The 143,030-nt window shown below is 50.8% G+C and overlaps 2 protein-coding genes and 2 pseudogenes across 5 annotated transcripts; 2 read left to right on the top strand and 2 right to left on the bottom strand.

Moving 5' to 3' along the window:
• The first annotated feature begins 11,996 nt into the window (after window positions 1-11,996).
• Window positions 11,997-17,430, top strand: PRF1 (perforin 1). 2 transcript variants are annotated; one of them, XM_030797998.1, is made up of 3 exons: window positions 11,997-12,140; window positions 13,876-14,420; window positions 15,596-17,430. In XM_030797998.1, exons 2-3 carry the CDS (start codon window positions 13,882-13,884, stop codon window positions 16,722-16,724), a joined length of 1,668 nt encoding a protein of 555 aa, XP_030653858.1. In that variant the 5' UTR covers window positions 11,997-12,140; window positions 13,876-13,881; the 3' UTR covers window positions 16,725-17,430. The 2 variants fall into 2 exon arrangements, with proteins under 2 accessions (XP_030653858.1, XP_030653859.1); XM_030797999.1 differs by having other exon boundaries at window positions 12,044-12,140; window positions 13,850-14,420.
• Window positions 17,431-46,297: 28,867 nt separating this feature from the next.
• LOC115831235 lies at window positions 46,298-47,458 on the bottom strand (annotated as a pseudogene). The gene has a single exon (XR_004026763.1). The product of XR_004026763.1 is annotated as an uncharacterized LOC115831235 (transcript).
• Window positions 46,298-133,445, bottom strand: PALD1 (phosphatase domain containing paladin 1). 2 transcript variants are annotated; one of them, XM_030798598.1, is made up of 20 exons: window positions 133,141-133,445; window positions 86,726-86,939; window positions 83,484-83,586; window positions 82,747-82,926; window positions 81,375-81,539; window positions 80,028-80,188; window positions 79,738-79,813; window positions 78,749-78,900; window positions 78,298-78,397; window positions 77,978-78,082; window positions 74,744-74,839; window positions 74,244-74,372; window positions 73,643-73,759; window positions 73,404-73,559; window positions 72,888-73,070; window positions 71,422-71,562; window positions 71,129-71,200; window positions 67,396-67,536; window positions 50,235-50,390; window positions 46,298-48,188 (listed from the first exon to the last, which is right to left on the bottom strand). In XM_030798598.1, exons 2-20 carry the CDS (start codon window positions 86,908-86,910, stop codon window positions 48,036-48,038), a joined length of 2,571 nt encoding a protein of 856 aa, XP_030654458.1. In that variant the 5' UTR covers window positions 86,911-86,939; window positions 133,141-133,445; the 3' UTR covers window positions 46,298-48,035. The 2 variants fall into 2 exon arrangements, with proteins under 2 accessions (XP_030654458.1, XP_030654459.1); XM_030798599.1 differs by lacking the exon at window positions 73,643-73,759.
• LOC100603108 lies at window positions 102,917-126,867 on the top strand (annotated as a pseudogene).
• Window positions 133,446-143,030: the final 9,585 nt, after the last annotated feature.

Raw genomic sequence — 143,030 nt, 5'->3', positions numbered from 1 at the left:
GTCAGTTGGACTGGTGCAAATGGAGAAAGAGCCAGAGAAGGAATATTCACTGTATATCTTTTTCTACCACTTTGATTTTTGCATCTTGGTAAGTGTATTACCTAATCTTAAAACCCAAAGGATGAAGTAATCATACATTAGACACATCTGAAGCAATAATTCATGAATTGAAAACAGGAGAAAAATAATGGCAACTCAGTACAAAAAGACAGAAAGTGGGAAATAAGAAAAAAAGCATAACAGACATGGAAGAGAGCGTGAAAAGGACTATTATATCACCAATGGCATTCAAAAAAGCAGAAAGTAGACTGGGCATGGTGGCTCATGCCTGTAATCCCAGCACTTTGAGAGATCGAGGCAGGCAAATCACCTGAGCTCAGGAGTTCGAGACTAGCCTGGCCAACATGGTGAAACCCTTTCTCTACCAAAAATACAAAAATAGGCTGGGCCTAGTGGCGTGTGCCTGTAGTCCCAGCTACTCAGGAGGCTGAGGTGGGAGGATAGCTTGAGCCTGGGAGACGGAGGTTGCAGTAAGCCAAGATTGTGCCACTGCACTCCAGCCTGGACAACAGAGTGAGATCCTGTCTCAGAAAAAAAAAAAAAAAAAGGCAAAAGGTAGAGCAAACGAGGGAGATGGAATATATGACACTGTAACAGCCAAGATTTTTTCCAGAATGTTAAAGGATATGAATCCTCAGACTCAGGAAGCACCACAAATCCCAAACAGAATACATTTAAAGAAGTCATCTCTAGATATGTACTTCATAGTAAAATTTCAGAAAACCAAAACCAAAAAGATCTTAAAAACAGCCTCCCCCACAAAAAAGACAAATTCTCTAAGAAGAATAACAATTAAACAGTAGCAACAGTGGAAGCCAGAAACTGAGACATAATAACTTAGCAGCACCGAAGGGAGTCAACCAGCAATAACTTCAAAGGGTCAACCAGCTCAAATGATAATTCAAGAACAAGGATGAAATAGACAGCTCAGACAAACAGAAACTGAGAGCATGTGCTGCCAGAGAGACTCACTGAAAGCACTTCTAATGGGTGCTTCAAGGAAAAGAAAACTTATTGCCAAAGAAAGCTAGATCAAAGAATAAATGAGCAAAGACACTGGTAAACATGGGTAAATACAGACAAATGTTGATTATATCAAGCAATAGTACTAACAAATGATTTAGCAGAGGAAAAATGAGATGGAACTAAAACACTGGATGAAAATAACTTTCAGAATGACAAAAGGTGATTTTATTATTTTATTTTATTTTATTATCATTATTATTTTTTGAGATGGAGTCTCACTGTATCACCCAGGCTGGAGTGCAGTGGCACAATCTTGGCTCACTGCAACCTCTGCCTCCTGGGTTCAAGCGATTCTCCCCCCTCAGCCTCCCGAGCAGCTGGGACTACAGACACACATCACCATGCCCGGCTAATTTTTGTATTTTCAGTAGAGATGGGGTTGCACCATGTTGACCAGGCTGGTCTCAAACTCCTGAACTCAGGTGATCCACCCGCCTTGGCCTCCCAAAGTGCTGGGATTACAGGTGTGAGCCACTGCGCCCGGCCAAAAGATGATTTTAGTTAGCAGCATTCTAAGATCTTTGTATCCTTGGGAAGGAGGGAAGTAGTAAACAATTTTAGACTGTTTAGAATGCATGTTAGCATTTTTTATGGGTAACCACCAAATAATCAGAAATAGAGGGTGCAAGAGCTAAACGAGTAGAGAGTAAAGAATGTAATTTTTTTAAAGTTCAGTCAACCTAAAAGAAGGAAGGAAGGGAGGGAGGAAGGATACACAGAAAAAAGCAAGACAATAAACAAATATAAAACATGATGGTGGAAACAAACTCTATTAGAACAGTAATCACAAATATACATGGACTTAACACATAGTTAAACAGTCCCTCAGGCTGGATGACAAAACAAACTCCAACTAATTATGTTTAACAGAGGCCTACCTAAAATATAAGAGCACAGGGAATTTGAAAGTAAGATAGAATACATCCATGATGGAACGAATCAAAAGAAAGCTGGTACACTTAAAAATTATTAAAATAGGCCAGGCGTGGTGGCTCATGCCTGTAATCCCAGCACTTTGGGGGGCCGAGACAGGCGGATCACGAGGTCAAGAGATCGAGACCATCCTGGCCAACATGGTGAAACCCCGTCTCTACTAAAAATACAAAAAAATTAGCTGGGCATGGTTGCGTACGCCTGTAGTCCCAGCTGTTCGGGAGGCTGAGGCAGGAGAATCACTTGAACTCGAGAGGCAGAGGTTGCCGTGAGTCAAGACTGCGCCACGGCACTCCAACCAGACAACAGTGCGAGACTCCATCTCAAAAAAAAAAAAAAAAGTTATTAACCTGGTAGATTCCATGTTACATATATTTTACCACAATTAAAAATAATAGTAAAAAAAGGAAAGTTGGAATAGCTCTATTAATACCAGACCAAATAGACATTTAGGCAAAAAGCATTGTTTGAGATAAAAAGAGCCACTACATAATAATAAAGAGTTCAATCCTGGAAGACAACACTATACTAAACTTGTTTAATAAAGCAGCTTCCAAATATATAAAGCAAAAACTGACAGAACGAAAGGTATAGAGAGAAGCTAAACAATCTACCTTCATCGTAGAAGATTTCAACAGGATTCTCTCAGTAATCACTGTTTCAAAAGACCACAGATTTGAACATAGAACCCTGCATCCAAAAATTAGCAAATCCATATTCTTCTCAAGTACACAGGAACATTTACAAAACTAAACATTTGGTAGACCATAGAAAAAATGTCAATAAACCTTAATGAATAGGTGTCACACAGACAACATGCTCTGACTACAATGCAACTATGTTAGAAATTCATAACCAACAGATAGCATTTAAAACCCCCATGACTGAAATTGTGGAAAGCACACTTTTAAATAACTTGCAAGCCAAAAAAGAAATTATAAGAAAATGTAGAAAATATTTTAAAACTAGGCAATTATGAATATACCACATCCCAAAACTTTACAGACACAGTTAAAAAGATTCTTAGAAATGTAGAGGCTTAAATGATTACTTAAAGAAGCATTTACTTACTGAAAATAAAGAAAAAGAAAGACTGAAAATTAATGAGCTAAGGGTTCAACTCAAGAAATTAGAAGCAGAACAACAGAAAAAGCCCAAAGAAAAGGGAAAAGGAAGGAAGAGAAAAAAATTTTTAATGAAATTAACAAAATGGAAAATAATGATACAATAGAGAAAATCAATAAAGCCAAGAGTAGGTTCTTTGAAAAAATTAATGTGATATATATAAATCTTTATCAAGACTGATCCATGAAAAAGAAAAAAGCCATTCTTTTTATTTTATTTTATTTTATTTTGAGACAGAGTCTTGCTCTGTCACCCAGGCTGGAGTGCAGTAGTGCGATCTCGGCTCACTACAAGCTCCGCCTCCCGGGTTCACACCATTCTTCTGCCTCAGCCTCCCGAGTAGCTGGGACCACAGGCGCCTGCTACCACGCCCGGCTAATTTTTTGTATTTTTAGTAGAGACAGGCTTTCACCGTGTTAGCCAGGATGGTCTCGATCTCCTGACCTTGTGATCCGCCCGCCTCGGCCTCCAAAGTGCTGGGATTACAGGCATGAGCCACCGTGCCTAGCCTAAAGCCATTTTTAAAAAATCTTTTATCAAAATAGGACATCACTACCAACTCAGAAAGATTTTGTTTTTAAGAGAAAGACCATTGTAAACAACTTCATGCCCACAAGTGTGAAATTTGAGACAGTGTGAAGGATTTAGAAAAACGTAACTTGCCAAAACTGATACCAGAAAACAAACAAAACAGAAAACCTGAATAAAGCTACTGGGTCCAAGATGTGGGTCCACCAAGACGTGGACCCAGTAGTTTAAAATCTACCCAATTACATCAACAGAGTGCGAATCTTCTATGAAGCCTTTTGCAGAGTGGAAAAAGAGGAAAGATTTCTTCAGTTCTTTTGTCTCATTTTATGAGACAAAGGGCAAAACAAGAACTGTGGGTAACACTGTTGAGGGCTGAGGGAGAACCTCAAAGTTTCACAAACTTGTAAAGAAAAGGCACTAAAGAATTATCGCAGGGTGAAGAAAACACCACCTGTGACTGCATTTTGGCTCTTTAATGTATGCACGATAATTACCATCTAAACACTAGTTTTGTTAAAGGACCTCTTTGATTTCAGGTCACAGCTGTCATTTATGTGGTAGGTACTGCACTTCAGTAGACGCAATCACACTCTATCTCCCTCGTGCATTCTATGTCGAGGGCTGCCTTCGTCTGTTCCTGCTGCTATATCAAAAGGCCTTAGCGTGGGTAATCTATAAATAATAGAACTTCATTACTCACAGTTCTGGAGGCTGGGAAGTCTAAGATCAAGGTGCCAGCAGACTCAGTGTCTGGTGAAGGCTTGCCCTACTCCACAGACGACAACTTGTGTCCTCACACACACAGCAGAAGGGTAGAAAGGCAAAAGGGACTAATAGACTCCCTCAAGCCCTTTTATAAGGGCACTAATCCCACTCATGAGGGCAGGACCCTCTTAATACCTCTTAATACTATTGCACTGAGGGATGTCAACAGAAATTTTGGAGACACACAAACGTTCAAACTATATAGCATTCCAGGCCGGGCGCAGTGGCCCACGCCTATAATCCCAACACTTTGGGAGGCCGAGGCGGGTGGATCATCTGAGGTCAGGAGTTCAAGACCAGCCTGACCAATGTGGTGAAACCTCATCTCTACTAAAAAAAATTACAAAATTAGCCGGGTGTGGTGGCACATGCCTGTAATTGCAACTACTTGGGAGGCTGAGGCAGGAGAATCACTTGAACCTGGGAGGCAGAGGTTGCAGTGAGCCGAGATCGTGCCATTGCACTGCAGCCTGGGTAACAAGAGGGAAACTCCATATCAAAAAAAAAAAAAAAAGAAAACTATAGCATTCCACCCCTGGTGCCCCCAAAATTCATGTCCTTCTGACATACAAAATATATTCATTCCATCAATACCCCCAAAAGTTTTAACTCACTTCACCATCAACGTTAAAGTTTAAGTCCAGTCTACATTTCATCTGAATATCATCTCGAGTAGTCCCAGCTACTCAAGAAACTGAGGTGGGATGATCCCTTGAGCCCAGGAGTTCGAGGCTGCAGTGAGACTGTACCACTACACTCGAGCCCAGGCAAGAGAGCGGGACTCTGTCACTTAAAAAAATAAAATGAAATGAAAAATTTTAAATGAGTATCATCTAAATCACATATGGATGAGACTTAAGGTATAATTCAACCTGAGGCAGGCCGGGCACGGTGGCTCACCCCTGTAATCCTGAGACGGGTGGATCACTTGAGCTCAGGAGTTCGAGATCAGCCTGGCCAACATGTTGAAACCCCGTCTCTACTAAAATACGAAAAAGTAGCCAGGTGTGGTGGCATACGTCTGTAGTCTCAGCTACTTGGGAGGCTGAGGCAGGAGGATTACTTGAACCTGGGAGGCGGAGGTTGCAGTGAACCAAGATTCTCACCACTGCATTCCAGCCTGAGCAACAGAGTGAGACTCTGTCTCAAAAAAATAAAATAAAATAAAATCACCCTGAGGCAAGTTGCTCTCCAGCTGTCAACCTATGAAATAAAAAAAGTTATGTGCTTCCAAAATACAATGGTGGGGCCAGGCACAGTGGCTCACATCTGTAATCCCAGCACTTTAGGAGGCCAAGGCGGGCAGGTCACCTGAGGTCAGGAGATCGAGACCAGCCTGGCCAATATGGCGACACCCTGTCTCCACTAAAAATACAAAAAAAAAATTAGCTAGGCTTGCTGGAAGGCACCTGTAATTCCAGCTACTTGGGAGACTGAGGCAGGAGAATCGCTTGAACATGGGAGGTAGAGGTTGCAATGAGCCAAGATCGCGCCTTTTACTCCAGCCTGGGTGACAAGAGGGAAACTCTGTCTCAAAAAAAAAAAAAAAAAAAATACAATGGTGGGATGAGCATAGATAGACATTCCCATTCCAAAAGGGAGCAATAGGAAAGAAGAAAGGGGTGACAGGCCTTGACCAAGTCCAAAACCCAACAGAGCAAACAACAGTAAATCTTAAGACTTGAAAATAATCTTTGACTCCATGCCCCACCTTCTGCACACACCGGGGTGGGAGTCATGCTTCCAGGCAGCACTGTCCCACAGCTTTGCTTGGCACCACCCACGCAGTGGCCCTCATGTATTGGAGTCCAGTCCCTGAGAATCTCCCAGATTGGAGTTGCATGCTGGTGGCTCTCCTGGTCTGGCATCTCTGGGGTCACTCTGACCCCATGGCTCCACTGAGAGCCCTAGTGGGGGCTTTCTGAGGTGGCCCCAACCCCACAGGTCCACTAGACATTTCCCTAGTGGGGGCTCTCTGAAGTGGTCTCATATCTATGATAGTTCTCTGCCTGGGCCCCAAGCCTCTCTAGGACATCCTTTGAAATCTAGGTGGTCGTAGCCATGCCCCCACTGCAGTTTAACACTGCATGGATACCATGCTCCAATGTATCCAATTTTACACTTGTGGGCATGAAGCATGGCGCTCCAGCCATGGAGCATGGTATCCACGGGGCAACCAAAGGGCCAACCACTGTAGACCACACTGTACCTAGGCCCACTAGTCACACTTGAGGTGACCAAGGAGCTCTGTGCCAGAATGCATAGAGTAGACATTTGATGCAGCCCTGGGCAGCAAACCCCAAAGCCCCAAAGGCATCCTGGGTCCCTCCCTTGAAACCATTCTGACCACAAAACCCTGGCACTCCAGGCCTGTAATAGTAGTGGCAGCCTTGAGGATCTCCAAAATGCCTTGGGGGCCATTTTCCCATTGTCTTGATGAATATCTCCTGGCATTCTTCTAGCCATACAAATCTCCCTATCAAACATTCACTTGGCCACACCATTGGTATTCTCTCTCAAACACTTTCTCATTCTTTACAACCTGGCCACGCTGAGAATTTTCCAACTCTTTTAAGTTCTACTTCCCTTTTAACTATAAATTTCACCCTTAATTCATTTCTCTCATCTTGTATTTTACTGTAAGCAATCAAGAAAAGCCATGCTGCATCCTCAACACTTTGCTTAGAGATTTCTTCTACCAAATATGCTATTTCATTGCTCATAAGTTCTGCCTTCCACAAAACACTAGAACACAAACACAATTCAGCCAAATTCTTTGCCACTTTATAACAAGGATCACTTTCTTCCACTTAACAAGAAGGTGTTTCTTATTTCCATCTAAGACCTCATCAAAGTAGCCTTTACTGTTTATATTTCTACCAATGTTCCACTTGCAACCACTTAAATAATCTCTAAAATGATTGAAGCTCTCTCTACAGTTCTCCTCATCTTCTGAACCCTCACTAGAAAAACCCTTTATAGTCCATTCACAGAAATACAAGTTTTTTTCAGCATGAACCTCAAACTCTTCCAGCCTCTACCCATTACTCAGCTGCAAAGCTGCTTCCACATTTGTAGGTATTTGTTACAGCAGCACCCCACTCTCAGCACAATTTCTAGCTTAGTCTACTCCTGCTGCCATAGCAAAATATGTTAGACTGAATAATTGATAAATAATAGAAATTTATTTCTCACAGTTATGGAGGCTGGAAAGTTCAAGATCAAAGTACCAGCAGATGTGGTATCTGGTGAAAGTTTGCTTTCTGCTCCACAGATGGTGCCTGTTGCTGTGACCTCATATGGTGGAAGGGCAGAAGAGCAAGAAGGTACAAACAGACTCCCTCAAGCCCTTTTATAAGGGCACTAATCCCATTCATGAAGGCAGAATCCTCATGACCTAATTACCTCCTAAAGGCCCCACTCCTTAATACTATTGCATTGAGGATTAAGTTTCAACATGAATCTTGGAGGGACATGAACATTCCAAGATAGCAAGATTTATGGCACTGTTCTATCTAAAGCAGATATTTTATAACCTAAAAAAATCAAAACCATATGCGATATCCACATGCAAAAGAATGACGTTGGACCCCTTTCCATACACAAAAATTAACTCCAAATGGATAATAGACCTAAATATAAGAGCTAAAACTATAAAACTCTTAGAAGAAAACATAGGAATAAATCATAATCTTGGATTAGGCAGAACCTTCTTAGATATGGCATTAAAAATATAAGCAACAAAAGAAAAAAATAGATAAATTGAACTTCAACAAAAGTAAAAATTTTTTTGTTTGTTTGTTTGTTTGTTTTTTTTTTGAGACAGAGTCTTGCTCTGTCACCCAGGCTGGAGTGCAGTGGCACGATCTTGGCTCACTGTAAGCTCCGCCTCCCGGGTTCACGCCATTCTCCTGCCTCAGCCTCCTGAGTAGCTGGGACTACAGGCGCCCACCACCGTGCTCAGCTAATTTTTTTTTTTTTTAGTAGAGATGGAGTTTCACTGTGTTAGCAAGGATGGTCTCGATCTCCTGACCTCGTGATCCGCCCACCTCGGCCTCCCAAAGTGCTGGGATTACAGGCGTAAGCCACGGCGCCCGGCCTGTAAAATTTTTTTTTTTTTTTTTGAGACAGTGCCTGAATCTGTTACCCAGGCCAGAGTAAAGTGGTGCGATCTTGGCTCACTGCAGCCTCAACCCCTCAGGCTCAAGAAATCCTCCCACCTAAGGCTTCTGAGTAGCTTGGACTACAGGGGTGTGCGTGTGCCACCACTCTTAGCTAATTTTTTTTTTTTTTTTTCCAGAGACAGAGTCTTGCCATGTTGCCCAGGCTGGTCTCAAACTCCTGGGCTCAAGCAATCCTCCCACCTCAGCCTCCCAAATAGCTGGAACTATTTGGAACTATCCCAAAAAGCAGGCACACATCACCATGCCTGGCTAATTTTTGTATTTTTTGTACAGACAGGGTTTTGCCACATTGCCTAGGTTGGTCTTGAATTCCTGGACTTAAGCGATCCTCCTACCTTGGCCTCCCAAAGTGCTGGCATTACAGGTGTGAGCCACCATGCCTGGCCAAAAGTAAAATATTTTTATACATCAAGGGCACCCTCAAGAAAGTGAAAAGAAAGACGACTGCCAAAATAGGAAAAAAAAATTGCAAATTCTATATCTGATAAGGGTCTAGAAGCCAAAACGTAGAAAGAGCTATTACAATTCAACAAAAAAAAGACGACTCAGTTCAAAATAGGGGCAAAGGACTTGAATAGACATTTCTCCAAAGAAGGTGTACAAATGGCCAATAAGCATATGGAAAGATGTTCAACTTCATTAGCCACTGGGAGATCCAAGTCAAAACCACAATGAGGTACGACTTCACACCCACTAGGATGGTTATAATCAAGGTTTGGCAAGGAACTAGTGGAACCTTGGTTTGATTTGGAAAGGAGGAATTAGAACTCTCATAAGCTGCTGGAGAAATGCAAAATGATGAAATCACGTTGGAAAACAGTTCCTCAAAAAGTTAAACCTATAGTTACCACATGTCCCAGCAATTCCACTCCTAGATATATACCCAAGAGAAATGGAAACATATGTCCACACAGTAACCTGTACACAGGTGTTCATAACAGCATTATTCATAACAGCTAAAAAGTAGACACAACCTATAAATCCATCAATTATGAATGGGTAAACAAATTGTGATATGTCCATATAATATAATATTATTCAGCCATGAAATGGACTAAAGTACTGATACATGCTACAACATGGATGAACCTTGAAAGTATTATGTTAAATGAAATAAGCCAGACACAAAAGGCCATGTATCCTAACATTCTTTTTATATGAATTGTCGAAAATGGGAAAATTAACAGAGACATAAAGTAGATTAGTGTTATGAAGAAATGAGAAATGGCCGGGCATGGTAGCTCACGCCTGTAATCCCAGCACTTTGGGAGGCCAAGGTGGGCAGATCACTTGCAGGTCAGGAGTTCAAGACCAGCCTGGCCATTATGGTGAAACCCCGTCTCTACTAAAAATACAAAAAAAAAAAAAAAAAAATTAGCCAGGCATGGTAGCGCATGCCTGTAGTCCCAGCTACTGGGGAGGCTGAGGTGGGAGAATTGCTTGAACCTGGGAGGCAGAGGTTGCAGTAAGCCGAGATCATGCCACTGCACTCCAGTCTGGGTGACAAATCAAGACTTCATCTCAAAAAAAAAAAAGAAAAAGAAAAAGAAATGAGAAATGACCAACAGTGGGTATAGGTTTTATTTTTGGAAAGTGATGAAGATGTTCTAAAATTGACTGTAGCGGTGGCTGTACAACTCTGTGAACATACTAAAGCCATTGAATCGTATACTTGAAATGGGTGAATTATATGATACGTGAATTACATCTCAATAAAGTTGTTACTAAAGAAAACCATATGCATGGTGTCTGGTGATTGAACAAATTATGCACTTGTTGAAACTTGTGTCTCTGAGGAAAAACTGTGCTTAATGCACATTCAAGTGTCAAGTTTCAGAAGGACAGCTGTCATTAGTTAAACGAGCCAAAAACAGTCATCACCCTCAATGTCATTTCGGCTCGTTAATGGATCCCCCAACAACCACCAGCATCTCTTGGGCATCAGCCACTTCATAAGCCACTTGAAACCTGCCAAATGTACATTTTATCATTAGCTGGAAAGATTTGTAGAATTCCAAAGTCCTCTCTTTGATTTTATAGGTGAGGAAACTAATGCTCAGAAAGGGGGTTGGTATCTATCGCCGTGAGGCATACGGTAAGTTTCTGGTGAATCTGGGATCAGAACCTGTTTAGACTTTGCCTCTTTTTTCCTGCAGATACTTTGCAGGACTTCCATGTCCCTCAAACTGGCCTTCCCGTCATGGTCAGGAAAGAAACTCCTCACAGCCTCAGCATCCAAGTCAGACTATGGGTGAGAGCTGGAAAGCGATCAGGAGGCTGCAGTTTCTAGAAGAGGGTGGGGACACCGCAGAGAGAAGATGGGGCCAGATTCCGAGAAGACAGCATAAACCCCTGTTCCTGTAAGAGCAGGGACGCAAGCAGGGACATAAACGCAAGGGATGAGCCCCAAAGTGTGACCCATGAGACATGATGTCACATGTGGTCTGGAGCCTGCGGCCACTTCTTCCCATCATATACACAGTTATGAGAACAAATTGTGAGAACCACCTCCCCCCTTACCCAGCTGCCCCCACCCCAGAAACCGTGTGATTTTGTGCCCCAGTGCCCTGTGAGTCACTCCACCCATGGAAACCTTACTCCACCCTGACCTCAAGCAAGGCAAGGAGTGCAGAAGACACGTCCTCTGGTGCTACCAGACCACTCTCACCAGCACCCATGACCTCAGCAGGGCTGGAGCCAGCGTGGAGGCCACTGGCTGTCCTCACAAAGCGAGGAGCAGGAGCCCCTGTTTGAGGAACATGCTTAGAGTTCGGAGCCTGGGCTAGGCTGGGATGTAGGTTGGGCAGGAAGTGGATGGCAAGATTAAAGCAACATCTCTCTTCTCCCACTCAGGGAGGAGGGAATGGCCACAGGCACTGACACTCAAGAAGGGCCAGGCACAGTTCCAAGCACTTCACAACAACCCCTAGGGTCTACATGACTACAATCCCAATTGTTCAGTGAAGAAACTGAGGCACAGTGAGGCTGAAGAACCCTACCAGTCCACACCGCTGGTGCAAAACCGAGCTGCCCAAGCCCCGGCGGTCTGGCGTGCAGGCCCATGCTCTCAGCCGCCGCCTCTGCTTGCCTCTTACATCCCACACATGCGATGCTGTGATCAGAAGCAAGGAGATGGCCCTGCTGGCCTGTTCATCAACACCAGGGCCGAGTCTCAAAGTCCTCAGCACCCCGTCCTTCTCCGCCTATGTGCCCTGAGTCCCCCAGCCCCAGCAGCTCTACTCGGCAGATGAGCCTCTGGCCCTGCTGCTCGCTTCCTGAGGGCTGTCAGTGGGGCGCCGGATGAGGGCTGAGGACAGGGTGGGTGCTCGTGGGAGGGGAGAGCGCAAAGGACCCGTGACCACAGCTGGGGGCGGGGCAGGAAGTAGAAGTGATGTGAGTGGTGGCTGGTGCAAGGAGCCACAGTGGGCTGCCTGGGGGGCTGATGCTACCATTCCAGGAGCCTCGGTGAACAGAGGATATCCGTCTGTGTAGCCGCTTCTCTATACGGGACTCCAGGTAAGGAGAGAGCAGGGATTGAGGGGCCTGGGGCCCTGGGTGGAGGGGAAGAGCCTGATGGAGCAGGAAGTGCCGTGACCTATAAGACAAGACACCTGGGTCACAGACGGTGCCCATCACTAACTTGCTGGGCAGCCCTGTGCCCACCCTGGGCCTCAGTTTCCTCACGTATGAAATGAAGAGGTAGCATGCAGTTTCCAAGGCCCTGCAAGTGCTGACATTAAAGCTTCTAAGAAAGCTGGAAAGAGGCTCCCTGGGACAGAATACCATGAGAGTCAGGATGAAGGCTGAGTTCCCTGGATTAGGGTTATGACCATGCCTGCCTCCTAGCTGGGATAAGCCCAGGGCCTTTGAAGATTCCCCTGGCCTCTTTGCCTCCCTGGGGCTAGCCATGCTGCCTGGAATTCCACCCTTCAAGTCACGCCTTTGGGCAGAGCAGGAGGCTCCAGCTGTAATGGGGGCTCTCCATAGCCCTCTTGTCTCAGAACCTGTGGTACCCAAGGGCAAAGGCCTTTGAAGAGCTCAGCTTGCATAAGGTTAGACAAAGGAGGTTCCAGATCATAAACAGGCCCAGGCGATGCCCCAGAAACACCTTAAAATTAGGAAGAACCTTCCAGACAATCATTGTCCATAGTAGGCAGTGGGGGGACCCTGTCACTGCCGAAGGCCACAGAGCTTGGCAGGGAGTGGCAAAGAGGGGAGAGGCAGCAGGAAGGGATCTGAAAAGCAACCTTTGAGGCCTTTCCCCACACAAAATCCAAGAGTGTGATCGGGTCTGCCCATTTTTCTTTCTTTTTTTGAGGCAGAGTCTCACTCTATCACCCAGGCTGGAGTGCAGTGGTACAATCTTGGCTCACTGCAACCTCCGCCTCCCGGGTTCGAGCGATTCTCCTGTCTCAGCCTCCCAAGTAGCTGGGATTACAGGCACCCGCCACCATGCCCAGCTAATTTTTGTATTTTTAGTAGAGGGGGGTTTCACCATGTTGGCCAGGCTGGTCTCGAACTTCTGACCTCCAGTGATCTGCCTGCCTCTGCCTCCCACAGTGTTGGGATTACAGGTGTGAGCCACCACACCTGGCCAGGTCGGCAGGTTTTATTCTAGAATTCAGGCTGATGTTCTTCCATAAAGCTCAGAGGGAGAGCACCAAAGGGAAAATGGGAAGAATAGGTGAAATATAGGACCTCATTTCTCTTCCAATTCTGTTAAGGGCTCAGTGGGAGGGAGAGAGGTTAGAGAGAGTGACAGAGACAAAGAAACAGAGTGAGAGTCAGGGTGGGCAAAGGGTGGCTTGTTCTGGGGCCAAAAATTACACTTCTCCAGAATGAAGGCTTCCTCAGGTCCCCAGGCCCCTCCCCAAACCTGCTACAGCTACTCTGTCCCCTCTTCTGTGGCCACAACCTCCTCCCCACCACCCACAGTTGTGTCCTGGGGACAGAGCCATCCACCTAGATCCCCATTAGACCTTTGGGAAATTCTAGCAAGGGGCTCCCTTTGGCTGTGTGACCGTGGGTAGGGCTTTTCCCCTCTCTGGGCCCATCTGTACAATGTGGGGGCTGAACCAGGCCTGTAAGGGACATACCAGCTCTGACATTCATTGAATAATGACTTAAGAGATATCTCAGCCCCTCCCCTTCCATGTGCCCTGATAATCCATGGCTGTGGGGGAAGGGAGCAGTCATCCTCCATCCCTCCACCCGTGGTTTCCCAGAGCCCAAGTGCCCCCTGTCTCTGCAGCTCCAGATGGCGGCCCGTCTGCTCCTCCTGGGCATCCTTCTCCTGCTGCTGCCCCTGCCCGTCCCTGCCCCGTGCCACACGGCCACACGCTCAGAGTGCAAGCGCAGCCACAAGTTCGTGCCTGGTGCATGGCTGGCCGGGGAGGGTGTGGACGTGACCAGCCTCCGCCGCTCGGGCTCCTTCCCAGTGGAGACACAAAGGTTCCTGCGGCCCGACGGCACCTGCACCCTCTGTGAAAATGCCCTACAGGAGGGCACCCTCCAGCGCCTGCCTCTGGCGCTCACCAACTGGCGGGCCCAGGGCTCTGGCTGCCAGCGCCATGTAACCAGGGCCAAAGTCAGCTCCACTGAAGCTGTGGCCCGGGATGCGGCTCGTAGCATCCGCAACGACTGGAAGGTCGGGCTGGATGTGACTCCTAAGCCCACCAGCAATGTGCATGTGTCCGTGGCCGGCTCACACTCACAGGCAGCCAACTTTGCAGCCCAGAAGACCCACCAGGACCAGTACAGCTTCAGCACTGACACAGTGGAGTGCCGCTTCTACAGGTAAGAGGGGGTGGGGGGCTGGAAAAGATGCAGGAAACTCTGGGTGGTCTAGGAGCCCTGGAAAGGCAGAGTCCTCCAATCAAACTTGGAGGCTGCCTCCACCAGGAAGAAACTGCAATCCTGGCTCTCAGACTTCAGGCGATTCAGCCCTGTGGCCTCCTCTCATCCATGAGGTCCCAAATCTGGGAGTGCCCAGTGAGACACCAAGTAGAGAGAAAGTGAGTGAGACCATGCCTGAGAGCCGCAGCAGGGTGCCATTTAGATCTAGTGAGTACTCAACCCTGCCTTTCCTGGGCACAGCCAGCCTTCCACAGAGTCCTTCCTGGATAGGGACAGAGGCAAGAGACCTGGCCAGGTCATCCTTCCTCATTGCTGTGTGACCTTGAGCATCTCTTCTCTCTGAGCTTCAATCATCCACTCAACCAATACTCACATCTGCCTGTGGCAGGGCCACACTGCTGAGTGACACCAGTTGCTACCATAGCCCCTGGGAGTAGGAAGTCTGGGACCCAGATTCCACGTCTGAGAAAGGCACAGTGTTTGTGGGCCAGACCTAAGTTACCTGCTCTGATTCCTCAGACCTGGAGGCCACGTTTCCTCCACAGAGAGGCCGAGCATGGCCCAAGCTGTCAGGATCCTGGGCATGTGGGACCCATCCAGGGGGACAGATGGATGAAGGCCACATGACTAGGTTCCAAAGTTCGATGGATACCATCAGTGCAGGATCATTGCTTTTATGTTCTTTTTTCCTTTTTCTTAAAAAAAAAAAATAGAGATGGGGTCTCACTATGTTGCCCGGGCTGGTCTCAAACTCCTGGGCTCAAGTGATCCTCCCGCCTTGGCCTCCCAAAGTGCTGGGGTTACAGGCGTGAGCCACTGCACCTGGCCAGGATCATTGCTTTTATAATAAGAAAATTAAAAGGAAAGAAAAAAATGTTATTTTGAAAAGGAAAAGAGAAAATACCTATACAGAGCACTGAGGTCCCTGAGGGGTGAGAGCGGAGGCATCCCTGCCAGCCCCGTGCCACAGTGCTTGTGCTCTGGAGCCGGGCCCCTGAGTTCCAGTCCTAGTTCTGCCCACTTACATGTGACCTTGAGCAGTCCTGAAGGAGTTATTTGATTGAATGGGGAAAATACTGCCCCTGGGCCCAGCTGAGGTCTCTCTCTTCTCGCAGTTTCCATGTGGTACACACTCCCCCGCTGCACCCTGACTTCAAGAGGGCCCTCGGGGACCTGCCCCACCACTTCAACGCCTCCACCCAGCCCGCCTACCTCAGGCTCATCTCCAACTACGGCACCCACTTCATCCGGGCTGTGGAGCTGGGCGGCCGCATCTCGGCCCTCACTGCCCTGCGCACCTGCGAGCTGGCCCTGGAAGGGCTCACGGACAACGAGGTGGAGGACTGCCTGACCGTCGAGGCCCAGGTCAACATAGGTGCCCGTGGCAGCTCCTCTGCCGAAGCCAAGGCCTGTGAGGAGAAGAAGAAGAAGCACAAGATGACGGCCTCCTTCCACCAAACCTACCGGGAGCGCCATTCAGAAGTGGTTGGCGGCCATCACACCTCCATTAATGACCTGCTGTTCGGGATCCAGGCCGGGCCCGAGCAGTACTCAGCCTGGGTGAACTCGCTGACCGGCAGCCCTGGCCTGGTGGACTACACTCTGGAACCCCTGCACATGCTGCTGGACAGCCAGGACCCGCGGCGGGAGGCACTGAGGAGGGCCCTGAGTCAGTACCTGACGGACAGGGCTCGCTGGAGGGACTGCAGCCGGCCGTGCCCGCCGGGGCGGCAGAAGAGCCCCCGAGACCCGTGCCAGTGTGTGTGCCACGGCTCAGCGGTCACCACCCAGGACTGCTGCCCTCGGCAGAGGGGCCTGGCCCAGCTGGAGGTGACCTTCATCCAAGCATGGGGCCTGTGGGGGGACTGGTTCACTGCCACGGATGCCTATGTGAAGGTCTTCTTTGGTGGCCAGGAGCTGAGGACCAGCACCGTGTGGAACAATAACAACCCCATCTGGTCAGTGCGGCTGGATTTTGGGGATGTGCTCCTGGCCACAGGGGGGCCCCTGAGGTTGCAGGTCTGGGATCAGGACTCTGGCTGGGATGATGACCTCCTTGGCACCTGTGATCAGGCTCCCAAGTCTGGTTCCCATGAGGTGAGATGCAACCTGAACCATGGCCACCTAAAATTCCGCTATCATGCCAGGTGCTTGCCCCACCTGGGAGGAGGCACCTGCCTGGACTACATCCCCCAAATGCTTCTGGGGGACCCTCCAGGAAACCGGAGTGGGGCCGTGTGGTGAGAACAGTGAGCTTGGAAAGGACCAGTATGCTTGGACTGAAGGGGTTCTCACAGTGGGAGCCAGGGCTGTCTTCGTATTCCCATTAGACCAAGCTTGTCCAACCCAAGGCCCGCATGCGGCCCAGGATGGCTCTGAATTCGGCCCAACACAAATTCGCAAACTTTCTTAAAACATTTTGAGTTTTTTTTGCGATTTTTTTTTTTTTTTTTTAGCTCTTCGGCTATCATTAGTGCTAGTGGATTTTACATGTGGCCCAACACAATTCTTCTTCCAGTGCGGCCCAGAGAAGCCAAAAGATTGGATATCCATCAGACAGATGGAAAAGGGAGACTCAGACTGCTTTTCAGGCAGGTGGCTGGGTTTACACGCTAATCCTGATTCACCCTGTCCAAACTGCCTAAGCCCTTCGCCATTCTCGAGCCCTGCAGTCACAGCTACACAGATCACAGCTTCAGCCAGGAGCTGGGCAGAAGGCCAAGAGGCTGTTCCCACCAGGCTGCTCAGGGCTGGTCTTTTAGGACCCTTCCCTTGAGCCCTCTATGGTGTGGCAAAGCCTTCATTGCCTTAACTGGAGCCCCATCAGCTCCAGCTGCTCTGTCTTCTTTGCCCACAATGCTTTGCCCCTCAGACAAATGAAGGCCTGTCCTGACCTGTCTCACCGTGTACATAGCTTGATAAAGGGCTAATAAATATGATGTTATGGTGATCATCATGGTGGTGTTGTGGCAGAGGAAAAGATGGGACCAAACACACCCCAGAGATAAACTTCTACATTAGCAACCCGATGAAAACAGGCAGGCAGGTAATGTATATAAACTGCTTTTCCACTTTTGTCAGAAACATGGGGACCCAAAATATTTTACCTTCCTCATAACTCTCTGACTCAAGAAAGCAGCAGCATAAACGTGGTGATAAATGGCAACAGGCATTCAGCTCCCAGCTGGAAGACAATAGGGCATGGTGAGGACTGTGGTCAACTAAAGAGTGCGTTATCTTTTGTGCAGGGGGAGGGGCTGCAGTGCTGCTCCAGCCAAACATTTCATGCAGGAACGTGAGCCCCGTGCTGCCAGGTCTTCTACTTTTTTAAAGTCAAACCACAATTTGACTTCTAACTGTGGCGGTTAATTTCACTTTGCGAAAATAAACCTTTGTGAGCAAACATGGTGCAAGCCAAAGAGAACATGCATGTGGGCCATAATTGATCCAGGGCTATCTGTTTTGAAAATTCTACTTTCAACAGAACCATTTTGCACAAAGCTGAAAAGCTCTCCCCTGTCTCATGATTTCAAGGAAAGGAGTATTGGTTCCAACAAGGTGGGCTCTGTGGGTCTCCTAGGCCTTGGATGCAGAAAAACCCAGAATCTCAGCTTCCAACATAAGATGAAATGGTCTTTGTTTCATGTGCCTGGGACATAGGCCTCAGCACACAGTCCCATGGAGTGGATGGCAAGATTCCAGGCAGCTTCCTGGACACGGCTGTGCAGGCTGTGCAGGGTCATTGTCAGAGGGTCCAGAGGACAGGGCACAGCCCTCCCGACTCTCTTTGAAACTCCCTATAAATTAAGTTCTTTGAAGTTTATATGGGACTCATAGGCCCAAATGCCAAGCAGTGACATTACATTAACCCTAAATCCCCACATGGGGCAGGAGGGGTGGCCAAGGTCTAAAAGCCTGGTGAAACTACTGTTACCACATGTCCCATTCACAGACACACACTCAAACCAGAGCATGAGAGAGACCTCAACACTTCACGGTGGCTGCTGCGCTCATTGGAAACAAACATGGGGGTGGGCATTGCCCCCCGGGGAAAGCAGGTTCACAAGGCCAGGGCGGGCCTGGCTCAGGGGACAGCCCTGACAGGAAATGGAAGTCTTGCTCAGTATCTATGTGATCAGTGACCCCCAGCAAGTCTCTCTGCCTCCCGGGGCCCCAGTTTCTCCAAAAGGACAGTTTATTTTACTCCCTTCTCAGGTTTTTTTTTTTTTTTTTTTTTTTTTTTTTTTGAGATGGAGTCTCGCTCTGTCACCCAGCTGGAGTGCAGTGGCGCAGTCTGGCTCACTGCAAGCTCCGCCTCCCGGTTCCGCCATTCTCCGCCTCAGCCTCTCGGAGTAGCTGGACTACAGCGCCCCACCACGCCGCTAATTTTTTTTTTTTTAGTAGAGACGGGTTTCACTGTGTCTCATCTCTACTCGTGATCCGCTGTCTCGCCTCCAAGTGCTGGTTACAGTGACCACCCGCCCCAGGACTGTCTTGAACCTTCCTAGTGCTACAGGAGGGTGCTGAAAGTTCATCTATTTCATACAGATGGAAACTGAGACCTAGCAGGAGGAAGGGATTTAACTGTAGTCACAGAAGAAGTTAGTGGCAGAAAGAGCCAGCCCTAACTCAAGACCCAGCATGACATTTTCATTTCCACCCCACCTGGACATTGGGATGCTTTGGCACACCTGAGGCCCCCTTGTTTGTTTGGGGAAGTCTCCACTGTGCTAGCCACCTTCCGTTTGCCCTCCATTTCTTGTCCCCACCTGCTTCACCCTGCTCCGACCCAGGGGACTGACCTGTCTGAGCCTTATCAGTGGGCAGGAGTTTAGGGAGGTGGAGTACAAATAGTAAGGCCTTTGCTCCCCGCCATGTCCCTAGTGAGGTGGCCTTGGGCTGGCTCTGTCTCTCATGTCACTGCACCTTTCCAGGAGGCCTCTGCACATCTCACTTTCTCTCCTTTTTTTTTTTTTTTTCAAATGTGGCTTATTTGGTCCCATCTTTTCCTCTGCCACACCACCACCAGTCACCCTGGCTAGAGTTACACTGGCACAATCATGGCTCAGTGCAGTCTTGACCTCCCAGGCTCATGTGATCCTCCTACCTCAGCCTCCTGAGTAGCTGGGACTACAGGCACATACCACCATGCCTGGCTAATTTTTGTACTTTTGGTAGAGACGGGGTTTCTCCATGTTGCTGAACTCCTGAGTTCAAGCAATCCTCCCACCTCAGCCTCCCAAAGTGCTGGGATTATAGGTGTGAGCTACCACATCCGGCCTGCACGTCTCTTTCTTTCCCAGTTCTAGTAACTGCCCTTGCCGCTTGTCCCTTCAGACCTAGGGCTGGAAAACTCTGTCGCTGCTCATCCTAAGACACTGCACTATCTCTTCCACTCCCTACAGCTTAAGTCTGAATAAACCTTTCACCAATTATTGTAATTTGAATATGCCACTTGCGTCCTACTGGGGCCCTGGATGACAGGGTCATCCTCCTTATGAGTCTGGTGGGAAGCAGAGCCCACCTCCTGCTGAAGCTGAAAATGCCCAATTCTTTCTTCCCCACTCTCCCTTATACCTAGGAAAGGACATGGGACTGGGGCTGCCAGTCAGGTACAGCTGCCTAGGTATGTGATTTCCTGAGAAGCAAGCACTGAAATGAGGGTTTGAGTGCTGGTAATTTATGCAGAGGTGATCCCAGGAAGTACCAGTAGGGAAGAGGGGAAGTGAGCCAGCAGGGATGCTGGCCAATAGAAAGTACATTTTCGGCCGGGCACGGTGACTCATGCCTGTAATCCCAGCACTCTGGGAGGCCAAGACGGACGGATCACTTGAGGCCAGGAGTTCGAGACCAGCCTGGCCAACATGGTGAAACCCCGTCTACTAAAAATACAAAAAAATTAGCTGGGCGTGGTGGCACAGCTATTCAGGAGGCTGAGGCAGGAGAATTGCTTGAACCCAGGAGGCAGAGGTTGCAGTGAGCTGAGATCATGTGACTGCACTCCAGCCTAGGTGACAAAGTGAGACTCTGTCTCAAATTAAAAAAAAAAAAAAAGTGCATTTTCCCACAAATCATCACTGTGGGCAGCCAGAGCTGTCCTGGAGACAAAGAAGAACACGTGCCTCTAGCCTAGCGTTGAGGGAGCCAGGGAGTTTTCATACACCATGTGTGTTTGCTCCCAGGCATGGGTGTTAACTTCCCTCTTACTCCACCAAAGGGGCAGGCAGAGCAGAGTCCAATGGCCAGGGAAAACCCTCAGGGGAAGAGGCAGAGGCTAAGTCCAAATGTAGGGACCTGCACTGGGAGGATACTGCCCAGGGGATGCAGGTGCCGACCTTGCTCCCCATGGAATCTGGAGCTGTCATTGCAGGAAGAGGGAGTTCCTGGGGCTGCTGGTGAGAGTGTCTAGGGATTATGGGGTCAGAGGAACAAGAGGTAGTTAGGACTCTGCAGCAGTGTCCCCACTGGGCCAGTCCCGAGGCAGCATTTAGGGGCACTGTTCCTGGATGCTCAGGCTGCCCAGCCAATACATTCTGTGAGATGCCCAGTCAATACATTCTTTTTCTACTTATCTATCCAGACTTGGCTTCTTTTGCCTGCAGTTAAAAACCCTGGTTGGCAACACCATCCCCTTCCCCAATGCTAGTGGGGTCATGCCCTTAGAACCACCACACAATTGTCCCCCAGCCCCTCCCTCCCAATGGCAGGAAGCACAGAAGCAGGGGTCCATTCACGTTCTCCATCATCTGATGGATTGTTACTGAGTGCCTTCTATGATTCAGGTCCTGGGGCCCCCAAGGACAGAAAAGCATGCTGAGCGCCTGTCCCCTTGAGGGCTGCGTCCGACAGGAAGACAGACGTGGGCACACTGGAAGCTACAGGTAGTCAGGATGACATTCATTTTCATATGCACACACAGTCCAAGAGGTCTCTTCCAAGACTTGGGGCTGGCATTGACAACAACCCAGGTTTTTTGTTTTTTGTTTTTTTAGAGACAAGGTCTTGCCCTATAGCCCAGGCTGGAGCACAGTGGCACAATCGTAGCTCAGTGCAGCCTTAACTCCTGGGCGAAAGTGATCCTCCCACCTCAGCCTCCTGAGTAGCTGGCATGCACCAACATGCCTGACAAATTTTTTAATGTTTTGCAGAGTCAGGATCTCTCCACGTTGCCCAGGCTGGTCTCAAACTCCTGGCCTCAAGTGATCCTCCCACCTTGGCCTCCCAAAGTGCTGGGATTACAGGCGTGAGCTAGCCCCAGCTTTTGTTTTTTAAGCAGTTGCCACAGCACCATCATCTCCCTCCATACACACCTTTGTGGTCCTGACAAGCCGGCACAGTGAGCCTGGCGTCCCTGATGTGTTTGGACGGAGGAGGTGCCTGCTAGAAGGGAGGTGGTGTAAGGGTGAGGGAGCGAGGGAGTTCCTTGCGGTGAGGGGGCTGCTGCAGCCTTGGAAAGCTGTGGTTCTTCTTGCTCACCAGCATCTCCATTCCTCCACACCACTCCACATCCTGACATCTGTCGCTTCCTCATAACCACAGCCTCTCCAGCCCAGGCCGCCAGCATCTCTTGCTTGGCCCACTCCACCTTTGGCCTTCTCACTGATCTCAGGGCTCATGCATGCCCCTCACTCACCCTGCAGCCACGGTGATGCCAGCACCCTGTGCAGATCCCCTCAGACCCCACCACAACCACCAGCCTCTGCACCTCTGTCTAAGGCCTGTGCTGGGGCCCATTCTGCCTGCCCCATCAGGAGGCCAGGAGTATTTGAGAATAGTGTCCGTGTCCCACTCAGTCCAGAAAAACCTACAACCAGTGGCTGAGGAAAGTTGGTGTACAAATACCCCAGCTCACTCCCTGTCCAGGGAATAACTGCGGGACACATGCCACACTGGCTCCCAGAGTTCTACAGCAGGTGGAAGCTCCATTTGCACACTGAGGTGACTTGCTTGACCACATACACCTTCTTGGCTGCCTCCCTTTCCTGTCTCATTACCACACCCCCTCACTGGTATTTTCTGGAGTCACCCCCCTGCCAGTGGAAACCATACACCCTTGGATCCCTGCCTCAGGGTCTGCCTCTGAGGAAACCAGCTAAGACACGCATCTGACTGTGTCATTGACTGGCTCACACTCTATTGACTCCTTGTAGCTAAGTCCTCCTCAACCTTCAGCCTTTAGCTTCAAAGATCACTTACTCCAGGAAGCCTTCCCTGACTGCCAGGTCTAGGTCATGCTGCCCTCCACGCTGCTTCTGTAGTCCCCAACGTTTTCCCATCACAGCACTGTGAAGCCACAAGCCATTTCTATCTTATTCCTGGTTGAATCAACTAGTCTAGCACCTGGCATAAATTTGATAAATGAAAAATATTGGATGGATGAGTAGATGGAAGATGAATGAGTGGATGAATGAACCCCACCAAGGAGTTTTCCAGCCTCTGCTTGAACTCCCCCAGAGACAGACAGCTCATTATCTCCTAAGGTAACTGTCCCACATTTAGAAGGTTCTAACCATGAGCTCTCATATTACACAGAAGCGTACCTCCCACATAGGAGCCTACACAGTAGGCTACCTACCACAGAAGGCTAACATCCACTCCTGGTTGTGGCTCAAGGATTCTATATATTTAAAGCCCTGGTTTTAGCCAACCGTGTTAGTCCTAGCTATTTGGGAAGCTAACGCAGGAGGATCACTTGAGCCCAGGAGGTCAAGCCTGCAGTGAGCTATGGTCATGCCACCACACTCCAGCCTGAGCAACAGAGTAAGACTCAGTCTCTAAAAATACATACATACATACATAAATCACTGGCCCTGTCTTCAATGTGGTTAGGCAGAAGGACCACTGGGCTGATTCCAGTCCATGCAGCAGCTTCCCCTCACTCTCCTTCCGTGGAGTCATGGAAGGGCCAGACACTGCCCAGGAGAAGGTGAAGGTGCAGCTGGGCCAGCCGCCTCTCTTCTCTGTAGCTGACAACAGAAGTGAGACTCCCTTCTGGGAGGGATGGATGCTCTTGGTTGTTTGCTCTTGATTCTTTGTTCCTCAATAGACCTCATCACCAACTGGGGTCAGTTGCAGCTAGGGCAGCTGTTTCTCTGGGCAAAGCTGATGCCCACTTGGCCTGGGCAGGTTCTGGCCACAGAGGGGCAAGGTCTACCACCTTAGCCTGCTCACAGGATCTCCTCCCCTCCCTTCCCCTCCCCTCCACTGGCTGATGAGGTCCTTTCCAGCCTCGACTTCCACAGCTCAGCTGACCACAGCACTCCTAGGGTGGGGGCAGGCTGAGCATCTGCCAGGTTTTCACCGTTGAGGACAGGAGGATGTGACTGGTGCAGTTGAGACCAAGGTCACAGGTGAGATTCTCAGGGGATGGTTAGAGTTAGTGATGCACAGAGATAGTCTCAGTCACAGATAGGATCCTGGAGAGGAGCCAAGGACTGACATCCAACCTAAGCCACATTGAAAAGACCCCAGCCACACACTCACTGGAGACCCAGTCATAGAAACCAGTCCAATCATATGAATTTCGACTTTGGTCCAAGACCGATTCCCAACCTCAATCAGTTCTCTTGTACATTGCAAGCACATAAAACTCCCCCTCCAGACTTGAGTCCCCAGCTGCAAATGAGGGGGCAGGAACCATGATTTATTTGCAGCTTTCAGCATTTTCATCTGCGTCCGTGTGAAGAGACCACTAAACAGGCTTTGTGTGAGCAGCATGGCTGTTTATTTCACCTGGGTGCAGGCGGGCTGAGTCCGAAAAGAGAGTCAGCAAAGGGTGGTGGATTATCATTAGTTCTTATAGGTTTTGGGATAGGCGGTGGAGTTAGGAGCAATGTTTTGGGGGGCAGGAGGTGGATCTCTCAAAGTACATTCTCAAGGATAGGGAGAATTACAAAGAACCTTCTTAAGGGTGGGGGAGATTACAAAGTACCTTCTTAAGGGTAGGGGAGATTACAAAGTACATTGGTCAGTTAGGGTGGGGCAGAAACAAATCACAATGGTGGAATGTCATCAGTTAAGGCTATTTTTACTTCTTTTTTGGATCTTCAGTTACTTCAGGCCATCTGGATGTATACGTGCAAGTCACAGGGGATGCAATGGCTTGGCTTGGGCTCAGAGGCCTGACAAGCATGGAGAGTCTCAGCCCTGATCCCACAAGCTGTTTAGTCCCTGACACTCAGTGGCATGGCCTGGTTTGTCAGAGGTGTTTGAACCAGAGCAACTCCATCTTGAATAGGGGTTGGGTAAAATGAGGCTGAGACCTACTGGGCTGCTTTCTTAGGAGGTTAGGCATTCTAAGTCACGGGATGAGATAGGAGGTCAGCACAAGAAACAGGTCACAAAGACCTTGCTGATAGGACAGGTTGTGGTAAAGAAGCTAGCCGAAACCCATCAAAACCAAGATGGTAATGAAAGTGACCTCTAGTCTTCCTCACTGCTCATTATATGCTAATTATAATGCATTATCATGCTAAAAGACACTCCCACCAGCGCCATGACAGTTTACAAATGTCATGGCAATGTCAGGAAGTTACCCTATATGGTCTAAAAGGGGGAAGAACCCTCAGATCCAGGAATTGCCTGCCCCTTTCCCAGAAAACTCATGAATAATCCACCCTGATTCAGCATTTAATCAAGCAATAACCACAAAAATAGCCAACAAGCAGCCCTTGGGACTGCTCTGCCTATGGAGTAGCCATTCTTTTGTTTCTTCTAAGTTTGCTTTCACTTTATGGATTCACCTCAAATTCTTTCTTGCACGAGATCCAAGAACCCTCTTTTGGGGTCTGGAACGGGACCCCTGTCCGGTAACAGGTGGACCCAGCAGCCCCACCCTCGCCAGTCTGCATAATGGGTACATCTCATGAACAACGCCATCTTTCTCATGCTGGAAGAAGCCCTGATCCTATTAACTTTCTCTTCCCAAAGGCCCAGATACTCAACCCTGCCCAACCAGAACAAGAGCAGCTGCTGTTGTTTGGTGGGGCAGAATCAGAACATTTTGTTTATTGTAGGGCTCCAACTGTACATCTGCATTCATAGTTAATCTCCACAACAGCTGGTTCCCAGTTTCCTCTTAAAAGAGCAGTGACGTCAGCTTGCTGGCAGGACACTGGATTTTTCCCTGGGAACCCCAAACTCCTTGTGAGACTCAACCATCACAAAAAGAGGCTGACCCTGAAGAAAACATACTTGTCTCTCTTTCCTCTTTATGAAACTGGCTTTGCAAAAGTTATAACAGTGAGAAAATTATGACAGTGAAAGAGATCTGATCTGACTAACTCCCATCTTGCCTTTAACCTCCAAAGTGCCATTGGTCATTCCTGGGCTTGGGCCAAGCTAACTTTGGGAGAAATTTAGTTTACAGTCTAACTGATTCTAGCCCTTCCCCAAAACTCAACTGCCTTGTAAAACTAATGAAAAACCATCAGGTTAGAAGGATGGGAGGAGCCTGAATTCTGCTAAGATGTAGGCAGAAACGATTAACCTCCATTATTCCAAAGGACACAAGATTTGCAACTTCCCCAATTACTCCTGCACATAATGTCACTACTGAAGAACACCTAAGATTGGCGTTTTGAGCTGTTCTTTTAGACTCGCATTTCTGACAACCAGATGGCCCCACCTGGACCCATGACTCTTGGCTCAACTGTTCCTGTGGTCCCCACCCAGAGGCAGACTCAACAAGCAGGAAGACCATTTTCCACACCTCTACAATTGTGTCCCCAGCCAATCAGCAGCCCCCATTCCCTTGCCGCCAGACTATCCTTGAAAAACCCCAGCCTCTGAATTTTCAGGGAGTACTGATTTGAGTAATACACCTTCAGTCTCCCATTCAGCTGGCTCGGTATGAATTAAACTCCTCATTGCAATTCCCCTGTCTTGAAAATCAGCTCTATCTGGGCAGCCGGCAAAATGAACCCACAGGGCATTTGGGGTTCATTTTCGCAGTTACATTTATTCACAGGAATCAGCACCATCGGGCACTAGGACCTTCATGCAAGGCCTCGCCAGTGGCAGAAGGCAGTAATTGAGAGGGGACATAGCTACTGCACACGCCTGTCCTCCACCATGGTAATGTGGGTTCTAGGACTTCATGTGATTTCATTTCGTAAAGCATTTTTCCAAGTTGGATAAACGAAGAGACCTCACTCCCTTTCCCTGCCCTTCACTTCCATTATTTTTCTCTCACAAACACCAGAAGTAAAATACTAAAAAAATAACATTTCCTGAGCACTTACTATAGTGTTTTAAGGACCATACACGTAACACATGTTGTTTTACGTGACATGTAAATACGACATGTATATGTAATACATATTAGCTCCTTTAGTCTTCCCAACAACGCTGTAAGGCAAATGAGGTTGGTGCAAAAGAAGTAATTGCGGTTTTTGCTATTACTTTTAAACGGCATTACTTTTTAAAAGTAATGTCATTACCCTTAATGCCAAAAACCACAATTACTTTACTTTTTTTTTTTTTTTTTTTGAGACGGAGTCTCGCTCTGTCGCCCAGGCTGGAGTGCAGTGGCGCGATCTCAGCTCACTGCAAGCTCCGCCTCCCGGGTTCACGCCATTCTCCTGCCTCAGCCTCTCTGGTAGCTGAGACTACAGGCGCCCGCCACCACGCCCGGCTAATTTTTTGTATTTTTAGTAGAGACGGGGTTTCAGCGTGGTCTCGATCTCCTGACCTCGTGATCCGCCCGCCTCGGCCTTCCAAAGTGCTGGGATTACAAGCGTGAGCCACCGCGCCCGGCCATTACTTTACTTTTAATGGCAAAAACCACAATTACTTTTGCACCAACCTAATACTTATCCCCATTTTAGAAATGAAGTAGCTCAGAAAGCTCTCTGGCTTTTCCCCTCACATTTGCGCGGAACTTCCTCCAGCAGCTGCACTGCAGGACGCCTGAGCACCCACAGTGTGCTCCTCGCAGCCTCCCCTAACGCCATCCCTTCCTGGTCCCCACAGCCATCTTCAACACAGTGGCTGGAAAGGACTCACTTTAGGGGAATGTCCTTGGGGGGGCCATCTCCCCATGCTACCCTGACACTTGTTTTTTTAAAAATCTGATAAGATATACACAACACAATATTTTTCATTTTAACCATTTGTAAGTGTACAATTCAGTGATATTAAATGCATTCACCACTATCTACACCTAAAATTTTTCAGGATCCTCAACGAAAACTCTGCAGCCATTAAAAAATTACTTTCCCTTAGCCTCTGGTAACCTCTGTTCTTTTTTCTGTCTGTATGAATTCGCCCTATTCTAGGTACGTCATATAAGTGCAATCATGCAATATTTCTCGTTTCTGCTAATTTCAGTTAGCACAATGTTTTCAAGCTTCATCCGTGTTGCAGCATGTATCAAAATTTTATTCCTGCTGCGCGCGGTGGCTCACACCTGTAACCCCAGTACTTTGGAAGGCTAAGATGGGTAGATTACCTGAAGTCAGGAGTTCAAGGCCAACCTGGCCAACGTGGCGAAACCGCGTCTCTACTAAAAATGCAAAAATTAGCCAGGTGTAGTAGTGGGTGCCTGTAATCCCAGCTACTCAGGAGGCTGAGGTGGGAGAATTGCTTGAACCTGAGAGGCAGAGGTTGCAATGAGCCGAGATCGCGCCACTGCACTTCAGCCTGGGCAACAGAGTGAGACTCTTTCTTAAAAAATAATAATAAAAAAAAAGTTATTCCTTTTGTGGCTGAATATATTCCATTGTATAGAGCACATTTTGTTTCTCCATTCATTCATCACTGGACAGACACTTGGCTTGTTTCCACCTTTGGCTATTGTGAATAACACTGCTGTGAACATTGACGTGCAAGTATCTATTTGAGTCCCTGCTTTCAATTCTTTTAAATATATACCAAGGAGTGGAATTGTTGGGTCATATGGTAGTTCTATGTTTAACCTTGTGAGAAGCCACCAAACTGTTTTCCACAGCCTGCCTCTAGCTTCTTAGCTAGCCTCTGCCTTCCTGAGCCCACCTTCCCACCTGTGAACCCCAAATATCTGAGACAGGTCTCAGTCAATGTAGAAAGTTTATTTTGCCAAAGTTAAGGGTATGCATGTGTGACACAGCCTCAAAGGTCCTGGGAACATGTGCCCAAGGTGGTCGGGGCACAGCTTGATTTTATACATTTTAGGGAGACATGAGACATCAATCAATATAAGTAAGATGAACATTGGTTCGGTTCTGAAAGGCAGGACAACTCGAAGTGGGGAGGGGACTTCCCAGTCATAAGTAGATAAGAAACAAACGGCTGCATTATTTTGAGTTTCTGATTAGCCTTTCCAAAGGAGGCAATCAGATACGCGTTAATCTCAGCAAGCAGAGGGATAACTTTGAATAGGAGGCAGATTTGCACTAAGCAATTGGGGTCTCAAGAATTAACACACCCATCAGATCAGGACTTGACCAGGGGTCCAGCTCAGCTCCCCAGCATCAGGGAGTCCACCCTCTACTCAGGAAGGCCTTTGCAGCCAACCCCCGCCACACACACTGCCCTCCCTTAAGCTCTCCCCTGGAGCAGAGGCCCTGGCCAGGAGGAGAGAATGGCAAGCTACATGGGTGAGCACCTACGCTGGGTCCAGGGCTTCTCTCCCTGGTACCACCTCCTTCTGTTGATGCCTCTCTGTCTCCATAGCCCCTGCACGGGCCTGGCACAGCATATTGATGAATGAATGAATGAATGAATGAATGCTGACATGTATTCCCACTTTACCTGGCCCCCTCACAGGACTGTGAGCTCATGGAGGGTAGGGGCCATGGCTTGTTCATCCCAGTATTCCCACAAAGCCTGGTCTGAAAGGGAAATTCACAAACAAGAAAACGTCTGTTGGACCAAAGTGAATTAAAACGGGAACTGAGAGCAGATTGTTGGAGGGGTCAGGGGAAGGAGAACAAGAGAGGGAGAAAGTGGGGGAGAAGGAGGAATTCCAAGCCCTGCTCCTGAGAAGAAGCTAAGAAGAGGTGGCCTGGGTTCCTGTCCCCTCCCCTCCCACCTCCTCATCTTCAGGGCTCCCTTGCAGAGAGGAGCAGCCCCCTTCTCACTGCTTCTCTCCCACCCAGAAAGGCCAGCTCTTCTCCTTTTTACCTGGAAACAGTTGGAGACTCACAGTTGAGGGAGACAATATTTTTGGAGGAAGGGACTTGGCCCAGAGCCAGCCAAGGTTCTCTGCCCCTGGCACACACGCCTAAGAGGCACAAACTCATCATAAATGTCAAGCACTTTCAGGGGTTTTCATGTGTTTACCTTTACTTACCACTGCCTAAGTGCCTACTGCGGGACAGGCCCTGCATAAATGCTTAATCTCACTTTATTTTCCTAAGGGCCTCTTTTATACATGAGGAAGCTGAGATTCAGAGAGGTCTGATAGCTTGCCCAAAGTCCCCCGCTCACTCAATTGCTGCAAAGGGTAGGATTTGGACAAGCAGCATCTGCAGCCAATGACACTGGGTATGTCCTCCCCTCAGCTGCTGCAGGGCCTGAGGCAGTGCCCGGGTGCCCTAAGTCACTCTTCTCCTTCTGCAGGACAGAAGGGACTCCTCAGGGCCCTCCCTCCACACTGGTTAATCTCAGCTCTTCTGGCTGTTGCTCCCTACTCTCCTGGGCATTTGGAAGTGATTCCCACAGGTGGCATACAGTGCCAGTTCTCCAGGGGCCAGAGCTAGGGGCACTCACTGAGCAGACCCCAGCTCCCATGTCCACTCTTGGGAGCAGAAGAAGGTGGGCAAGGCTGGAAATGGGAATTACAGGGAGCTTGAAGGAAAAGTAAGGAGTGTGCCCTGGGTACCCCCATGTCAGGCACCATGCTGGGCACGCTGGACCCCTTCTCTATCACTCCAACCCTCTCAGCGGGCAGTGAGGACCTCACAGGCAGAACAGGAAGAGAGCTGGCTCCAGGCCATATGTGGATGGGCCAGAAGGCCCCACTCCCCAGCACTCACACCCTCCCTCTCTCGGGAGGCTGAGTGCTGAGGGAGTGGCCAGGTCTCCAGTCTGCCAGAAGCCCCTCCCCATCGCTAACAGAGCAAGCTGGGCACAGGAGACATGAAGAGCCCAGGTCTCGGCCGGAGCCTGCAGTCTAGACATGAACATCCGTTTATGATTTAAAAAACAAAACTAAAACAAGGTTTTCGGACCCCACGACAGGGCAAATGAGATGGCAAGGAATTATGTAACTTTCTAAAGAACCTAAATTGCTTTCAAGTTTTTTGGAAACCATTTAGACCATGCAGTTTTGCTTATTAAGCAAACCATGCAGATCAGTTTACAAACCCTGAGTAAGAAATCCCTCGTGATTTTGACATGCTCCTGGAAGCTGGTACTGCAGGGATCCCCTTGGGGTGATGCAGTAGCTCATTCTTGCTTATTATCTATAGTGTATTTGAAAATAATACTGTTGCCAGAAAAAGAGGGGTACGGATCCAGACCCCCAGGGACAGTTCCTGGATCTTGTGCAGGAAAGAACTGGGAGCAAGTCACAGAGCACACTGAAAGAAGTAAATGCATTAGAAACTCCTTTGTTACAGAGTAGGGCATCCTCAGAAAGCAGGAGGAGGAAGGCACCCTCCTTTGTTAGTGTCTCCACTTACAAGAAACAGGCCGGACCCTCCTTTGTTAGTGTTTCCACTTATAAGAAACAGGCCGGGCGTGGTGGCTCACATCTGCTTTGGGTAGCCAAGGTGGGCGGATTGCTTGAGCCCAGGAGTTGAAGACCAGCCTGGGCAACATGGTGAAGATCTGTTTCTACAAAAAATACAAAAAATTAGCCCGGCTTGGTGGCGAGCGGCTGTAGTTGCAGCTACTCAGGAGGCTGAAGTTGAAGGATCGCCATTGTCCAAGGAAGTCAAGGTTGCAGTGAGCCGTGATGGTGCCACTACACTCCAAACTGCACTGCAGCCTGGGCAACAGAGTGAGACTGTCTCAAAAGAAAAATGTGCAAAGAGGGCTGTATTTTTAGAACATTTGGACATTCTGCAGGCCTGGTGGGAGATGTCCTGTATGGCCATAAATATTTTGGAGTTATAATTGGTAGTCAGCTTAGAATATGGCTATTTTCAGAACATAAGCATTAACCTTTTTTTTTTTTTTTTTTTTTTGAGACGGAGTCTTGCTCTGTCCCCCAGGCTGGAGTGCAGTGGCGCAATCTCGGCTCACTGCAAGCTCCGCCTCCCGGGTTCACGCCATTCTCCTGCCTCAGCCTCCCGAGTAGCTGGGACTACAGGCGCCTGCCACCTCGCCCGGCTAATTTTTTGTATTTTTAGTAGAGACAGGGTTTCACCGTATTAGCCAGGATGGTCTCAATCTCCTGACCTCGTGATCCGCCCGCCTCGGCCTCCCAAGGTGCTGGGATTACAGGCTTGAGCCACCCACCGCGCCCGGCCAAGCATTAACCTTATAGGTGCCTTGTGAGTGCCCAGCTATTCACTTTAAGATGGAGTCAATCTAGTCATGTTTTATTAAGCCAGAGGCCTAATAAGCAAGGGTTCCTCTAACAATACTAGGACTTTCTTGAAAAGGCTTCATGATTTAGACTTTCTCCCCTAATTATGTCTCCCAGCTATTTCCTAAAAGCATTTGCTTATTGGTTGTCTTTGCTGTTCTTTGTTCAACAGAACTAGGCAAAAGGGTCCTTACTGATACCATCCGGAGTGGACAGCATTCCCAGAGCCTTCCCAGACCAGAAGTAGGGGGTGGGCTGTGCCCCTTATGCTGTGTGTCCTTCGGCAAGTGGCTTCCCCTCCAAGTCCCCAGCTCCTTGTGTGCACCCTGGGCACATTACCAGTGAAAGCAGTTGAGATCACACATGTGCTCACATGTGGGAGGCCCTAATGTAAAAGCAGCTCCAGGCTTTCTCAGAGCCACACCGGAAAGGCCTCTGCTTCTGGATTGACGCTTGTCCTTCCCCAGCTCCTCTGACGGCTGGGAAATCCAGCCCGTGCTGAGGGGTGTCTGGGGGGAAAGCATTATCAATTCTATTTTAGAGATGAAGGGATTAAGGCTGGGAGAGTGGAGCTTTTTTTTTTTTTGAGACGGAGTCTTGCTCTGTCCCCCAGGCTGGAGTGCAGTGGCGCAATCTCGGCTCACTGCAACTTCTGCCTCCTGAGTTCAAGCGATTCTCCTGCCTCAGCCTCCTGAGTAGCTGGAACTACAGGTATGCACCACCACGACTGGCTAATTTTTATATTTTTAGTAGAGATGGGGTTTCACCATGTTGGCCAGGCTGGTTTTGAACTCCTGACCTCAAGTGATCCTCCTCCCTCAGCCTCTCAAAATGCTGGGATTACAGGTGTGAGCCATCAGTGCTGGCTCAAAAATCTTGAAAACGATTGCTATCTATGTGTTACTCTAAGAAAATGTTGCCATTTTACCAAAACTGACCCAAGGGAAAGTAAGAAGCCCAAAAAGACTAATATACATAGAAGAAAAAAACTTCATGAAAAATTCACACCTAAAAAAAGACCAGTCCAATATTAAGATTTCTATGAAAACTTCAAGCCACAGATGATCCACAAGTTACGTGAAATATTCCAAAATGTTGAAAAAGACAAAACTACCTAACACATGTATAAAGCTATCATAACCCTGACAACAAAATTAAAAAGGATAACATGGTGGAAAAAAAAACACTCATAAACATAGTCACAAATATCCCAAATAAAATATTAGAAATTCAGTTTCAGCAATATGATAAAAGAAGAAAACACTATGACCAAGTAATAAACATTTAAGAATGTAGGCCGGGCACAGTGGCTCACGCCTGTAATCCCAGCACTTTGGGAGGCTAAGGCAGGCAGATCACCTGAGGTCAGGAGTTCGAGACGAGTCTGGCTAACATGGCGAAACCCTGTTTCTACTAAAAATACAAAAATTAGCCAGGCGTGGTGGCAGACACCTGTAGTCCCAGCTACTAGGGAGGCTGAGACAGGAGAATAGCTTTAACCCAGGAGGCAGAGGTTGCAGTGAGTCAAGATCACACCACTGTACTCCAGCCTGGGTGACAAAGTGAGACTCCATCTCAAAAAAAAAAAAAAAGAATGCAAAGGATTAGTCAACATTGAAAAATCTGCTAATGTACTTTTTAAAATTAACATATTAAAGGAGAAAATATATGACCACCTCAATAGATGTCAAGAAAACATTTTTAAAATTAAAAATCCATTTATAATTTTTTAAAATCTGCAAACCAGGAATAAAAGAAAATTTCTTTAATTTAACAAATGTGCCTACTTGAAACCTAGATCAAAAATTACAATTAGTGGTGAAATATTCCCATTAGACTTAGAAAGTATAAGAATGGTCACTATTCCAAATATTGTACAGGAAGGTCTAGCCTTTATAACAAAAGACAAGAAAAAGAAATACTAATTATAAATATTAGAAAGAAATTAAATAGTTATTATTTGCAGATAATATCATCATCTATCTCCAAAATCCAAGATAAGGTTTTAAAAACTTAGTTATTAAGTGGGTTCAGGAATATGGCCAAATTCAAACAAAAGGAAATATTTATTTTTTCCTACATGAGCATTAATCAATCAGAAAACTTAGTTATTAAGTGAGATCAAGAATATGGCCAAATTCAAACAAAAAGAAACATTTATTTTTTCCCACATGAGCATTAATTAGTCAATCAGAAACTGTAATAGAAAAAAAACATAATTTCAAAAAATAAACCGTGAATAAATTTCATGAGAAGTAGGTATGACTTAAAAGAGGAGTGTTAATAACTTTTATTATTAAAAGACACAAAAGAAACCTTAATAAACATAGGGAAAAAACATATTCCTTAATGGGAACACACAATATTATAAAAGTGCCCATTTTCCCTAAATTAGTCAATAAATTAAATGTAATTTCAATCAAAATACCAATGAGATTTTTAAATAGAAGTCCATATGCTGGTTCTAAAACCCATCTGGAAATGAAAGTACACTGGAACACTCCAGAAGTATAGAAGAATGAAAAAGAAAGAATGAATGAAAGAAGGAGAGAATGAGGATGGGCGACAGAAGGAGGAAGGGAGAAAGAACAAGAACTTGAAAAGACCTCCAAAAAAATCAATGGAGAGAATAGAGTACACATATAGAATATGTCTCCCTTGCAATGACAGAAAACCCAACCCAGCTCACTTAAGCACAAAAGGATCTGGGTTGTCAGTTAAAAGTTTTGTGGGCATAGGGGTAACTAGACATGATGGGGTACGGCAGCTTAAGGGCAACAGCAGTTGCCTCAGCTCAATTCCACTGGCCTTGGTGTGTTGGTTTCATTTTCATATTTGTTTCCACCTTGTGGCTGTGTGACAACTGTAGCCACGTCTGGCCTCTCCCTTTTAAGTTCCACAAGAATAGTTAAGACTCTTCCAGTCACTCAGACAAATGCCAGGGATAAGCTCTGATTGGGTGTAATTAGCCAGCTGAGTCATATGGCCAGCCCTGGGCCAATGGCAGTGCCAGGACAATGGGATGCACAAATTGGCTCAAGCCTTGGTTCTTGTTCCTCCTGGGGATGGGGAAAATCAGACATGGTTACCAGAAGGATGAATGGAGGCCAGGAGCAACAACAACCCCGTGTCTACTCTATGGACTCAGGTATAAGTGCTTACTTCACATATGATGAAAACCATAGTTCCAGTAGTGGGAAAATGTGGCTACTCCACAAATAATGTAGGCCAGCCTGGTGCAGTGGCACGTGCCTGTGGTCCCAGTTACTTGGGAGGCTGAGGCAGGAGGATTGCTTGAGGCCAAGAGGTCAACACCAGCCTGAGCAACATAGCAAGATCCCATCTCTAAAATAATAATAACAAATAATAAACGTGGGCCAACTGGATATCCATTTTGGAAAAAAAAATTCACTATCTCATGTCATTCAAAAAATTTATTCCAGATGAATTAAAGCATTAAACATAAAAGACAACACTGTAGAAATATTCAAAGAAAACATAGGAAAGAGATCTATAACCTTGGGTAGGGAAGGCTTACTTACACAAGTCACAAAATACACCATGTACAAATTTAACAACTTCTCTATGACAAAATACACTAAAAACGTTATAAGACCTGAGACAAACTGGGAGAAAGAACTGACTGTATATCTATCTACCTACCCACAAAACAAATTATATTAAAATTTTATGCCTGTTAATTAAAAAGAGACAATCTAGTAGAAAAATGGGCATATACATAACAGAATAAATACAAATGGCCAGTAAACATATGAAAGGATATTCCAACCTCATTACTAATCTGGAAAAGTCAAGTTAAGATAAAAATAAAAGACTTTTTTTCTTATCAGATTGGCAAAAATTAAAACGACTGGCGACCTCAAATGTTAAGGCAGGAATGGGGAAATGGATACTTTCATAAACTGTGAAAGGCTATGAGTGTTTAATTCAGCTTAGATGCTGTCATTTAGTTCTAAGAAAGAATAACAATTACTTTTGAAGGGCAAAGACACTGTGCAGGTTTGTTGATGGTGAGGTGGGTGGATGTGGGAAAAAGAAAGAATAGCCAAGAGGGGGTGCAAAGTGAAACTCAGAAGGCCCATAGATAATCTACCAGTGTGACTCACAGAACACAAGCCATTTCCCATTCTTGTGGCTGTAGAGGAAAACCTCTTGAAAGTACACAGGGGTTTAAATAACATCAAGTCAGAGAACCACAAGAATTTGACGGAGGGCTTTCAAAGTCATCATGCTTTCCCCTTAGTCTCCTCCCCGAGTCACCCCAGCCTGGGCACTCTTCCAGGATCCACCTTTCTCTCCCCTCAACCTGTCATCGAAAATGGCAGAGAGGATTACCATATCCAGCCCTGAAACAAGCAAGGGTTTGGCATCAGACACGGGTATCTCTAGCTGTAAAATAACACCTTGTGGTATTGTTGGAGGGTTGAACGAGATGATGATTGTAAAAGAAACCAGATATAATGCTTGACAAAGTAAGTAATCTAATAAAGGACATCATAAAATAAGCAAAGGTTATTGATCTGAAACTAGGTCAGCTCCAGCATAGACTGCGACATACAGGAATGGAGATGACAGGCTCTAAGACAGCATGTGTATCTAATGGTATTTTAAAGCTAAAAAATAAATGCAACATATATGATAAAGTTATCATCTTAACAAATCAATAGGAAAGGGGTCAAGTGTGGTGGCTCACCCTGTAATCCCAACACTTTGGGAGACTGAGGTGGGAGAATCACTTGAGCCCAGAAGTTCTAGACAAGCCTGGCCAACATAGTGAGACCCCATCTCTAAAAAAAAAAAATTCGAAAATTAGCTGAGCGTGGTGGCATATGCCTATAGTTCCAGCTACTCTGGAGGCTGAGGTGAGAGAATCACTTGAGCCTAGGAGGTCGAGGGTGCAGTGAGTTATGATTGCACCACTGCACTCTAGCTTGGGTGATAAAGTAAGACTCTGTCCCAGAAACAGCACAGAATTTAAAAGAGAAAAAGAAAAGAAAAGAAAGAGAAAGAGAAAGGGAGAAGAAAAGGAGAAAGGCAGAAAGAAAGAAAGAGAGAGAGAGAAAGAAAGAAAGAGAAAGAAAAGAAATAGGAAGAAAGAAGGAAGGAAACAATGAAAGAAGGAAGGAAGGAAAGAAAGAAAGAAAAGAAAAAGGAAGAAAGAAGAAAGAACAAAAAGAACAAAAGAAAGAGAGAGAGGAAGGAAGGAGAGAAAGAGAGAGAGAGAGGAAGGAAGGAAGGAGAGAAAGAGAAAAAGAAAGAGAGAGAGAGAGAGAAAGAAAGGAGGAAGGAAGGAAGGAAGGCAGGCAGGCAGGCAGGCAGGCAGGCAGGAAGGAAGGAAGGAAGGAAGGAAGGAAGGAAGGAAGGGAAGGAAGACAAACGCCTAAACAAAAGTCAGCAAAGGACACAAACAATTCATAAAAGAAAAAAATGGCCAAAACACATGAAAAAAATCCAACTATTAGTTAAAAAGAAATAAAATTGAACAAATATGAGATTCCATTCTGAGTCATAAAACTGTGGGCAGTGCTAGCAAGGCTGGGAAAGAGCATGCCCACTGACTGCTATCTGAGACTCTGAAACAGGGCATTTCTAAAGGACAAACTGAAGGTACATATGGAAAGCCTTCAAAATGAAGCTTCCCTTTGTTTAGGAGGTAACCAGAGGTTTGCACTTCCATCCACAGTTTTGGAGGCAGCAACCCAGATGGCTACAGCCTCCTCCATCCACAGGGAAGATTAAGCAACAGTTCCCTGACCCATGACCACCATTGTGGACATGACCTGCCCCCTCTCTTGAGATGGCAGCGCAGGGCAGGGCAAGAACCAGCTCTTAGTCTGCTGGAACTGTACCATGTGAAGCTGGAAACCATGGTGGTCATTTTCACCAAGCAGTGCCACAGCAGTGCCGGCCTTCAGAGACAAAGCAGGTGCCCAGAGAGGCTGAGACAAGGCGGAGGGTGGGTTGTTCAGGTCTGTGCAAGAAAGCTATTTGGGGAAACACCTGTGAAGAACAAAGGAGGAAACAGAAGGCAGCAGGAAGGGCCTTCAGACCACAGTGTGGATCTAATACCCTCAAAAAGAGAGAAGGAAAGAAGAGCCAGAGAAATAAAATCCTAAGCCCCTCAACTGACCAAATGGACCACCTCTTGGCCTAGGGGACCCCCGAGAAACCTTAAAAATAAGTTCCTGGCCATGATGGAACAGGAGGTTGGACAGGCCTCATTATGCCCCATCCCTCACTAACCATTAGGCTTTCTTCTCTAAGCGCTAAACAGAAACCACTGCTTCACGCTGATACCAACCAACTGCCTAACATAGCCCCTCCCATTCTGCAGCTTGACACAGCAACCGCTAAGCATTCTTTCTTGATCAAAAAAAAAAAAGCCCCTGGCAACAGAGTGGTTCTGGCCAGTCTACAGAAGCTGCACCCAGAGGGCCTTCATGTCCTCTGCTTCCCCTTTTAACGTAGAGGGCCTAACTATAGTACATTTAAATGTTAAATCTCCACCCCAAAGTGAATCTGGGACACGTGTTACATACATGTTACCCTACTACGAATGCCCTTGCCTCCCCTTTGTGAATATTCATTGCTGCTCCTATAACCTGTTGAATATGTATATCTGGACACCCTGTTCAGGATAAATCCCTGTCTTATTCTCCCCACCTTCGAAGTGTCTGTTTCTGGCTTCTGGCCAGAGGCTACATTTCCCAGCCTGTCAGAATGACCACCCAGCAGGTTGTAACCCTTTATGAGAAATAAAGCTCTCCTTTCCAAATATGTATGAACTTCATCCTTCCTCAGTAGACACAACAAGCCTGACACTGCAGGGTAGTTCTGGGCAACTCTTGCTCAGACCGATGGGGAGGCTCCCAGCCAGGCTGCAGGATGGAGGGGCAGACACAGCCAGCTCTATATCCCTGCCCTGCTCAGTCAGCAGCCTGTAGGTGGAGTGTGCTGGATAGGGGAGCAAGGCCTTGGCACGAACACTGTGTTGGATCCAGAGGTGCAATTGCCGGAAGGTGGTCCAACTGTTCTCTCTGCAGCAGCAGCAGGTTGTCCTGAGGGCAGAAGTGAGTGGTGCACCCCTACGGAGGACACAGAGGGAGCTTCCAGGACTCCCCAGGCAGCCTCCTAGCCCCAGTCCCTGCTGCATTCCTGCCATGGTCCTCTACTGGTGATATATATATATAATTTTTTTTTTTTTGAGATAGAGTCTCTCTCTTTCACCCAGGCTGGAGTGCAATGGCACAATCTTGGCTCACTGCAACCTCTGCTGCCTCAGCCTCCCGAGTAGCTGCGATTACAGGTGCCTGGCACTAATTTTTATATTTTTAGTAGAGACAGGGTTTCTCCAACTTAGCCAGGTTGGTCTTGAACTCCTGACCTCGTGATCCACCCACCTCAGTCTCTCAAAGTGCTGGGATTACAGGTGTGAGCTACCGTGCCCGGCAGTCATATTTTTTACACTCTCCCTCTTTGCTTAAGCTAGCTGGGGCTGTTTTCTGTAACATGTCACCCAAAGGGGTCTAATTATTACCTGCACAAAGATTTGTGTTTGAAGACATTATTTGAAGTATTGTTGTAAGTTTTAACATTAAAAACCCCAATGCAAGTCTATATATCTTGTTAGAGGTTTGAATTACACAGGTGTATGCATTTGTAAGAACTCATCAAATGGGCTGGGCGCTGTGGCATACACCTGCAATCCCAGCACTTTGGGAAGCTGAGCTGGATGGATCATTTGAGGTCAGGAGTTCGAGACCAGCCTGGCCAACATGGTGAAAACCCGCCTCTACTAAAAATACAAAAATTGTAAGTAAGATTGGTCAGGTCCAGGTTCATTCTGCCTCTGCACAGTGAATAAATCATGATGACATGGGTTTTGCAAAAGAGAAAGATTTATTTGCAAGGGCAATATATGAGGAGGTGGGAGGACAGCTCTCAAAACCACCCCACCTGACCCTTGAGGATAAGGCTTAAGGATATTTACAGGTAAGGGAAGTGGGATGATCTAAATCATGGGGAAAGGTGATTGGCAGTGGGAAAAAAATGAAGTGACAGGTTCCTCCCGAGCAAGGGTAGTCAGGCTTCACGGCACTTCACAGGGCGCATGTAACAAAATTGGTGGCATTTGCATGATCTGAGGGTGGAGTTGTCGGCCCTCTGACTTCAAAAGGCCACCCCTTGGGCACCTGGGCAGTCTCGGGTGAGGGATCGGGGTCTCAGCTAGTTTGAACTAGAAAGGCGCTGGCCAAGTTCCTGAAAAACAACTGAAGTGCACATTACCGTGGTGACCTATGAATGTTATCTATAAAGTAGCCAGTGAAGGTTAAGTTCCAGTGTTCAGCAATGAGGCCTTCAGCTACCATGGCCTTCAGCTTCATAGAAAAAGCTTGGGAGGGGGAGAATAAAAAAAGCAACCCAAAGCAAGCAGGGCAGGTAGACCTGATGGAATTAGCCCCTGTTTTCAATGTTGTGTGTAAAGAACTTAGTGCAGGCCTCAGCACATAGTCAGTGCCCAACAGACCCTGGCATCTGCCCTGCCCTCCTTTAGGCCAAGGTGGAAAGGGAGAAGTGCTTTCTCTCCTTTTCCCTCAGGCTACCTAGAGTCAAGAGGGGGAAGGATCAGTCTGCTATTGCAAAGGAAGGGACGCCACCCAGAGAAGGCAGCGACTGGCCAAGGTCCCCAGCAAGCTCTAGAATTAAAGTCACTCTGGAGCTTCCTGTCCCAAACCTGCTGTCCTGGGCAATGCAAAAGAGGCAGGTTTTCTGGAAGCCAGGCTGTCTGCTCTAACCCAGCTGAACACATTTATGGAAATTCCTGCTACACTCTCCCAGGGCCGATGTGCCACAGGTTCTCCTGCTGTTGGCTTCCTCTGGGAAACCACCAAGTTAGTCCTTCCCAACGACTCTCCCTGGCCCACCAACCCCACCTCTGCTCTCATCATTAGAGAATTCTGCATGGCTTCCCCCAAGAAATACTAAGAAATGCCTTCATCCCTCTTACTGGCTCCTCTAGTGCCAGAGGACACCTGAGCTGAGGTGCTGCATTCCGAGAGCCAGTGGTGCCCTCTGCCCCTGACCCCCTGCCATCACTCATGAGTAATGTCACTTCCATACCACTAACTCAGATACTCCTCAGATGGACTCTTCTGCTCCAGGGCTCCTAAAAACATACTCTGCAGAACAAGACAATTCCTGCAGTAAGTACCTGCTGTATGTAAGGCCCAGCAATAGGAACTTGATGGCCATTAACCCTGATCCTTCCACTTACCCTACAAAATAAGCATTGTCTTTCTTTTTCTTTTTTCTTTTTTTTTTTTTTGAGAAGGAGTCTCACTCTGTCTTCCAGGCTGGAGTGCAGTGGCATGATCTCGGCTCACTGCAACCTCTGCCTCCCAGGTTCAAGTGATTCTCCTGCCTCAACCTCCTGAGTAGCAGGGATTACAGGCACCCACCACCATGCCCAGTTAATTTTTGTAGTTTTAGTAGAGATGGGGTTTCACCATGTTATCCAGGCTGGTCTCGAACTCTTGACCTCAGGTGATTCACTCACCTCAGCCTCCCAAAGTGCTGGGATTACAGGCATGAGCCACCACATGCGGCCCAAAATAAGCATTTTAATCCCACTTACAGTTGAGGACATTGTGTCTCAGAGGGGCAGTGTGATTTACCCAAGCTCTTTTGAACTGCTTCACTGTATGGATGGATGCTGAAACCACGCTTGCTGGCTGAGAAGAAAGGGGTGTGTGTAGCACACAGTATTAGGTGGCCAGAGAAGCAGGTGGGGATGCCACACAGTCAGGGACAGCACAGAGAGGAGAAAGGCCCAACCACCCATGGGGCTGCATGGGGCACAATGATACCTTTTAAAACCAGAGCCCAGGGAGTAGGAGTGAGAACAGGGAGGGAGATAAAGATACTGGTTGAATTTTCACAACTAGCGGATGGTTACACCGTACTTGTGTGAATAAAAGATGAACAGCTTTTTGTAAGAGAAAACCAGTTACAACACATGTGTGCCAATTCTGCAGATACAGTTTGAGGTTTCCGCACTGAACACCACAGGAAAGGACCAGGCAGGCGATGGCCGGTGGGCGGCTTCATTCTTCCTGTTCATCCAAAACCAGTTCTTGTGACAAGTAGAGAAACCAAAGGCCCTTTGTGGATGGGCCCTTCTCAGGGTCTGGCCAGATCTGAAGTCTGGCTAAAGGATGGGAGAGAGGGTGCAGAGACTAAGAAGAGCTCAGACCACCAGTGCTATACGGTTTCCGGGTTGCAGTGGTCCCACCCAACACCACAGGCCCCCTGGCTCCCCCTGGGTCCACAACATCGCTGGTTCCTTGTTCTAGAAGCTCCAGAAGAGAGGGAAGTGGGGTCCTGGCTGGTTCTGGCCTATCACACCGCCACTGTTCTCCAAACCCCGCCCCGCCCTAGCTCTCACGACACCTGGCAAAAATGATTTGCTCATTCTCTCTTGTCCCCTGCAGTGCCACCAGCTCCTGGAAGGCAGGCTGTCCCTGTCCATAGCTCCCTGGTGCCTGGCATGGTGCCTGGTCTGTGTAGATGCCCAACTTTGCAGTGATCTGCTGCATCACTGCCCACAGCCGATACGCAGACCTCCCCCTTGCACATGTCCCCTTATACACAGAACACTAAGGGCACTCATCACCACACTCAGGGGTGCACGTCCCAGGTGGACCCAGCTAAGGCCCGCCTAGTCTGGGCAAACTGGTGTGACAGGACCCCCAGAAGATTGAGGGGCTTCCAGGAAAGAACGTGTCTTAAGGGAGTGGGAGCCAGGCATATCAAGGCTGCTAGCCTGGGGTACCGGGTCTCCACCAGGGCAGCAGGGAAGACAGGGTGGAGGCTCAACAAGGGACCTGGGCAAATCCTTGGTTAAAATAGGCACAGACCCAAGGTCTCGTCCCGCCTGACAAGGCACAGCCTGGGCACCTGAAATGGGGGTGGGGGTAGGGTCAGGGATGTCTGAAGTCCTGGAAGCAGTGAGGATGCCACATGACAGTGACCACACATGTAGGTCAATGGGGGACTCCTTCTGAGCACCCACAGGGCTTGGAGAGAGAGACTGAGCAAAGTCAGCTAAAACTGATTGTGTACTCACAGGCACTGTCAGACACTGTCCTAAAGGTTGCATGCGTATTAACTTATTTTTTAATATTATAATTCAGCAATATGTACTGGTATTTAAGAAAGAGACATAACAAAGAATGTATCAAAACATCACTAGTGGGCCGGGCACGGTGGCTCAAGCCTATAATCCCAGCACTTTGGGAGGCCGAGACAGGCGGATCACGAGGTCAGGAGATCGAGACCATCCTGGCTAACATGGTGAAACCCCGTCTCTACTAAAAATACAAAAAATTAGCCGGGCGTGTTGGTGGGCGCCTGTAGTTCCAGCTACTCAGGAGGCTGAGGCAGGAGAATGGCGTGAACCCAGGAGGCGGAGCTTGCAGTGAGCTGAGATCGCGACACTGCACTCCAGCCTGGGGGACAGAGCAAGACTCTGTCTCAAAAAAAAAAAAAAAAAAAAAATCACTAGTGGCCAGGTGCAGTGGCTGACACCTGTAATCCCAGCACTTTGGGAGGCCAAGGCAGATGGATCACTTGAGGTCAGGAGTTTGAGACCAGTCTGGCCAACATGGCGAAACCTCGTCTCTATTAAAAATACAAAAATTAGCTGGGCGTGGTGGTGCATGCCTAAAATCCCAGCTGCTTGGGAGGCTGAGGCTGGAGAATCGCTTGAACCCAGGAGGTGGAGGTTGCAGTGAGCCAAGATCGCGCCACTGGACTCCAGCCTGGGTGACAGAAAAAGATTTCATCTTAAAAAAAAAAAAAATCACTAGTTTAGATTAACACAGAGGAAAGATCAGACTAAATGGTACTTTCTTAAAATGAGCTGATAAGTTGTATATGTTTATGGTGTACAAAAGGATGTCTTGAGGTATATATATGTTGTGAAGTGGCTAAGTCAAGATATTTAACATGCACCTTACCTCACATACTTCTCATTTGTGACACATAGCTACCAAGTTACGAGAACACTTAAAATCTACTCTCAGCAATTTTCAAACATACAACATTGTTATCAACTGTAGTAAGCATGAGATACAATAGATCCCTTGAACTTACTCTAACCCAAATGTTGTGAACTTTGACCAACATCTCCCCAACATCACCCCATTCCACCCCAGCCTCTGGTAACCACCATTTTACTCTGAGTTGGATTTTTTTAGACTCCACATATGAGATCATGTGATACTTATCTTTTTGTGCCTGGCTTATTTCACTCAGGATAGTGTTCCCCAGGTTCACTCATGTTGTCACAAATGACAGGATTTTTTTTTTTTTTTTTTTTGAGAGGAGTTTTTCTCCATGGCCCAGGCTGGAGTGCAGTGGTGTGATCTCAGCTCACTGCAACCTCCACCTCCTGGGTTCAAGTGATTCTCCTGCCTCAGCCTCCCAAGTAGCTGGGATTACAGGCTGAGAGCCAGTGGTGCCCTCTGCCCCTGACCCCCTGCCATCACTCATGAGTAATGTCACTTCCATACCACTAACTCAGATACTCCTCAGATGGACTCTTCTGCTCCAGGGCTTCTAATAACATACTCTACAGAACAAGACAATTCCTGCAGTGAGTACCTGCTGTGGGTAAGGTACCCACCATCACATCTGGCTAATTTTTGTATTTTAAGTAGAGACGGGGTTTCACCATGTTGAGCAGGCTGGTCTCTAACTCCTGACCTCAAGTGATCCACTCACCTCGGCCTCCCAAAGTGCTGGGATTACAGGCGTGAGCCATTGTGCCTGGCCAGGACTTCCTTTTTAAAGGCTGAATAGTATCCCACTGTATACAGACCACATTTTCTTTATCCATTCATCCACTGATGGACACAATGGTCCCATGTCTTGGCTACTGTGAATAATGCTGCAGTGAACATGGGGTGCAGACACCTCTCTGACATATGGATTCCATTTCCTTTGCATGTGTACCCAGGAGTGGGATGGCTGGATCATACATAGTCCTATTTTTGGTTTTCTGAGGACCCCCCACCCCAGTGTTTTCCAGAACGTGTGTACTAACCGACAATACCACCAACAGGGTGCGAGGGTTTCCTGTCTCCACATCCTCGCCAACACTTCTCTTCTGTCTTTTCCTACAGCCATCCTAACAGGTGTGAGGTGGTTTCCACTGGCCTTTCCCTGGTAATTAGTGATACTGGACATTTCTTTCATGTGCCTGTAGGTCATTTGCGTGTGTTCAAGTTACTTGCTTTTTTACTATTGTATTGTTTGGGTTTCCTATGGATTTGGGATATTAACCCCTTATCGGATGGATGGTTTGCAAATACCGTCTCCTATTCGGTAGGCTCCCTAACTCTGCTGATTGCTCCTTTGCTGTGCTGGGTTCACTCATTTAACATGAGGGCTGAGATGCTGCTGACCAGCAGGAGCTACTGAAATGTGGGTCAGTGCCATTCATGTCATTGCTAAGCGCCCTCCCACAGGCTACAGCAGGCCCAGGGGAACTTGGGAACACACACAGGCACACCCGCTCACACCTGTGTGTCCCCGCATCCCAGGGAGAGAACGGCAGAGCCACCCCCACCCCGGTGTACACAGCTCTACATTGGTGTCCAGAAGCCACATAGAGCATTCTTGCACTTAGAGAAGACAACTTCCATACCCTGCTGGGCTGGGAAAGGATCCCCGGGGCCTTCTCTCCTAGTCTGGGGAGAACACCAACCCTAGGGGCGGTGGGGGCTCTGGGTTCCATTCTGCCCACCCCAACTGACCTGAGAACTACAACCTTGTTCCTCTAACCCTGCAAGCATGGGGGAAGAGGCCTGGAGTCAGTGCTCTCTCTACCCCACCCTCCCCACTGACTCTTTAAATGCCAGCACTCAACCAGGGGTGAGGTGTGTTCAATCAACCAGAGGCCCGAAGGGGTCAGGTGGGGCCCACAGGGGTTAGGGGAGAAAGTGGAGGCTGAGATCCAGGCTCCTTCACAGGCCCCCAATTCCACTTTGCTCTATACCGTTTCCCTAGATGCAGCAGTCCTTCATACGTTAGTGAGAATTTGCTGGTTCCGTTGCTTTCTTCAAGGAGGAGCTCAGCCTGACATCCAGTGTAAGAGGGTGAGGCAAAACTGGGGATTTGTGTCTGCAAAAACCCGCCTGCTCTAGAGCTGGAAGTGCCAAGAACAGGTGCTCTCAACTCACTCTGCCTGCCCACCCTTACTCTGAAAGGGCAGGGACCCCAGCCTGTTGTACCAGTTCTAGAACGTCTGTCTGACACTAAAGACGTATTAGCAGCCAGGTGCACTCACATTTAGCTGTTTTTAATGCTTAAAAGCCCTGTACAAAAAAAAAAAAAATCACAAATGAATCCTCACAACACCCCTGTGAGGTAGGTAGGCAAGTATTATTCTCCCATTTTACAGATGGGGAAACTGAGGCAGAGAGGTGATGTGATCAGCCAGTGGTCCCAACACAGCTGAAAGTCAGAGCCAACCATGAGAACACAAAGGATCCCTCCCCATTCAGTCCCATCTCTGACTCCGCATCTAGACCTTGTCTGCAAAGAAATTAAAACATCTTAATTCATGCAAAAATAAAAACAATAAACTTGAAAAGGTAGTGAACAGACATACAGTAGTTCTGCAAAAGAATTCAGCCAAGGGGGTCAAATATTTTCCAATACTGGGTAAATGGGAACAACTTTGGCCTCCTCCCCTTTTCAAATATCATGACCAATGACACATCGTTTTTTTTGTTTGTTTGTTTTTGTTTTCCTGCAGAAGTACATGAGCCTAAACCAAAGACAGGCTTTCCTGGTCCCAGTGAGCCAAGCAAGATGGACAGCCTCCTCACTGTTCAGTTCCTGGGTTTCAACAAGCACCAGTCCCCAGCTGGAAGAGCTGCAAGGCTCAACTCAAACATGGCAGTTCTCTGCCACCTGTTCCCGGCAGCCTTCCCGCTGTGTGGAATGAGTGGATCCCAGCGGCCTCTAACTCAGCAGGGTCGGGCCTTTTCTGCTCCCACCAGAAGGCAGGCTCAAAGATGCTCAGCAAGGATGGCCTGGAACCCAGGTGATCCCCTCCCACCACCCTCAGTGCACCCTTGCACACCTCACTGTCCATGAGGACCACCCCAGCAACCGCCCTCGGCCAGCACTCCTTGGGGCTCCTGCTGCAGCAGGTGGGGGCACCAGGCCATCCTGGGCTGCCGGGACAGAGAGAGGTGCCGGGGGACCTGCAGCTCCAGGCCTTGGCTTCCTCTGTGCCTCCTGCCCAGGTTCCCAGGCAAGTGGAGCAGGCCTCTTCCTCTGTGCTGCGTTCACCTCCTGGAAGCTCTTTCCTCCCCATGAGAGGGGCTCCCTGAGGTCTCCAGCTCCTTGAGAAACCTCCACCATCCTGCCAGCCCCACCAGGCCGGGTAGGTTGTCCTCCCTGAAGTCTCCCAGGTTGGAGATGGGGGCATGAGAGTCCAGAAAACTGGGTGAAGCTGCCTTTCACATAACAGATCTATCCAGAACACTGTCCCCTCCACCCACCTCAGGCCGCCAGACGCCCGAGGGCAGTGCTTGGGCAGCAAGAAGCGGAGCGGCAATGGCAGAGCAGCAGGAGTAAGGAAGTGGGGAGCTACCAGTGGCCGGGTCTGCTCTGTGCCAGGGGCTGCCAGGCCAACCTGAGAGCGGGGAGAAGAAGACAGAGAGATCCACAGTGTTTGGCAACTGGGGGAGTGAGCTCCTTGGAGGCTGAACGCCAGCCTGTCTGCAAGGTGCACACAGTAGCGTGCACCTTGTGAGCACTCCAGTGAGTGCTCCTCCCTGGAGGTCAGCCACACACCTTGGTGGTTTGCAAGGGATGGCTGTGCTGTCTCCCTGTCCTATAAAAAGTTCTTTCTAAAAAGGCTCCCAACTCAGCCCAGTCTCTCTAGGAAGCGGGGGAATCATTTCAAGGCCAGCACCCCTCAGGGCCGCTCCCAGCCAAGAGCATCTTAGACACCCCAGGCCTGTGTGGGGCCCTGTGGGTGGGGGGACAGGGAGTAAGGCCCCCTACAGCAAGTCCTCGGGGGTGGAGGGCTCGAGGCTGCAGCTCTGCTCCTGCCACCGGTAGCGCAGCCTGGAGAAGGGCTGGTCCTCCCCGCCCTCCAGCTCGGGGAAGCCCAGCTCATTGAGGATCTCGTAGATGCCAGCCTTCGATGCCACCTGGGAGGAGAACAGAGGCAGGAGTGGTGTTTCAGGGGAGGGAGGGTGCCGCTAAAGCCACTGAGTTCTAAAGATGAGTCTGTGGCCCATGAACTTGGTGACCTGAACAAGTTTGTACCTTGACTTCTGTTAACTTCTCTGAGCGTCAGTTTCCTCATAGCAAGGAAAAGGCTCTACCTCACAGGACTGTCTCAAGGAGGACTCTACACATACAGAAAGTACTGGGCAGACAGTGAGTGCTCCACGCAGAGAGCAGCGAGGGAGGCCAGGCACACACTGGGCCCTGTGCAGCTCGATGCTCCCGCGTGCACGCCCAGGAGCAGGGCCTGAAAGGCGGGCTGGAGGAGGAACGGGGATGCAGGGGCAGGTAAGGCTATGGCCTCTATCCCAGGTGGGCTGGCTGAAGGCACCCCTAGACACTCTGCCCTGCCGCCCAGCAGCCCAGACCCTGGCGCCAGACTCAAACCATCCACAACCAGTCCCCTTCTCTCTCCACCATCCTGGGGATGGGGAGGGTGCAGCCTCCACTTAGAACAAAGGAATGGGTCCATCCCGCTCTGGCTCTGGGGCCGCCCTCACTGCCACCCTCCATTCATCCGCAGGAGAGAGGAACTGAGGTCCCCTGAGGCTGGAACCCACACTTCTGCCTGGACCGGCAGACCTCCTTCCTTGACCTCCCCCAGTGGAGGATTCAGCTGGGGAGGAGATCAAGCTTCCTCTCGGCCCCAGGCTCCCCCAACTTCCGCTCTCCAAGCAGAACCCAAGCAGGAAGTGTCCTCATCCCCTTCTACCTCCACCCCTCCCCAGGGGCTCACAGAGGAAGCTGAGCCCAGGCCTGCTCAAGAAGGCGCCCCGACATGGCCTTGGTGTGACCCCATCAGGTCTCCTGACTCAACACACATCCCATGCACCGGGGGCATTTCAAGTGCTTCTCCACCTGACGTCCCAAGGCCCACCCTCAAAGCCTGCCACTCTGCCTCCACTCCTTCATAGCCCTGAATCCACTTCACACCTGCCTCAGCCCCCATACCCTTCCTGTGCCCACTCTGGCTGGGTCACCGGCCCCTGCTCTCCACCCACCCACTTCCCAGGAGCTAATTCCAGCCTCCAGTCCAGATTAGAACTGCCAGGATCTGCTGGTGAGGTCTAGAGGGGCCAGCTTCCTGGCAGAGGAGTAATTACAGGCCGCTTTGCCAAGGAGAGAAGGAGGCCTCTCTTCTGACCTAGAGGTGCCAAGGTGGCAGCTCTGCCTCTAAAACAACTGAGTGGAAGAAGAGCCAGGAGGCCAAACAGAGAGGATCCAAGAGGCCGGACAGCAAGGGTGGTGTCTTAGGTCAGGAGCCAATCGATCAGCCCTAATGCCAACCTTGAACAAGTCACCCACTCTCTCTGTGCTCAGTCTCTGCCTCTGTAAAATGGGAGAGCGACAATCACACCGTGCTAGACCCGCCTAGTACAGGCTCCAGCAGATGGCACTGTATGTCTCCCTGAGTCCCCATGGCAGCCTTCAGGGCTGGCACCCACAGGATCCACATCACCTCCATGTTAGTGCTAAGGCCAGCAGCTGTGGAGGAGTTGGCTCGCTGGTCCAAGGTCATGGCTGGAGGGAGAAAGGGGCAGGGCCACCACAACCTCACCCTAGGCCCTCGCAGAGCACAGGTGAGGGCTGACCACAATTGTGGGCATGAAGTGCCCAGGTGGGCCCAGAGCTGTCATGCACGCAAGGGTGGCTGTGGTGACAGGGTCCCAGCCCCAGAGGCTGCCCTGCTCTGTCCCCCACCACTCTGTCCCCTCCCTCCTCCTCATTCATTTGTTCATTCATCAAACTCATCAACTGCCTGCCAGGCACAGACAAACTGCTCAGGACCCAAAGTCAGATTGACAAACTCTTGGCCAAACAGAAGCCTCCTGCAGAAAGGGGGATGGGGGCTCTTCCCGCCTGTCACAGCGTCCCCGCAGGCCATGTACAGGCACTGTGTGGCTGTGACCCAGCTCCATCTGTAGGAGCCATCGCCCCGGCCCCTCTCGGCCTCAGCCTCCCCTCACCTCCTGCATCCAGGTGCTGAAGGGCCTCTGCCAGGAGTCAGCCTTCTCTAGGTGGAGGTACGCGTTGAAGAGAATCAGGCAGACATAGCGCTCCAAGTACTGCAGGCTCCGCAGCTGCAGCCTCCGCATTTCCTGCGCCTCTTTTGCTGCCTTCGCCTGGAGGACAGGACAGGGTGGGGTCAGTGTGGGGGGATCCGTGCTCCCCAACACACAAACATGCCACCCTGCTGCCCTGAGTGCCAGGGCAGGGTGATCCAGCCTCAGAGCTGAGGGCGTTGCCTCCACCTGAGTTAACAGGATGAGCAATGAAGCAAGCCGGGTCCACGGGTCAGGAGCCCACTTCCTACCTGAGAGGCATGGCAGGCCTCCCGGCCTCCCTGAGCCTCCCTCTCCTTGCCATGGAATAATAACCACTGTCCTGTTCTGAGGGGTGAACAGGGACAGTAGGAGAGCTCGTTGTAGACACCCTGCATGGTGCTTGATGTGTGCTGAGGCCCTCCCACACGGCAGGACCGATGCCCAGGGTGGGAGGACTCTTACTGCCACTTCCTGCCAACCCCCAATCCTCCAAGGATCAGAGGAAAGGCTTCACTCCTCTCTCTGCTGCCCCTCAGGCCTCCCTCAGCAAGGGTATGAGGGCTCTGACCAGTGGCCTGGGACGTGCCGATGGCAGGGGTCATTAAGGCTACGTTCCCGAGGCTCTGCCATGTGGACGCACATCAATCTCCTCCCCTCAACCCGCCCCCGCACTGGGCCTACTGGGTGGGTGAGTTCATCCTCCAGCCTTGAAGGGGAGAAACCCCATCTTGGCCTCTGAGCCCAAAGGTCCCTAAATGACTTCCAAAAGTGAAAGCGGTACACATACAGCCCTCAGACCCCCCAGCCCTCACCCTCTCCAAGGCTGGGGACAGGTAACAGAGAAAGGCCACCTGGCCGAGGAGCAGCAAGAGAAGAAGCGACTCAGGAGTGGGGTTGGGAGAGGATGTGTGGGTGCAGGGGAGGCTGTGGGGCATCGATCTTTTAAGCAAGCAAGGCTGAGCATCTTTATGGGAAATAGCACCAGGCCACGTGCTGGGGCGAGAGGGTCAGCAAAGCCAATTAAAGAGAGGTTTCCCAGAGAGTGTGGGAGTGCCACTGGGCCGTGGAGGCCTGGTGGATTTGCACAGACAGAATGTGGACCAGATGGGGGAAACACAGAGGTGAGGCTGCTGCCTGGAGTGTGGGGGCTGAGAGGGGCTGGCCTGGCTGGAGGGAGGATGAAGAGGGACAAGAGGGGGAGCTGGGCTGGATCTATTATGGAAGCCAACTGTCACCTAGAAAGTTTATCCCAGGTCAGCGGTTCACAACCTTGCTGTCCATGAGAAACACGAGGAACTTAAAAATGCAGATGCCTGGGCCCCACCTAGAAAAATCCAATGAGAATCTCAGCAGGGTGTAGCCTGGGCATCAGGGTTGTCAAAATCCCTCTGGGTGACTCTCTATAGCCAAAGTTGCATGTTATGGCTTCAGTACTGGGGAGCCATTGAGGGTTTGAGAGTATGAGTGACTTGTTAACAGAAGATGTATGGGAGATTTGTGCTCAGGAGGAAGGGAACTTAAAGAGGGTCCCTTCTAGGTTCTCCACGATGTGGGGGGTCAGGGGACAGGCCACAGGCCAGGGGATAAGGCCCAGGACATGCACAGCCAGGCTCTCCTACAGGGCACCCTGCCCACCCTGCTCCTTCCATCCCTCACAGACATGTCACCCACCCAGCACCCTCCCCTGACATGTCACCCACCCAGCACCCTCCCCTGCACGCTATGGAAGGGGAGTTTGGAAAGTGAAGGCCACATCTCGCCTCACAGCCACCCCCTTCTCACCCCATCCCCCAAACCCACAGCAGCTCTTCCTGCTCCAAGAAGAGGACGTGGCACAGGGGTCATCCCTCGGGCACCAGGAACATCTGTGCGAGGGCACAGCAAGCCCCAGCCTCTGGGAGCCGGAAAGGGCTGCTCTCCTCACAGCTGGGCTGCAGCTGGAAGCCTTTCCGCACAGGAACACGACGTCAGCCTACATGCATCTCCTCCTTAGCCCCAGGGTGGGCTCTGCAGCCTCAGACGTGGCACAGCCCACAGTCCCAAGAATCAGAGCTGGAGTAGCCTGAGCAGGGCCTATGGTCCCCAACCTCCCACTTCTACTTCCACAGCCTTTGCTGTCTTTGCCTCCAGGGTCGCAGAGTAGATGGTAACTTGCAAAGCCTGCCCACCCATCCATCCAGAAGGAGCTCTGGGGCCCTGGAGATGGGGGCAGGGGTGAAAGGTGGACAGCGGGCTATGTCCAAGAGGGGCGAGGGGACCAGAGCCAGCACTGTGACTCCCTGGGAGACATGAGTCCCATGAGCTGGGTTCAGGTCCTGGTTCTGCCATTTAAACTCACAGGCCCCAGGTTTATGGAAGCAGGATTTCTCAGCAAAGTGAGGGATGAGAAGGCACCTGTGCACCACAGAAAGCTCACTAATCCACTCAAACATCCAGCAGGGAGGGGCCACTACACCGTGCCCATCACCCAAGCCACAAACTGGCGATGCAAAAATGAACTACTCACAGGCCCTGCCCTCCGTGCCTGGAGGGGGATGGAAATAATTTCAAAGCAGCCAGAGCAGCTGCAGGCTCAAGGAAGAGGGGACATCTAGGGTGGGTGAGGTCTACAGAGAGGAGGCAGAATGGTGCCTTGAGAGGGGGAGGGCATGAAAGGCAGGAAGGGGGCCCAAGAATGAGGTGAGTCCCCAGGGTACCCCCTCCCAGGGTGGGCAGACGGGGAGGAGCTCATGGCGGTAGGGGAGGGGTGAAGGTGAGAGGCCAGGCCTGGAGTGGGTATGGAGGCCAAGCCAAGGCCTGGCCCTGCAGACAGAGGCCAGTAAGGGCTTCTGGGGATTTGAGGGCGGGAATGGCCCATGGCTGCCGCAGAAGTGATGGGGCCGCTGGGGGCAGGATTTGTTTAGAGACCAGGGAGTGAACAACAACAAAAAACATTTCACCTAAATATAAACCGCAGCCAATACAACGCAACCCCGCCTATCTGCAAAGATGGACGGTCTGTGCCACAATGCAACTGGCCGCTCTCCACCCCACCCCTTAGGCTGCTTCTATCCTTCCCCAAGCTCTATCCGAAAGCTGGAGCCTATTTCAAAACATTTTCTTAGAAGGAAGAAAAGGAAATCACCCACAGTTCCACTGGGCAAGAGCCATTCTAAACTGCTTTCAATTAAAGAGCTCAGAGGCAATGTGCTATGGGCGTGAAACGCCCTCAGCTCTGGCTCTGTGCCATGGACGCGACTGCACCAGCACCATCCTCTCCCACAGCCGTGGGGATGCAGGCTGCCTGTTGCAAGAGACACGGGTAAGGATTAGGTCTGAGGAAGATTCTCTGGGGTAAGAGGTGGAGTGGCTCCTTCTGAGCTCTACTGGCAAAGGTAGAATTATCTCCAAATTCAGACCACTGTGTACAGGTGATGCCTGACCCCTGCCCCCAGAAGGTTCCGAGGGCACATCTTGCTGGATCACAGGTCTGTGATTTGAGACAATTGCCCATCTTCCTATCAAGGCCCTGGTTTCCTTAACACCGTCCCATGTTAGCACCACTGCCTGGGAGGACGGGTCAGCCACCTCCTGTCGATAAAAATAGTGGAGCTGTTTATAAACGGCCTGGCAGGCCAGGCTGTCATTAGCTGTGGTGGGGCCGGACGAGGCTTCCTCATCCATTGGACTGAGCCCTAAAATAGAAGAGGGCCAGGAGAGGTGGCCGGGGCACTGGGTACTTCGGGCCTCTCAAACCTCCAGCCTGGCTGGCATCAAGGCAGCCCAGCATTGCCAGCAGGGGCTCTCATGAAGCTCTGCTCTTTGCTGGGCCACCAGGGAGAGGCCCACTGAGGCGGAGCTGGGGAGCCTCCCCAGGCTACCACACGAGCAGAGCACGTGTGTCAGGGTCTACTGAGTGCCACCTGCAGGCCGAGCGCGTCACATCCTGACCTGAGGATTAGACCCTAACACATTCTCCTAGCAACCCCGTGAAGGAGGCAGGACCATCCCATTTTGCAGATGAGGCTCAGCAAGGTTGTTTTTTGTTTGTTTGTTTGTTTAGCACATGCTTAGTTAACCCTTCAAACACTAGGCATCCTGCCCAAACTCAGATTTCTGAGCTGGGAGATGAACCCCAAGACGCCAGCTCTTCCTACCACCCTCCCCCACTTGGCCATAGTCAAGCCCACCACTCCCTGCTCACTCTTGTCTCTGTACCTTCACCCACGCTGTTCCTCCTGCCTGGTCGGGTTCCCTCCAGGCCTATGACAAGCCCCCACTCTCCCAAAGCACAAGCCTGCTCCAAGCCTTCTGCCTTCCAGCCCGACAGCCCTGCCCTTCTCAGCCTCCTCTGCCCTCAGGCTGAACCTTTCAATTAAACATTGCACTAAATTCCATCTTAACAGATTCTAATTGCTTCATCAAGGCAGGGGCTGTCTCAAAACAACCATAAACCCAGGGGCAGGCACCAGCCAATAACCAGGTTTATATCTCCCCCGCTTTCTCCCCACCATCCTGGGGGTCTGCAGAGAACTTGGTATGTGGCAGGTGCTCAGTGAGCACTCCTCCCCAGGCCCTCTTGTCCTGGCTCACGGCTTCTAGTATCATCTTGAATCCAGATCCTAGACAGACTCTGAGGATTGCAGACTGGGACATGCCAGCGGCTCAAGTGCTCCATATGGATAAGGGTCAGGCAGCCCAAACCCACAAAGCATGTCCCAGTGAACCTCCTGAGCGCACCCCAAACCTGCTGCATCCATAAGCCTGCCCATCTCAGTGGCAACTCCAACCTCCCAGGTACATAGGCCAGAACCCGGGACTCCTCCTTCACTTCGCCCTTCTCAACCCCATGGCCAGTCAATCAGGAAACCTCACTGGCTCCACTTTGAAACACCTCCAGAGGCTGACCGCCTCTCACCACCCTGGTCCCAGACACCCTCGACTCAGCGACAACCCCTGGCTGGCCCCCTGCCACCTCTCCCGCTCCCTGCTGTCTATTCTCAACACAGCACCTAAATGACTGTACAAACAGTAAGTGCCTGCCCAAAACCCTGCAATTTCTTTCTTTGCACTCAAGAGTAGAAGCCAAAGTCCCAGCAATCCCAGAAAAGGCCCCACAGTCTGCCTCCTGTCCCCATAACCTCTGCCCTCCTCTCCTGCCCTCCAGTTCCCTCGCTCTGCTCCTCAAACACACAGACAGCTCCTACCTCGGGGACTGCATGCAAGCCACGGCCTCTGTCTGAACCATTCTTCCCCCAGATGCCAGCACATCTCCTCCGTCAGGTCTGTTCAACGCCACCTTCTCATGGAGTCCCTGCCTAACCACCCCTAACTGCAAGCCCTCATACCGCCCCGTCAGCACCTCATAACTGTGGAGTCCTAATTAGGGAAAGGGGTCAGGCTGGCGGGACCAGGAGAAAGCAAAGAGAGAAAGCAGATAAGCTCCAAGTCTGCCTTTCTTCATGGTCCAGAACACAGCCCTCCTATGCAAATGACACAATCTTCTAGTGCCCAGCTATCACCAGACCCTCGGCTGATAGAAAAATGCAACTTAGCTCACTGCAACCTCAGCATTATCAGTACTGCACAAAGCCCTCTTTAGCAAACAGCACAAGCACAGTCCTAAAAAATCCCCAGCCAGCCTCTGTCCCCTTGCAACCAGCTCTTCTCTTGCTAATTTGCCCACTGCACCCTTGCAACATATTTTCATACTTTCTCTAAAAATCTGCCTTTCTTTACCTTTTACATACTTTCTCTTAAAACGTGCCTTTCTGTACCTTCTTTAGTAAGAAGAATTTGCTAAAATTCTTCTTACTCCCCATGTAATACCAGCCTCAGATAGTTGCAACCTGTGACACTTAGAGGCTCTACTTCTCCCAAAAGATACCCTGCTGTCCAACAGACCACAGCCCTGATGTGTGTGCTGCCTGCCGCCAGGTCTCCGTCACTAGAGTACAGACTCCATGAGGATGGGGGCTTTTGCCCTTTGTGTGACATCTCTAGCACCTAGCACAGTGCACTTAGTAGGTGTGTAATAACCGTTTGTCAAATCAATGAATGACAAACATGTGCACCTTGCATTTTCATTCATTCCAGCTTCACAGGACACCTCGGTTGCCTGTGCCAACCCCTTTGCCTTCCAGAAAGGGAGGCTGAGGTCAAAGAGGTGAAATGACCTGCCAGGGTCACATGGAGATTAGGCAACAGAGCCTAAGCAGGAACCCAGGCCTCCTGTCCACCAAGGAGGCCACACATGCTTGAAGACCTGCACGCAGCTGAGGCTCAGGAGAAGACAGCCCCAGAGGAGAAATAAGAAGAGCCAGCAACCCAGGCAACAGAGCAAGACCCTGTCTCTACCAAAAGAACAACAAAAAAGAGGCAGGTGTGGTGGCACACGCCTATAGCCCCAGCCACTCAGGCCTGGGGGCTGAGGCAGGAGGATGGCTTGAGTCCAAGAGGTGGAGGTTACAGTCAGTGAGCCATGACTGCGCCACTGCACTGCAGCCTGGGTGACAGAGCAAGACTCTGTCTCTAAAAAAAAAAAGGAAGAGCCAACAAGGCCAGGCTCAGGGTCTTCATCAAGCCAAGTCAGACAGCAACTCTCCCCACCTGCCACCCTCTGCCATTACTGAAGCCTCCTTGGTATCCCCTCGCTCACCCCCTCAACAGAAAGAAACCTGGCCTGGTGACTTCTGCCTCCAGCTGAGGTGGGGAGGCAAGTGACAGTCCCCAAAGATGGCCAGTGGCTGAAGGGCAGGTTCCAGGGCTGGCAGCTCACCTTCTTCCCATGTGCAGCACCAGCCGCTGTGTGTGGTGGGTCTCCACCGAGTCCCTGCAAACTGCATCCTCAGGCCAGCCCAGCGGTGGGGCCCCAGTACAGGATGCTTTTCTGTACCTAACCTCTCGAAGGAGAAAATCGCCCTCAATCCATACTGGTAACCCATTTTCCAAAGGTGACATCATATTTTGTTAAGTAATTTCAAAGTGTGAAGGGACTTGACCTGGTGCCGTGGGCCACTCTGCATGCCATGAGTTCAACAGACGCTGTTCAGCAGCACCTCTAGGCCAGGCACAGAGATTCAATGCTGAGAGGACACAGTCTCGTTCCTCAAGAGGCCCACTGTGCCTGCATGTAGCCCATAGAGCACGCCTGGCAGCCCAGTCACCCTGCACACCCCACACCCCATCCCACCTCCCATGGACCCCAGACTGCTCCTCACCACCACCCCTCAAAGCACGCAGAGCAAGGGTAACAACCCCAGGTGACAGATGGAAAAACGGGTCCAGGCAGGCCAAAGTGACTTGCCCAAGGTTCCACAGGGAGTTACTGGCAGAGCCAGGGCTGGAGCCAGGGCTTCCAACCCCTGACCCAGGGCTCTTTTGCTTGCTGCAGAAGAATGCCCTGTCCTGGAAGACTAACAGTTAATAATGAAGGTACAGTCAGGCTTTCCTATTTATTTATGCAATGATTTACTCAACCTTCCCTCCATCCGCTCACTAGAAAGACATTTGTGGAGCCCCTACTTGTGCTAGGCAGGGTCCTGGAGTCAGGGTTTCAGAGGTAGACCTTGCAGCAGAAACAAGGACCTCTGGTAACAACCACAATCAGGACAATGAGAGCAACAGGCACCAAGGCAGGGTCTCTAGGGATTACCCAGGGGGTGAAGGAGGCGGTGGTGCTGGAGTTGAGATTAAAGCCCTCAAGCCCATCAACAATTCTAAGCCCAATGGTGCACACTTAGAAACCATAGGTGCTCAATGGATGTTTGTTGTTGAATAAAGCAGGAAAGTCCTCCTGGAGAATGGAAATACCAGCTTGCCCTACAATGGGAAGGAAGAGAGATGAGTGGTCTCAGCAGCCAGGTATGGTGGCTCACACATGTAATCCCAGCATTTTGGGAGGCTGAGGTGAGAGGATGACTTGAGCCCAGTAGTTTGAGGCCAGCCTGGGCACCACAGCAAAGACCCTATCTCTACAGAAAAATAAAAAAATTAGCCAGGCGTGGTGGTGCATCTCTGTAGTGCCACCTACTCAGGAGGCTAATGCAGGAGAATCACCTGAACCCAGGAGGTTGAGGCTACAGTGAGCTATGATTGCACCACTGCACTCCAGCCTGGGCAACAGAGCAAGACCCTGTCTCAAAAAGAGAGAGAGAGAGACAGAGAGAGAGAGAGAGAGAGGTCTCGGCTACTGAGAACATGTGCCCTACACACACGAGAGCACATGTGTACTCACATGCACACTCACACACACACTCCATTCTGGAAGCCGTTCTAGGCTGGGTGTGAAAGAGCCTAGTAAGCAGCCTTTGCTTGGGTTCTATTTTATGTGACAGCTCATAGCACTGCAGGGCTGCCCTAATTGCTCCGGCACTGTTCCCGAGACACATTACTTATTGGAACCATGTCTCTGGAGAACAACTTTGGCAGCCAGGGTTTTTGTTTTGTTTTGTTTTGAGATGGAGTCTCGCTCTGTCGCCCAGGCTGGAGTGCAGTGGTGTGATCTCAGTTCACTGCAAGCTCCGCCTCCCTGGTTCACGCCATTCTCCTGCCTCAGCCTCCCGAGTAGCTGGGACTACAGGCGCCCGCCACCTCGCCCAGCTAATTTTTTGTATTTTTAGTATAGACTAAAATAAAAAAATAACACGGGGTTTCACTGTGTTAGCCAGGATGGTCTCGATCTCCCGACCTAGTGATCCACCCGCCTCGGCCTCCCAAGGTGCTGGGATTACAGGCGGGAGCCACTGCACCCGGCCAACAGCCAGAGTTTTCAAGAGGCTGAGAAAGACCCTGCCTGGGGCTCAGAGCCAGAGCTCTCGGGCCTTTTATTTTTCTTAAGAAACGACCTCAGCCCTTGGGGCATGGAGCTGGTCTCTCTGACTTCCTGGAAGCTCCTTTGGTCGCAGGACCAACTCTGCACCAACCCAGGCAGTCACACAGTAGTGGCTGGCAGCTTCCCTGCCAACCCTTCCCTTCTCTGCCACCACAAGATTGCCCCCGGTCATGGCTGCCACAGTGGAGGAAAAGGGATGCAAGTCGAGGAGTTGGGAGCCAGCTTCTGGTCCAGCCTCCAGCCAATCACAAAACCTCATTAGGCCTCAGTTTCTTCTCAGTCAAATGGGTCTAATAAAATTTGTCCTGTTCTCACCATCTGTCTGGGGACCACAAAAGACAAAAGGTGAGTTCTTAGAAAACTCAAACACCAACCAGGTACAGTGGCTCACACCTGTAATCCCAGCACTGTGGGAGGCCGAGGCGGGTGGATCACTTGAGTCCAGGAGTTTGAGACCAGCCTGGGAAACATGGCAAAACCCCAGCTCTAGTAAAAATACAAAAATTAGCCGGGAGTGGTGGTGGCAGATCTGGGATCTGTAATCCCAGATATGTGGGAGGCTGAGGCAGGAAAATCACCTGAACCTGGGAGGCAGAAATTGCAGTGAGCCAAGGTTGCGCCACTGCATTCCAGCCTGGGCGACAGAGCAAGGCTCCATCTCGAGGGGAGGGGAGGGGAGGGGAGAGGAGGGGAGGCTCAAAAAAGCACTGCTCAAAGTTAAAGCACTACAGTCTTTATACAATCAATCTCGCTTTGAGACCAGAGGATGTTTCCTTCTCCCTGTGTGGCTCCCTTCACCTCAGCTGTTCTTCAAACTCTTCTGAAAGGAAAGCGGGAGACACAGGCTGTTTTAAACACCAAACACTAAGAATTAACGTCACCAGCCAAAGTCCAGGAAAAGTGCCGTTGGCATTAATGATTCTAGCAGGGCTTCCTCCAGGTGCCCTGACTTTGGTTTTTGTCATAAATATTTTCCCTTTCCAAGCCCAAAAGGAAACAACGAAGTCTGCCCCGGGTGTCACCGCCTTTGGCTGGCGGCCATGTTGGATTCTCCTCAGCCAGGGCCAGGCATTCTCCCTTCCGTCCAAAGCGCTGGAAGTGGCTTAGTTCAATGGGTTTTCTTTCTTTCTTTTTTCCTTTTGAGGCAGTTTGTTTGTTTATTTGTTTGTTTTGAGATGGAGTCTCACTCTGTCGCCCAGGCTAGAAGTGCAGCAGCATGATCTTGGCTCACTGCTACCTCTGCCTCCAGGGTTCAAGTGATTCTCCTGCCTCAGCCTCTCGAGTAGCTGGGATTACAGGTGTGCGCCACCACACTCGGCTAAGTTTTGTATTTTTTGTAGAGACAGGGTTTCACCATGTTGGCCAGGCTGGTATTGAACTCCCGACCTCAGGTGATCCTCCCACCTTGGCCTCCCAAAGTGCTGGGATTACAGGCATGAGCCAGAGCGCATGGCCTTTAGGCAGTTCTTAAAATGCCCCGAGCATCTGGCCCCTTCACATGCAGGAGGCATCCAAGCCTTGACTCAACCTTGCAGACACTGGAGAACAGAGGAGCACCGCCGTGGGATGCAGCCCCGTGAAGTCGGGCTGCTTGAGACAGGCATAGAGAGAAGGGTCGAGGCTGTTCCCTCAGGGAAGGTCTGTCCCAGTGGAAAATATGTGCCCAGGCTCGGCTCCACTACCTCCCAGCTGTACCCACAACCTGTGTCTGGGATGTGTTCTTGTCCTCGTCCTTCTCCTGCTCAGTCTGCGACTTCCTCAAAGGCAAGGACCATGGCTTCCAGTTCTGTTTCCCTGCAGCAGGGCTCAAGGTGGGCAGGGAGAGGTGAAATGGTGCCTCCTCCCACTTGGGAGGCCATGTGGCATGGCGGAGAGGCTCAATCTGGGAGTCAGGGGCCGGGTCTTGCCCCCCTCCTAAGTCTGCCAGCTGTGTATTCTTGGGCAAGCTCAGTGCCTCCCTCCTCAAATGTAAAACCGGAACCAACATTAGCACACCCTTTATCACACACAGGCAAAGTGAGGACGGTGGTCGTAAAAATGTCTATCAGCCCAGCATGGGCACCTCTTGGACTACTTCCAAGTTGGCCAAGGAGATGTCAGGACATGTGTGGCCGGCACTGGGTCTCTAGTGACTCCCTGTCCCTCCACATAAGCCTCTACCCCAACCCTCTCCCTGCTGGCTCTCACTCCAGTCACCCAGACTCTCCTCACAGACTCCAACCACATCCAAATCTGGAGGAACATTAGGCCTTGCTGAAGCCAACATCTTTCTCTCATTTTTAGACAAGCATCTCCCAAACCAACCCATCCACTGGAGACGGGGAAATCAAAGGAAACAGCAAGCACGGAACCTGCCTGTCTGTCCCCACCACACCTGAGGGGAAGTCTCTCGTTCTGGAAGTATTGCAGTTAATTAACGTAGATGGAATGACAGAGACAGCAGATCACCATTCTGCAAGTTGGCGATGCACACTGCTGGAAGTCAGTCATAACAGGAGAGACGACAGAACCTTCCAGCCCCAACAGCAGCATACGGCACCCCCAATAACCATTCCGGCCACACTGAGCTGAAATCTCACAAAGCCTTGGATGCGAACCATTTCCAGGAAGCACAGGCCAACTTAAACCTAGGGGTGCAACTAGGAAAATTAGCTCCAGGAAGCCCAGGAAGACAACCAGTTTACCTCACAAATACATTTCAAGGGGGAAAAGGAGAACTGTTTGAGATTAAAAGAGACTTAGGGCCACGTCAACCAAATGCAACATGTGGATCTTGTTTGGATCCTGATCCAGCTGCAAAAAGCCTGTGAGATTAGTGGAAACATCTAAACATTGACCAGATGTTTGCTGGTAAGTAGCAACTGTCCATTGTTTAAGAGGCAATAATGGTGGTATGATTGCCTTCTTTAAAAGATCCCCCTTATTTAGAGGTACGTACTGAAATATGCACAGAAGAAGTAACATGAGGACTGGGATGTGCTTTAAAATAATTCAGTGCAGAGCTCGGAGGGCTTGAGATGAAATAAGACTGGCTGAGATGGGTACTTACTGCAGCTGGGAGGTGGGCACACGAGGGCTGAGGAAATTATGCTCTCTGCTTTGAAATTTTCTGTTTGAAACATTCCAAAATACTTAAAAATATAAGTTCCTATGTTTTGACTCATTCAGTAATTCTACTTCTAAGTATCAGCTTTACAGAAATAATCCACACAACGGAAGAGCCACATGTGCTATGAGGTCCACATCACCCCCATCCCAGAAGACCACAGGAAAGAATGTGAAGGGCCGCGCGTGCTACACGCAGGAACAGCGTGAGAAACGGCACTTCCACTCACTGCGTGGTATGTGAACACGGAATGCGATGATGTAAGGGCTCCTCAGCAAACATGACAAAATGCCCAGGAGCCGGAGCTGTTGCTTAATTTTGCCTCTCTCTGCCCTATGAGAACATCAGCTCTGCGCACCTTTCGTCACCGGTCCCTGCTCAGTGTCTGCACAGGGCCCAGCACTGAGGCGGCACGTGCTGGCTGGGCACATGTTGAAATGCACAAACACAGCCTAGGTGAGCGGCGAGAGACGTCCTGTGGGCCTGCCGCAATCACAGCTTCCAGAGAGCTGCATGCAAGTGCACAAAGCCCAGAAAGAAACGGGCAAAAGTAAAATCATCGCTGAGTTGGCAGGATTCTGGGAGATATCTTTGCTCTCCCTGGGCCACCTAAGCTTTTGGTACTTACTGTCCTTATTCTTGCTGTGCAACCTCAGGGTGCAGATGAAGATTCATGCACATTCTGAGCCCTCCTCTCTGACCCACAACAGGAAATTGACCTCCAAATTCTTCCACTGTTCCCAACTGAGGGTCCTGGAATAGCTTTATTGCTGAAGAAGCACAAATGCCATATCACAGGAGCTGTGTTCTTAACTGCTTATTACTAAAGTATAAGTTGACTGCTGAAGCCGGCAGGGGGCCAGGAAAAGGAAATTCACCATTTGGAGGCTCTGGGGAGTGAGGGGCAGGAAGTCAAGTAGACACATGCTGTTGAATTTCAGGATCCCAAGTGGACTCTCAGGATTTTGGAAAACTTCAGATGGGCCAAATGTGGACAGGTCCTAGAACATTCCCGGGCAAATTAAGCCGATGGAGGGGATAAAGCCTTGCCCAAGCCTGAGCTCAGGTCCGTTTACATCCAGACACTGTGGGGGATCTGACCAGGTTGATGGCACCCCCTACACGCACAACACCCAGCTCTGAGCAGAGAACCACAGACCCTGCTGGAGGCCACCTGGGGACTTCTGGTTTGAAACCAGAGGGCAGAAGTTTAAATAAACAGCTGATACCACAGGTGAGACCCAGCTGCCAATTTCCAGAAGTCACCATTAGAGGGAAGGGGTGGTAGGGGCCGCTGCCTTTCTAGAGACTCCGCACACCTCCCTGCCGCCCACTGGGGCAACATGGATGAGATCCTTAGGTCAAGGACAACATGGTCTGGGGAGGAACGTGGGCTGGGAGTGAAGATCGTTGCCTCTCATCCCCACTCAGCCACCAACTCACGGTGGTTAACCTGAAAAGGTTAAACACAGAATTACCATATGATCCGGCAATTCCACTCCTAGGTATATAACCAAGAGAAATGAAAACACACGTTCACAGAAAAACGTGTACATGAATTTTCACAGCAACATTATTCATAATAGCCAAAAAGTTCTACAACAAACCAAATGTCCATCAGCTGATAAACAGATAGACATAATGGGATATGTCTATACAATGGAATATTATTCAGCCATAAAAATGAAGTAATAATACATGCTACAACACAGATAAACCTTCAAACATTATGCTAAGTGAAAGAAGCCAGACACAAAGGACCACATGGTGTATGATTCCACTTATATGAAATGGCCAGACCACGCAAATCCATACAGGCAGAAAGATCAGAGGGTGGGGGAGGGGAAGCAATTGCTCCGGGTGTGAGGTTTCTTTTTAGGGTGATGAAAAATGTTCTAAACTTGATATGGTGCTGGACGCACAACTCTGTGAATGTACTAAAAACCACGGACTCATGCACCATAAATAAGTGAATTGCATGGCACGAGAATTGTATACATCGTGAACTGTGTGTTAATAAAGCTGTTGTAATGGGGATTGTGGGGGGTTAGCAGGTCCCCCAGTGTGGTCCCCACCAGCATCAGTATCATCTGGGAGTGTGTTAGACCTCCAGACCTACAGAATCAGAAGCTCCAGAGTGGGGCCCAGCAGTCTGCATTTTAACAAGTCCAACATGTGATTCTGAAGCCCACTAATGCTGGGGGCTGCTGCTTAGAATATGTGGCTCTCAGCCTTGGCTGTGTGTTGGAATCACCTGGGAGACTTCAAAAACAAGACCCGTGCCCTGGCCAAGACACCCCTACCAACTCAGTCAGACTCTCTAGGGATGGAGCTCTGCCACAGCATGGTTTAAAGCTCTCAGATCTCTTGGACACGTGGGGTGCAAGCCCCTGAACACTGAGGGTGTCTCAGTCCCTCTGCTCTTCAGTGCCTCTAAGAATTTGGCGAGGTAGGTCACTGGTGCCACCTGGTGGCCATATCCCGGAATGACTCTACATCTTGCCTCTGGGCCCTCCAAGGGGCCCTGGGGCTCAGGGATCTCCGTCCTCCCACTGCAGAGGTCACGACCAACCCGGCCTTTGGAAAGGGGGTGGTTGACCTGGTGGGAGCGGGTAAGAATCCTCAGTTGGCTCTGCTTCCTCTCTCCTCATTAAAAAACACTTCACATCCAGAAGGCAGCCACAGCGACCACCTCTAACAGCCCCAGCCACCTTCCTTCTCCAATACCAACAGAGTCAAGCCTTCCCTCTCCAATGTCCAAGGAGGAGCACCAACTCACCCATACCAACTCATCTCCAACAACTTCTATGTCATCAGATGCGGGCACCAAACCACCTTTGCTGCCTCTAAACTCGTTTTGCACCTTTCGGCCCCCTGGCCTTTGCCATGCAGCCCCTCCCACCTGATGTGCCTTCCCAGGCTGTCTCTGAGGACACTGCTCCAGGCCAGCTCTGGGGGAGCCCTCCTGTCTCCCCATGGCTCAGGCCCTGTCATGCTCCCTGCTCCAACCTCTGGGTGCCTCGCAATGGACATCCAGGGCTGCAGAGCTCAGAGGAAGGGGGGCCTATCAGCTTCAGGAGTCAGGGGGGTAGGGGGGGTAGGGGCTCTCTAACAGAGCCTGGCCAGCATGGGATGGAAGGTCTAAGATGCTCTGAAGCAGGCATCCTTTTTCAACTATTGGGCCTCCAGCTTCCAGATTGAACGGGAAGCTTCCATTCTCAGCCCTCTCAGCATCCTCTGAAAGTGGGAGGAGCTCAGCTTCTTAGCTCATTGCTGCCAAAAGACCATTGTGAGTGGGACCGAAAGGTAACTCAAAAGGAGACTCAGGATCCAGTCTAACGGTGGCCCTTAAGAAAACAGTCCTTCCTAAATTCACCAAAGTCCATCTTCTGAAACTCCTTAACCACCTTCCCCTCCCCACATTTAACAGCCTTTTTTTTTTTTTTTTTTTTTGAGATGGTCTCTCCATCACCCAGGCTGGAGTGCAGTGGCGTGACCACAGCTCACTGCAGCCTCGACTTCCCATGCTCAAGCAGTCCTCCCACCTCAGCCTCCCAAGTAGCCGAGGTCACAGGCTACCATGCCCAGCTAATATTTTTTTTTTTTTGGAGAGACAAGGTCTTGCTATGTTGCCCAGGCAGGTCTCAAACTCCTAGCCTCAAGTGATCCTCCTGCCTGAGTCTCCCAAAGTGCTGGGATTACAGGTGTGAGCCACTCTTCCCCTGGCCTGGCAGCCTCTTAATCTCTCCAAACTCGCCTCCCAATTGACCTCTGATCTTGGACCCAGATTGACTCCAGATGTCTTGCCCTGCCTTCCAGCTAGGCATCCACCCTTTGCCCCCATCAGAGCCTGATCCATCACCCTGAGCAAAAGCTGGGCCCAATCAGTCATTTCCCCAATGTGTGCACAGCTGCAGCCCAGCATAGGGCTGGCTTGGGGCAGGCCCCCTCTGCAGGGGCCACAGGCAAGAGCTGTTTCTGAGAATTGCTGGCCAGCAGTGGGGAACACATGGCTGGCACATATAGCCCCCTCTCAGCACCATGGAGTCCTCGCCCCCTACCCACTGGCTCCCACCACTGCCCCTCCCACTCAGCACCTGCCTCTGTTCCAGAAGCCAATCAGATTCACTGGGCCGGAAAGGAACAGAAGTGAGCACTCCACACACAGACCCAGGCCGAAAACTCCAGGGCCCATACTAGCCTGTGGTCACGGGACTGGGCCGGTAGGGCCGAGTACGACAGAGCAGGGAGTACTGGGGACCCAGGCAGGCTTGAGGGCACGTTCTTTCCAGAAAGGCTGAAAATCCAGATTGTTACACGAAATCTGGACTATTATGAAACTTTTTTGAGGTGTCTCACTATCGCCCAGGCTGGAGTGCAATGGCACGATCTTGGCTCACTGCAACCTCCGCCTCCCGGGTTCAAGCGATTCTCCTGTCTCAGCCTCCCGAGTAGCTGGGACTATAGGCGCCTGCCACTATGTCCAGCTAATTTTTGCATTTTAATAGAGATGGAGTTTCACCATGTTGGCCAGTCTGGTCTCCAACTCCTGACCTCAGGTGATCTGCCTGCCTCGGCCTCCTAAAGTGCTGGGATTACAGGCGTGAGCCACGGCGCCTGGCTAAAACTTTATTTTTATAATTTTTATTTTATAATGTAATGAGGTATTTAAAAACAATTTTTACTCAGCAGACCAAAAACACCCCATCTGGGAGCCAGCTCCACCCCGAGGGCAGCACAGACATACCCACATCCTGAGATGACAGCCTCCGTGCTAGTTGTGAAACAGCCACCCCAAGACCCTGAGGGTCCCCACCTACCCACCACCTGACTCCTGTCCGGGACGTCTGGTCCCCCTGCCAGGACCCAGAAACAAGAGGGTTAACTCCTGGCACCACAGGGTTCCTGGGTGTTCACTCTGATTGGCCACATCCTTGATTAGTCCCAGGGCCACAGCAGTTGTTGAATGCTTTGAACATGGCCCCTGCACGCCATCTCCCCTACCACTCCAGAATCTGGTATGAGTGGGTGGGGGCTGGAGATGTGTCCATTTCATGGATCACTTCCACTTCCAGAAGGTGGAAAAGTGACCAGGAGCCAAGTAGGGGCCCCTAGGACCCCTAGCAACCCCAAATCCACATCAGCCACTCCCTGGCTGTGCTCACCTGGCGGTAGGTGCAGATGATGATCTCCCGCAGGTGGTAGTGCATGGGCGTCATGGTTTCACTGACGGTGTCCAGCGCCGCGTCCACCTCCTTCTTCACACGGTGCCCATCGGGCAGCAGCTGCACCACCTTCATTACCACCTGGGGCCAGAGAAGGGGGGTGAGCAGACAGAAAGCTGGTGAAAGCTCACAGCACCAGCACCAAGCTTGCACCCTTGCCAAGAGGCCACACCAGGCCTAAGGCCCAGGCGCTGACCACAAAGCCCTGCCTGCCCCTCAGTTCTCAGACTGAGGGAGGACAGGGGGATCCTGAACATCTCTGGGGCCAGGCTACCCAGGTGCTTTTCTTTTTCCTCCAGTACACAGACATTGCAATTTGTACCGAAAATCTAAAAAAGCCATGGATGATGATTCCTTTTTAGTTATTCCATTGACATTTTTTGTTGTTGTTGTTTGGAGACAGAGTCTCACTCTGTCGTCCAGGCAGGAGTGCAGTGGCGTGATCAGGGCTTACTGAAGCCTCAACTTCCTGGACTCAGGTGATCCTCCTACCCCAGCCTCCTGAGTAGCTGGGACTAAAGGCCCATGCCACCACGCCTAGCTAATATTTTGTACTTTTAGTAGAAACGGGTTTTGCCAAGTTGCCCAGGCTAATCTCGAACTCCTGGGCTAAATCAATCCACGCCCTTGGCCTCCCAAAGTGCTGGAAAGTTATTCCATTAACTTTCCAGCTTAAAATTTGGAGGCAAATTGTTCTTTAAGAGGATATTAAGTGCCCGTATTTTCAAGTGTTGATAAACTGTGGCATAAGCTCCACCAATCCACAACTTAATGCCTTGCACACTACACAGATTTTCAGTGTCTGAGCACACCAACAGAGTTACTAGGAAAACGGGACTGCCACAGCCAAAGACATCACAGAGTGCACACAGTTCTCACAGGAGAGCCACAATCAAGAAGTGGTTTACGTTAGGAAATAATTCTACAAAAAAAACATGGGAATATAAGTCATTTAAGATGTTCAAGACATATTAAATGCACAACTGTGACTCCAAACTGCCATTTTATATGCTTTGTATTACACGATACAAAAACCACCCCAATGCACCCATGGAACGTTAAGCTGATCTAAGGTTTTGTTTTGTTTTGTTTTTTGTTTTGTTTTAGATGGAGTCTCGCCCTGTCACCCAATCTGGAGTGCAGTGGCGAGATCTCGGCTCACCACAACCTCTGCCTCTTGGGTTCGAGCAATTCTCCTGCCTCAGCCTCCCGAGTAGCTGGGATTACAGGCACCTGCCACCATACCCAGCTAATTTTTGTATTTTTAGTAGAGACAAGGTTTCGCCATGTTGGCCAGGCTGGTCTTGAACTCCTGGCCTCAGGTGATCTGCCCGCCTAAGCCTCCCAAAGGGCTAGAATTATAGGCATGAGCCACCACGCCTGGTCGAGGTGCTTATTTTTTAAGCAGTAGAAATCCTGCTTCAAACGAGGCCTCATGCAGAACTTTGATTTATAAAACATAGCTGTCACATACGAGGGCTGGAGGGGTGAGGAGGGGGTGTAAGAAGCCTCCCTACCCTCCTCCTAATCTGCAGCAGCCCCCAGGCACTGCACAGACACTCAGAGTTGGACACTACTCATCTGATATAATCCCCCACCCCAGCCAGGTGCAGTGGCTGATGCCTGTAATCCCAGCACTTTGGGAGGCCGAGGTGGGGAGATCGCTTGAGGCCAGAAGTTCAAGACCAACCTGGCCAACATAGTGAGACCCTATCTCTGAGTAATAAAAAAAAGAAAAAAGAAAAAAAAAGATATAATCTGCCCCTTACTGCTGGGAAAACTGAAGCCTGTTTAGGTCACTCTATGGCTCTTCCCCCACAGGCCTTCCCTGCCAACCTGTGCTGAGTTCCCCTCCAAATCTGTCTACACTGCACCTCTCTACAGCTGGCACCTGATCCAGACCTCCATCCCCCTTTGCCTCCACAGCAGTACCCCTCTGACCAGCGTCTCTGCCTCCTCCCCGCCCTCCCTCTCCCTGGTGGCCAGAGAGGTCTTACGAAAGTATAAATGTGAACCCATGTTTGTATAATTCCTGGGCTTTGATCTCTTCATGGCTCTCTTACACTCAACACAGAAAGGGGGGCCTACAAGGCTCCCCGCACCACTGGGTCCAGCCTACCTCTCCAGTCTCACCCATAACCCCTCCCACCACCCACCCCCACCACCCTGCAAGGTCCCCACAGAGCCCTGTCCTGTGGTCAACAGCCACCTGCTCGTCTGTTTCCGTTTTCACGCCCACTCCCCGCTAAGTGAGGGGCTTTCTGCTGGCACCTGGAGTGGCGCCTGGCACCTGCCCGGTGCCCCAGCAACAGCTGCCCAGTGACTGAATGAACACCTAACTCGCCCTCTTCTCTCTCTGGCTGCCACTTAAGAACAGGGAAGGGCCTTTCCCCCACTCCTGCGTTTCTCAGAGAGTCCTGGCCTGGGGCTGGGCACCCCAGCAGGCATGGAGTTGCAGCCAAGTGGGAGGAGAATAAGGAATAGTCTGGAAGGAACTAGTGGCAGATCTGGCTCAGGCTGTGCCCAGGGGAGCAGAAGGGAGCTGCCCAGTCCATACTCCCAATCCCAAGCTCTAGGCAGGTCCCCAGGAGGGTGCAGGGAACTGCGTCCTCTGGGGGCCACCCCAGACAGAGGGCTGCAGCTTTTCACAGGGAACCCAACTCCTGGCCTCTGCTGCAGCTGTTCCCCTGAATTCCACATCTCGACAGCTGTCACTACTACAAAGCCAGAAACTTGAGGTGATCCTAGGTGCCCTCCTCACGCCACATCCAGGAGCCCTCAAGACCTACCAATGAGGACTGGGCTGCTCCTACTCACCCTGCAGCCCCTCCTCACTCAGCTCCTGCCTCTCCCTCCACTCCCCAATCCACGCAACTGCCTGCTGGGGCCCCCAGACTGAGAGTCTGATCACAACCTCCTCTGCCTCCCTCCTGGCCTCACGGTCAAGGTGAAACACATACTGCAACCCTCCAGGGCCTTCCCCAGCAAGAAGAAGGAAGGGAGAAGGCACAGCATATGCAAAGGCCCAGAGGCTACAAGAGCTTAGCAAGTGTGACATGCTGCATGGCGGTCAGGGCCTCAGGACTGCAGCGAGGGCAGGGGAGGGGCAAGTGGCGAAGTTAGCCAGTGAGACAGGAGCCAACTGTGCTGCTGATTGCGGGTCAGCCACGGGCCAACGCTGAGGGTTGTTGCCACAACTCTCGGGATGCCTAAGAAGACGGCCTGTGGTGTGTGGCAGGTGCACAATACATGGATAACTAAATCTGGAATGTTTGTGGCTGGCCATCCAGTGCCCTAATCTGAAATAGGGGAACAGGCAGGGCAAAGTAGGCTGGGGACCCACACAAGGTCACCAACCACAGCTGGGGTGAAGGTGCTGGGAGGTTGTTGTCAACATTACCCAGACAAGACGGTGGCCAGTGACCTCCCCAAGGCACACAGCAGCCCAGCAGCAGGGCCGGGCAGGGAGGGGTCCAGCCCACATCTCCATAGCCAGCCGTCTGCCAGGGCCTCAGAGCCAAGCTGTCCCATGGGAACAGGGAAGCACTGATATGATGAGGTGGCAGAGGTGACTGCATTGGGACGTGCTTTGAGGACCCCTAGACCGGCAAGCAGGAGTCCTCCTCCTCCTCCCATCCCAAGGTGCCCCAGGGACCCCACAGGGCATGCTCACCTGAAATTCACCCTTAGTGAACTTGGCATCAGGCACACTCACGAGCTCCTCCTCACCCACCTCGGGGAAGCCCTGAAGGAGGACAGCTGCTGAGACAGAAGACCCCTCCCAATGCCAGGAGCCCCTTGCTGGGGAGGACTGCGGGGCTGCCCAAGACTGATGGAAGGGGCTCTGGGACCACACCAGGCTGTCTCTGCCCCTCACACCCTCCTATGGAGCCAGTGTGCTTGGGACCTGAGTGTCCCCCCCACCTCCAGGCAAATCTCTAATCTCACTCAAGAGGCCACACGTACTTGGATGTGCCAGAAGGCCAGGACGGCCACCACCATCGCAGTCGTGGTACGGCCCTGGCCGCTGAGGCAGCTGAACACGAAGCCAGTGCCTAAGTCCTTGGAGAGGGCAGCCCGCAGGGCCTCCAGCAGCTGGTCAAAGTCCTGGACAGGAAAAGCAAGGTCTGGGTCAGCGGGTGCCTCCTGGATGCACAGACCCCAACAGGACCCCCATCCACATGGCAGCCCCAGCCACTGTCCTCAGGCCAGAAATTGTCAGGCTCCCAAGCTTGCACACACAAACAAAACTCACCGGGGTGCATGAGACCATGTGAGTGTCAACAGCTGCACCTGTGCAGTCGTAATCACCCTCACACCAAGCACCTGGACAGGATGTGTGCGCCAACACAGCATGCACCCGGGCTCAAGGTGCCCACCCTCCACCAGGCAGGACATGAACCTGTATGCCACCCATGTGTACTGCGCCACTGGGCTGCACACAGACCGGTGGCCCTGCCACCCACCTGAGCTGGACCCAGCCCTGGTCCCACCTTGGACGGGGACCTGACCTCAGAAGAGCCCTGCAGCACATGGCCACCAGGGGGCAGCAGACCGCAGGCAGTGAGAGCCGCGGAGAGATGCGCCAGAGGGGCTCAGGCAGGAAACGGACCCCATTGCCAGTTACACAGCACACAGCGACCCACCTACAACACACGCACCGCGCACACGGTGGCTCACCTACGACACATGCCAGACACACGCACCACACAGGGATCCACGTCCGGTAAACACACACACCATACAGACACCCACAGTCACAGACCTACAGATGCCACACTCACGCATTCCTAATGACCTCTCCACAAACCCTACCACACACCACACCACTCCCCTAAAGATGGTTTTCCACACACAGCCCCCAATACAGACAAGGGAGATATCACAAACTCCATAAAAAGACATGCACACACACACACACACATTCCACACGCCACCCACACACTCCATACACAGTCCTCCAACTGAGACACACACACCACGGACACCATGGACATGTTCACCCTCAACACACACACACCTTATAACAAATACACACACACACCTGTAACAATACACACACACCCGATAACACACACCTATAACACACACCCATAACACAATACACACATACACCCTACAACATAATAAACACATGTACACACATCTTATAACAGATACGCATACACGTAACAGAATACACACTCTGATAACACACACACCTATAACATAATACACACACATATACCCTATAACACATAATAAACACATGTACACACACACAAAGCTTGGAAGGGATGTGAATAAACCACTTGGGCCAAATCGGAAAACATCGTGAGACCATTCCCGGGCCCCATAGAGAAGCTGGGGTCGTTTCATTCTCCCAGACCAGAGGGGAGACAGGGAGGCCTCCTGTCCCTCCCCAGAGGCCTCAGCCTGAGCAGCAACCTCACCTCCTCTCGGGGGGCACAGAAGTCCGGCATGGGGATGCGGTGGTAGGTCAGGCCAGGGCAGGCCCTGCGGTGCTGGCTGAAGACCTCCTGCATGGTGAGGCAGGTCTGGAACCTGTAGGTCAGGGGGCCCTCCTTGCCTGGGGGAGGCTGGCTTAGATGCGCCTTCAGCTGGGCCTCCAGGGTCTGGGGAAGGGCAGGAGGGAGGACACAGGCCACTGGGGCCAGGCTCTAGGCTAGCCCTGAAAGGCCAGAGCCTGCCATGGCCAGGCCTGGCCCTGGCTTCCAGTCCCATCCCTGACCCCCACAAGCCTCAGGGGTCACAACCACCCCCCAAAGCCAGGCAGGTTACTAGAGCACTTTAGTGGGAATCCTGAGTTGGCCACTCCCTGACACTGCTCCTCCCTGGGCCTCAGATTCTCCATCTGTATGTGGGAGCGTGAGGCCTTCTGAAGACCCTCCCAGGCCACTCCCCAGAAACCTCGGAGGCAGGGGTGCCTAGAGGGCAGGGGGCCTCACCTCCAGCTGGTCAGGAGCCACAGGGGGCCCAGGCCACCGCAGGCTGTGGGTGTGCCCGTCACACTCCAACACGGCCTCCTCCCGAAGGCTCACCCAGACAACCTTCCGCAGCCTCCTCTTGGCGTCCGTCAGGTAGGCCAGGATGCTCCCCAGGGCCTGGGCACGGGAGGGCCGGCAGTGAGCGCTCAGCCCTCCCTCCCCGACCCCACTGGGGGACCCAGGCCTCGAGGGGGGGTCACCTTGGCGCTGGGCTGGGCCGTGCCGTAGATGGGCATGCGGGGCACCCGCCGGAAGTTGGCCACATCCATCTCTCTGATAGTGCTGAGCGCGTCCTGGGAGACCAGATCGTCCTCCCGCTGTGGGGAGAGCACCGAGCCTGGGACCCGCAGCAGCCGACTGCAGCCGCAGAAAGGGTCAGGACCTGGCCCAAGGCAGGCGGGGGGTGGGGTGGAACCCGAGCTTCACAGTTTACAAAGCACTCCTGCACACTTGGAGCTTCCCCCTGGCCCTGGCAAGAAGAAGCGCAATGGTACCCACTCTCTGGACCAGGAAGCTGAGGCTCAAAGAGAAGAAGCTGGAGGCAAAGATCCTAGAACCCTGCCCAGAGCTCTTGGGTTTGAGACTGAGGAGAAGGTACCAGAACAGCTGCCAAAGCTGCAAATGCTTGCTGAGGCCTGAGCATGACCCCGTTCTGCTCACAAGAGGATCCCAACACCCACAGCCTCTCTTCTTCACCTCCTGCAAGGGCAATGCTTACCCCAACCCTACAGGAATCCAGTGTTTAGGGGCCAGGGCCAGTACACAGCCATGCCCACTTCCCCAACTGCCAGTCACACTCACCAGGGAGCCCCCAGCGATGAGGTCCCTCGGAACCACAGGGCCTGCTGAGCTCAGCGTCACGGGCAGGCGGTACAGCTCAGGGTGGGCACACAGCCAGCGGCTGAAACTGAGGGCAAAGGCCAGCGGGTACTGCAGCCCGAGGCAGAGAGACGAGGAATTCAGGGGCACAGGGCCATCCTGAACCCTCCCTGCCCACACCATGGCAGGGGAAGCCCCAAAAGATATCCAACATGGCCCAAAGCAAGGACAAGGGAGTGGCTGAGAAGACCTGGACATCTGGTGTCCTGGTTAAGGACAGAGATGAGGGCCCGGCGGAGAGAGGTGGGGCCTCCCTGTGCCCAGCTGCTCAGGGACTACTCCCGAATCTGGGTCTCTCCTGGCCTCCCTTCCCTCCCCGGTTCCTTGGGGCGTCTCCCTCCACAGCAAGCCAGTCACCGCGGTGGGGAGGCTGGGAAAGGCCAATGAGGAGGGGGCATGGGTCTGCTCCTCCCGGGCCCCACCTGCTCATGAAGGTAGTAGTTAAACAGGATCAGGTAGAAGTATCGCTCCAGGCTCCGCAGCGCCCTCTGCCAGATGCTGTGTCGGCTGCCGCTTCCCTGAGAGGGAGGACAGGGTGTTAAGGACAGGCTCCTCAGGCAGTCTTGTCCCTGTCCCCATCCCTGCAAGGGCAGGAGTTAAGCCTTGGAATTCCCCAGAAGACAGTCTTCCCCTCCCTTCATGACACAGTTCTGCCAGGCTGTAAGTTCTTCTAAGTGTCTCACCCTCTCCCAGTTGCTGTGGTTATCTGCGGTCCGGGGAGATATGTGGGTGACCACACCAGGCACTGTGGTTCTAGGTGCAGGGCTGGTCTCCCCAAGCAGGCTCCCAGCCCCAAAACAGGCAGGGGCTCCCTCACTTAGCTCCAGCGACACCCAACAGGTCAGGGTTGTGCACCCTCTGTGTTGAGGAAGCCAAGTGTGTGAACACCCTGGAGCCAGAGGCCCTCCCTTAAGAACTGGAACCTGGCTGGGCGCGGTGGCTCAGCACTTTGGGAGCCTTAGGCAGCAAGATCGCTTCAGCCCAGGAGTTCAAAACAAGCTGGGCAACATGGCAAAACCCCACCTCTATAAAAAATACAAAAATTAGCCAGGCATGGTGGCACATGCCTGTAGTCCCAGCCACTCATGAGGCTGAGGTGGGAGAATCACTTGAACCTGGGAGGTTGAGGCTCCAGTGAGCTATGATCTCACCATTGCACTCCAGCCCAGATGACAAAGTGAGACCCTGTCTCAAAAAAACAAATGAAAAAAAAACAAAAAAAAAAGAACTGGAGCCTCTCCACAAGAAAATACAAATACAAAGACCCTCACAGCAGTGCTCCAGGGGAGCCATCCTAATTACTCCTAATTTACAGAGGGAAACGGAGATGCAGAGAAATGAGGTGACTTCCTTAAAGTCACACAGCTGACAGCAAACAGAGCTAGATTCCCCAAGTCTCCTGACCCCGGCCCAGCTTCCTCTGCATGGCGGGTTGTCTGAGAGAACCCCAAGGGCCCTCGGATCTCCAGGTTCTCCTGCTGGGTCAGTACCCTTTGGAGGGCAAGTGAGATTCAAGTGAGATTCATAGAGGCCCTAAAGAAGGGCCACACCCTTTGGTGAAATTTAATCCCATCTTTGGGAATCTCCACCAGGTGTCGGCAAACTTCTTCCATAAAGGGCCAGATGGTAAATACTTTAGACTTTCAGGCTTCAGGGTCCCTGCTGCAGCTACTGAACTCCGCCATCCCAGCATAAGAGCAGTCGTGGGCCAGTAGAGAAGAGAACAGCAAGACTGTGTTCCCGTAACACATTTACAAAGACAGGCAGCAGGCTGGATTTGGTCTAAGAGCCGTAGTTTGCTGATGCCTAATCTAGACTAAGAATCCTAAATACACAACGGCCTTCATTTTCATGAAGCTGCTCAACAAAGAAGTATTTACACTGATGGGGAACTGGAGCAACTCAATTGTCCAAGAAGACGGGGACTGTTTAGTAAATCACAGCAGGGGTGACATTCCAGGGACTCTGTGGCCGGCTCTAAGTACTGTATGGGATTTTTTTTTGGTTTGGGTTCTTTTGTTTTGTTTTGTTTTTTGATACAGGTTCTTGCTCTGTTGCTCGGCCTAGAGTGCAGTGGTGCGATCATAGCCCACTGCAGCCTCGAACTCCTGGGCTCACAGGATCCTCCTGCCTCAGCCTCCCTGATAGCTGGTACTACTGGGCACACAGCAGCTCCCTGGTAGTTGGTACTACGGGTGCCACCACACCCAGCTAATTTCTGTGTTTTCTGTGAAGACAGGATTTCACTATGTTGGCCAGTCTGGTCTCAAACTCCTGATTTCAAGTGTTCTATCTGCCTCAGCCTCCCAAAGTGCTGGGATTACAGGTGTGAGCCACCATGCCCGGCCTTTTAAAAATATTTTTAAAAAGAAAAAGACCCAGTGGTTTGGGAGGCCAAGGCGAGAAGACTGCTTGAGGCCAGGAGTTGAAGACCAGCCTGGGCAAACACAGCAAGACCCCATCTCTAAAAAAGTAAGGTGTAGTGACATGCACCTGTAGTCCCAGGTACTCAGGAGGTTGAGGTGGAGGAATCCCTTGAGCCTAGGAGTTCGAGGTTGCAGTGAGCTATGACTGCACCACTGCGCTCCAGCCTGGGCAACAGAGCAAGACCCTACTGAAGGAGAAGCAGGAGGAGGAGGAGGAGAAGAAAAAGGAGAAGAAAGGAGAAGGAGAAGGAGGAGGAGGAGAAGCGGGGGAGGAGAGAGGGAGGAGGAAGATGAGAAGGAGGAGGAGAAGAAAAAGGAAAAGAAAGGAGGAGGAGGAGAAGGGAGGGAGGAGGGAGGGAGGAGGAAGAGGAGAAGAAGGAGGAGAAGGAGGAGAAGGAGAAAGGAAGCAGGAGAAGGAAGGAGGAAGAAGGAGGAGGAAGGAAGAGAAGGAGGAGGGAGGAGGAAGGAGGAAGGAGGAGGAAGGAAGAGGAGGAAGGAAGAAGGAAGAGGAGGAAGGAGGAAGGAAGAGGAGGAAGGAGGAAGAGGAGAAGAAAGGGGAGGAAGAGGGAGAAGGAAGGGGGGAAGAGGAAGGGGGAGGAGGAATAGGGGGAGGAGGAAGGGGGGAAGAGGAAGAGGGGGGAGGAGGAAGAGGGGGAGGAGAAAGAGGGGGGAGGAGGAAGAGGGGGAGGAGAAAGAGGAGGAAGAAGAGAAGAAGAAACGAGAAAAAAGAAGAAACCGCCTCTGTGGCTTTAGATTGTTTCCATGCGCTATATGACAGAAACACTATCAAGCCCACCTCCTCTCGCTAAGGCATGGGGACAGGGTCTGCTGAGACAGCCTAGAGCTCGTAAGTCTTTCAGAAGCAGCCAGCTGGACCAAACCCCAGTCTTCCCAAAGAAACACCAGGAGTTTTACTAGTGGGACGCCATGAGTGGCCTGGGGAGTATCTGAGTCCAGAGGCCCCTGCAGCCCTGGCCAGCAGCCCCTTCCTCCGTCCTGTTTATTCTGCAGCTGAGGGGACCTGGTCAGGAAAAGTAAACTTCCCCTCTTCCTTGTCCTTCCTGCGGGCCCAGTGCCCCTATCTCCCCTTCCTCTGAAAACTGCTCTTCTCGTGGGAGACGCAGCAGCCAGAAAAAGTCAGTCTGAAAGAAACCAGTCAACATGCCTAATGAAATCAGGCTGCGGGGCTCACAGAGAAGCAGGGTGCCCACACGTCCTTCCGTGCCTCACCTGGGCTGGGCTCTCCGGTCGGATACCTTCTAACTTCTTCTGGTTTTCCAAGACCACTTCTTTCAGGTCATGCAACTCGGCACAGGCAGTGATGGCTCTGTCCACCTGGTGCCAGGGACCAGGGCAAGGAAGAGGGAGGTGGGGGGGGTGGGGAGCAGGGTCAAGGCAGAATGGCAGGAGAAAAGAGAAAAGAGGGAGAAAGAAAAAGATTGGCAGAAAGGTAGGGGAGGGTATCGGGGAGGAAGAGAGCCCCGACCAGTGAGAGGAGTGACCGTCCCCTCCATCACCCCTGCTCCAGCCCTTTGCTGTCCCTCACTCACCTCTTCCACCATCCTCCTTCCCTGGGGCACCATGCGGAGAAAGCTCTGGATCACCTGGAACTGCTCCATGGGCAGGGGCTTGGCCTGCGTGGGGGCAGCCCTGTCGAGGCAGGGTCAGTACATTAGCAGGCTCTTCCAAAGGTCTCACACAGCCACCTGCCTGCTGTCTCTGCTCATATGGCCGCTGGGGGACACCAGACTACAGGTTCCTTCTGAATCACGTTGTGGGAAGCAGGGGACATTTCCCCAACTAGGGAAACTGAGGCCAAGAAAGGTCAGGTGACTTTCTCCAGGTCTCCCAGCAAGTCTCATGGTAAACCAGGAAATGAACCCCAGATGCCAAATTTCCAGCTCTGGCTCTGGGCTCCTAGACATGTTCCTACACTGTGGGGCAGCCTGTCCCCTCCTTGGCCCCACAGCCCTTCAGGACACTGGGCCCCGGGCCACTCACTCTTGCTGGGAGGTGGTCCCACTGCGGTGAAGCAGGATGAGGGTGCCTAGGACCATGCCCAGGTTGGTCCTGCCCACACCCATCTGGCAGCTGAAGACGAGGGCTGGGGGAGGCCCATGGGCATCGCGGAGCTGCAGCAGGCTGGGGGTCTCCTGGGAAAGACCATGAGGATCAGGCCCCAGTGAGACCAGGAAACCCTGGGCTGAGGCCTGAGCAGGGGGAAAGGCATGACATCAGCCCACCCTGCCCCACGGTCTGCAGCAAAGTGGGCTCCAATAGGCGTCTTGGCCTCTTCTGCCAAAGCCACAGCCTGATCAGCTCCACCTGCTCCCTCCCCAGGCCTTCGAGGAGCTCTAAGAACTGGAAGTGAGAGTGACTCAGAGGGCACCAGGCCAGTATTAACACCTCCTGCAAGATGCCAGTGAAATAAGATAATGTCCTGAAGGGGCCTGGACAGAAACTCCACCAGGACTCAGGAAATGTCAGCTGAAGAGTCTATAGGGCAAGAGGCGTTAGCTCCACTGAAGAAATGAGGAACTGAGGTCTAGAGAGGTGAGGCGATTAGTCCGGGACCACACCGCAAGTTGGCAGCCCGACCACGGCCAGCAGCTGGGCCAGCGGTCAGTGATGGACTCTGCCGTAAGAGAATGCACAAACATACACCTACATACAGGTACACACACACAGACACACAGACACATACACACACAGAGACACATGTATCCCTACACAGAGACACACAGACAGAAACACACAGACACACAGACACATAAACATGTACACAAACTCCCCATAGACACACACAAAGGCACTGACACAGACATATACACAGAGACAGACACTACCACACGTGCACCCGAACACGCTCACATACACAACACAGAACGAGGCCTTCCTCTGAGGAGGGCGAGAGGCTGTGCCTACCCTGAGCACCTCCGTGGGGACAACTCTCAAGACTCCTCCCCCGCGCCCGCCCATGCCCCACTTACCCGGAGAACACTGACAAAGGCGTCCAACTGGGCCTCCAGGGGACTCCCTTGCTCGGGCAGGGGCAGGCGGTGGTACCTGCCAGATGAGGGAGGGCAGCCCATCAGGCAGGCACCCACTCTGGGAATCCCCCTCACCCCCTATTCTCAGGCACTGTTTGGAAATGGGCCCCACCGTGGGAGACATGGGTGTGGGGGACTCAGCCCAACCTGCAGACGGTGAAACTGAGGCTGCAGCTGGAGAGCAGGACCTGGAGCACCCATGGCCAGGGCTGGGGGTGGCCCCGTGGTACCTGTAGGTGGGCTGCAGGAAGAGGGGCCGCTTGTACACCTCCTCTGTCACATGCAAGTCGTCCTCACCATGGATGGCCACGGCATGGGGCTCTCCCCGCAGGTCCTCGGTGTTATGGTACACATGGTATGTGTTCTCGCTCAGCTGGGCAAAGTCGTGGATCTAGAGAGAGGTGTGGGGGTCAGAGGGCCATGGCCTGAACTTCAGGACCCTCCCTGAGTGTCCTGGCTGAGCTCTGGAGTGACCAGGCCATGCAGAGGCCACAGGCAGTCTTCTGCCCCCCATGAGGGAACTACGCAGCCAGAAGTGCTCTCTATGCTCTTCCTGGGAGTTCTGAAGGAATCAGGGTACCCACACAGGGGCGAGGCAGGAGGGCTCTGCCCAGTGGGTGCAGGAATTCACAAAGCCACCAGTGCCAGGATGGGGGAGGTGTGGTCAGTTGGGAGCTGGAGCGGAGGGGAGCAGAGCACACAGGAGGCCTGGAGGGGATGGGAGAGGCAGAGAGCTGGGCGCCGGCATGGCCTCGGTTCCTGACCTGGAAGTTTCTGGGGACACTGGGACCCCACACTGTATTCACACACCTCTGTGGTGTGTCAGCTGCCTCAGAGGACTCCATAAGCCTCTGTGTTATGGAAGAGGAGGAGGACAGATGATCCTGAAACAGGCCCACAGACCCACCGAGGGAACTGACTCAGAGGCTCGTGGCTCTCAAAGAGTTAAACTGCAGCCTTGGTCCTTCTGGTCTAGTGCTCTCTTCACTCTCCTAGAACCCTTTCTTTTTCTTTCTTTTTTTTTTTTTTTTTTTTTTTTTTTTTTTTTTCAGAAACAATTTCACTCTGCAGCCCAGGCTGGAGTGCAGTAGTGTGATCTCGGCTCACTGCAACCTCTGCCTCCCAGGTTCAAGCAATTCTCCTGCCTCAGCCTCCCGAGTAGCTAGGATTACAGGCACGCGCCACCACACCCAACTAATTTTTTGTATTTTTAGTAGAGACAGGGTTTCACCATGTTGGTCAGGCTGGTCTTGAACTCCTGCCCACCTCGGCCTCCCAAAGTGCTGGAATTACAGGTATAAGCCACTGCACCCGGCCCACCAGACCCCTTTCTAAATAAGGACGTTAAGCATCAAGGAGACAAGCAGGGTGGGAAAGGGGCAGAGGCAAAGAGAGCTAGAATAGGAAGTCCTTCCTCTGGCTGCCCGTGAGTCAGCCTTGCAGCCAGCCACTCACCCAAGCAGGGCACAACAGTGGGGGAACATGGGCCAGTAAGAGCAGGTGACCTGGCCCCAGAAAGAGCATCTGCAAAGCTGGACTGTGGGCTGGGGTCTCCCACACACTGCACTGGTCCTCACCTCTTTCCGGATGGCCAGCTCCAGGCTCTCCACCCGCACCCCGGGTCCAAGGCCCTGGAGGTTCTCATGAAGGTTCTGCTTGTCTCGAGGTGTGTAGGACACAAAGTCCTCATCTGCACGCAGGAACAGCACAGGTTCCTCCCGCACACAGAAGATGACACACTCCTGCCGGGAGCCCGAGTGGGAAGGAAGCCATCACCATGATCCCGCACAGACACCTGCACCACTGCCCCACCTCAGGGCCTCTGCCCAAGCTGTTCCTTCCTCCTGCACCCCACGCCATCCCTGCAACCTGAATCCTACCCAAGAATCAAAGCTCAGTCCAAATGCTACCTCCTCGTGACCCTCCCAGTCAGCAGTGACCCCTGCCTCCTGTCAGAGTCAAGAGTCCTTCATCTGAATCTCCTGGCGTTAATTCCTGCTTTGTATTATCAATGAATGCATCTTTTCCCCCTTAATGGACCACAAGTTCCTAGTAGGCAAAATCATGTCCCGGTCATTTTCATGTACCCATAATTCCTAGCATGGTGTCCTGGATAAATCAAGTGTTTGATGAACATCAGCTGAAGAAATGAATGCCCCATGACCATGCAATCATTCATTCACTGAGCACCATACAGGCAGAGGGAAATGTGTGGGCAGATGGTCCCCCTGAGGAACTTATCATCAAGATGGGAAGATGGGACCTGCGCACAGCCCACACCCCCACCCCATTCTGTGTCACTCAAAGCCTTTCCACCTTAACTCCAGGGTCAATTCAGATGCAGCTGCACTCAAGAAGCCTACAATCACAGCAGACTCTCAGCCTGTGTCCTAGGGACACGCAAAACCCTGCCTCAACATCCGGCAGGTAAGAACAGTCCTTGAAAGCAGGCACTTGGGAGTTCAGCTGCCTGGGTTTGGGTCTTGGGGTACCACTCATGAGCTGTGTGACCTTGAGCAAGTCACTTAGCCTCTCTGGGCCGGTTTCCTCCTCTGCAAAATGGGAGACAAACTGCCACTCCATCACAGGGCTAACATCAGGACTTAAGTGTTAGCTGTGATCACCATTCAGCAAGCTGTCAAATTATGAGCTGGCTCCTCCTGTCACCTGGTCACGCCCCCTGCCTCCTCCGAGGCTCCCATGTACGGTCTATGAAGGCTTCTGACCTCGTGCCCCGCCATCCACTCAGGACGTGCAATCAACATTCACCAGAATTTCCCAACCAGACCAATCGCAGTGACTGTCCTGGCAGGCAGGGCCTGGTCCAGGCCACCACCCCACCTCCCCAGCATGCAGCAGGCCCCCTCCAGCGCCTCTAAAGCTGCCCCCAAGGTGCCCCTCTCCCTGGCTTTGGGGATCTGGCTTCTGCCTGGGAAGTGGCATGCTTACCCTATGTCCGTCCTTCTGGAGTTTCTGGAGGACCCGCCTGAACCCTGAGAGGCTGGGCTGTCCCATGCCGAACACAGTGAGCCCACCCTGCACCTGCCGGAAGTTGGGGGCCCCACAGCTTCCCACGGTGCCCAGCACATCCATCTTCTCAGTGACATCCCGCACCAGGAAGTAGCGGCCCTGGCAGGGGAGAGCCACAGGAAGGTCATTCAGATGGCTCAGGGGTATTTTCTGCAGATGGAGCTCTGTCTTGGGCTCCAGGGGACAGGGAGGGGGGAAATAGGGGCAAGAAGAACATGGTCCTGCCCTCAAGTTGCCTGTAGTTCATGGAAAAAAACAGACAAAATATACAACTCTCTGTGATCTGGGGAGGGACGTCATAAAGTGTAGGAAAAGGAAAGACAACTCCTCCAGAGGGGACATCAGAGAGGGCTTCATGTGGGAGATGACATCTGAGCCAGGCCTGGAGGAAAGAGCAGGGAGAGGCTCTCCAGAGGCAAAGCCGGCTCTAGGGTAGGAGCTCCCCTGAAAGGGGCTTTTGTAGGAAGGCACAGCTGGGGCACCAGGAATCAACTAGAGGACCACGGTGCTAGCTCCATCCTAGGGCCCTGCCAGTTCTGAAAATGGCAGAGAGATGGGGAAAGTTGGGGAGAGCCAGAGGGAGGTGAGGGAGGGAATTCATGAGAGATAGGGGCAGGAGGCCGCAGGCGGGCTGGCAGGGTAAGGCCTGAGCTCACTTGCACCAGGTAGTGCTCAGGGGTGGCGTCCGAGAGCCGGCCCACTGTGTAATGAGCCTTGAGCAGCTCATCATGGATCTGGAACTCCTCCTTGCAGTTGTACCTGTGGGGGGCAGAATGGAAACTGAGTCAAGCAACCTCCTTGGTCAAGGCCAGCTCCACCCTCACAGAGCCCACCACAGGGAAACTCCTGTGGCTACGATTTGTGGCAGACTGCCCATTGTCCCTCAATATCCACGCTTCCCTTCTTCCTCAACAAGAGAGCCCCAGGGCTGTGACTGGGGACTGAGCCACCCAGCTGAAGACTACATTTCCCAGCCTCCCTTGCAACTCATTGTGGTCACATGATTAAGTTCTGGCCAATGAGATGTGAGGAAAAGTGATATGCGTGTGTGTGTGTGTGTGTGTGTGTGTGTGTGTGTGGTGTGCGCGCGCGCACAAATACCAGGCCATTCCCAAACAGAAGAGGTGCCTTCTATTTTGTCTTCTCCCCTTTTTCCTGGCTAAAATCCAGAAGTGATGGCAGAGGTAGAACATCTTAGATCATAAGACGGAAGCCACATGTTGATGATGTTGGAGCAACGAGGGAGAATGGGCCTGGATGATTACAGAGCAGCCATCCCAGCCTGGATGTCCTCGTGGACTTGCATGTAAGAGATGAGCTTTGTCCTGAGGAAGGCATCCTATCTGGGTTACTTTGTGACAGCAGCCTAGCCTGTAGCCTGAAGAAGACAACATCACTGGATGGTCCCTCCATCAGATTGTGTTGGAGGGACAGTCCCTACACTGCTAAGTCCACACACAGCGAGGTGGTTTAGAACGCAGGCTTGGGGCATGAAGCCCAACTCCACCCACCGCTTGGTAACTCTATAGCTTTGGACAAGGAGCTTATTTCCAGGAATTCCTACCCCCAAGACTGTCCTGAGAATTAAATGTGCTAATGATTGTAAGTGTTTAGCCCAGTGCCTGGGGCACAGTAAGCATTTATTAATATAATTGTAGTTCTACCTCCACACAGGGCTATTTCAAACAAAACCCACAGATAAAAATCAAGATTTCTGTAGATGCTAAACCAGGTAAAAGTCTAAACACTCAAACAAGATTTACTGTGCCCTCAAGGCACAACAGCTCCAGTGCTGATGATAACAATGAATATGACAGAGCCTCCCAGAGTTAATGATCTGATGTTAGGTCCTCTTGACAAAAAAAGTGCCTTCCTATACACCAGGGAATACTATGCAGCCATAAAAAATGATGAATTCATGTCTTTTGTAGGGACATGGATGAAGGTGGAAACCATCATTCTCAGCAAACTATCGCAAGGACAAAAAACCAAACACCACATGTTCTCATTCATAGGTGGGAATTGAACAATGAGAACACTTGGACACGGGAAGGGAAGCATCGCACACCAGGGCCTGTTGTGGGTTCCAGGGAGGGGGGAGGTATGGCATTGGGAGATATGCCTGATGTGGATGGCGGGTTGGTGGGTGCAGCACACCAACATGGCACATGTGTGCACATGTGACGGACATGCACGTTGTGCACATGTACCCGAGAACTTAAAGTATAAAAAAAAAAAAGAAGTACCTTTTGGAAAGGCAGGAGGTGGAATGGGTAGGGCAGAGGAGCACTAGAAGAGGCCTGGGTTCCCACTCCAGCTCTGCCTCCTTGTTACCATGTGACCCATGGGGAGCAAATCTCTCTACCTCCCTGAAACCCAGTTTTCACATCTGAGCTAAAATGCATTAGATCACAGGTTGCCATTCCTTTTCTGGAAAGGGCCACGCAGTAAATACTTGAGGCTTTGTGGGCCATACAGTGCCTGCTGCAACTACTCAATTCTGCCATTGAGGCCCTAAGCATCCACAGATACTATGTAAGTGAAAGGAAGTGTCAACATTCCAATAAAACTTTATTTGAAAAAAAACAGGCCACATTGGGCCCGCAGGATGTAGTTTGCTGACCCCTCTATTGGATGATCTCTAGAGGTCCCTTCCACTTCAAACATTCTACACCCCCAAAAAGTGCTGCGCTCATGGCTGGCTCCAGGCCCTAAGCACAGCCCTGTGTACAGGATTTTTACGGCTGGTCAGCAACTGTTCTGAGACACACCACTTGGTTAAATATTCTGAATGTCATCTCTGCTTATGTTGATAAGGAAACTGAGGCCCAGAGAGGGAAAGGAACTTGTGCAAGGTCACAGAACAAAGCAAGGGCAGAACCAGTCCGGGGGCACAAGTCTTCGTGCTACCTTCAGGCCCCAAACCCACCTTTGTCATTTGTCAGTACAGAGACTACATATCAAGTCTCTTTTATATGACATCCCTTTTCCTCCCCTTATCAGAAGCCCAAGAATTGATTGTGATGACAGTTTTCCTGGCGGGCCCCAGAGCTGGCAGGCAGGGTTTATCATTCCCACCCCTCAGGTTTCCTTATACAGAAGGACCCATCTGCTAAGTCTTTGCCAAACTTTGATGTGCGGAACACATTTAATTGCTAGCTCATCATCTCCTGCTTCCTGCATCCTGGAAGACCCAGAGGAGGGGAGCACAGTGGGCAGAGGTGTGGAAAGTACGAGGCTTCTCAACGCACCAGGAGATGTATCCAACATCCCCTCCATCTTCCTGTCCTCCCCAGCATGGCTCTCCAGCACCCACCCCTTCCTCCAAGCCCCACAGGGCAGACAGGGTTTCAGGGACCCGTCATAACCCTCTTCCTCTGGATGCACACAGTATGTCCAGATCTCAGAACACCAGAACATGCTGCCAGAACAAGCCCTGAGGGGCATCATTAGACAGCCGACTAGCAGCTTCCAGCTCCTTCAGCCCAAGGCCCTTCAACAGCCTGGTGTTAGCCTCAGTTTTGAGCCATAATTACTGTCTGTGAAAAAGAAATCTCAATTTCATCCATCAAGTACATGAACTTCCTTTGAAAATGTTAAGCCAAAAATTATTTTCAAAAAGGGGGTCCCGCAGCCATGCCCCCTCCTCCGCATTCCCTCACACTGTGGACGTGGTGAGTAGCATGGGCTCAGAGACCCATGACAGAGACCAGCTCTGCCAGGTGCATGCAGTGTGACTCCCGATGAACTGCTTCGTCTCCCTGGGCCTCAGTGTCATCATCTATGAACCCAAATCCAGTCTGCAAGCGTTAAGTGCTGTATGCCACTGCACCCCCAAGCAGGTTCCCCCACCCATCATGTCTCCCAGGGACATGGGCACACTCCCCCTGCCACTCACGTGATCACGACAGGGGCCACCTTGTTGGGGATGATGGACTTGGCCTTGCTGTTATGCAAGCTAGTGGTCTGGAAAGAGTGGACGCTGACGGAGTGCCGACTGTCCATCGTGCCGCTGCCCTGGAGGCCCTCAAAGGGAGTGCCTGCCGAGACCGTCTGCTGGGCTGTGCTGGCCGTTGTACCCATAGTCTGCTGGCAGCCTCAGGACCCCAGACCTGTGGGATAAGAGGGTGTGCAATGAAGGAGGCGATGGGAAAAGCCACAGCAGGAGACGTGACCCACCTCTCGCCCTCCACCATACAGAGAAAGGCAGCTCACTCTGCAGCTGGAGACAGAGGCAGGCTTGCCACCTACACCCGGGGGCCCAGAAGATCACATGCTCACTGAGTGCCTGCTCTATGCCCGGCCCTTTACCGATGCTTTGGGGGAGTCATGGACATAGACAGACATAAAGATGCAGCCCCCAACCCCTTTAGTTTACACTCCTCTTGTGAAAATGAGACAGAAAGAGGTGAATCATCCACAGCAGGTCAGGGCCTAGAGTTCAAAGTGACTATTTCAGGTGGTATAGACAAAGGCCAGACCTTTCAGGCTAGGAGAAGCAGGAAATGTCACCGAGAGAGAACCAGGGGCAGATAGATGCAAAGAAGGAAGTCAGACTTGGATTTGAAGGCTTTGGGTGGGAACGGATGCAGGACATATAGCCACGAATGTCATAGAATAAGGCCAGGGAAGTCCAGATTAGGTGAGCTATCAGCAGATCAAGTGTTCAAAGAAAATACCAGGCCCCAAACTCAACATCAACATCAATATCTGAACTGGTGGCCGGGTGCAGTGCCTCATGCCTATAATCCCAGCCTTTGGGAGGCCGAGGCAGGCAGATCGCTTGAGACCAGGAGTTCAAGACCATCCTGGCCAACATGGTGAAACCCCATCTCTACTAAAAAAAAAAAAAAAATACAAAATTAGCCAGGCATGGTGGCACGCACCTATAATCCCAGCTACTCAGGAGGCTGAGGCACGAGAATCGCTTGAACCCAGGAAGTAAAGGTTGCAGTGAACAGAGATCGAGCCACTCCACTCCAGCCTAGGTGACAGAGTGAGACTCTATCTCAAAAAAATAAAAAATAAAAAAAATCTGAATCAACATCGATATCCTCAACAGGCACAGCTCCCACCCCACTTGAAGAATGCCAGGCACCCTCGGGGATTCGGCAATCCTCCTGCAGGGCTCCCTCCTAAGGAAATACTTGAGGATGTGTGCACGAAGTGATGTACCACGATGTTTTGTTGACTGGGGTGTTGTTTATAATCATACAACATTGGAAACAACCTCCAGCCCACAGCAGAGGATTTGCTGAATAAATAATGAGACATCTATAGGGTAGAGTGTTAAACAGCCATTAAAAATATCATATTGGCTGACACGGAAAGACATCTAGGACAGAGCAGGTTGCATAGGAAGTGCAGGCCACAGCCCCACCTTAACTCACGAAAGGGCATCAGGATGAGTCCAAGGGACAGACACCAGGATGCTAGCATGAGTTATCTGCAAGTGATGAGATTATGGACGATTTTTATTTTCTCTTTTTTGCTTATCTGTATTTTCTAATTTTTCTCCTCCAAACTCTGGGTAATATGGTTAAAACCTATTTAAAGAATAAAGGAATGGCTAGGAAAGATGGCTGGGACATCTTTTAAGGGCTGGTCAAGGGATGGGGAAGGAGTGGCTCAGGGGTCCGAGAGCCAGAGCTGCAGAGAAGGGAGGGGGCTGGGAATTCCACATGGACAGAGGGCGACAGACAGGAGGGACAGAGGCTCAGGGAACTTTCTGGGAGCTCAGTGGCCACTGGCCCCACATACTGATGGTCCAGGACTGGGGATCGGGGCAAGCTGCCCTGCCAGCCCCCCACCCCTCGACTCTGCAAAAGCACGAGGACAATAAGCATCCTTAGAGCATGGCAACCTTCCCAGCTGCCCTCAACCAGGCACAAGCTGCTCCACATCAGCAGGGACTGCCTGCTCCCAACCATCCATACTCCCCCCAGCCCTCCCATAAGCAGCAGCATCACCTCAAGAAGTGGAAGGTAGGGTCATGGGGTCAGCATGAAGCTGGGGTCAGGTCAGTCTGAAGGCTGAGCTCACTGTCCTTTCTTCCCCAGGTCCTGAACCAGAGCTCTGGTCCCCAGGTGGGTGCTCCCCAGGCCTCCTCTGGACCATGCACTCAGGCTCCTACCCTAGAGCCGCCTCCCATTCAGGGACTCTCAGAGAGAACAACCCCAGACTCATCGGCCCTCCCAGAACCTTCTCAAACAGCCACCCATCCCTCTCCAGTCTGGAAAGATCCCCCTACCCCCACTCACGCTTGTCACCCTTGAAAACTCCCAGGAGCCTTGTGACAGCTTCGTTAACACACACCTTGTGTTTATAAGAGCCCCATCTCCATGGTGCTCCACACCCTAATTTCTCGCTCTCTTTCTCTCTCTTTTTGGCAAGGGTGGAGGGAATGAGCCTCTATGTTCCCAAACAGAAAAATAGGCAGCTCAGAGAGGGGAGGGAGCTCCGCAGTGGCCCCCTCACTGGCCAACAGCAGAGTGGAACCTTCTCTCCACCTCACTAGCCCTGGCAGGCCCCAAATGGCCCTCATCAAACTTTCCCAGACCCCTCCCAGCAGCCTGGGCCAAAAAGACATGTGTGGGAACAGCCTGGAGAACAAGGGCTCAGGGCAGCGCTCCTGAGGGAGAGGATGGGCAGGACACAGAAGGGTCTGCAGAAGGCAACAGCTGGCCACAGCTTCAGGTCAAGGCCAGGCATCAGGGCCCGTCCCCACAGGGCTGGGCTCGGCCTGACACCTCCGCCTCTCCTCCCCTGCCTGCCCCCAGCTCCAGTTCCAGCCACCCTCACCTCTCATGGGCTCCAGAGGCAATGACAGGCTACAGCTGGTGCCCTGCAAGGGTGGCCCAGAGACGACACAGATGTTCACAGCTGCAGGCCGCAGGGGTAGAACAGGCAGCTAGGGGTGGGAGAGCAATGTCCTTTGAAAATCAAGCCCATCTCCAAAATATCTAGAGGGGGGTGCAACCCCAGGCTTGTCACACTGTAGCTCTCACCCTGAAATCTCTCTCAACTCTGCCAGAAAGAACCTCACCAGCGTGGGGCCTTCCTCCTGCTGGCCACACACTGAAGGGCCTTGGACCACTTCCTTCCCCTCTCTGGGCCTCAGTGTCCACAGCTACTGTAAAATCATAGTGAGGGGTAGGATGGTCTGAAAGCCCCTTCCAGCTTCAGGGGGATCTGGCGCCTCAGATCAGTGGTCCTAGTGGTCACAGCACTGCGGTCGCCTGCCAGGGACAGGGGTCAGCAAAGTTGGGGGTGCAGGTGGGGTACCTAGTGCTCAAACCTCTGCTAGGGAAAGACAGGGGGAAGTGGGTTGGGATGAGATGTCCTTGCATAGTTGGTGAATGGTTTATGCCTTTATTTCCTATCTTCTAACTCTCCTTTGGTCATGAGTGAGGGCTGCCCCTGCAGTGACAACGGAGTGTGAGGCAGTGCCCACGGAGCTCACAGCCATTTTCACGTCACATCACAGTGGGATCTGGAAATGTCACTTACGATACCACTCTTCTAAACAACAGTCATTATCAGACCCACCAGGGACCACGTGAGCCCCTGGTCCCCTGCCTACAGACGCTGGGCTGACGCACCTGGCCAGCTTCGGGCAACTCTGCACCTGGTGCTCTTAAACCACTCCCCACTCCCGCTATGGGTCCTCACGATTCAGGTGAACTCAACAAGCTTGGAGAATCCTAGCGATCCTAGGCAGAAGCCTGACCTTGCCTTATAAAACTAGCTACAAAGAAGCTGCAATTACATTTGCAAAGTGGGATTTGCAATATTTAGGAAACCTCAAAACAAAAATATCACAATGGCCTGGGTGTCCACCATGCAGGGCACGGGCCTTTCCCTCAAAGACACTCCCCAGTGTAACACCCCCATTGAAGCCCAGCCACTGCAGCCTTGTCACTGATGAGTCTCTTCAAAAGTAAAATGTAACCTTAATTTGCCTAACGGGTTATCTTATTAGTGCAATAATACCTAAGGACAAATATTACCATTTGTTTATTGTTTATTATTTAAACGCAATGTGTTTCAGTATTTTGACAGTTCTCTCAGTGAAACATATTTCCTTTGTAACCCCACCTATGTTATGTATTTAAAAGCATTCTGAGAAGGAGTCCATGGGCTTCTGCTTGGGGGTCCTTGGCACAAAAAAAAAAGAGGAAACCAGCCGTGCTTGCTTCATGCCTGGAATCCTAGCACTTTGGAAGGCCGAGGCGGGCAGATCACTTGAGGTTAGGAGTTCGAGACCAGCCTGGCCAACATGGTGAAACCCCGTCTCTACTAAAAATAAAAAAATTAGCCGGGCATGGTGGCAGGCTCCTGGAATCCCAGCTATTCGGGAGGCTGAGGCAGGAGAATCCTTGAACCCAGGAGGCAGAGGTTGCAGTAAGCCGAGATCGCGCCACTGCACTTCAGCCTGGGCGACAGAGCAAGACTCCATCTCAAAAAAAAAAAAAAGAAAGAAAAGAAAAGAAACTGACCTATGGAGTCCTTCACAGAGAGGTCACCTCAGTTCCTTAAGATGACTCAAGCTTCAGAAGGTGGGACATTAGCTCCAACTCACCCACTAGCTGCCTGATGCTCCAACATACTCACCCAATCTGCCAGAGTGGTGAGCCTTTTGTCAATGGCAGTATTCAAGCCCAGGGGAAGCTAGAGATGCCCATTCTGGGCCCTGGGGTAGGAACAATAGGCAAGAGGTCCAAGAGCTGATTCCTAAATATCTTGGGAGTAGAAGTCCATTGCTTTGTGTACGGTTCTGGGGGAAATGAACCATCACCATTCCAATCTTGGTTTCCCCACCTCAAGTCCAACACTTACAAACCCCCACCTTCTTTGTCCTTGCCAGGGTGCAGCAGCCACAACCTCCCAGCATGTCAAGCCCAGTGGGCTTGAAAAAGATCACTGGTAGCTTTTCCAAAGTAGAGTCTGGCTTCTCAGACTGCAGCAGAAAGGTGGCTATCTGCCACTGACCCCAGCCCCCACGCCAGCCCCGTCCCTTTTTCCTGCGGTCCCCGCCTGCTGGAATCCCAGACCCTCTGGCACAATCCCAAGTCCCACCTTAGAGATGCTGAGACCACAGCAATCTCCACAAATGGCTGTTGCTGCAAGACCCTACCACTGCTGAGGCCTAACCACTCAAGACCCCCTGCCCTGTATCCCCCAAAAAGCAGATTCAGAGCTGGCCACATCCCTGAAGGTCATCTAGCTGTTGTGGTCTGAATATTTTGCCCCTAAAAACTCATATGTTAAAATCCTAATCCCAGGCTCGGCACAGTGGCTCACACCTATAATCCTGGCACTTCAGGAGGCTGAGGCGGGCAGATCACCTGAAATTAGGAGTTCAAGACCAGCCTGGCCAACATGGCGAAACCCCATCTCTACTAAAAATAAAAAAATTAGCCCAGTGTGGTGGCACACACCTGTAATCCCAGCTACTCAGGAGGCTGAGGTAGGAGAATTGCTTGAATCCGGGAGGCAGAGGTTGCGGTGAGCTGAGATCGCGCCACTGCACTCCAGCCTGGGCGACAGAGCCAGACTCTGTCTCAAAAAAAAAAAAAAAAAAAGAAAGAAAGAGAAAGAAAAGAAAGAAAGAAAGAAAGAAAGAAAGAAAGAAAGAAAGAAAGAAAGAAAGAAAAAGAAATCTTAATCCCCAAGGTCATGGTATTAGGAGGTGGAGGCTTTGGGGGAGGGGGGTAATTAATTCATGAGGGCAGAACCCTCAGGAATGGGATCAGTGCCCTTGTAATAGGGACCCCAGAGAGCTGTCTTGTCACACCATCTGAGGATATGGCAATAAGGCAAGATCAACGAAAAAGTGGGCCCTCGTCAGATACTGAATCAATGCCTTAGTCCTGGACTTCGCAGCCTCTAGAACCATGAAACATAAATTTCCGTTGTTTTTAAGCTACCCAGTTCATGGCATTTTGTCATAGCAGCCTGAATGGACTAAAATATTAGAGGCCAGGCTCAGTGGCTCACACCTGTAATCCCAGAACTTTGGGAGGCTGAGGTGGGCAGACTGCTTGAGCCTAAGAGTTCAAGACCAGCCTGGGCAACATAGCAAGACCCTGTCTCATTTACAAAAAATAAAAAATAAAAAAAAATAGTAAAATGCTCCCTTTCCACAGATGAGACAACTGAGGCACAGAACAGGAGAGTGATATGCCCCCATTCACACAGCAAGTGGCCTCAAGGACAGAATTGGGACTCAGGGCTCCTTTCTCCAGACCCAAGGCTCCCTGGCTGGGCTGCACTGCCTCCAGCCTAAGGCAGATGGGAAGACTGTGTTGTGAACACACAGAGATGTGTCAGTATGGAATTATGCTAGTCAGTCACTGTGTTGGTCGAGAGTGTGTGACTCACGTGCCTGCCAGGGGGCAGGGGTCGGGGACTCACTGGGGGTGAGGTGGGGTTTGAACAGCCACCTGAGAGAGCCAGAGACCCTGAGCGCAGAGAGGGGGATACCAGGAGGGCCAATGGGTGAATCTCTGACTGCAAGGCGTTTGACCTATATTATCTCATTTAATCCTGACCCAAAAAAGAGGTGCCAACTCTTAATAAGTCAATATCAAGTCAATTTTTTTAAAATGTAAAGATGGGCAAAAGATTTGAAGATACATACAGATGCCAAATAAGCACATTAAAAAGATGTTCAGGATCATTTGTCATCAGGGTCATGCACTAGAATGACAAATTTAAAAGACTGACGATACCAAGCTCTGAGGAGGATATGAGTAACTGGAACTCATATACACTGCTGGTGAGCAGTGAGTGCATACAGCCACCTGGAAGACAGTTTTGTAGTTTCTTACAAATGGAGACATACCTTTCTCATATGATCTGGCAATTCTACTCTTAGGTACCCATCCAGGAGAAATACAAATATGTGCAGAAAAAGACTTGTACACAGCAGCATATTCATAACAGCAAACATTGAGCCCAACTCAATGTCCATCAACTGGTGAACAGATGAACGCAATGTGATAGATCCACACCATAAAATACTACACAGCGGCCGGGGGTGGTGGCTCTTGCCTGTAATCCCAGCACTCTGGAGGCCGAGGTGGGAGGATCACCTGAGGTTGGGAGTTCGAGACCAGCCTGACCAACATAGAGAAACTCCATCTCTACTAAAAATATAAAATTAGCCAGGCGTGGTGGTGCATGCCTGTAATCCCAGTTACTCGGGAAGCTGAGGCAGGAGAATCGCTTGAACCTGGGAGGCAGAGGTTGCAGTGAGCCGAGATTGCACCATTGCACTCCAGCCTGGGCAACAAGAGTGAAACTCCATCTCAAAAAAAAAAAAATCAGCAACAAAAAGGAGCAGACTACGGATAGACACAACAATATGGGTGAACCTCAAAACTATCACCAAGAGAAACAAGCCAAGCCCCAGACACTTACACTGTATAACCCCATGAAAACTGCAGGGGCAGAGAGCAGGTCGGTGGAGGAGGGACTCAACTGCACAAGGGCAAGTTTTGGGGGATGGAACTGCTGGAGATACTGAACGTGGTGGCCACACAACAGCATACATTTGCCAATGTTGATCAAACTGAACACTTAGGGTGGGCGCGGTGGCTCATGCCTGTAATCCCAGCACTTTGGGAAGCCGAGGCGAGTGGATCACCTGAGGTCAGGAGTTCAAGACCAGCCTGGTCAACATGGTAAAACCCCGTCTCCACTAAATATACAAAAATTTGCCAGGTGTAGTGGCACGTGCCTGTAGTCCCAGCTACTCAGGAGGCTAAGGCAGGAGGATCACTTGAACCCAGGAGACGGAGGTTGCAGTGAGCTGAGATTCCACCACTGCACTCCAGCCTGGGTGACAGAGCAAGACTCCGTCTCAAAAAAAAAAAAACAAAAAACTGAACACGTAAAAAGGGAGAATTTCATTGTATGAACTCTATCTCAATAAATCTGTTAAAAACAAGAGGTGCCCCCATCCTTTGTCCCACAATGTTCTCCTCTCATGACACCTTCCCACTTAGCTCCGTAATTCATCGGCTGTGCAACCTTGGCCCCATAACCTCTCTGGGCCTCTGCTGCCACTTTTGTGAAATGGGAACAACAGTTGCACCTCCCTCATGGGTTAGTTGCAAAGGTTAAATAATATCTTGTGGGTAAAGACCTCAGAAAAGGGCCTGGCCAATAAAGATAAAGTGATACTAGGTGTTTGGGGGACACTGGCCCATTGGCCTCTGAAGCTGGGCTGTGCCTTGTCATCACTGAGCCCTGGAAATGTGGCTGGTCCACACTAGGACATGCTGCAAGTGTAACATACATACCAGATTCTGAAGACTAGCTACAAAAAAACAGTAAAATATCTCATTAACAATGTATATTGGGGCCGGACACAGTGGCTCATGTCTATAATAGCACATTGAGAGGTCGAGTCAGGAGGATTGCTTGAGCCTAGGAATTCGAGACCAGCCTGGGCAACATAGAAATGCTGTCACTACCAAAAATAGAAAGAAAAAAAATTTGGCCAGGTGTGGTGGTGCATGCCTGTAGTACCAGCAACTCAGAAGACTGAGACAAGAGGATCACTTGAGCCCAGGAGGTCAAGACTGCAGTGAGCTGTGATCGAACTACTGCACTCCAGCCTGGGCAAGAGTGAGACTCTGTCTCAAAAAATAAAAAACCAAGAACCAAAACATAGTTTATGTTGATTACATCTCAAAATGATAATCTTTTGATATACTGAGTTAAATAATATATGTTATTAAAACTAAGTTCACTCATTCGTCTGTATTTGAAGGCAGCTATTTAAAGTGCCACACAAGGCTGGGAGCGACAGCTCACACCTGTAAGAGGCAGAGGTGGGTGGATCACTTGAGGTCAGGAATTCAAGACCAGCCTTACCAACATGGAAAAACTGTGCCTTTTTTGTAAAAATACAAAAATTAGCCAGGCGTGGTGGCGCACGCCTGTAGTCCCAGCTACTCGGGAGGCTGAGGCAGGAGGATCGCTGGAACCCAGAAGGCAGAGGTTGCAATGAGCTGAGATTGCACCACTGCACTCCAGCCTGGGCAACGGAACGAGACTCCATCTCAAAAAAATAAAAATAAAGTGCCGCAAGTGGCTCCTGTGAGATTTCTACTGAGTGGCACTGCTCTGAGTCTTAAGTCCTCTGTGACCCTGAGGACACCTCTTGCTCAGCTCAGGGTACTCAGGGCTGAGCCCAGTGCCTGTTGCAGGTAAGAGTTTAATAAATATCTGTTAGAGGCATGCAAAAGCCCCAGAAAGTTGGTGTTTTCATTCCCGTCGAACAAAAAGAAAAGCGAGGGCTTGCAGGAGTGGCAACTCTTCACACCCTGATCACTGGCTGGGGACACAGGGCTTAGGCTCTGTGAATCGTGGGCTCTGGGCAGGACACCAGCTGAACCCCACTTCTATCATGCATTAGTCACATTATCTTGGGTTCATGGCTTGATTTCCCCAAACTGTTTCCCCAACTGTAAACTGGGGACCACCGGTACCTCCCCTGCTGGACCGTATAAAGATGAAATCAGTGAATGTGTGCAGAGCAACACCTGGATGGTCCGACACACAGCACAGCGAGGGCTCCAACTCCTCAGCTGCCCTGACCTCATCCCCCCACACCACGGCTGACCCTGCACTGAACTCCCAGCAACTGCCAGCTGCCACAGACGTGAACCTTCAGGACCAGGACTAGAACCAGGGGCGTCGCCCAGGCGCCATCTGTGAATGGCCAGCAGTCCCTGGCTCTCAACCCAGGCAGCCAGCAGGGCAGAGCCAGGCTGGGCTGGGCCACAGCAACCACCCTCCTTAACAACCATGATCATCACATCACTCTCCTCATTCCGCTTTGTCTGGTAAGCCATTCGGGGGAGGTTCCCATCTGCTCTTGGCCTTCCTCAAGAACCAAGAGGCCCCAGTTCTGCTCTGGGCCCTCAGGCAAGTCCTCCACCTCTGGAAGAACAGGTGCCCAGCCTGAGTCAGCCCAGTTCTCTCCAACCCTCTGCCCCCACCAGCTTTGGGCCACTAGCACCTGACTGACCTATCTCCTTCCCTTTCGAATCTGATCCAAGAGGGCAGGGCAGAGTCTCTCCATCACTTTCCCTCCCCACCCTGTCTGGTTACTGATGATGGGCCAAGGCTGGTTCTCAACAAGTAGGCACCAAAGACTGGGGGCCATCTACTTCAACAGCAATGATACTTATTCCTGAGTAAGTGAGCTGCAGGGTGGTATTTATTTTCTTCTGTTTTGCTCATCCATCGCTTCTAAATATCTTACAATGAACATGATTACCCTAAGAACATTTTCTTTTTAAGTTTAGTTATTTGTATAAGTTTCCAAGCTGGGCAAAGGTCACAACTCTTCACCCAGAGAACCCTCATCCCATCCACCCCAGAGCACCCCATGCTCCTCCAGCCCCGTGTCCTTAACCCTGGCCCTCTGCCCAGGCGCACTCTGCCCACTGCAGTGCATGTTCCCCTGACAATAATTCCACTCGTACAGTCTGGTAGGATTTTTGTGTCTTTGCTACAGCCCTCAAGAGAGCCGAGAATTAGGATCCCCACTTTACAGAAGAGGTGACGGCTGAGCAAAGTCAAAGACATGAACCTCCCAGGTGACAGGCTTCATGGAGGCAGAGGCTCCTGGCCCCGACTCCTTCGTCTCTTGGGGGTCCCACAGACCTGTCCTTCATGACCTCTGCCCCTCAGCCTCTTTCTCTTTAAAACTAGGAAGAGTACAATCTAAATGTTAAAATAAAGCTGTCTGGGGGCTGGGATCACAGGAACCCTTCACCTGGTAATTATGTGTTTCTCAAGTGTTTTTATATTTTTCTAAACTAGAAAAAAATAGTTTAAAAGTTAAAAACAGAAATTAGAGGACGTGTGGAAATGCAGTCCTTTGCTCTGCAGGCGGGGCTGCCACTGCGGGGGGCAGCCCTGACTTCCAGGCTTCAGCCTGCAATCCCTGGGGAGCCTTTGAAGCAAGCGCCAAGTCCTGGCAGGAAGGAGGCCTCATGGCTGCCACACACTGAGATGACAAGTCAAGGTGGGCATGCAGCAGGAAGTGGGCAAAGGTGGACAGAATGACCGGACGGCCCACAGAGGCACTGTGGCACGTGGAGGCCAGCACCCAGGGCCAGCAAGAGAGCGGGAACGCAAATCAGGTCGGCCCACTGAGCGGAGAGAAGCTGTGGAGGGATGGGGAAGTCCCTGCCCGCCCTCAGAGAGCAGGGGGAAGCCTCCCTCTCAGCTCACCTGGCAGGCGGGTTCTCAGGATGACAAAGCCTGCCTCGCAGCCAGCAGCGGTCCCCGGGTCACCGGGTGTGGGCCAGCCATCACGGGCCTGCAGGTTCCTGGAATTCAGGACCTTTTCCAGCACCCCTAGTTGCCTGCCTCCAAGTGGGTCTGCTCTGCCGTTCTGTCTATGGGACCTCAGATTGGGGAGCAGGGAAAGGCGATAATGAGCATTTTGAGGACAACTGGGATAATTTGAGGATGGAGTATATGCTGGATAAATAAGTTAACATCCTCGGATTGTGGCTTAAAGGAGAATGCCCTTGTTCTTAGGAAATACAGGCTGAAGCGTTTGGCGGTAAGGCCTCTTGATGTCTGACGTTCATGATTTAGAGAGAAGTAAATGGAACAAATCTTACCTGGTGTTGGCAGACAGGAGTTTACTTACTGCACTCTTCCTTTTTTTTATTTTTTGAGACGGAGTCTCACTGTGTCGCCCAGGCTGGAGGGCAGTGGCGCGATTTTGGCTCACTGCAACCTCCGCCTCCCGGATTCAAGCAATTCCTGCCTCAGCCTCCCAAGTAGCTGGGACTACAGGCATGTGCCACCACTCCTGGCTAATTTTTGTTTTTGTTTTTGTTTTGTTTTTGTTTTTTGTTTTTTGTGGGTTTTTTTGCAAAGATGGGGTTTCACCATGTTGGCCAGGCTGGTCTTGAACTCCTAACCTCAAATGATGCACCCACCTCGGCCTCCCAAAGTGGTGAGATTACAGGCATAAGCCACTGCACCCGGCGAACTCTTTCAATTTGTAGGTTTAACATTTTTCCAAATAAAAAAATGGGGGTTAAAAATTTTCAAAAATAAAACTGAAAAAAGTGTTAAGCTGTCTTATGAGAAGTGCTCCATGGATTCCTCCTGGTTCCGCCCCCGAGGACCCAGAGGATGCATCCTCACTGGAGGGAGACGGCTTGTGGCCCACAGGCCAAAAGTGGTCAGTCTCAGGAGCAATCTGTATGATCCTCATAGTTTTGTATTTTCCACTCTAATTAGCCACCTGTACTTTGAAATCAATGAATTTCAAATAAAAATCTTGATCTTTGGCTTCTCTTGATGAATTAAAAAATGTGCAACAACAAGGTGCCACTGGAGGAGGTGAGCGGGGGGTGGGCTTGGGCAGGGATCCCTGCAGTCCACCAGGCTGGACTTCCACACTGCACTTGGGCCCTGCCCTGGCCTCTTGTGGGCTAGAAGGGGACAGTGCTCCCAGTCTAACCCTGTCCTGGGGTGGGCCTTCCACTGCTTACCATGTTCACTTGTGTCCCAGAACCTGCAGAGCTTCTTTACTTTTCCCAAGCCTTTCAGTTCCCGGCATCTTGGCCACTGTCCTATGAATGAGCTTGGCCCTTGCCCTCGGGCCTCAGCAGCCCAGACACAGACCACACTTTCTTGGCATGCTGTGACCACACTAAGAAGAGGTCAGCTGCCTCCCTAATTCTAACCACTGCCACTGAGCTGTCTGCTGACACCTCTAAAGCCTTTCTCCCTCGGGCTCAGGCCCTGCTTCCCCCTTCCTGGCCTACAGCATGTGGCTTTCTGGTCCCAAGGCAGGACTGATGTCCCCATTGGGAAATCTCTCTGTGAGAGACTCAAGCCCTGAAGCTCTGGTCCAGCTTTTCAGCCTGGGAACGGCCCAGATTTAATCAAAAAGCTCACAATGCCTTCATCCCCCAGAAGCAGGGACAGCGGGCTGAGCACACAGCTGCCCAGGGCCAAGACTGCATTCCCCACCTCCCTTGCAGCAACCTGGGGCCATGTGACTAACAGGCTAACAGTACTGCTATGGTTTGAATGGCCCCTCCAAAACTCATGTTGGAATTTAATTGCCATTGTAATAGTATTAAGAGGCCTTTAAGAGGTGTGATTAGGCCATGAGGGATCTGTCCTCATGGTGGATTCAATGCCTTTTTTTTTTTTTTGCCTTTTGAGACAGAGTCTCGCTCTGTCTCCAGGCTGGAGTGCAGTGGCATGATCTCAGCTCACTGCAACCTCCGCCTCCCAGGTTCAAGTGATTCTTCTGCCTCAGCCTCCCAAGTAGCTGGGACTACAGGCACCTGCCACCATGCCCGGCTAATTTTTGTATTTTTAGTAGAGATGGGGTTTCACCATGTTGGCCAGGCTGGTCTTGAACTCCTGACCTCATGATCCATCTGCCTCAGCCTCCGAAAGTGCTGGGATTACAGGCGTGAGCCACCACGCCCCGCCCTTAATGCCTTTTAAAAGGGGGATTTGGGGAGTGAGTTTTATCTGTTTCACATGCTCACCTGCCCTTCTGCCTTTTGCCATAAGAGGACACAGCAAGAAGGCCTGTGCCAGATGCCAAGCAGATGTCAGTGCTGTGCTCTTAGACCTCCCAGCCTCCACAATTGTAAGTCAAATAAATTTCTGTTCATTATAAATTACCCAGTCCATGATATTCTGTGATAGCAGCAGAAAATGGACTAAGACAGGGACATAAGGGTCAGTCTAAGATGCCAAGTTCTGGAATCCTTCCTTACAAGACTGCCTTCCTCCCTGTCTCGATCCTGCTGCCTGGACACAGATGTGATGACTAAAGTTTCACAGCCATCTTGTACCATGAGCCCTTGAAGCCACAGCCTGGGAATGGTGTGGTGGACATCAAGTTCCCCAAGGAAACTATAGGGTAGAGCTACTATACCAGACCTGGTCTGCAAAACTCTGGGCTTAGACAGGATGAAGAAATAAACTTCCAAGTTGTGTAAACCACTGTTATTTGGCTTTTCCTATTACTTGCAGCCAAATCTAATCCTGATTAATGCACTCTGTTATTTTTAGGTTTGACCCTCAGTGATCACATGCCACATGAGAACAGGAGAGATTTTATTTCTTTCTCCTGCTGCAGGAGAATGTCAAGTTTCCCTACCGGTGAAAGCCAGGCTACACTGTAGGCTGGCACCTCCATGTTTGGGCGAAGTGACTCCAGGATCCTGGGAGCCCAGGATCCAAGTGTGTGGTTCACAGAAGACACAATCCCTGCCCACCAGGGCCTGCAGGACAGCTGAAGATATACAGACGAGATGCACGCCATTAGAGCACCATCAACTAACTGCGAGACACCATGGTGAAGCAGCTTTCCCTGAGTCAGCTGCAGAGATTTCAAAAGTCCCAAGCCGCTAAATGTTTGTTTCACCCTATAGATAAAGAGACCTGGCCTCTACTGCTCCAAAATGGCAGAGAAAGACCATAAGACTCTCTGCATCTGGAGAGCAGAGTCTCTCCTTTTCCCTCTAGGGAGCCTTCTGAGCCAAGGAAGTCCCTGGGAAGCAAGAAGGTGTTACCTGGATGGGAGGGACCCTGCCTTGTTGGTTCTTTCAGGAAGGAGCAGAGGGAGGGGAGTGTAACAATTAAGAAGGAGCTGGTCAACTCAGGGAAAGGCAATGCCTTCTGAAAGAGCCTGAGCTCCTGTCCATATCTGGGTTCCATGCAGCCAGGTGTTGGGGGCAAATGCCTTGGGGAGGGGGACCCAGGGAGAATAGGGTTAAGAGTATCTGGAATGCTCACGTGCTTACTTCCAGGAAGTCGGGCATTTGGACATTTCAAGGTCAGCAGAAACTCAGAGTGTCCTGAGACCTCACCCAGTGCTCTGCCCTGCTGACACTCTCCTGGCTGCCACCAGGGACTAGGCCCAGAGTGACAGTGGGAAAGCACACTTCAGCCCCACTTCCAACCTCCAGCAATCTCGCAGGGACCTAAAGCATCATTTCAAGGAGCTGGGGAGAACCATGACCTGGATTCTAGGCATCTGTCTCCATCCCACCCACCCCTGTGGCCTCCAGTCTAAACTCCTTTGCCCAGCACTCAAGTACCCCCTAACGCACCCTCATCTCAACACCACGAATTTGCCCCACACATCCCCAATATTTTAGGCAAATCCAGATCCCAGCTGCCCTGTAGTGTTGAACAGAAAAAAAAGCCCCACTAGAAGTTTTCCCCCAGCCCTGACTTTCCAAGAATTCAACACAGCCCACGCTTACTTCCATCTGGACGAGATAGATGGGTGGTTTTCAAACATTTCAGCGGCTGAATTGTTTGTGCAAAATCAATGTTTCCTGAAGGCCCTGTGTGTCAAACAGCCAGGAGCAGAGCTGGTGTACTGGCCATACGCTCAGAAGAAGCTGCAGCACTTCCTGCCCCCAGACCCACCCTGTGCCCTCCTAGAGAGAAGAAGTTCCAGAGCTGCCCCACAGAGCTGCTCAAGGCCCTCAAGGCCCTCCCAGGACCTAAGGCCCTTCCCTGCCCTCACCCTTGTGGGTCCCACAACCAGGTATGCCAGCCCACCCTCACCTCCTTCAGTACATCCATCAACATCCAGTGGAAGAATGGGCCCCCTGCTCCAAGCCAAGCAGCACTCAGCCTGTGCTCCACCCAGCCTGGCCCTGACCCCGGTGGCCTGGTGTTTCCTAAGTACATGCCTCACCTCCCCACTCCGGGTCTGATGTTCCTTCTGTGGGGCAGCCCCACTAACAGGGTTCAGCCCACAATAGTTGTAGATTCCAAATGCCACTTTACCAAGTGCATTTCACATTGGCTATCTCATTGGAACTTCAGGACAACCTTATGAGGAAGGGAGAAGCACAGGGCAACTTCCCATCAAGCAGGTGAAAAAACAGGCCAGAGAGTTCTCTACAAGAAAAGACAGAGCCCAGCCTCCATTTCTGCAGTTGGCTCTTCCTGCACTCCACCTGCCACTCCCTCATTCCTCCACTGAAGCCACCCCAGCTTTCCCAAAGGACACTAGGAAGCTTAGAGCAGGGACCGGCAGGGGGCAAAGAACATGTGGGACCCAGGGGGAGAGTACCCCTTCCAGAGCCATGGCCTCTCACATGCCCCTGGCAGCCAGATGCCCACGGTGAGTAACAATGGAGCTAAAAATAGGGCCCGACTCTGGGGGATGGCAGGGGGCCGAGTGGCCAGCTGGAGGAAACATCTGCCTCAGCTCGAGAACAAACACAGAGGAAGCTGCCTTGCTGCAGGGTTCCCCTACTGTGGGTGCAGGGCACATGAAACGTCCAGGTCTGTACCCAAGGCAGGGGCTCAGACCAGCCCCTCACCTGCCCTGGGCCTGGTCTGGCAACTCCCACAGGCCTGCACACACACACACACACACGCACACACACCTGGGCCTGGTCCCACAACTCCCACAGGCCTGCGCGCGCGCACACACACACACACACACACACACACACTGGTTCCACAGCTCCCACAGGCCTTCACACACACACACACACACACACACGCCATACACAGTCGAAACCCACCTTGGGCACCCACGTGTGTCTTAAGAGTTGAGAGCCAGAAGTACCTTTGAGACCCAAGTCTGACACTTTGATTTTACAAAGGAGGAAACTGGGGTCCACGGGTGGCCGGAGACCTGCCCACAGTCACAAGAACAGTGGGTGGTGGCGTTGGGACAGGGGTCTCCTGCTCCTCGCTCTCTATGGCACCCCCTGCTCATGCACATCACTGGACACGTCCAGCTGGGGCCAGTGACACTGCTCCCGAGGAGGCAGATTCCACCTTAAGCATATCAGCTGGACTCAGGGCGCAGCACGTGGCAGTCCAGGAGCACACTGGGCTGGCCCAGCCCTTCTCCAATCTGCTGCTCCCCAACTCCCATGCCCTAAACTCCAGCCAGTGCACCTCCTCGTAGTCCCCAGAATGGGCACCATCAACAGGCCTTGGCAGATAATCAACATCAATAACAAAAATAATAAGAAAGCCGAGGAGCATCTTACTGGACCAGGGGGTGGGAGCAGGGTGTTCTGCAGTCTGTTTATGGCAGAAATGTTGCCTTTGAAGATCCTTGACAAATTCCATAAACGACAAGGCTGGGCCGTCTCTCAAATGGTCTGGCCCAGCCAGTTTTCCTCCAGCGACAGAAAAGATGCTGCTGTTTCTTCCGTGGAGCAGCAGAAGTTTGAGGGCCACACACCAGCCCCCCAGTCACTCATTCCACATCTTCCTGACTGGCTCAACCTTCTTGTCTAGCCCACTCCCCACATCAAGAGGCTTCCTTACCCTCCCCTCCATGCCTTTCCACCACAGGGGTCTCCCTGGGGACCCACCAGGCAGGAGCTGGGGCTGGCCTTCAATGGCATCCTCAGGGCCTGGCCTGTGCTTGGCACAAAGGAGCCACTTGGATAAACAAAACTGGGAAAATGTTTTTAAAACAATAAAAAGCTAGCCTGGGCAAGATGGTGAGACCTCATCTCTACAAACACATACATACACCATACACACACACACACACACACACACACAAAACATACAAATGTAACAATTAGCCAGTATGGTGGTATGCACCTGTGGTCCCAGCACTTTGGGAGGCCAAGGCTGGCGGATAGCTTGAGGCCAAGAGTTCGAGACCAGCCTGGGCAACATGGCAAAACCCCATCTCTACTAAAAGTACAAAAATTAGCCAGGCATGGTGGTGCACACCTTCAGTCCCAGCTACTTAGGAGGCTAAGGTGAGAGGATCACTTGAGTCCAGGTCAAGGCTGCAGTGAGCTATGATCGCACCACTGCACTCCAGCCTGGGTGACAGAACAAGACCCTGTCTCTAAATTTTTTTTTTTTTTTTGAGACAGAGTTTCACTCTTGTAGCCCAGGCTGGAGTGCAATGGCGTGATCTCGGCTCACTGCAACCTCCTCCTCCTGTGTTCAAGCGATTCTCCTGCCTCAGCGACCCAAGTAGCTGGGATTACAGGCACTCGCCACCATGCCCGGCTAATTTTTTTTTTTTTTTTTTTTTTTAGTAGAGATGGGGTTTCACCATGTTGGCCAGGCTAGTCTTGAACTCCTGATCTCAGGTGATCCATCTACCTCGACCTCCCAAAGTGCTAGGATTACAGGCACGAGCCACTGTGCCTGGCCTAAAAAGTTTTCTTTTAATAAAAAGATAATTTTTTAAAGGATCAACTTTACAGGTCTCTGTGTTGTGAGAATAAACCAGACAGCACAGATGGGGTTTTAGTTCAGGTCCCAGAATACAACATACAGTCCATAAGTGGCCACCATGTGTTGACTGCCTGAAAGAAAATGCTGGGTGGGAGGCGCTGACCTCCGACCGCCCCCATCCCCAGGTGAGAAAGCTAAGGAGGAGGACACATGTAGGCCAGAAGCCAGAGAAGCCCTTTCGGGTCAGAAGGAAGACAGAGTGACTCTGGTGGGGCTCCTCTCTGACAGGCAGATCCCACCCATGAGAGAGAGTTGCCTGGCTGAGACCCCTGGGTCTCTCGATGAGTCATGCCCTCCCTGCTGCTCAGAGGGGCAAGTGAAATGGGGTACCTATCAAGTCCCCTGGGCCCTTCACTCACTCCTGAGGACCAAACATGTTAGCACCTTGAGCAGGATTTGAAATCACAAACACTGAATTCTTAACCCAATGGCTTCCACCTCCACTCCCCCAGGCTGTGTCATTCAGGTTCATTGGGGGAAAGGATAATAATGGCAGCAGGTAACATGTGCTGGACTCCAATAGGGTGCCTGGCACTGTGCTCAGCCGTGCATCTGTCATCTAATCCCACAGTTCTGAAAGCAGGCTCCACAGACCCCAGGGCCCAGTGCCTTCCTTCCAGGGGTCCAGAGGTCAACAGGATTCTCACAGCAGCACTAAGACATCACTGCCTTTCACTGGAATGACATTTGGTGGCTCAAAAGCCATGGGGGGTGAAACTGCTAGAGTCTCAGAAGAAACAAGGCAGCAGCCCCAAAATGGGCCAGTCTCACTGTGTTCCCAGAGATATGCACTCGCAGTGACAAAATTCACCAATGTCACATAAGGGTCCATGATGAGGCAGTAAAAATGATTAGTTTCACTGAATCTTAGCCTTTGGGTACATGTCCATTTGACATTCTGTTTGATAAAATGGGAAGTGCACATAAGGCCCAAGAATGACACAGAGCTTGTCAGAGTTGGAGCTGACCCAGCCTCTGGTCCAAAGAATAAATAAATATATATATATATATATATATATATATTTGTCGTTGTTGTTGTTGTTGTTGTGTTTTTTTTTTGAGATGGGGTCTTGCTTTGTCACCCAGGCTGGAGTGCAGTGGCATGATCATGGTTCACCACATCCTCAACCCGGACTCAAGTCATCCTCCCACCACCTCAGCCTCCCAAATAGCTGGGACTACAGGTGTGCCACCATGCCCGGCTAACTTTTGTATTTTGGGTAGATATGGGGTTCGGCCATGTTGTCCAGGATGGTCTCCAACTCCTGGGCTCAAGTGACCCACCCACTTCAGCCTCCCAAAATGCTGGGACTACAGATGTGAGCCACTGCACCTGGCCGGGAACAACATTTTTACTTGACAGAATGACCAACAGACAAACAGTGGGTTTTCAGATATGAGTATTTGGCAGTTTCTTTTTTCTTTTCTTTTTTTTTTTTTTTTTTTGAGACAGAGTTTCTCTCTTGTTGCCCAGGCTGGAGCATAAAGGCACGATCTTGGCTCACCGCAACCCCCGCCTCCCAGGTTGAAGTGATTCTCCTGCCTCAGCCTTCCGAGTAGCTGAAATTACAGGCATGCACCACCACGCCCAGCTAATTTTGTATTTTTTTTTAGTAGAGATGGGGTTTCTCCATGTTGGTCTCAAACAGGCTAGTCTTGAACCCCCGACCTCAGGTGATCCGCCTCCCTCGGCCTCCCAAAGTGCTGGGATTATAGGCGTGAGCCACTGCACCTGGCCATAGCAGATATTTTCACAAAATGAGTAAAGTAAGCCTGTCCCTTCAAAGAAAATAACTGACTGAATTTGTTGCCAATAATAAAGCTGGAGCTTGGAGCTTTCAAGGGAAAATTAGAATTTTGGAAAGCGTGTGTCACACACTGTGAGTTCAAAAGCTGCTGAAAACAGAAAGATTTTTCTGATAATAGGTGTGACGATAGTAACAGATGTGACTTTTTTAAAATGTTGACATGAAATGTATCCACATTTGGAAGATGTGTGTAACACACAGGGCCAATATTTTCCCAAAGACAGATGCCTGATATTACAAAATCTCGTAACAGAGCTATTTGCACTGCAACACAGTCCAGTGGATCTTAACATGACGAGGTACAAAATGTTCATTAGCGTGCTTTCAGATTCCACATTTCAACTACCTTTAACAATCAACCACCTGTCAAATTTTTACGTAGGATCAAAGGAAAATATCTAGAGGCTAATAAAACATTTCTCCCTTTTCACAATACATATCTGTGGTGAGGCCGATTTTCTTCACCATACTTCAGTCAAAACAATGTATCACAATAGATTGAATGCAGAGGCAGGCATGAGAATCCAGCTGTCTTCTGTTAAGCCAGACACGAAAGAGGCTTGCAAATCTGTAAGGCAATGCCACTCTTCCCATTCAATTTTTTTGTTTTGGAACATATAGTTATTTTCCAGGAAAAATAATAGATTTTATTTATGTTGCCATATAACAGGTTTGTTATAAATGAATTTATAAATACGTGTTTTTGTTAGTTTTCTCAGACGGAGTCTTGATCTGTCATCCAGGCTGGAGTGCAGTGGCACGATCTCGGCTCACTGCAACCTCCACCTCCCAGGTTCAAGTGATTCTCCTGCCTCAGCCTCCCAAGTAGCTGAGATCACAGGCATGTGCCACCATGCCTAATTTTTGTATTTTTAGTAGAGACAGGGTTTCACCATGTTGGCCAGGCTGGTCTCGAACTCCTGACCTCAGGTGATCCGCCCACCTTGGCCTCCCAAAGTGCTGGGATTACAGGCGTGAGCCACCGTGCCCAGCTGAAATACGTGTTTTTAAATATACTGTTTCAATTTCCAGCGTGGTAGCTATTGATATATGTATATAAGCCACATAAAAGCTCTTAGAGTTGTCAAATTTTAAGTGTAAAGGAGCCCTGAGAATACGTTTACAGTTTGATTTCACCTTCATAACCCTTGCCTTACTCCCATTTTTGCAGGTGCAGACACTGAGGCCCAGATGGTCCGGGTTAATTTGCCCCAAGGGTGCGCAGGTGGCTGAGCAGGGCTCAAAGCCAGGCAGCCAGGCTTCCCAGGCATGCTCTTTATAGCTGCCCCTCATCTTACATTATGCTCCCAAAGGAAGTGCGGAAGGATAAAAGAAGACGTGATACAAAGGAAGCCACAGACATGAAAGAAGAGAACGTAAGTAAATATTTTATAATCTTGGGACAGAAAAGAACTTTCTACACAAAATTCTGGAGGCAGAACACATAAAAGTTAAAGATGGATAGATCAGACTGCATAAAAAATAATCAGCTTTTGACCAATCAGAACAAAACAAAACACGAAGTTACAAGGCAAATGACAAACTGGATAAAAATATTTTCAACGTATTTTTATTATTTGTCATTCTCTTTTTTTTCTTCTGAGACAGAGTCTCACTCTGTCATTTAGGCTGGAGTGCGGTGGTGTGATATAGGCTCACCACAGCCTCCGCCTCCCAGGTTCAAGCGATTCATGCCTCAGCCTCCTGAGCAGCTAGGATTACAGGCACACACCACCACGCCCGGCTAATTTTTGTATTGTTAGTAGAGACAGGGTTTTGCCATGTTGGCCAGGCTGTTCTCGAACTCCTGACCTAAGGTGATCCACCCACCTTGGCCTCCCTAACTGCTGGGATTACAGGCATAAGCCATTGTGCCCGGCCTATTATCTGTCATTCAACATACGGATTATTTTTCAAACAAATGGGAAAACAAGTACATCTTGAAAGTAAAACAGACCAAAAATAACAAGCAAAATAGAAAGAGAAGAAATACAAATGACCAATGAACATGAGACACAATATCCAACCTAACTTGTAATGGAAAACCCAGAAATCGGCTGGGCGTGGTGGTTCACCTCTGCAATCCTAGCACTTTGGGAGGCCGAGGCAGGCAGATCACCTGAGGTCGGGAGTTTGAGACCAGCCTGACCAACATGGAGAAACCCCGCCTCTACTAAAAATACAAAATTAGCTGGGCGTGGTGGTGCACGTCTGTAATCCCAGCTACTCAGGAGGCTGAGGCTGGAGAATCGCTTGAACCCAGGAGGTGGAGGTTGCAGTGAGCCAATATCACACCACTGCACTCCAGCCTGGGCAACAAGAGCGAAACTCCAAAAGAAAAGAAAAGAGAGAAGAGAGAAGAGAGAAGAGAAGAGAGAAGAGAAGAGAAGAGAAAAGAGAACCCAGAAACAATGAGAGCCATGCAGTGTCCATCATCACATCAGAGGTGAACCAGGGTGGAAACGCCCATGTGGGCATGGGCACTGGGGACGGGCTCTCTCCTGAACACCTGGCAGGATGTAAACCGGTAATAATTCTAAAATATCTTTAAAATGGCCTTTTCAGATGAATGGAACTGTGTAGTATTTGCTTACGTTGGCTTCTTTTGCCCCATATCCTGTTAGGGATATTCATCCACCACCGCTCCATCCATTTTCATGACTACAGAATGATGTCCATGATACATTCGACTTCAACCACTATGAATGTGAAAGATATTTCTAGTCTTTCACTAATATCAACAAAACTGTCCTGCAGACCCTTTGACCCTGCAATCCTTCTATCAATGTATCCAAAGGAAACGGGGAAAGACAGGGCCACAGAGGTATCCAGTACAGTTTTGTTGATATCAGTGAAAGATTAGAAATGTCTTTCACATCAACAGTGCTTGAAGCTGAATGTATCATGGATGTCACTAAAGCCATGAAAATGGATGGAGCAGCAGATGAACATCCTTAACAGGACATGGAGGGAAAAAAGCCAACATAAGCAAATACTACATGATTCCATTTATCTAAAACTCAAAAACAGGCAAAACTAGTCTATGATGTTGAAAGTCAGGCAAGAAGTCCTGTTGAGAGCAGGAAGAGGGTGTGCTGATGGGATACAGGAGTCTGTATTTTTCGTAGAGATGGGGGTCTCACTATGTTGCCCAGGTTGGTCTCGAACTCCTGGCCTCAACTAATGCTCCTGCCTCAGTCTCCCAGGGCACTGGGATTACAGGCATGAGCCACTGTCCTTGGCTCTTTTATGGATGTTAAACTTCAAATGAAGTAGCAGCTTATTTACTGATGTAGAAAAATATCTACTATATGTCTAGTTTTTAAAAAAAAAGACACCACAGTATTTTAGAGTTTTGTTCCATTAAAAAGGGGGAGGCCTCTTGTATACAAATGTGCATGAACATAGGAATGCATGCGTGCGTGCACGCGCACACACACACACACACACACAGGAAAAATGTCTGGAAGGACAAATCTCAAAACATGAATGGTGAACCGTGGTTATCTTTGGAAAATGGGATCTCAGATGATTTTTCTCATCTTCCCGGGTATCTTTATTTTCTCTTATTTCCCTACAGTAAACATACACTATTTAGAGAAAAAAGACAAAAAAGAACTATACAGTGGCTGCTGACACCAGCAACCATGGTTCTGCATCAGCTTCACAGCCCAAGAGACCCTGACCCCACGGGGTGGGGACGCTCCCGAGGTGCCACTGCTGGAACGCTCAACACCTTCCCATGGGAAAACTGGCCAGTGGGGTCAGAAGGAGCTGCGTAGACCCCAGGGCCGTCCCTCACCAGAGGCCCATGGCTTGGCCTCTCTGAGCCTCACTCTCCTGCAGGGCAGTGAAGGTTAAATAAGGCCATGATGTCCTGGCCAGACGAGGTTAGTTCTCAGGATGGCTCTTACACCCAGGTTCCCCCAGGTTCCATGGAGGCCCAGGGAGGCTGAGAAACTTCCTCACCTCATGCAGCAGGCCTGTGAGGCCTGGTTCTCCCCAGAAACAACCACAGGAGCACCCTGGCCCACACAGTCCTCCCCACAATTGGAGTGTGGTCCAGAGGCCTGACCCCAGGAAGTTCTCTCCCCTCCCTGGGCCTCAGCATCCCCAGGAGTAAAAGGAGCAGGCTGGGCACTGCACTTGACCTCATGTAGCCTCCCTCAGTGGCAGGAAAGGTGGGATGTCTTATCCAGACAGGAAGCGACCTTGCCGGATGAATGACAGGCCAACATTCCATCAGGAGCCCCCACCTGCTGGTGGCCTGTGGGGTCATGGGAGCCGGGAATGGGTGGGCATACAGAGGCCAAGGAGGAAACAGGATTTACTGCGGAAGGCCAGGCACACGGCAGACCCCCAGCAGGGAAGTGACTTCATTTCACACATTGTCCTCTTCACTTCCGCCCCTGGCATGGGAGGAACTTAACCCTAAGAGGGCCATATTGCACCGGCTCCAGCCAACTCCACACGGACCAGAGCAAGAGTGTCCAAGCTTTCTCCTTCCCCTACCCCTATAATCCCCAATCCACAGATAAGGAAACTGAGGCACAGAGAGGCTGACAGAAGCGCAGGGACTCCAGCACCTTTCCCATTATACCGAGCTGCACAGTGGAGGAAGATGTTAACTAATGGTCAGGAACTCTGGGAAGGCTTCCTGAAAGAGGAACAGAGCTGGGCCTTAAAGGATGAGCAACATTTGATAGACTGGAAGGGGGAGGAAGCGCACTCTGTGCAGAGGGAGAAGCATAGAGAGAGAGGTGCTTCCTGTATAGTATTGTGGGAAGAATTAAGGTGCTTGTGAGGCCAGAATATAGGATGAGGTGGGGTAGGCCGAACCCCAGTCCCTGGGGACCATGCCAAGATCTTAGGTGTTGCTCTGCGGGGTGTGATGTGCTGCCCAGCTGTGGCAATGGGAGAGAAGCACAACCACGGCCTGGGTCCACCTGGTGGGGCTGCAGGGAGGAGGCAACATGTGGAGGCACCTGAGCAACAGGGTGGGTACTGCTCTGGGACATCTGGGGTGCAAAGCTCACCCCACCAACCCCAACCAAACTAAGAAAGAAGTTCACAGTACCAACAGTACCATGTGCCAAGGTACCACATGCCAGACCAATGAGCAAGCAGGGCGTTGAATGCAGACTGCCTGGGCTCGAGCCTCAGCTCCACCACGACCAGCCTGATGCCCCTGACTGAAGCTCCACCTCTCTATGCTTCAACACCTGTCAGTGAAGTCCATGCCCACACCCTCCTCTGAGGCCATGAGGACTAACTGAGAAAACCCCTGTACAGATCCACCTGAGTGCCACAGCTGGGGCGTGACAAAGAGTCACTGCCATATCATTTCTCCAAATAGCCCTGCGGCTACAGGTTGCGGCCATTCTGATGCATCAGGAGGCTGAGTGACTTGGCCTAGAACCCATGGCAAAGAAACAGTGGAGCAAAGATTCAAACTCAGGCCGTCTGGCCCTGAATGCCTAGGCTCACACCAGCCCGTCAGGCAAAACAAAACCCACAAGAATGAAACCTGCACCTGCCAGCTGTGGCTCTCCAGGCCCCCGGGCAGCTTCAGGCAAGGGAGCGAGCGCTCCACCACCTCAAACCTCCAGTGGCAGAGGGAGGAGCAGAGAGAAAATGCCAGGCCATGGGAGAGGAAGAAAAATATTTTTAAGTTTGTCCCTCTTCCTGTTTATCTGTCCCTTCCATCCTGAAGTCCTGGTAGCTGTTTTTTCAGGGAAAGTCCTGCCAAGAGGGACATCCTGCCATGTGGCCACCCCAGGCCAAGCCGCCCCTGCCAGCCTCGCACTGTGGGCTCTGAGGCCCACCTCCCTGCAGACACTCCCGCCTGGCCCAGAGGCTGCTGCATAAAGAGGCTTTCAGAAGAAGCTGGGGCCCAGGAAGGGGACCTGGGGCTGGGAGGAGGGGCCCATACTATGGCACCAATCAGCTCCACGCTCAGGCCAGAGAGGTGACAAGAAGGATTTGAAGAAATAACTCTAAGCCTGGTATTGAAGAAGGAAGGGCCAGAGCCAGAGCTGGGGTCAGGAACACACAGCACTGGCTGTAGAGCCAGGCAGAACTGGCATCCAAACCTAGCTTGCCCATGACTTACTGTGTGACCTTGGCTAAGTTACCAAACTTCTCTGAGCCTAGTTCCCTTATCTGTAAAATAAGGATAATGTTAATACCTACTTCATAGAGATATGGTAAGGATTACATGAGACAATGTAAGGAAAGTGCCAGCACCTGGTAAACATAACAAATGCTATTTATTGCCACTCTCACCATCAAGCTGACCCCCTCACTCAATCCCAAAGACGTACGATACCTTTTTTTTTTTTTTTTGAGACAAAGTTTTGCTCTTGTTGCCCAATCTGGAGTGCAATGGGGCAATCTCGGCTCACTGTAACCTCTGCCTCCCAGGTTCAGGCAATTCTCCAGCCTCAGCCTCCCAAGTAGCTGGGTTTACAGGCGCGCACTACCACGTCTGGCTAATTTTTTGTATTTTTAGTAGAAACAGGGTTTTACTCTGTTAGCCAGGCTGGTCTCAAACTCCTGACCTCAGGTGATCTACCCACCTCAGCCTCCCAAAGTGCTGGGATTACAGGCGTGAGCCACCGTGCCCAGTCTGTGCAATACCTTTCAAATATGCTCAAAAGAACAATTACAGCCTCAAAAAAAAACAAAACAGGACAGGCATAGTGGCTCATGCTTGTTATCTCGACACTTTGGGAGGCTAAGGCAAGAGGGCTGCTTGAAGTCAGGAGTTTGATACCAGCCTGGGCAACACAAGATCTCATCTCTATACAAAATAATTTTAAAGATTAGCCAGGTGTGGTGGCACGCTCCTGTGGTCCCAGCTACTCGGGAGGCTGAAACAGGAGGATTGCTTGAGCCCAGGAACTTGAGGTTGCAGTGAGCTAGGACCATGCCACTGTGCTCGCTTTAGCTCTGGTGATAGAGCAAGACCCCATCTCTAAAGAAAAATAAAATAAATGTTAACATTTTTTAAAAGAAATGAATTCTGACACACGCTACAATATGGATGAACCTTGAGGACATTATGTTATATGTTTAAATAAGCCAGACACAAAAGAAGAAATATTGTACGATTCCAATAATATGAGATACCTTGGTCAAATTCAGAGACAGGAAGTAGAACTGCGGGTGCCAGGGCCTGAAGGAGAGGGAGTGGGGAGTTAGTGTTTAATGGGTGCAGAGTTTCAGTTTGGAAAGAAGGAAAAGTTCTGGGGCTGGATGGTGGTGATGGGTGCACAACAATATGGATGCTGTTAATGACATTAAATTATACAATTTTAAATGGCCAAAATGGTAAATTTTATGTTACGCATATTTTACCATGGTAAAAGAAAATTAAGGCCTCATTAAAAAATGTTGTTAATAGGCCAGGCACATGGCTCCCGCCTGTAATCCCAGCACTTTGGGAGGCCAAGTTGGGCGGATCACGAGGTCAGGAGATCAAGACCATCCTGGTTAACATGGTGAAACCCTGTTTCTACTAAAAATACACACACACACACAAAAATTAGCCAGACATGGTGGCACACGCCTGTAGTCCCAGCTACTCGGGAGGCTGAGGCAGGAGAATCGCTTGAACTCGGGAGGCAGAGGTTGCAGTGGGCCGAGATCGCGCTACTACTGCACTCCAGCCAGGGTGTCAGAGTGAGACTTTGTCTCAAAAAAAAAAAAAAAAGTTTTTAATGCCTATATTCATTTCTGTCTCCAGCCCTGCAGAGCTCAGGATGGAGAGATGGAGCAGATATGGAAAGAACTAAAGGCACCGCCACCCAGAGAGTTGGCACAGTCAGGAGAGCTGTGCGATGGGCGCTGAGGAATGACCCAAACACTACCTTGGGTCAGGAGTTGGCGGCCTCGTGGCCAGGCATGCGCCGGCCCCAGACAGGCTGGGTCTGAGAGAGGCAGCTGCGCACACCTGCTCCCGCCAGGAGCACGCATGAGTAGAAGGTGTGTGCAGGGCCCTGATCAGATCTTCATCCACGTATGTGCACCGTCCCAGGCTCAAGATGCCAGTACAGCCCCTATGTGCTGACCGGGGTCTGTGCCTGGCCAGCACCAACATCCAACAAACAGCAAGCCCTCCTCATCTCTCCCAGCACCAACCACCACATAGGGCAAACAGCAGTCTGGCCACTCTCTCTGGAGCCACGGATGGGGAAGGAGGTGGGCGAGGAAGGCAGAGAAGACTGCTGCTTCGTGGGCACACCCAGTGAAATGAGACTTGCAAATATGGCCCTCCAGAAACCCCCCACCCCCAACTCCAGCCTGACCACTCTCCCACAAGGCTGCAGCTGGGAGTGGGAGGTTGTTAAGACTGGAAGGTGAAGGGAGGAAGAGGGTTAGACAGGCTAATCGAGTTACCATGTGACCCTGGGCAAGGCTCTTCCTCTCTCAGACGCTTTGGAACCTCCTCCGTCTCCCTCTTGGTGAAAGGAGGATTCTACCCCAGCACCCAGCAGTTCACACCTGGCTCTACATCCTAGAGAAGTGGATGTTCATGTTCATCAAAAGACACAAAAATGTTCACAGTAGCTTTATCCACAAGCACCAAAAAAGGAAACGTGGCAAAGTCCCAACAATAAGAAAAAGAATCAACAAATTGTCCCTACCATGGAACCCTACTCAGCAATGAAATGAACGACACTGATACCTGCAGCGACACGGGTGACTCCCTCAGGGCTGATGTGGAATGAAAGACACCAGATAAAAACAGCTCATACTGTGTTAGTCCACTTGTACAAAGTTCAAGAATAGGCAGGATGATCCTTGGGAAGGCGGTCAGGAGAGTGACCACCTACAGGGGTGGGAGGGTGGGGGAAAGGACCGGGAAGGGGCACCAGGGAACCGTTCTACACCTTGATCTGGGTAGGGAGACACAGGTGATACAACCGTAGCAATTCATCAAGCTATGCCTTGATTCACTCTCTGGAAATTAGATCTCAACTGACAAATAAAACAGAAATAGCTAATAACTCATACTCTGCCCTCCCCTGAGGACTGCAGTGAGGCTATACTAAGAGGCTGTGTGTGGAAACATGGCAGGGGTTGGGTTATGGGTAAAGAACGTGGGCTGGGAGTCCGAAACACCAGAGTTCAAGTCCTGATACTCCCTAATGGGATATTTTCTTTCCCTTTTTTTTAATTTCTTTGTTGGTTAACCAGGTTTTGTTGTTGCTGTTGCTGTTGTTGTTGTTGTTGTTTAAGATAGAGTCTCCCTCTGTTGCCCAGGCTGGAGTGCAGTGGTACGATCATGACTCACTGCAGCCTCAACCTCCCAGACTCAAGCAATCCTCCCACCTCAACCTCCCAAGCATCTGGGGAACTACAGGCACACACTACCACAGCTGGCTAATTTTTTTTTTTTTTTGTAGAGACAAGGATCTCACTATGCTGCCCAGGCTCCACTCAAACTCCTGGGTCTCAGTGATCCTCCTGCCTCAGCCTCCCATAGTGCTGGGATTACAGGTGTGAGCCACCACACCCGGCCTGCCGGATGTTTTTTATTACAAAAGTAACTTGTACTTATTGTCACAAGTCAAAGGTCTATACAGAAAAAGCTTATGCCCTTCCCATCCCCATCCAAGCCCACCTCTTAAGCTTCCTTGTGCAAAAAGCTTTTGCCCTGAACAGGACAACACAAACACCCCTCCCAGCCAATACAGGTAATTCCAACCCTGTCTGCTTAATGGTGGCAAGCCATTTCATTGCATCACTACTCATTCAACAAACAGCTGCGAAGTATTGACCCTGTCAACCAGACAGGCACAGACCCGTACCCTCATGGAGCAGATCTTCCAACAAGAGACAGAGAGGGAGGGAGGGAGGGAGTCCACCAGGGAACACGATTATGATACACTGTATACATTGTGATGTGGGCTACCAGGGGCTGAGAGGCTGAGCTAGAAGATGGGAAAGATAGGGAAAGGACATATTTTAGATATGACAGTCACGGAGGGCCTATGCCGACGTATGAAGACAGGAAGGCCCCAGCCATGTGAAGACGCATGCCCGGCAGCAGAGGGAACGGCCCGTGCAGATGCCCTGCAGTGGGAAGAACACAGAACTGAAAGGAGACAGTGAGTCTCCGGTTCACTGCCGCGAAATCCTTGTGCACACAGCCTTGCATCCTGATAGTTTACTTCTTTAGGACAGGTTACCAGAATTCGGGAGGCTGAGATAAAGATGTGCACTTAAACAACTTTCAGAGATACTGCCAAATTACCTTTCCAAAAGGTTGTTGCATTTTATACAGCAACCAATGCTGCTTCATGCTTAAGCCAGTTTCCCCCCATCCTGCCTAGTTCAACACGTTACCAATCTTTCATTTCTGCCCATACAAAAGCTCCCTACTTCGTTGTCTGCAGAATGGGGGGACATGACCAGTCCCCTTCCACAGGATGCTGTGAGATTGAACTGAGAAATCCCTCTAACTTGCCAAACCCAGTGCCTCACACAGAGCAAGCCCCCACCCACGGGAGCAGGCTCTTACCATCCTTTCCATGCAAATGCCCGGAGGTAGCTGCGAGTTCCATAATTACTCCGCTGACAAGGGGAGCTTCTGAGGGAGCTCGGAATGCTCAAACCCACGAGGTTCACGTGACTGTTCTGGAGTCAGGGATATGGGGAAGAGGAGGTGGCAACTGTGGTTCAGCCAGAGAGCCCTGGGCAGCGAGCGGAGAGACCAGGTTCCAGTCCACCTTTCTGCGGATCATTTTCTCATCTATAAAATGGGCTCATGCGTTCTCTCTTCCTGTAGCTATCCTACAAACATTTCTGGGACACCACCTGTGTGTGAGGCACTGTTCTAGGAGCCAGAAATACAGAGCAAAAATCCCTGCCTCATGCACACTAGCAAGAGACACAGAAATAAACTATATAAATTAGTAAAATAGTATACAAGGAGATGCAGGGAAGAGGTGAAATTTTAGACAAGGTATGCAGGGGAGGCCTCACATGAGAGTAAAGACTGAAGTGACGCGGCAGCCCTGTGGCTCTCTGGAGAAAAAGGACCTCCGGTCGCGGGGCTAGCCTATGCAAATATCCTGTGGGGGGGTGTTCTTAGGGTATTGAAAGAGCCACGAGCTAGCTAGTAGGGCTGTGACAAGGTGAGCATGATGCTGGGTATTGGATGATGGTGTCCTGGAAGCCACAGTAAGGACACTGGCTTTTACTGTGAGGATACAGGGAGCCCCTAGGGAGCTTGGGACAGAGAAGTGCTCTGACCTGAGTTTTAAGTTCTGACAAGGTCTGCTAGCTGCTGTGTTAGAAGAGTTGGTTGGGGACAATGGCAGAAACCAGCAGAAACATCAGGTGGCTACTGCAACAGTGCAGGTGATGCTGGATGCTGCCAGCGGCAGAGGACAGGGAGGACATGGCTCATCCTGCATCCATGCTGAAGGTGAGGCCAGTGAACCTCCTGGCATGTCTTTTCTGAAGTGTAAGAGAAAGAGAGAAACCACGGACAGCTTTGCAGTGTTTGGCGTGAACACCTAGAAGCATGGGGTTGCCACCGAGACAGGCCAGACTGGGGGGAAGTGGGTGTGCAGTGAGGACTGAACAGACAGACAAGGGGGCCAACGCCACCCTCGGCTGCAATCTTAGAAGGAGGCAGCATCCCAAAAGAGGGACTGGTCCTGAGGCTCACACAGGCCATTGTGTAAAGCGACACAAAAGACAGACAGAGGAAAAGAGGATCTGGAGAGGAAGTCAACATGGCATGTCTGACCCACTGCAGACATCACTGTCCGCAGAGTCCAGGCTGTGGCCATGGCTGGGCTGCTCACAGACCCCCTTCACGGGTGGGGAAACTAAGGAACAGTTCTACAGTAAGCACCTCTTGTTTAGGTGCCAGAAACAGGCTACGAGTGGTGACTCATGCCTGTAATTCCAACATTTTGAGAGGCTGAGGCGGGAAGATCACTTGAGCCCAGGAGTTCAAGGTTGCAGCGAACTGCGATCATGCCACTGCACTCCAACCTGGGCAACAGAGCAAGGCCCTGACTCAAAAAAAGGAAGCAGCAGCGGCAGCTGGAAAGGGCCAGCATGAGCCACGGTAGCGGGGCAGGCAGCCATTGAGCCCATTTGTTTCCTATAGCTCGCACCGACTACCCCCAAAAATGGGACTATGGAGTGAGACTCAGTGTCCTCACCCACCAAGGGAGACCCGAGGATTCCCAAGAGGTGATGCAGGACCCTGGGTTGCCAAAACTGAGAACATGACTCAATCCAGACTCCATGAATGCCTGCTTAGGGATCTGTGAAATTTTTAAATTGAGATATAATTCACATACCATAAAATTCACCCTTTAAAGAACAGATGCTCCTTGATGTAACCATGGAGTTACATTCTGACAAACCCATCATAAATTATACATATCCTAAGTCAAGGCCGGGTGCAGTGGCTCACGCCTGTAATCCCAGCAGTTTGGGAGGCCAAGGCAGGTGGATCACCTGAGGTCAGGAGTTCTACACCAGCCCGGCCAACATGGTGAAACCCCATCTCTACCAAATACACAAAAATTAGCCGGGCATGGTGGCAGGTACCTGTAATCCCAGCTACTCGGGAAGCTGAGGCAGGAGAATTGTTTGAACCCAGGAGGCAGAGACTGCAGTGAGCCAAGATTGTGCCACTGCATTCCAGCCTGGGTGACAGAGCAAGACTCTGTCTCAAAAAAAAAAAAAAAAAAAAAAGTCAAAAATGCATTTAATTCTGGCAACACAGCAGACAGTCCCTGACTTAACGATGGTTCCACTTACACTTTTTCAACTTTACAATGGTAGAGTAATACGAATCGCAAGATGTAAGGAGGTCCTTGACTCACCACGGAGTTATATGCAGATAAACCCATCGTAAAGTTGAAAAAGTGTAAGTGGAACCATCGTAAGTCAGGGACCGTCTGTATATGACTTAATGATTTTTAGTATGTTCACAAAGATGTGCAACCATCACCACTGTCTAATTCCAGAACATCAAACTCAAAAAGTTAAACAAAGACTTACCATATGACCAAGCAATCCCACTGCTAAGTATATACCCAAGAGAATAAAAAATAAGTATCCAAACAAATACTTGTACATGAACATTCATAGCAGCCAAACAGCTATTCACAATAGCCAAAAGGTAGAAACAACCCAAATGCCCATCAAATAATAAATGAATAAACAAAGTGTGGCCTATCCATACAATGGAAAGTTACTCAGCCATGAAAAGGAATGGAGTACTGATACTTGCTACAACACAGATGAGCCCTGAACACTATGCTAAGTGAAAAAAGCCAGACACAGAAGGTCACATATTACATGATTCCCCTTATATGAACTATCCAAAATAGGTAAATCCAGAGATAGACTGCAGATCCATGGTTGCCAGAGGCTGGGGGAGGGGAAACTGAGAGGGATTACTTAATGGATGGATGGAGTTTTCCTTTTGGGGTGATGAAAATGTTTTGGAACTGAAAATGTTTGTGGTGATGGTTGCACAACATTGCAAATGTACTAAATGCCACTGAACTGTACACTTCAAAAGGGTTATTTTTAATGTTAATTTCAAAAAGTAATGAGAGCATCCCCTGGTCATCCGAATAACCATCTCATAAGCAAGCAGTGCCCTACAATTTGAGCCTCAAGTTTGCTCCTGTGTTTACAATCCAGTTCCTTCTCCATGAAGGCCAAATGATATCATCACACACAGCATAAAGGTTGTGATTCAAATAGGAAAAAAAAGGGGGTGGGGAGGGAGACCAGAGCCACCCCATAGCCCATGGCAGCCTGGAGGTGCCCAATTCAAAGGCCCAGCCTCTTAGCAGTCAGGACCATGTGCATGTTGAGAGCATCTGCGTGAAATGAGCAAAGCCCATCTCTGTGCCAAATTCCTGATTCGTACAAGAAGTGGGTTTAGGCTGGGCACAGTGGCTCACGCCTGTAATCCCAGCACTTTGGGAGGCTGAGGCAGGTGGATCACAAGGTCAGGAGATCAAGACCATCCTGGCTAACACGGTGAAACCCCGTCTCTACTAAAAATACAAAAAATTAGCCGGGCATGGTGGCAGGCGGCTGTAGTCCCAGTTACTCGGGAGGCTGAGGCAGGAGAATGGTGTGAAACCAGGAGGCGGAGCTTGCAGTGAGCCGAGATCGCGCCACGCCTGGGCAACAGAGCGAAACTCCATTTCAAAAAAGAAAAAAAAAAAAAGAAGTGGGTTTAAGAGAGACTACAAGCAGATTTCAATAATGCCACTATTCCATGCTTATCTTCAATCAAACAAGCCAGCTTTCCAGGTATCAGGCAATGCCCTATTAAAACAGACATTCAGGGATTGCTCACATGTAGTCTAGGCTTAAATGTGAGGTCTGATTACCCCAAACCGTCCCATCAGCCCAACATTATTAGTACTTCCCAATACAACAGGCCCAAGAAACAGAGGAGGGGACACAGGAGAGGCCCAAGGGCACAGCTCTCTACCATCAACCCAAGGTTGGCAATGTAGGTGCAGTTAACATCCTTCCAATTAAAAAGTAACATTGTTCATTGGAAATGAGTTGGCTTTCTGGTTTTACTACTATTTCCTGTTTTTTTAATAGTTTTGTAAAAACTTTAGTCTAAGGTGTTTATGCCTGGTCTTATACACATTTCAGTTATATTACAGTAAGAATAATGTCAATCAGCAAGTGAGGGGTTTGTTGTTGTTGTTCAAAAGGGAGTCCTGAGCTCAGGAGTTGAACACCTGGGCAACACAAGACCTCGTCTCTATTTAAAAAATTTTTAAATTAGCCGGGTGTGGTGGCACACGCCTGTGGTCCTAGCTACTCAGGAGACTGAGGAGGGAGGATCACCTGATCCCAGGAGACTGAAGCTGCAGTGAGCCGTGATTGCACCACTGCACCCCAGCCTAAGCAACAGAGTGAGACCTTTAAAAAAGAGAGAGAGAGAGAGAGAGAGGGCCAGGCGTGGTGGCTCATGCCTGTAATCCCAGCATTATGGGAGGCCGACGCAGATGGATCACCTGAGGTCAGGAGTTCAAGACCAGCCTGATCAACATGGTGAAACCTCATCTCTACTGAAAATACAAAAATTAGCTGGGCATAGTGGCAGATGCCTGTGATCTCAGCTACTCAGGAAGCTTAGACAGGAGAATCACTTGAACCCAGGAGGCAGAAATTGCCATGAGCCGAGATCACGCCACTATACTCCAGACTGGGCAACAGATCGAGACTCCATCTCAAAAAAAATAATAAAAAAAAGAGAGAGAGAGAGGGAGTCTACAAAAAACCCATATCTTGTACGATTTCATTTATATAAAATGTCTAGAATTAGAAAATCTATAGAGATAGAGAGTATGCTAGTGGGCTGGGGGTGGAGAGTGACTACTAATGGGTACAGGGTATCTTTTGAGGTTGATGAAAATGTTGTAAAATTAGATTGTGGTGAGACAACAACTCTTTGAATGTATTAAAAGCTACTAAATGAGTGAATTGTACAGCATGTGAATTACATTTCAACAGGGCTGTGAATTGGGAGTCCACGTATTACCCACGTTTGAGCAGCACTGAGCTGGAGAAAGGGAGACATCCACAAACCCACCTATGCAGAGCTCCCCGCCAGGTCCTCCCCTCCCCCTACAGGACTCCTGAGCCCAGGATGAGACCCCAAGTCACAAGACAACCCCATCCTGGGTAAGCAGGTGGCTGCCCTGGAACCACCACACAGGATTCCTATCTCCCGGAACCCCTGTCTTACAATTAAGACATTATTTTGTACTGTTAAGTTAGGGAAAACTTAAAAACAATGAAAACAACCAACTTTAGGATGCAGAGGATGGGGTTCATTTATACATCGATGGCAGTGTCAAGGAAAGCAGCATGACATAAGACTCGGAGCCCCTGGGACCCCACTGGCTGGAGTCTCATTGGTTGGGGTTGGGGTGGAGCCAGGAGGGTGAAAATCTGAGCCCAGGCAGCCCCTTCCTCAGAGGCCACAGGCATCCCATCCTCCACCCATGCAGGCCGGGCAAGATGGCTACTGGGAGGCCCCTACAGACTGCCTAGAGAGACTTTGGCAAGGGGCAACTCCCCAAGGGTCCCTCTTCTGTCAACCCAACGAACTGCCCTCTCCTGGGCCTATTCCTTCCAGTGACACTTCAGAGAGACGGGAAGAAGCCCCCACCAGCGGCAACCAAGTCGGGATCAGTGGTGAAGTGGCAGGAGGACACATCCACCCAGACCCCCAGCAGCAGGAGGACACATCCACCCAGACCCCCAGCAGCAGGAGGACACACCCACCCAGACCCCCAGCAGCAGGAGGACACATCCACCCAGACCCCCAGCAGCAGGAAGATGCATCCACCCAGACCCCCAGCAGCAGGAAGATGCATCCACCCAGACCTTCCAGCAGCAGGAAGATACATCGACCCAGACCCCAGGGATGGGTCACCACAGAGGCTGTTTTGGACAAGCTGATCCCCTTTGATCCAGTGCTACCCTTCTCCAGAACCTCCTCTAAATTAACCACCTCCAGGAAGACTTCTTCCCATCTCTCCCAAAGCCTTGCCAGGCCCCAGCTCAGGGCATGTGCTCAGAACTCCCATGGCAGTGCTGGGGTCCCTCTGCATGATACATAGCCGGATGAAAGCAGGCTCCACAGCCATGGACCAAGTTTGAGTTCATTTACACCCCAAAAATCAAAAACCACACAAATTCATGTAGAGGTACAGAAAAAAGACCAAAGGATACTCAGCACACTGCTGACGATGTTACCTACAGGGACCAGAGAGAGGGGAAGGAGGGGAAAGGGGACTTTCACATTTTACTTTCTACGAAGCTACTACTTGAATCTTTTGTGAAGATTATTTTAGGCCGGGCATGGTGGCTTACGCCTGTAATCCCAGCACTTTGGGAGGCTGAGGCAGGCAGATCACTTCAGTCCAGGAGTTCAAGACCAGCCTGGGCAACAGGGCAAAACCCCGTCTCTACTAAAAATACAAAAATTAGCCAGGCATGGTGGTGCACACCTGTAGTCCCAGCTACTCAGAAGGCTGAGGTGGGAGGATCATTTGAGGCCAGAAGTTAAGGCAGCAGTGAGCTGACCCTGAGCCATTTCACTGCAGCCTGGGCAACAGGAATAAGGCCCTTCGCAAAAAAAAAAAGAAAGAGAGAGAGAGAGAGAGAAATTTTAAACTATTTTTAACATATCCCACACATTGGAATACTACTCATCAATAAAAAAGGAATGGAACTGATTAAATCATCCAATAACAGAGATGAATCTCAAAAAACATCATGTTGAGTAAAGAAGCCAGTCACTAAAAGCTACCTGTTATATGAGTCCATGTATGTGAAAAATCCAGAAAAAAACAAAATCATAGTGACAGAAAGTAGATGAGTGGGCCTGGGCCCACGGTGGGAGTGGTGACCGGCTACAAGGGAGCATAGGGCCCTTCTAGGTGATGAAAAATGTTCTCAGACTTGTCTAGGAGTGGCTGCATGCCCATGACTTTTACCAATATTCACCAAAGTGCACACTCCATGCAGGTGAATTTTATGGTGGACATATCTCAACAAAACTGGTTTTTTTTTTTTAAAGAAAAAAAAGTACGGTGGTAGAGAAGGGAATGGTGAGTAACTGCTTAATAGGTACAGAGTTTTCCTTTAGGGTGATAAAATGTTTTAGAATGTGACAGAAGCGGCGGTTGTACAACACTGTGACTATACTAAATGCCTCTGAATTGTGGGCTTTAAAATGGCTTATTTTATTTAAATGGATTTCACCTCAGTTTAAAAAAAAATTAAAGATAGGCAGGGGAAAATGTTCACGCCCATTCTGCAGGTGAGAAAATTGGGCACGGCGGGGTGTGGTGGCTCACGCCTGTAATCCCAGCACTTTGGGGAGGCCAAGACGGGCGGATCACAAGGTCAGGAGATTGAGACCATCCTGGCTAACATGGTGAAACCCTGTCTCTACTAAAAACACAAAAAATTAGCCAGGTGTGGTGGCAGGCACCTGTAGTCCTAGCTACTCGGGAGGATGAGGCAGGAGAATGATGTGAACTCGGGAGGCGGAGCTTGCAGTAAGCCAAGATTGCACCACTGCACTCCAGCCTGGGCGACAGAGCGAGACTCCGTCTCAAAAAAAAAAAAAAGAAAAAAAAATTGGGCTCAGAGGGACAGTCAAATGCCAGCCTAGGGCTTATTTACCTGATGCCTTAGGGCCCAGCTCAGAGCCCCCTGGAGCAGAGACTACTCCACACCTCCCCAAAGGGCAACTCTGGGGCTCGTCTCTAGGGAGGGCCCTTCTCTCTGAGGCATTCAGAAATCAGCTTCCCACCAGGCCTTGGGCTGAGCCAGCAGGGCAACGCCTGCAGGAGACTCCAGAAGTCCTTGTGCTCCAGCAGACAGGGCTGCCTCGGGAGGATGGGAGGGAGCACACCTCAAGATGATGGTCAAGGCTAAAGCTAAACCACCACTCAGATCAGGCTGATGAGGTTTTATTGTTTTGTTTTTTGAGATAGAATCTCACTCTGTTGCCCAGGCTGGGGTGCAGTAAGTAGCACAACCGCGGCTCACTGTAACCTCCACCCCCTGGGTTCAAGCTATTCTCCAGTCTCAGCCTCCTGAGTAGCTGGGACTACAGGCACCCACCACCACACTTGGCTAATTTTTGTATTATTAGTAGAGATGGGGTTTCACCATGTTGGCCAGGCTGGTCTTGAACTCCTGACCTCAAGTGATCCGCCCACCCCGGCCTCCCAAAGTGCTGGGATTACAGGTGTGAGCCACAGTGCCCAACTGGCTGATGAAGTCTTCTAGGCCCTGCCAACCAGGGTCCTGAGGCCCTGATAGAGGGCTGTCCCTGGGAAGTGCAAGGGTTAGCACCAACCTCAGGGGTCCCAGGATGAAGGGCTCAGTCACTACAGGGCAGATGTCAAAGTGGAAATGTGGTGGGTGGTGATGGCGCCAACCCAGGCAACAAGAAGTGGGAGCAGAAGCAGGTGCAGATCAAGAACCTGGAGGGCAAGTTCTTGGTCACCATGTGGTCCTCAGAGGAGGGAAAAAAAGATACTGACTTTGGTACTTCAACAGTGGTTGAAGAACTGGCCATTGAAGAGAACCTGCCTCCTGATTTTCAGAGTATATGACAGGAAAGAAACTTCCTCCTGGAGGAATGCCTGGCAGTAACCTCTCAAATCCTAAACAATGGGCATAACTTGCTAGAATGAAGCCAAGAAAAATTAAGTAAGATGAAGCTCCAAGAACAACAGCTTGCCCTCATAAAGGGAGCACAAAAATGTTCTTGGATAACTCTGCCATGAGAAAACACCTGCACAGCCACAGTCCCAGAGTCATCATCTGTGAAGAAATGGCAAAGCTCTTGTTGAGAGCTCAAAACCAGAACGACACCAACCAGTCCGTGCTGGAGAGAAGCTCTTTCATGGCACACGGTAGGTCTGCGGGAACGCTTTTTATTGGACTTCAATTTGCACACATGTGTGTGAATCCATACCAGAGACAGGACCCATGTGTGCTCCTTCCGTGGTTGTAATAAAAGAAGTTTGTGGCTGGGCACCGTGGCTCATGCCTGTAATCCCAGCACTTTGGGGGGCCGGAGTGGGTGAATCATTTGATGTCAGGAGTTTAAGACCAGCCTGGCCAACATGGTGAAACCCCGTCTCTACCAAAAATACAAAAATCAGCCGGGTGTGGTGGTGCACACCTGTAGTCCCAGCTACTTGGGAGGCTGAGGCAGGAGAATTGTTTGAACCCAGGAGGCATAGGTTGCAGTGAGCTGAGATCACACCACTGCACTCCAGCCTGGGTGACAAGAGCGAAACTCTGTCTCAAAAATGAGAAAAAAAAAAAAAAGAAGTTTGCTCAGACAACTAACCTGAAATCTTACATCTTAACACACACCAAGGACAAAAACAATCAGTGAACGGAAGAGAAAGAAGCCCCTTCTCCACCATGGAAGTGCCTTCCAGAAGTATAACAGGGAATAAACATACCTCTCCTTTGTATATTATTTCTAGGAAGAATTTTAAAGATGAATCCTACATACTTAAGGGAGATGTTTTGAAAAATAGTAAAAAAAAAAATTAACTTTAATAATAAGATAATGTAGCTAAGATGTTCTATCTTGCTCTGTAATCTCGTTTCAAAAACATGGTGGTTTTGTGAAGTATGATCCCAACAGAAGGACAATTCATGAATTTCACATGAAAAGACAGTTCTTTATACAACACTGCTAAAAATGGGATTGCTTTCCATATTCTTACAAATATGAAGCTCACCTATTGTTTACAGTTTAACTTTGTATTTTCCAAGTGCGCATAGTGGAATGGGGGATGCTTAGCAATGCTATGTGTGCATTTTCTGAAGGTTGATAACTTTGCTTGCAGTAAATTTTCTTTAAAAGAATGGGCAGTTTCAGCTGGGCACAGTGGCTCATGCCTGTAATCCCAGCACTTTGGGAGGCCGAGATGGGCAGATCACCTGAGGTCAGGAGTTGGAAACCAACCTGGTCAAAATGGCAAAACTCCGTCTATACTAAAAACACAAAAATTAGCCAGGCGTGGTGGCGGGCACCTGTAGTCCCAGCTACTCGGGAGGCTGAGGCAGGAGAATCGCTTGAACCCGGGAGGTGGAGGTTGCAGTGAGCCGAGATCACACCACTGCACTCCAGCCTGGGTGACAGACCGAGACTCCGTCTCAAAAAAAACCAATAAAATAAAATAAAATAATGGGCAGTTACATGTATACTTCAAAAGTATTTTCCTGTTTAAAAAAAGTATATGGGTTTTGTTTGCTATCTTAATTTTGGTTGTATTCTTTGATGTAAACACATTTTCTATCACTGCATCATTCAGCTATATTGAAGCATGTAGTATCAAATATTAGATGTGATCTAACAGTGTTAATTTAAATCCATTTTAGTCTTTTTTTAGAAAAATACTGGGGTCGAGCACGGTGGCTCAGGCCTGTAATCCCAACACTTTGGGAGGCCAAGGCAGGCAGATCACCTGAGGTCAGGAGTCGGAGACCGGCCTGGCCAATGTGGTGAAACCCCATCTCTATTAAAAATACAAAAATTAGGTGGGTGTGGTGGTGGGCACCTGTAATCCCAGCTACTCAGGAGGCTGAGGCATGAGAATTGCTTGAACCTGGGACACAGAGGTTGCAGTGAGCTAAGAACGCACCACTGCACTCCAGCCTCGGCAACAGAATGAGACTCCATCTCAAAAAAACAAACAAACAAAAAATATAGTGCCAGATGCTGATGTTCAGTGTACTTTCTTTGCCTGTTCAGTCATGGAAGGTGGCGCACAGTTGCAGAATGTGTTGTACCTTTCAGCACCTAATGCATACATCCCGTGTAACAGAACGGGCAACAATAAAACAGTGATCCTAAAAAAAGGGGGAGGACACATCCATGGGCCACTCTGTGACCAGCAGGAAAGGGGTTAACTCCTTCAGGAGATTCTCCATTCCAGGAAAAGGAAAAGGGGAGGAGAAGTCCCCTCTGTGCTTTCTAAACAGAATCTTCAAAAAATGTCCCAGCGTCCCAGGCCTCCACTCTGGGAAGGCCAGACAGAGGCCGGCACAGCCCGCAGAGAGGAAGGGCCTGGGGCTCAGCAGGATGCAGAAGCTGGCAGGGTCCCAGGTCATCTCAGGGCACCCACCCCTCTCCCCTCCCAAGGGCCCCAGCCCAGCCTGTTGGCCGTTTCCCAGGGTGCCCACAGCCCTTGCAGCACCACATCCTCCCTCCTTGTGGAATTTCTGAAAGCCCCAGCTCCCTGGGAGCCCGAAGCATTGGCAGTGACACACCCAGTTCCCAAAGATGTTCCCTACTGCCTTCCATGGGTATGCAGATGACCTAGACACTCCACCTGCCTCTCTCATCAGTGCCCCAGCTTCAGCCCAGGCAGGGGCACCCCTTAAAGCCAAAGTCAGCCTACATGCCAGTTATGGGAAATACACAAAACGCTTCCCAAGGGCTGTCACACCTCTGCCACACTGCTCTTTCTGCTGGGGAAGCCTTGTCCTCCCCCTTTGCAAACTCCTGGCCATCCCTCAAAGCCCACATGAAGTATCACACACACCCCAGGCCAGCCATTCCCTCCCTCTGGCTCCAACCATAACTAGCACAGACCCCATCACAGAACCAGACATGATGTCTGCATGTACCTCACTCACCTTCTGGAGGGGACAGAGTTTAATCTACCTTCAGAGCCCCTGCACCTCATACTGAACCCAGGGCCAAGAAAGCTCAGGAACCCACATCAAGATGCCACTCTGGTCCCTTCCCACCATCTGGTCCTGTGCAAGCATCCTGGCCTCTGCTGAGAGAATAATATCATGGTAATGACATAAGCACCTAATGTTTACTGAGTACTTCCTAGGAGCCAGACAGCCTCGGAGGCTCTCTGCGATTCCTCCTTTCATCCTTGTGACATTCTCATAAGGGAGTTGCTATCCTTAACCCTGTTACGCAAGGGACTTGAGGCACAGAGAGGTTAAGTTTCTCGCCCTGGGCCACACAGCTAATGAGGGAGGGAGCAGAAATTCAGACCCTGGTGGTTTCTTTCCGGAGCCAGTGTTCTTAATCACAACAGGTCTATTTGCAGGTAGGAAGATGGTCGAGGCAGATGTGTCAGGAAAAGCCCTGAGTGGAAAAGGAACTCAGGGATTATAAAGGCCAGTGCTTCCTGACCTTCTCTTTCCACAGGTCCCAGCCAAAGGCCTCGGAAGGCAAACAGAGCCTCCTCCCAGACTAAGCCTGCTGCTCCCAGGCTCAATCCTGTCTGAGCACCAGTTACAGGAAACATAAAAAGCCCATCTGCAAGTGCCTTGGCCCGAGACAGGGGCGGCACATGGCTGGGCTGCCCTCTGGGAGGCGAGAGCCATGATTTGGGACTATTCTTAGCAAACCACTGGCTCCCCTCCCAGAGGCCCAGCAGGCAGCAGGCCCAAGCTTCCATACACCCGCCCAGCCTGCCATTTCCTGACCCCGTGTATGGAGGTCCCACAGGGCTAGAAGGGACTAGTGGGCATGGACTGAGGACAAAGCCCTCCAGCTTTCACATGAGAGGTGCCTGGCCCACCCAGCCTGCCCCAGGCCTCACCCAGAGGCCCAGGGCCACGCACCTGGCTGCTGAGGAAGCCCTGCAGAGTCCTGGCCACAGGGGACAGCTCATAATCAAAGGCCCCCACCCCCACATCAACTGAGCACTCACTCCATGCCATGCACTGGGCCACATGCTTTGCACTGATTTTCTCCCACTGAACCTACAAGGAGGTAGCGGTTACTGACCCCACTCTAAAGATGAAGAAACCAAGACATTAATTGACTTGCTGGAGGTTGCATGGTGCATTAGTATCAAAGCATATCTAGAATCTGGGCTGTCTCTCAGGTGCCAGGTTGGGCAGAGGAGACCTGAACATAACCAGGTGGGGGACCCCTTCCCTGTGCAAGCCCGGGGCTTAGCAGAGAAGGAGCCCACCCCAGAGGGCAGTGGCTCTCATCACAGATGCAGCTACATGTGTGCTCTCTCTCTCCCCTGGGGGATCATCCCATCCCTGTCAAAGACCCACAGGCTTGGGTTCAGAAGGAGAATCCCCAGGCAGTTCCTCCCCTATTCTGGTAGGAAAAGAACAGTTGGAGCACCCCACCCAGGCCACACAGCCTCACTTCAGGAAGCCTCTGGAGACCCAGGGAAGATGAGAACCAAAATTCAAAGAGCACCTGCTGGCACTTAAGGCACAAATGCAGCCTTGTAATGCAGAGGTGGGGAGGCCAAATGACTCTCAGAGTAAAACACAGGAGACTGAGCTTTTTGGGGTCCTCAAACCCCAAAGTGAGAGTCTAGAAATAAGCTCCACCACAGAGCACCTGTACCATCACCACCCCAAACAGGACAACTTCCGGGCACTGTGCCATGCAGGGAAACGGTGATAACCAGGCAATGTGCACCTCAGCCTACCTCTCAGAACCCACCTGTGTCTGGTTCCTGGCCTCTGCTGTCAGCTGGCTCTGGCAAGCGTATGTGTCTGTGCCCCCCAGGAGCTCACAGCCAACTCCATTCTGCCCAGGTACTTGAGCGGCTTCCCTGTGGCTCCGAGTCTTGTGTCTGGGAATGTCGGTTCCCATCCCCATCTGTGCTCTGGTGGGTCTACCTATATGTCCACTTACATGTCTGCCTCCCATGTGGGGAGATTCAGATCCCAGCGATGGTGTATTTCTACATACGTGTCTGCAGCCCATACGTGGCCCACGCTGATGCGTTCATGTATGTCTGTCCCCGCACATGTCTGTGTCCCCGGGTTGTTTGCTCACCCCCACCATCCTCCTGTGTCTGTCCTCGTGTACATATGTATCCAGTTCCTCTATGTCTCTGCCCACACAGCTGTAAACCTGAGCACACACATGCACTCACGTCTCTGCCCACATGGGCATCCCCCACAGATGCCTGGGTAACCCAGGTCTGTGCACCACCTGTTTGGAGGCAGGCAAGTGTGTTCACCCAAGTTCTCACAGTGCCAGCCAAGGGCTTTGAAGCGAGCTCAGCAACTCCCACTCCCAGAACTGCACCCAAGGCCACGAGCGTGAGCATACTGCCACCTCCGCAAAGTGTTCCAGAAAAACAGAAACCTGCCAGGGACAATGAAGGAGGGAGCAGGGCCCCAGATACAGCAGAGCCTCACAGAAGTGAGGTCAGAGCTGTGCCAGGAACCACCCACCTCAAGCCACCTGGGCCCTACTGTGCCCACCCCCAACACTGGCCAGGGAAGGGAGGGGGTTGCATGCACCACCTGGGGTCTGTCTGTACTCATAGGAAACTGGCCCAGTGCCTGCCAGCCTCCCAACCTACCCCCAACCCCCAGCGACAGAGGCTCTTCAGAAAGGAAGTGAGGACTTCCTCCTGCTTGCCTCTGAACCTCCTACAAGGCTGGCTCTAGACCCCAAACCCCAGGAGCCACAGGGCAACTAGGAGAGTCCCATGCTCAGCCCAAGCCAAGAAACCAAATGGGTTACTTCAGAAATCCACCAGCAGGAAACAAACAAATCTGGGAGTGGGTGGGGATGAGTTTAGGAGAACCTCCTCAGCGCCCCTGCTGCTCCCTGCCCTTGGAGCAGGGTAATAAGGAAGGGTGGGCATGGAGCTGGAACATTTCAGCACATTTGCTTGCTTGCATGGAACTGGATCTCTGCTGCCCTGGCAGTCTCGCAGCCTGTATTACTCACGTAGCAATTAATGGTGTGTAGCCTCTTGGCTTTCCACTATCATCAGTCCAGGACTGGTATTGAAACCCTGTATCAGGGAACTTGGTGTGTTTATGTCCTGTCTTGCCCCCAGGAGCTGAGCCTCCTGAGGACAGAATCCTCCAAATCCTCCCCCACCCACACACTCCAGGGGCACAGCCCAGTGCCCTGCCTGGCATTTAAGAGGTGTTCGGCCACTGGGTTCAGTTTACTCTACCCAGAAGCCAAGGAGTTAGTGCCTGGGCCTCTGGCTGGGAGAGTAGAGATGCCCAGAAGATTCCCGGGGCCATGAAGTTTTACTCCCATCTCTGACAACCCAAGAGACATGAAAGGGCTCCAACCATCCCAGCCACCTTCAGGAGCCCGGTCTCCCATAGGCCACTCTCTCTCTGACAGGTTGCTGCCCCTTCAGGAAAACCCTATGAAACTGAAAAATGTACTCTCCTCGGAGACCCGGGCCTACAGAGGAAGAGGGCCAGATTGGGCCAAGAATCAAAGCCTGTGCCCGCTGAGACTTCTGGACTCGTCCTGGGTCTGCGGGCCTCACGCCCCCTAGAGATGAGTCCCAGGACCCCATCTCGGTCATGAAGCGGCTTCCCTCTCCCCAGTCTCCCCCTAACTTCGCAGGGAACCCTAGCTCCTGGCCGTGCTCCCAGGTCTGGCAATGAAAAGCGGAATCGTCGCCAGCCCATGCCTACACCAAACCCAAGGAACTCGGGAGAGGGGGTAGCTCAGGGTCCAACACACAGAACTACCCAGCAACTGCACCCTGTGAGTCCCTCTTGCCTCCCAGGGACCAATCCTGAGCGGGTGTGGGGTAAAGGCCCAGGTCCTCAACTCTCCAGAGGATGGAGAGTTGGTGTCTGGAGCAGCCTAGGGCTGGGGGGTGCCCGGGGGATTCCAGATTTGCCCTCCCCTCGCCAGCCCCAGGCAGGGACACTTCGGTACCTGCCAGCCCGCGGCTCCGGGGGGCATCCGTGCTCCTGCGGCCGGCGTGCTGTGCCCGAACTGCAGGCGCCGAGTCAGGCAGCGGCGGGGCGCGCCCGGCGCGGGCTCTGGCTCTGGCTCTGGCTCGCTCCTCCCAACTTCCCCAGCCCATGCGGGGGCAGAGGCGGCTCCGGAGGTGGGCAGGCTAGGCAGACCCGGCGAGGCCACACGAGAGGGAGCCCGCGCTCACCGGCGACGGGAGCACCGCGCCCCGGCCAGTGAGCGCCGCGCTGCTCCCCCGCGTCCCCCCGCCAAGGGGCGGACCCGGCCCGGCCGCCAATCACCGCGCCCGCCCCCGCCCGGACCGCGAGCCCCAGCCTCACCGCGAGGGGCGGGGGGCTCAGATTTAAAGACACACTCACTCCAGCCGCAGCCCCCGGGCGGACTGAACGCGGGCCCCACGTTCCCCGGCCGCACTTCCTCCCTCCGCCCGCCCACCCTCCGCGAGGAGGAAAAGTTTGGGGCGGGGGAGACTGCCCGGGAAGCCAGTTCCTCTTCCCTCGTCGCTAGTGCGGCTCTTCTGGAAGACACCCAAACCCGACATCCAGCCTCCAGGCTGCGAGAGGCAGCAGCGCTCTGGGCGCCACACCCCGTCCCGGACGCCGGCTACCCGCGACACCCGCTGGCCCGGCTTCCCTCGCCCCGCTCTGCTTTACAGCCAGGCCGAGCCTCGGCGGGACCGAGCCCAGCATCCGTGCTCCGGGCCGGCCTCGCTGTGCAGTGCGGCCGGAGCTGGACTATCGTCCGCTCTGCACTTTTGCCTCGCACGTGTCGAAGGGTAGCCCCTAAACAGCAGACTGTCCCCCCAAGCAGGGGCTTCTCCCACGCCCCGGGGTCCTAAGGAAACGCGCCCCTCGGCCCCCAGAGGCGAAAGGGGAACGACAGAGCAGAGCTTTGGATGGAGAGGGGTCCCTCCGCCCCCACCCATCATGCGGTTCCAGGCAGTGACCCGCACCATAGGCCTGCCCCTCCACCACCCCTCACCCCACACGCGCGGACTCGCACTAGGCGGCAGCCAGCCCGGCCAACTCCGACGGCCCCGCACCTCCCCGCAAGCACGTGGGTGAACGCACCCACGTGTGTGCGTTCACTCCTCTCTGGTGCTTCCTCGCGGAGAGATGGGCTTTGTTGTGGCTGGTGAGTCACTTCCTCCCTCTCGCCGCTCCACACTCGGGAAATCCTTTTTTCTCACCTGTTACCACCTGCCTCACCCCCATTCAGGACTGGAGCGGGATTTGGGCGAGCTGGGGTTGCCCCAGGATGCAGGCAGTGTAGGCTCCACCTCTGTCAGGCTGAAGAGCGCTGGGCTGGGACAGGGGAACACATTCCCCATGATCCCTAACAATAACTGAAGACAAGAGAAATGACTCATTGTGGTAGGCTCACCATGTCCCTAGCACCTAGCTCTTAAGTGCTTCGCGATGTTATAAGGTCAATACTTTTCTGATCCCTATTTTAACAAATGAGGAAACAGGCCCAGGGAAGACTTGTCCTCAGCTCCATACCTGCTCCTGCGCCACCCAAGGTGTGTGAAAAGGACAGCAGCAGAGAAAATCCCATAGTGGCCTTGGGAAACAGACCTGACCTTCAGAGTTCAGCAGAGCTAGGCTCAAAGTGACTCACAATTTACTGGCTGTGTGGTCTGGGAAAAGTGATATAAGTTCTCAGATTCCCAACTTCTACATCCATAAGATGGCTTCATCCTCCTTCAAAGAGGTGTTTGAGAAGCCAGTGAGCTAGGCAAGTAATGTCCAGGCATCGTGTGTGGCACACTGTACGACTCCATCCTGGGCCACAGTTTCCTTCCTTCTTCCTCTTGCCACAGCCCCATATCCCATCCCACCAGCTGTCAGACTCCCCAACTGAAGCCTGCCATCCTGAGGATACATTCCAGGATAATGCCCTCCTCTAGGTCAGGACTAAGGTAGGGGCAGCATGTGTGTGAGCAGATGCAAAACACACATTTACATACGTGTGCATGTGTATGCACACATGTATACACATACATGCACATGTATGTATACCAATATAGACATACATAAACATGCATACCTATAGGTATGCATGCACACATATATACATACATAAACATAGCACATACGCATATGCACATACACACATACAGCTACACACACTTTGCTTCCCCTCACCCTCCCTGCCCAGCAGATGCTGGGATCCATGGCTGTGTGCCTCTCTAGCTCCCAGAGAACAAAAGCTGTGTCCTACCTGTGCCTGACCTGTCTTTTGGTCCACAGCACGGTGCCTGGCATGTCTCCATATGTTCATTTGTACTCACCACACACACAGTAGGTGTTCTTGTTGAACCAAGCAGAAAAGCCCATGACAAAGATGTTCTCAGGAGAGCCTGCAGTCACAACCCTTCTGGCTCTAACAGTCAGCCTCAGGGTTCAGCTGGTAGGTAGGGGGCTGAGGGCTTGGAGGTTCCTCAGGATCAGGCCACAGACTGCATCCAAACCACAGTGCCCAGCCTCACCAGCCCACCACCAACCCCCCAGAGGGCCTGCCAAGTCCCTACTCAGAATAGCAAGTCCTGCAGTCCTGGCTCTCTGCTGGCCATGGGGCTAGGAGAGTCCCAACCACAAGAAAGATTCACAGTCAGATCTTCCCCACCTTGGGCCTGGGAGGGGAACAAGGACTGAAAGTTGAAGGAGAGAAGGCCACAGAGCAGCCCTGGGTACACCCAAGAGAAGGCATCCTGTTCTCTCCCCAGCCCCAGGCAGAATGAAAGAATCAGTCAAGCCAACTCTCAGTTGAGCCCATTTAAGCTTCTCAAACTGCAGCAGAAGATTCCTGAGAAATCTGGAAGCTCAGAGCAGAAGCCCAAAATCCCCTGAGAAAAGATTCATGGGTCCCAGAACAGGATCCCAGGAAGAAGAGAGGTCAGGACTGACCCCCACTCACCCAGCACTTCACCAGCACTGCCAGCACCCACATCCCACACACACAAGCGCCCAAGACACCATGTTTTCATGCTTGTATTGCTCGTGTGTGAACTCATATTTGCAGGGATCCATGTTTGTGCAAGTGTCTAGTGGGAGCAAGTGTGGCTTTATGAGTGAGCATGTGTGTATGTGTGTATACATGTAGCGCACACACAAAGCACTTGCCACAGTCCAAAATCAGACGAGCTGCTGCTGCAAAGAATATGAGTAACCTGTTACTCACGCCCCGACAGACTCACCTGTGGCCATCCACTGCCCCATCAGCCCAAGCAAGGTGCTGGTGCTCTTGGGAGAGAGCTCCCAAGTTCAGTCCCTGGGCAGAAACATGAGCTGTGGGAACCCCAGATTCCCTCAAGGGAACACTCAAGCCAAAAATGATTTGCTGACAGGCACAAATGACTTGCTGGAAAGCAGAGGAGCTGGGTTCAAACCAGCAAAGATGAATCTTGATCAAAGACGGGAAACAGGCCCTCGCCGCTCTTCTCTAGTCCCCATTCCCCTGACATCCGCCACAGCTGAGGGACACTGGGCCTGAGGAGTGGACAACATCAGGACATGGGCTGGCCTGGCCTTGCTCCATGTGACCACATTACTGCCAAGAACAGGGATCATGTGCACCCTTCAGGGTGGGAGTCTTGGGGCCTGCAATTTTGCCCTGAGCCCAGTGGTCTCTGAGCCTTAGGCAAACTCATCCCTGATGCCTGAATCCCAACACAGATAGATCCCCTGTCTGCCCTGGCCATCTGCCCTTCCAGACCCACTGCCCCATCTCCAGCATCCAGCACTCCCACTTTTTCAGCCCCCTTCTGCGTGCAATCCTAAAGACAAGGGCTTTAAGCGGGGCAGACCTGGGCTTGGATCTAGCCACAGCAACTTTACCACCATGTGACCCCTATGCTACAAGTTACCACATTGCTCCAAGTCTCCTCATTTGTAAAATGATTCGAAGAGCAGTTCTTGCTTCCTGGGAAAGTCTGGAGGATAAAAGGTGCTTGGCACTCAGCCAGTACTTACTGATGCCAGCTGTTCCTGTCATTGCTGTTGCCACCCAAGCTCACACCATGACCTAGCCCTGAACCTGCCAGGGCAGAGCGGTGTTTGGAGGCTGAGTTCAGGTTCCTCCTCCAGGCAATTTGCCTTGGACTCCTCCCCTGTCTACCCATGGGATCTCTGTCCACTCCGGAATCCTTCCCCTCCCTTCCCTGCCAGGCCCTGGGACCCAAGCATCCCCGTCTGGTGCAGGATACATATTCAGTTATCAGCATCATATTATGGGCAGGATTATTCATTTTATTGGTTATATCCTTCTTTGGGTCTAAGCCTAAGGATTACATCCCCCAACTCCCAAATTCACACACAAGGTTCAAACCTTTTTTTATCAAGACCCAAAGTAAGGAATACATTTTACACCGGGGCCGGCTACACAGATATGTGAATGTGTGTTATTCACAAAAAAATGCTTAGCCTTACTGCATTGGATGCATCTTGCTTCCTTCCTTCCTTCCTTGGACAGAGTCTCAGGCTGGAGTGCAGTGGTGGTGGCACAATCTCGGCTCACTGCTGCCTCCAACTCCTGGATTCAAGCAATTCTCCTGCCTCAGCCTCCCAAGTAGCCAGAATTACAGGCGGCCGCCACCACACCCAGCTAATTTTTGTATTTTTAGTAGAGACAGGGTTTCACCATGTTGGCCAGGCTGGTCTCAAACTCCTGACCTCAGGTGATCCACCTGCCTCGGCCGCCCAAAGTGCTGGGATTACAGGTGTGAGCCACCATGCCCAGCCCTCTAATCTATCTTATCCTATTTCTTTTTGTTATTGCTGACTGCAGGGCACTACACTGATTTTGCCTGTGACCTGCAGTTTGAACATGCTGCATAGAACAATGAGGTTGCTAAGAGCAGGGACCAGATCTTGCTCCCCTCCCTCCCCACAGGACCACTTAAGGGCCTGACTGAAGAACACCCAGGACATGTGGCAGGAGCCTGATTCTAGTTCCAGAACATTCTTCGAGTTCTACAGGGAGATGCTCCATCAGATCAGGAGAGAAAAGCAGGGAGGAATCCTGGCTCATTCATTCCACAAATACTTCATTCATTTATTTAGTCAGTCAGGCCAGGTACTGTGGCTCACACCTGTAATCCCAGCACTTTGAGAGGCTGGGGGGGCGTGGTGGATCACCTGAGGTCAGGAGTTTGAGACCAGCCTGGCCAACATGGCGAAACCCCGTCTCTACTAAAAATACAAAAAAATTAGCCAGGCATAGTGGCGTGCGCCTGTAATCCCAGCTACTTGGGAGGCTGAGGCATGAGCATTGCTTGAAACTGGGAGGCAGAGGTTGCAGTGAGCTGAGATCACACCACTGCACTCCAGCCTGGGCGACAGACTCTGTCTCAATTAAAAAAAAAAAAATTAGTCTGTCAACAAACATTTATGGAGCCCCTTCTATATTCCAAGACTGTTCTATCCCCTGAGAAGTGAATGAGGCAGACAAGTTCCTGCCTTCATGGAACTGACATTTTAGTGGGCTGGGAGGACAGTAAACAAGTACACAACAAAAAAAGAAGGATCATTTCTTCTGGTCCCTGCAGGGCTGTCAGGGAGAGAGTGAGGATCCACAGATAAACAGCTGGCCCCTGTGTGAAGGAGAGCTGCTCAAGCATCCAAGCTCCATGTGGAAATGCTCTTTAAGTGCCCACTATGTGCCTGACTCTGGGCTCAGGACACAGAGATAAATAAGACCCTGCCCTGCCCCGAGGTGCTCACAGACCTGTGGGAGAGGCAGACAAGGCACGGATCATTTCAGAGCCCTGTGTTTCCTGCAGGGTCGGGGTGGGGCCAGGGTGCTGGGGAAGCACGATTGGCGGCACCCAGCAGGGCAGGATGCAGGACCTTCCAGGTCAGCTGGGGGTGGGGAGACGTGGGTGCATTCAAGGGCCCTGCCATCTCTAGCAATGTACGGAGGTTTGTTCTGGCTTCTGCATCAGACAAGACCTGAGTTTTCATTTGGTTTCTGCCACTTAGCTATGTGACCTCAGGCAAGTCACTTAATGTCTCTGAGCCTCAGTTTCCACATCTGTAAAATGGGGATAGTCATACCTACCTTGATAAGTTTTGAGATCAAATGAACTAATAAATTTAAAATTCTTAGCAAATAACTGTCTGAGAGGAAGCTCATAATAGGAGTTGTGGGCCGGGCGCGGTGGCTCACGCCTGTAATCCCAGCACTTTGGAAGGCCGAGGCGGGTGGATCACGAGGTCAGGAGATCGAGACCATCCTGGCTAACACGGTGAAACCCCGTCTCTACTAAAAATACAAAAAATTATCTGGGCGTAGTGGCGGGCGCCTGTGGTCCCAGCTACTCAGGAGGCTGAGGCAGGAGAATGGCGTGAGCCCAGGAGGCGGAGCTTGCAGCGAGCGGAGATCGCAACACTGCACTCCAGCCTGGGTGACAGAGTGAGACTCCATCTCAAAAAAAAAAAAAAAAAAAAAAAAAAAAAAATAGGAGTTGTGGTTATCAATATCAGAAGATTCCTCTCCAATGCTTGGTCCTTCTGCCCACACCTCCTCACTCCCCGAGCCAGCACTCGTACAGAGCCCCCTGGGGCATGCAGAGACTCCCCTAGCACTACTGCCGTCAGAAAGGTGCTCCAAGTGGCCTTCTACTGGGTCTCGCTGCAGAGTCCCAGGCTCTGGACACTGGGAAAGACGAGGGGTGGGAGGGGACTGCCAAACCCTGCAGCAGCAGGACCATCCATCCCTGAATAAACAGGCTGTCATCCCTTCCGTCTCACCCTCTCCCTCCTTTAAATAACTCAGATCTGGCCAGGCGCAGTGGCTCACACCTGTAATCCCAGCACTTTGGGAGGCTGAGGCGGGCAGATCACCTGAGGTCAGGAGTTTGAGACCAACCCGGCCAACGTGGTGAAACCCCATCTCTACTAAAAATACAAAAATTAGCTAGGCATGGTGGCAGGCACCTGTAATCCCAGCTACTGGGGAGGCTGAGGCAGGAGAATCACTTGAACCCGGGAGGTGGAGGTTGCAGTGAGCCAAGATCGCGTCATTGCACTCCAGCCCGGGCGACAAGAGCAAAACTCCGTCTCAATAAATAAATAAATAAATAACTCAGATCTGTTGCCCAGTTTTCTCCAGGCAACACCACTCCAGGCTCCCAAGGATGTCTTACTCTGACAAAGCCGTTTATGAAGATGCTGCAGGGAGGTGGGGGCGAGGAAGGGGTCAGGGATCTACGGAGGCCAGGCCTGACACAACCTCCCAGGGACTTTCATGTGACGAGCTCCAAGGCTGACACTGCTCTGGGCTAGTGGGCACTTGGAGGGGTTGATTACCAGGCACATTCCAAAGGCTGAGGCCCCCAGACTTGCTAGGAAGGTCCCAGACTCTGTGAAGCTTTGGGCACGAAGAAGCCGAAGCAGTGCCTTGGGAAGGTCACTGGCCAGGGTTCAGTTTCCTGCATGCCAGGCTCAGTGCCAACCCTCACTGGCTGTGTTATCCCAGCCAGGCCACCACTCTCTGAGCCTCAAAGAACCTGAGTGCTAGAAGACAGCTTTGCTGATGGGTGGGAAACAGACATTCTCACACTTTTCTGGCAGTATCCATGCAAATGACAAAGGCACAGACCCTTTGCCTCAGCAATTCCATCCCTAGGACTTTCGCCTAGAAATGTGCTTGCATGTGTGCAAACTGACAACTGAACAAGGCTATTCATAGTTTGAGTGAGATGATGAAAGAGAAGATTGAAAGGTCTGTCAATAGAGAGGTGATTGGCTAAACTATGGAACATCCAAAACTAGGAACACCATGCAGCTATTTTAAAACCCAAGGCAGATGTATGTGGGCTGAGAAAAAATGCTTGCTAGAGTAAGGGGCAAGATTCAGAGGTGGACATAGACAAGGATGACCACAGTGGTGTTGACCATGACAGTGGGGTGCTGGAGGCAGCCTCAGTATCTGTCTTTAAGGTGATGAATAAGTCACATGGATTCCAACCACAGAATCCTGTCCGACAGTTACAACCACCCAGATGCACACACAGAAATGTGCAGCGAGCTTGGAAACCCAGTATCCAGGGATAAGAGTAATAAATGTGGCCGGGCGCCGTGGCTCACGCCTGTAATCCCAGCACTTTGGGAGGCCGAGGCAGGCGGATCACGAGGTCAGGAGATCGAGACCATCCTGGCTAACACGGTGAAACCTCGTCTCTACTAAAAATACAAAAAATTAGCCGGGCGTGGTGGCAGGCGCCTGTAGTCCCAGCTACTCGGGAGGCTGAGGCAGGAGAATGGCGTGAACCTGGGAGGCGGAGCTTGCAGTGAGCCAAGATTGCACCACTGCACTCCAGCATGGGTGACAGAGCGAGACTCCATCTCAAAAAAAAAAAAAAAGTAATAAATGTATAATATTATTGAGGCTGAGCGCGTTGGCTCATGCCTATAATCCAAGCACTTTGGGAGGCCAAGGCCAATGGATCACCTGAGGTCAGGAGTTCAAGACAAGCCTGGCTAACATGGAGAAATCTCGTCTCTACTAAAAATACAAAAATTCAGGCCGGACGCGGTGGCTCACGCCTGTAATCCCAACACTTTAGGAGGCCGAGGCGGGCGGATCATGAGGGAGGTCAGGAGTTTGAAGCCAGCCTGGCCAACATGGTGAAACCCCGTCTCTACTAAAAGTACCAAAAAAATAAATAAATAAAATAAAACAAACTAAATTAGCCAGGTGTGGTGTCACATGCCTGTAATACCAGCTACTCAGGGGGCTGAGGCAGGAGAATCACTTGAACCCGGGAGGCAGAGGTTGCAGTGAGCCAAGATCGTGTCATTGCACTCCAGCCTGGGCAATAAGAGTGAAACTCCATCTCAAAAAATAAATACATAAATAAAATAAAAATAAAAATACAAAAATTTCCTGGGCGTGGTGGTGTGTGCCTGTAGTTCCAGCTACTTGGGAGGCTGAGGCAGGAGAATCACTTGAACCCAGGAGGCAGAAGTTGCAGTGAGCCGAGATCATGCCACTGCACTCCAGCCTGGGTGACAGAGTAAGATCCTGTGTCAAAAAATTAAATAAAATAATAAATTACACTTATAAGCTTGTATACACACGGTCAACCTCTGGAAGGCTGTAGAAGAGGCTAGAAAGAGGACTTAGTCCTAAGAGGCGACTGGGGTCTGGGAGAGGGGAGCAGACTGACCTCCCACTATCCTACTGTATAGTTGAGTTTTTTACACCATGCATTTCTGACATTCTAATAATTAAGTCATTTGTCATTTTAATTTGGAACATTCTTACATATGCACAAATGTAGAGAATTGTATAATCGATTCTATACACCCATTGTCCAGATACGACAGTTATCAAGATTTTGCCACACTTGCTTCATCTACTGTTTTCCTTTTCCTTGTTGGAGTGTTTTAAAGCAGCCCCCAAATATCACACCACTCACCCCTCCTGCCATCAGAATATGACGGACATAATAAATGCAATTTAAAGAAACAGAATCAGGGCCGGGCATGGTGGTTCATGCCTGCAATCCCAGCACTTTGGGATGCCGAGGCGGGCAGATCACCTGAGGTCAGGAGTTTGAGACCAGCCTGGCCAACACGGTGAAACCCTGTTCCTACTAAAAATACAAAAATTAACCAGGCGTGGTGGCAGGCACCTGTAGTCCCAGCTACTCAGGAGGTTGAGGCAGGAGAATCACTTGAACCCAGGAGGCGGAGGTTGCAGTGAGCCGAGATTGCACCACTGCACTCCAGCCTGGGCGACAGAGCGAGACTCCATCTCAAAAAAAAGAAAAAAGAAACAGAGTCTGAGAAGCCAGTCAGTGCACCCTGCCTGACCTGGAGCAGCCCTGTACTAAACCCCCT

This window comes from Nomascus leucogenys, chromosome 18, assembly GCF_006542625.1.
Source record: "Nomascus leucogenys isolate Asia chromosome 18, Asia_NLE_v1, whole genome shotgun sequence".
NCBI classification, from domain to species: domain Eukaryota; kingdom Metazoa; phylum Chordata; class Mammalia; order Primates; family Hylobatidae; genus Nomascus; species Nomascus leucogenys.
This window is presented reverse-complemented; position numbering and strand designations above follow the sequence as displayed.

Bases quoted from the DNA above. Each gene is read 5' to 3' on its own strand.
- PRF1 (XM_030797998.1), top strand. From the start codon at position 13,882: ATGGCGGCCCGTCTGCTCCTCCTGGGCATCCTTCTCCTGCTGCTGCCC. The intron at 14,421-15,595 runs GTAAGAGGGGGT...CTCTTCTCGCAG, and splicing joins GTGGAGTGCCGCTTCTACAG to TTTCCATGTGGTACACACTC.
- PALD1 (XM_030798598.1), bottom strand. From the start codon at position 86,910: ATGGGTACAACGGCCAGCACAGCCCAGCAGACGGTCTCGGCAGGCACT. The intron at 78,083-78,297 runs GTGAGTGAGGGA...CCCTGGCACCAG, and splicing joins GAAGGAGGATGGTGGAAGAG to GTGGACAGAGCCATCACTGC. The intron at 50,391-67,395 runs GTGAGCACAGCC...CCTGTCCTCCAG, and splicing joins TCATCTGCACCTACCGCCAG to GCGAAGGCAGCAAAAGAGGC.